At 39.0% G+C, this 144,179-nt stretch overlaps 2 protein-coding genes, 1 long non-coding RNA gene and 1 pseudogene across 8 annotated transcripts; 2 read left to right on the top strand and 2 right to left on the bottom strand.

Annotated features, from left to right (window-relative positions):
- The first annotated feature begins 35,456 nt into the window (after positions 1–35,456).
- On the top strand, positions 35,457–61,650 carry LOC132104391 (CYFIP-related Rac1 interactor A-like). Of its 6 annotated transcripts, XM_059509825.1 has the most exons (13): positions 35,457–35,803; positions 45,637–45,729; positions 49,484–49,564; positions 49,958–50,037; positions 54,883–55,004; positions 56,126–56,231; positions 58,270–58,406; positions 58,699–58,776; positions 59,279–59,395; positions 59,610–59,689; positions 59,789–59,915; positions 61,053–61,123; positions 61,226–61,650. In XM_059509825.1, the coding sequence occupies exons 4-13, from the start codon at positions 49,965–49,967 to the stop codon at positions 61,287–61,289; spliced, it is 975 nt and encodes a 324-aa protein (XP_059365808.1). In that variant the 5' UTR covers positions 35,457–35,803; positions 45,637–45,729; positions 49,484–49,564; positions 49,958–49,964; the 3' UTR covers positions 61,290–61,650. The 6 variants fall into 6 exon arrangements, with proteins under 6 accessions (XP_059365808.1, XP_059365809.1, XP_059365813.1 ...); XM_059509826.1 differs by lacking the exon at positions 49,484–49,564; XM_059509830.1 differs by lacking the exon at positions 49,958–50,037 and having other exon boundaries at positions 35,499–35,803.
- An 18,960-nt stretch (positions 61,651–80,610) lies between these two features.
- Positions 80,611–131,310, bottom strand: LOC132104389 (tRNA dimethylallyltransferase-like; annotated as a pseudogene).
- On the top strand, positions 98,731–127,427 carry LOC132104390 (uncharacterized). The gene is made up of 2 exons (XR_009423534.1): positions 98,731–98,906; positions 127,103–127,427. It is a non-coding gene; the product is annotated as an uncharacterized LOC132104390 (long non-coding RNA).
- Positions 131,311–133,218: 1,908 nt separating the features above from the next.
- On the bottom strand, positions 133,219–137,526 carry LOC132104388 (protein L-Myc-1b). The gene is made up of 3 exons (XM_059509824.1): positions 137,186–137,526; positions 136,106–136,701; positions 133,219–135,059 (listed from the first exon to the last, which is right to left on the bottom strand). Exons 2-3 carry the CDS (start codon positions 136,674–136,676, stop codon positions 134,413–134,415), a joined length of 1,218 nt encoding a protein of 405 aa, XP_059365807.1. The 5' UTR covers positions 136,677–136,701; positions 137,186–137,526; the 3' UTR covers positions 133,219–134,412.
- Between the last annotated feature and the right edge of the window lie 6,653 nt (positions 137,527–144,179).

Below are 144,179 nucleotides of genomic sequence, written 5' to 3'. Positions count from 1 at the left end.
ATGTAAACAGGTCCACAGTGTCATCAATTGTGCAAATCTTTCGTAGGGAAAACAGGTAAATATGTTTTTTTTTGTTTTACAGTATGTAAAGTGTTTATACAGTATAAAGTGCAATCCAAAGTATCCAAAGAGCAATCATAAATGACAATGTCTTTGCAAATATAAATTCTGTCACCATTTCCACCATAGACAGAGTTTTAACAGCTCTATAAGGTGCCATTTGAGAGGAACAGTGAAAGAGTCAAGGTGTTGCGGTACCAGTATGTCCAGGTAAACCATTGGTGTGCACTTAGTGAGTTTTCCTGTTTTTCTAAGACGCATGTATTACTTTACTGTAAGTTTCAGAAACCCATAAGAAAATACATTTACTGTTACATTTTTTTTTCTGTGTTTCTTCATAGAGAATCATGGAGTTAGAAGTACATGAAATGACCCACATTCTTGTTTTTGTGGATGAGGTTGGGTTTAATCTGTCCAAAGGCCGGAGACGTGGTCGCAATCTCATTGGACACCGAGCCACAATTGACACACCAGGCCAACGTGTGGCCAATATTACATTGTGTGCTGCCATTTCAGAGAACGGTGTGAGCACACATTCCACACACTGGGCCCTATAAAACCCCACTTCTCCTGGCCTTCCTAAATGCACTTTACAGAGACCTGATTCCAGAACAAGAAAGAGGTTTAGTTAGAGCACATTTGCCTAATTATGTTGTTGTCTGGGATAATGTCAGCTTCCACCGATCCAACAGTGTTAGGGACTGGTTTGCTGCACATGAAAGGATAACAGTGGAATTCCTTCCACCATACTCTCCATTCCTAAATCCAATAGAAGAGTTTTTTTCAGCATGGAGGTGGAAAGTGTATGATCATAGACCACAAAACCAGATGTCTTTGTTGGATGCCATGAATGCTGCATGTGAGGACATCACAGCTGACCATTGCAGGGGATGGGTGCGGCATTCAAGGAGATTTTTTCCACGGTGTGTGGCAATGGAAAACATCAATCAGATGTGATGTTGATTAAAATCTTTGGCCTGACCAACGTGAGCGACAAGATGTCCACCGAGAATTTTTTTTTGTTTTTTTTTTTTCTTCCATGAATGTTATTTGTTGTTTGTGTATTTGTGGTAATACACAAATATGAAATGTAAAGTGAAATCTTGTTACTCTTGTCAGTTACTTTACATGTGCAGTAAATATATAAATATATAAGTATATACACATGAAGTACAAAAATAAACAGTAAAAATACAAATGTTCATAGACTTTTTTTTTTCTTTTTTCTTCTACATACTATTGACTTTTCTCAACAAATATGAGATTTTTGTTTAAACCCTTAATTTTCATGGTTGACTGTTGTGGTGAAAAACAACTAAACATGTTGTCCAGTGTGGGTCACACAATGACAAAAATACTTTTGATTTTGGTGGCCTTGGCCAAATTATTGACACAATAACTAGGTTTTGAAGCATGAATTAAATGTTTTGGGTGAGTAACTACATTTTGCAGACATGCTATAAAGTTTTGAAGTTCCTGCAAACAGTTGTGACATTTGCACTCACAGTTTAGAGAATGTTAAGACTGTTTCGAAAAATGTGCCAAAGCAATTGAGAAAAACCATAAATAAAATATGAGCAGCACAACTTTCAGCTTTGCATCCCAGTACTAAATTACATTTTAAAATCTATTCAGATAGAACACCGTTATTTTAAATTGTAATATTTTACAATATTACTGTTTTTGCTGTGTTTTTGATCAAATAAAAAGAAAAGAAGAATTTGTTCATACAAAAAATAATAATTCAAAGGTACTTTGCACTCCCTATGCAATCATACATTGCTAACTGCTGAGACAAAACAGCACAACACAATCATTTTCATTGTCATGTCTATATCTAGTGTAATGCGGCATCTCCCTTTATCACTATCCAGATGGTTACTCCATTAACTTGTTTTTGAACAGACATTTATCCACAGGGACTTACAGAAGACTAATTACAGATACTGAGGTTAAGTGCAGTTCTGATCTGAATAATGGCAGAACTCTAATCTGTCTCATGAAGAGTTGCCAACTTCTCACCCTTCTCTGATCCTTTACCTCTAAAGACCACCCCATACAGCAAACGATGTGAAGTGCACCTTCCATCGAGGGAATATGTGGGATATGTGATGTGCCAAGTGGATATCATGATGCATCCAGACGCACAAACCTTCCTGAGGATGACTCAACCTCTGAACATCCATTAATTACCCAAACATCATGCTCTCTTCTTTTAGGGATATGTATGCTTGGAAACACACCCACCATCACCTCTGGAGTGAGCAACACTCAATATTACTCTTCAAATACAAATTTCTTTGTTTTTTTGGAAACCATGTTCTGACTATTTGTCTAAAACGGGGCTGCGGCTGAGAGCATTCTGGGTCGAGTTGTCAAGGTTATGCTGTAGTTATGACCCGACTTCACAAAGCTGTGATGTGACCGGAACCATCCACATGAGAGAATTTTTATCCGATATCCGGATCAATAAAACTCAGCTACTGATCGAAAAACCACGGGGTGGGAGAATAGAGGGATGAAGAGAGAGCAGTAAAAATAGAAACAGACATAAAAAAGAAGAGAGTAAGGTAGAAAAGACAAAAATGGGGAAAAAGAGAAAAGTAAAAAAGAAACAAAAAAAACGAGAAGACAGATGGGAGGAAGCAAGAGAAATGTCCTGTATTACTGATTCTCACTTATTCTCACCTATTTATAGACTGAATGGTCATGTATGTGTGAGTGTACGTGTGTGTGTGTGCGTATGTGTGTGTGTGTGTGTGTGTGTGTGTGTGTGTGTGTGTGTGTGTGTGTGTGTGTGTGTGTGTGTGTGTGTGTGTGTGTGTGTGTGTTTTAGGGGGTTGGAGTGATTGATGATGTGTAGAAGAGGAAAAGAGCTCAAATCAACCAGAATCACCTGTTACACTTGAGATAACAATGTATGATTCTCAACACCACACACACACACACACAGATAGACATGCACACAGCAGCCTACACACATAACACAAATACAGTCAAATAGACAGAAGGGGTTGGGGGGGGGGGGCATGCCCTGGGATTTATTTATTTATTTTTATTTTTGAATTTTGTTATTTAAAAAAAAACCTGTAACTTTGTATGAGTATGTTCATTGAATATTTGAGTGACATTGCTTAGACTTTAGTGGTTTTAGCTGTTCGTCAGAGTTTGTTTACTGTCTATCTTTCTTTCTTCGACACTTACTAAATGTGTGTGTCATTCTAAAAGGCTTTCTAACTAAATATACAAAAAAAATTCACGTTAGGTTAGTTTAGTGCCGCTCTGTAAAAATAGGGTAAACTGTACTGTATTACAGTTTTTTTCGATTGCTAAACGACAGTGAGCACATCTGGAGCTACATGTGCAAAACTCTAACTACAGTCTGCACTACCAACAGTCATCTGAGCTAAACAGTTCACATCACCTGCAAAACTCATTCCAAGCAACACAACTCTTCACACATGGCTCAAAACAGGCTCAGTGCAGCCAAACACTACACACAACCCTCACACTGTCACTCAGAACACACTGAGAGGAAAAACACTAGCATCAAACACCAATACAGAAAATACTCACTTTTCATCTTTACAGTTAGAACAATTTCAGTGACTTCATACAAAGTCATATTTTCTTCAAAGAAAAGACTGACATTCTTTCACATGATTTATTTAAATTTTTAGAACATAATTCTTTAAGGTAAATGAAAATTATCAGTTTGCTTCAATAGTCTGCAGTAATTTACAGAATTACAGTAATGAGAAAAAAAGTTAGAAACTAAAAGTACATACTGTAATTCGAACAAATAATTTTCAGGGCAAATCCTGAAATTGCAATCAGCAGTGTTTGAAAGGCACAAGGCTGAAATCTATTCTGTTTTGAATGTGTGGTTCACAGTTTTGACAGCAGTGTGTTAGCATTTGAACAAAGTGCTGTAAATTCACAGTGTTGTGCAGGTTGTGGTTAAAGTCGTGGGATAAGTGTGTAGAGTTTTGAAAACTGTGTTCAAGCAAAGAAAAACGAACTAGAGTTTGGTCCACATGAACTGCTGCTGTGCAGACTGTAGTTAGAGTTTTGCACATGTGACTCCAGTTGTGCCCACTGTTGTTTAGCAATCGAAAAAAACTGTAATATGAGGAAATTTGATCCTCATATTTATATATATATATATATATATATATATATATATATATATATGAAGAGTTCAGATGCAAAAGCCTCTAAGTGACATCTGAGATTTTTATGTAAAATTAGGATTTTTATCAGGCTCCTATATTTATGTTCAGTTATTTCACTTTAATAGCCTGGAAAAGGACCTGCACATTGCCATTAAAGTAAAATGACTCAACCTAATCATAGGAGCTTGATAAAAATCCTAATTTTAGATGGAAAATTTCAGATGGCACTTAGAGGCTTTTGCATCTGAACTCTTCATATGAGGCCAAAGTGTTGCTTCTCAATAAATTAGAATGTCATGGAAAAAGGTCATTTATTTCAGTAAGTCAACTCAAATTTCAATGCACACAGACTGAAGTAGATTAAGTCTGGTTCTTTTAATTGTGATGATTTTGGCTCACATTTAACAAAAACCAATTCACTAGCCAGGTTTCCATCCAAAGTTGCAAATTTAACTTATACGCAAAATTGGAATATCGCACAAAACATTTGCAAACAAGCACCGTTTCCATCTGATGAGTCAAAGAGACCAAAATTGTCACTTCCTGATAAACTGGCATTATACAACACTAAGAAAAGTAGGAGAAGCTACTGAATATAATAATTTCCCTAAACAATAAATTACTTGCACCTCAGAACGAGCAGACGAAACACAATGAATGTGGAGGTGGATGCTGCTGTTTGGGAAAGTCGTTTAACAGTTCTTAGAGGTAATTATACAGAAGTATTTTGATGACAGACTTTGCTCGGGCATTTCCCAATGACCATAACATCATTTTAGATGTTGTGGAACAAGATCAGTCCGCTGGTTAGTAAGGTTTTACCATCCCCTAGCGCAAAGTTTTTTTAAGCACTTGGAGGAATTTATTCGCAAAATGCACTTCCATCTCCCATTATTTGCATTAACCCTTTTTCACACAAGTCAAAAACCACCTCAAGCGAGCGTAAAAACGTTTTTTTTTTGCGAATTAAGACATTTTTATTTGAAATTCAGCTTTACCATCACTCGTTTCTGATGCAATACTTCAAAATGCGCATAAAAGCAGGGTGATGGAAACCCAACTACTATCTCAACAAATTAGAATATGATGACATGCCAATCAGCTAATCAAATCAAAACACCTACAAAGGTTTCCCGAGCCTTCAAAATGGTCTCTCAGTTTGGTTCACTATGCTACACAATCATGGGGAAGACTGCTGATCTGATAGTTGTCCAGAAGACAATCATTGACACCCTTCACAAGGAGTGTAAGCCACAAACATTCATTGCCAAAGAAGCTGGCTGTTCACAGAGTGCTGTATCCAAGCATGTTTACAGAAAGTTGAGTGAAAGGAAAAAGTTTGGAAGAAAAAGATGTACAACCAACCTTAAGAACCGCAGCCTTATGAGGATTGTGAATCAAAATCGATTCAAGAATTTGAGTGAACTTCACATGGAATGGACTGAGGCTGGGTTCAAGGCATACAGACGTGTCAAGGAATTTGGCTACAGTTGTCATATTCCTCTTGTTAAGCCACTCCTGAACCACAGACAACATCAGAGGCATCTTACCTGGGCTAAGGAGAAGAAGAACTGGACTGTTGTCATTGGTCCAAAGTCCTCTTTTCAGATGAAGAGCAAGTTTTGTATTTCATTTGGAAACCAAGGTCCTAGAGTCTGGAGGAAGAGTGGAGAAGCTCATAGCTCAAGTTGCTTGAAGTCCAGTGTTAAGTCACTGTACCAGTTTACCAAGAAATCTTGGATCACTTAATGCTTCCTTCTGCTGACCAGCTTTTTGAAGATGCTGATTTCATTTTCCAGCAGGATTTGGCACCTGCCCACACTGCCAAAAGCACCAAAAGTTGGTTAAATGACCATAGTGTTGGTGTGCTTGACTGGCCAGCAAACTCACCAGACCTGAATCCCATAGAGAATCTATGGGCTATTGTCAAGAGGAAAATGAGAAACAAGAGACCAAACAATGCAGATGAGCTGAAGACCACTGTAAAAGAAACCTGGGCTTCCAGACCAGTGCCACAAACTGATCCCCTTCATGTCACGCCGAATTGAGGCAGTAATTAAAGCAAAAGGAGCCCCTACCAAGTATTGAATACATGTACAGTAAATGAACATACTTTCCAGAAGGCAAAAATTCACAATTGAAACAATTTAATAAAATGTTTTGATGTTTTTTTATTGGTCTTATGAAGTATTATAATTTGTTGTGAATTGGTGGGTTTTTGTTAAATGTGAACCAAATCATCACAATTAAAAGAACCAGACTTAAAGTATGTTTGCATTTAATTTATTTAAGAAATGAGTTTCACAATTTGAGCTGAATTACTGAAATAAATTAACTTTTCTCATTTATTGAGATGCACACGTTTATATATAAATATATGCATTGAAACAGGTGTTTCACCTGTATTATTGAATTATATACAATTTTGCACATTGCGTTGTGTTTTAGGGTTAACAGAAATGTCTGTATAATTAATGGATTGATTCTTGGCAGAAACTTACCAGTACATTTTCCATAATTTTATTTTATGTTAGTATTAGTATTATTTAACAAAACCAAAATGCAAAAAAATGCAAAGAAATAATAATAAAAAAAATACAAATAAATAAGATAAAAAAATGACTGGCATTTAAAACAAATTAAGTATAATTACATATATTACATATAATGCTTTTAAAAGGACACACATTTAAGCATTGTGGGATAAAGTGAAAGCGAGAGACGGTGAACAAACACTGACTAAAACCATAAGCACTGAACTTTCAACAAATATTTACACTAAATATAGAAGATCAAATATTTACACTCAGTAATTCTACATTCAGTTTATAGGCATATATTAAGATACACAAATATGAATCTTTGTGCAATATATACCCAACATCCAATTAAAGTTGCACCAAGATCAATTTAATAACCCAAAGAACAGGTTTGGGAACAGGATTTCTCAGATTGTATCTCTATTCCAATGAAAACAGGCACTACAATGTCCCAGTGGCCTGAAATATTCCTGGGAAGTTGAAAAGTCAGTTCTGCTGGAACAAAATGGCAAAAAACACCCTTGATGAAATGTAAATGCAAAAATGAATGTGTGGGAATGTAATTAAAAATGATAAAGGATACTGTAATTGTTTGTGTGTGTCCTCTAACCATCTCCTGTCACACGACTGGCCTTAATACAAACCTGAGAAGGTATTGTAGCATACAGTCACACCTGTGTGTTTCTGCTCCACTGGTTCCATGTTTTTATGTATCAGATCAGATCTGCATGAGCACTGTTGGACAGTGATGTTCTGCCAATGATGATTACATCATCATCATTATCATGCTTGGAGATGATAGACTATGTCTGTCTTCTGAGTGATGGAGTGGTTGTCTCTTCATCTATGGTTCAACAAAACACTTTGGCCTCAGTGACTCATGTTTCCATAGCAACAGAATACACGCAATGTGGCTTCATTGAGCATGACACTGATGCCTGTGGGCAAACATGCAACAAACACGCACGCACGCACAAAACAAAACGAAACGCACGCACGCAACTACGAAAACACTTAAACACAGCTTATACTGGCTCTGCTGTATGAGAACGCATACATATAAAAAAAAAAAAAAAAAAAAAAAAAAAAAGATTTTTTGAGTTTTACACGCTTGATCAGTTTTACTAACTGGCAACTTAGATAATTTGAATAGACTGCTATCCAGTGGCATCACACTTCACGCCTCGTCTGACTAAAACATCTCATTCAAACAGAAGCTATAAAGAGCATATATTCAATTACTCAACATATGCATATTTGTCTATGTTTGGTTCCCACATATATTGGCACAAATGTATTTTTTGGCCCATGATAAAAAATAGGAGCAGAGAAATATGAAATAGCTGAACACTAGAGGGAGGTAAAGATCAGTTTATTGATGTACGTATAGGCGGTTATTGGGTTTATTAGAATGAAATCAAGCATGACGTTTCTTGATCAAATGAACAAGATGCGCAATTAAGCAAGTAAATACTACAAATTAATAAGGTGAACAGGTAAACTGAGTAAATACATGGAGATACATGGAGAACTATTTCATTATATTGCAGTAGAATGGCTCTTAACAGCATGGACTGATATTTTCCTTTGACAACAGCCCACATCAGATGCTATTTGCTAAAGAATGACTTTGTGGCTGTCTGCTGCATTCTTTTGGCGTCATAAGCCAAGCAGGAGGTACATTTCCTGTCACATGACATTTAAGGACTAGTGTATTGGCTCTAGATCACTTACAAAGTTGGAAGAAATACATTAATCCGTGTAGCCAGCCAAGCATCTACCACTCACATAAATCCAAACACTTTCTCCATGTATTGATACATAATAACTGATATAACTGATATATATATATATATATATATATATATATATATATATATATATATATATATATATATATATATATATACGCTAGGCCTTAGATATAATAATTGATATATATAACGCTATTAATCATCTCGGTTACTTTTTTGATTAATAGTGTTATATATCATTATATATTGCCTCTCAGTAGTTCTTTTAACCCTGAATGGGCATCACTGTAGTGCACACAACAGACTGCTGGTCCTGATGGGCCAAATCTGCAGCTGTGCTGCACTATGAGTGTATTGTGAGAGCTAAAACTCACATGCTGATTGATTGTGGTTAGTATTGAGTGTGGGCTCAGGGTGTGGGCTGTGCACAGAACAAACTGGCTCAATGTGGCTCGTGCACTACACCACAGTTGCCTTGGTGATAGCTCTATGTGACATCTGCAGTGAAGGGATAAGTATGTTTGGAGTGAATGCGCCACGTGGAGAAGCTCAAAATGGAAGGCAGCGAAGGATGGTACCATGACTGATACCCGGTAGGAGGAGGCTGGCCGTGGCAGAGGGGGCATCTGTCTTACATCATTCCCTCCCCTCCCGGCTGGAGCTCAGGGCCCCGCGCACAGACACACAGGTGGAGCAGTGCCAGGGTGGCTGCCTGCGGGCCTGCAGAAGAGTGTGTCTTTGTAATGAATGTATTCAAACACTATCAGTGAAAAGCAGACTGTGGATTATTAGTTGTATGTGTGTCTGTGTGTCTGGGCTCATTCCAGGCCTTCTCCATTTCAGAGCAGACCTCTTCGCCCCAAAAAAACATGCATTGAGGAGCTGCTCACTACGTGAATCACTGAGTGTGTCACTCTCTGGTCATCCGTGTCTTTCTTTTCCCTCCTCTCCATCAGATCTCCATATGGAGCATTGTGTGTGGGGGCTTGGGCTGCACCTCTTCGTTTCTCACACACACACACACACACACACACACACACACACACACACACACACACACACACACACACACACACACACACACACACACACACACACACACACACACACACACACACACGCGCGCACGCACACGTTCAAATTAGCCTAAGGGGTGTCAGATCGCTGTTAGGGTACCAAAGCAGATTATACTAGAATAATACACTTCTGAAGAGGGTTAAATGCAGATGCCTTCATAAGACACTGAGAGAGGCGAAAACAGCTCATGACATCAGCAACAAAGACACTGGATTTATAGGCCTCCGCACAATGATTATGAATATGCTCAGTATTGCAAAACATTATTGCTTGAGAAGTCTGTTTGTGCAATATTTGTTTAAAATAAATGGCATTTGGTTTTAATATTAATTTACATCTAAATAACATATTTTAGAAATAAAACAAAATTCAAACAAATAAACAAAATTTTTCTTCTTTTTTTTAATTTGAATGTCCTACTTTGGAAAATTCATCTGCATTTTCAGGTGTGGTAGATACTTTTTGTAGCTATGTACAGCAAAATCTGTTTAAAATTTAATTAAAATAAAAATACAAAAAAATTATTTTCTTTTCTTTTTTTTGTTTTCTTTCTTTTCTTTTATACTTGAATCTCCCTCTCTGGGATATTTTCACAGTATACATTCATATACATTATCATGCAATCTTTTCCTACTTTTCTTTAAAATAAAACTGATTTATTGATTTAATTTCCCACTCTGTGACATTCATTTACAAAAAAGAAGAAGAAGAAGAAGAAGGATTTATAAAATAAAATAAGAATACAAAAATTGTCACACAATGCATTCACAAAATTCAAAAATCTTTTCTTTTCTTTTCTTAACTGAATCTCTCACTGTGGGTTATTCTTATTTTTTTTTTAGTGTGGAAATAAAATAAATAAATAAAAACAAATAATGAATAAATGTTGTTGTCCCGAGAAAAGAAAGACAACAACCGAGAGGCACTTAATGTGATCACTAACAACAACCAGAGAATAAATACTGTGGTGACAGAAGAGAGTGATGAAACAGATAAGATTAACTAAACAAGTGAAAAGGGAACACAAGCTGGTCAAACAAGAGTGAGGTAAAAAAAAAAAAAGAAGTATTGATCTAAACAAGCCTTAAAGAGCTGCCACACCATTCGTCCACTCTCATTCATGTTCATTCACTAAACGACTGCTTCGTCGTTTAGGATAAAAATAGAGGAAAAATGTCATTTCCACTTTTCCTGTAGAAAATTACTCTTGTATTCTCATGTCTCATTTGTCAGGAGAGATCACAGCATGTCAAAAGCTCAGAAAAACATTTTGTGACATACAATCAATTTAATTCATAAATACTTGATATTATATTAGGAAAACTGACTGGTTTGGCAGTGACATTTAATAAAACTACTCTCAAATCAGCATGTCCAATCATAAATGAATGACATTTGTGATCTTCAAACTGTGCCTCTTTTGCCCAGAGGTGATGACAACAGTATTGAGGGCACAGATTTTTTGGTAAAGAAATTACAAATACAAAATGAATCTTAATATGATTTTAAGTTCTGAGGAAAAGTGGATATAGGATCTTCTTGCTTTGCACAGTTCTTGTTAAATCACTACAAAGGGGAAGTTAAACAGCCTGATGGGAGACAAGCACAACATGGTAAGATTCTTGCCTATTTTCAAACCATTACAAAGCAACGACCCTTCAAAACTAGACACTGAAGATGTTTTGCTTTAAAAACATAGGGGAACAGAAGATAAATTGCCCCTAGCTTATTCCCCCTCCTTATAATGAATTTTATAATGAACATCTCAACGTTGATATTTAAATGAAGCACATTGTAACTGTGAGTTAAGTCTCTTGAGTTATGAGCAATACAGTTTTCCTAAGAGAACTTCTGAAATGCATTTTTCCATATTTGTGTTTTCTCTTTATGGTTGAATATGCTTAATGGAGAGGGACAAGGACAATATAGTGTGTGCAGTCTTCCTGATATCACTTCTCGGTTATCTTGTTTTATCCTCTGTGCTTTTATACCTCTCTGTACCCATCATTTCATCCTCAGATCCTCAGGAGAGATGCATCTAACACACTTCAAATGGGTATGTTATTTTGAAGCAACATCAAACACAATATTTTCATAGCTTCCAGCTGTATAAAAAAAACTCCCACAGTCATCATGACTCTGGTTTTTCATAGGCCGGGCCAATTCCAGTACGGCAGGGGAGAGCTGTTTTTCCCCAGAGAGAAGTGAAAGTGAAAAAAAAAGAGGTTGTGAGCACTGTGCTGAAAAACACACAAGCGCTCCTCTCAGACAAATTGCGTCATGCAACTGTAGTTAAAATAATTTTTATATACATAATGCTACTGTATGTCCATGTAAATATTGCAGAACCCAGCCCTCTAAATAAAAGTTAAAAAGCAAATAGACATTAAACATACACAAACATGTACACCAATACTGTAATGCTAAATCCATGGTCACTTGCATTCACATTTCTGAACAAATCAGTGTTTTTGAACAAATCAAACGATTTAATAATTCACTTATTAAGATCACCATGTCATCATTGTCATGTGTCATGTTTGTTCCTCAGTGAATCAGTGTTTTTGAACAAATCAAACAATTTAATAATTCACTTATTAAGACCATCATGTCATCATTGTCATGTGTCATGTTTGTTTCTCAGTGAATCAGTGTTTTTGAAAGAATCAGCTGAATGAATTGTTGAATCAATTGGAATAATAAATTGTCCATTGGATTCACACTTCAGAATCTTGTCTGAAGTAGTAGGTCATCCAGGTAGTTTATGCCTACTGTTTTGTGAATTCAGAAATACTATTTACTAAATAATATTTTTTACCTACTACTGTATTTAATAGGGAAGTATTCATATTTGAATGCAGCCAGTCATTTGTTGAATTAGTGTATTTTTTAATGAATCACTTGAATTAATGATTTAATGACTCACTGGTGTAACAATGTAGCTTTCAGAAAGAATATTATAGAGAGAGAGAGAGAGAGAGAGAGAGAAAGAGAGAGAGAGAGAGAGAGAGAGAGAGAGAGAGAGAGAGAGAGAGAGAGAGAACACTAATAGAAAAGACTGAAAATGTGGCAGATATATAAATACATATTTCCTGCATAGACCAATCATTTTGCTTCATAAAACATCAGTTTATTGTCAGGAGCCATGGGTATTAATTTTGTGTTGCCAGATGGAGCAAGGAGCAGCCAAAATGTTTCAACAGATGTGCACATTGTTGTTGACCCAGTGCTCCAGTTAACTGTAGTGTTCAGGTCAGACCCATCTCTAATCACAGCAGTGATGAAGTGGAGCACAAAACTGAGTTTGTTTCCATATGGGAGCAGCTGCTTTTCCTAAACTCACCATGGGCCTTTTCCAGCCAGTTAACTAACATACATTCACACACATGGGCACACACACAAATACACTCCAGCAATTACTCTCATGCACATATTCACTCATACAGATGTGCACAAATACACTCATAAATACACACTCTATGTACTACAGCAACATTGAAAAAAATCATCAAACCTATCCTCTATCTTCAAGCATGAATCTGCAGATGTGACCAATGAAGCACATTCCACACAAAACTGTACACACACACATTTGCTTGAGTAATTGTGTAGGTGGCACATTTCCATTGTTAGACTGCTTTTTTCTTTCTCTAGAGAAAGAAGAATATGCACACAAAATGTGACCCTGGATCACAAAACCAGTCTTAAGTCGCTGGGGTATATTTTTAGCAATGGCCAATAAAACATTGTATGGGTCAAAATGGTCTTTTATGCCAAAAATGTCAGGGTTTTGCACTGTGACTTTGTTTTATGTTTGTTTCTAGTGTCAGCACATGGCCTTGTTAGTTATTTTCTCGGCCATGTGCTCCTTTAGCCCCTCCTCCTTGTTTCCTCTTTACCACACCCTCTTGTTACCCTAGTTGGTTTAATTGTGCTCACCTGTCCCTCTTGTACGTATTTTCCTCCCTATTTATAGTGCACCTTACCCTTTTGTGATTGCTGGTCCGTTGTCATTCTCACTCCCTCTGTCTGTGGATGTGGCTGAATATGTGTCTGTGTCTCCCTGTCTGGTTGGTTTTGTGCCCTTGTTTTGTCTAGTCCTTGTGATTCTATGTTCTTGTCTTGCTCCTTGTTTTAGTAATTTGTTTGTTCTTGCCCTTTGCTTTCATTTGTAGTATTTATTTAGTTTTCTAGTCTTGATTCTTGGTTTTGTACGATCATTCTCTTAAGTTGGTTAAATTGGTAATTTCTTATTTTGTTACTTTACTTTTTTAGTTCATTGGTTTATATTCTTTGTCTTGGATTTAACGTGTTTTTGTGGAGCTTTGTCCTGTCTTGTGTTCGAGTTCCTGACCTGTCCCCATGTGTCCTGCCCTGGTTCTACCAGCCTGGCATCTGGTCTGTCTCCAGAGTCAGTGGTCAACAAGTGTCTGAGCTCTGCTCTATGGTGCCTTGTGTGGCCCTCTCTATCAGCCTGGTCTTGCTGCCCTCTCTGTTGCCCAAGTATTCTGCCAGTTGTTTCCTGAAGCCTTCCCTGGCTGTTCTGTTTATTGTATTCCTGTTGTGCACTTCACTACTTCTTGTATCAGTCTGTCTTGTCAATAAAACCTTATCTCACTGCAATTGGGTCCTCCTTCCCAGATCCATGATAAAACATCATTAGGATATGAAGTAAAGATCATGTTTCATGAAGATATTTTGTAAGTTTCCTACTGTAAATATATCACAACTTAATTTCTGATTAGTAATATGCACTGCTAAAAATTCATTTGGACAACCTTAAAGGTGTTTTCCCTCAGTATTTATTTTTTATTGCACCCTGAGATTCCAGATTTTCAAATGATTGTATCTCGGCTAAATATTGTCCGATCCTAATGAACCATACATCAATGGAAAGGTTATTTATTATGAAGATAAAATTATGCCATAATGAATTGCAAGCGCAAGGTAAAATTTGTGAAAGTGTAAATAAGATTGCAAGCGTAAATCAAATTTGCATGCGCAAGATAAGATTTGTAAAGGTGTAAGTCGACTTTCAAGTGTAAGAAAAAAATATTTGCAGCATTTTAGTGTTATTCGTAAGTGTAATTCATGTATTGTGAAACTGCAGCTTCATGCTAACGCAAAATAATAAGGATCTGCATTCTTCTGACTTCCATTTTTCCGCGTGTACACTTTTGGCACTGTTTCAGCGCACAGATGCGGCCAAAAGTACTGCAGGTCTGTGAACATCAATTTGCAAGCGAAAGCAACAGAGTCAAGAACTGCAAAACAGATTAATTGCGTAAAATCAAACTTTGTTTAAAAAATAAACTGCTGCAAACGTCTAAATTACTTGTTGGGTGCGTAGGATAAACGCTCCCGAAATAACCTGGTTTGCACAGTTCGTCTTTCTGCGCTTACAGTTTTGGCACGATTCTATCACTGACTTAGCTTTGCAAGCGTGAAAGAGGAGGGCGGGTCCACCTTCTTCATGTAGCCAATCAAATGAGCTTCTTGCTGACTCTCGATTTACTCTTATCTGATTGGTTCAATTATCGCGCCAGTCACCAGAAGAGAAACAAACTCCTTCGTGAGTGACTTTCTGACTTGGCTCAGCATCTTCCTCGCCGCCGTTATGGTACTTTTAACGCACACACAAATATATAATAATAAACAATTGTTGTAGGCCTATATTTAAATAATTTATAAGTTGTGTAGGCTACTATTAAGCCGACTCCCGCCTCCCGTGTGTTAATACTGCATACTATGACATTCTCGGTGTTAAGAAAAACAGATTCGGCTGGTTTGGCATTTTCATTGAAAGGATGTATATGTTAAGCATCAGCTCATTTTAATATAGGCCTACAACAATTGTTTATTATTATATATTTGTGTGTGCGTTAAAAGTACCATAACGGCGGCGAGGAAGATGCTGAGCCAAGTCAGAAAGTCACTCACGAAGGAGTTTGTTTCTCTTCTGGTGACTGGCGCGATAATTGAACCAATCAGATAAGAGTAAATCGAGAGTCAGCAAGAAGCTCATTTGATTGGCTACATGAAGAAGGTGGACCCGCCCTCCTCTTTCACGCTTGCAAAGCTAAGTCAGTGATAGAATCGTGCCAAAACTGTAAGCGCAGAAAGACGAACTGTGCAAACCAGGTTATTTCGGGAGCGTTTATCCTACGCACCCAACAAGTAATTTAGACGTTTGCAGCAGTTTATTTTTTAAACAAAGTTTGATTTTACGCAATTAATCTGTTTTGCAGTTCTTGACTCTGTTGCTTTCGCTTGCAAATTGATGTTCACAGACCTGCAGTACTTTTGGCCGCATCTGTGCGCTGAAACAGTGCCAAAAGTGTACACGCGGAAAAATGGAAGTCAGAAGAATGCAGATCCTTATTATTTTGCGTTAGCATGAAGCTGCAGTTTCACAATACATGAATTACACTTACGAATAACACTAAAATGCTGCAAATATTTTTTTCTTACACTTGAAAGTCGACTTACACCTTTACAAATCTTATCTTGCGCATGCAAATTTGATTTACGCTTGCAATCTGATTTACACTTTCACAAATTTTACCTTGCGCTTGCAATTCATTATGGCATAATTTTATCTTCATAATTTATTCAGTTTTCAGATGATCTATAAATCTCAATTTTGAAAAATTGACACGTAAGACTGGTTTTGTGGTCCAGGGTCACAAATGTTGTACACACAGAGCAACATCTCATAATTCAGGAAAAGAAAGTCTCTTATTTGTGTGTCTTCATCTTACACCCTTTAACTTCATCTTCCTTCCTCTCATTTACATTGTGTCAAGGTGCAGTGATGGTGAGGGGTTTACTCAGGATTTCTGCATGTGAACAGTTCAGTATGTGGGTGCCCATCCCCGTGTCAGTTATAGCTGATATGATGTATAAAAAAGCTCACTATGAGTCACTGTACAGATGTCTATCTCCCCCTCTTTCGCCACGCGTGGGAATGAAACTGTGCCAGCTCTGACTGTGAACATCATGCCTCTCCGTCACGTTTCTCCCATGACAGATATGCCTTAAATAAACATCTTGAATGACTGCATATTCCAAGTAGCTGAAATACTTGTGTTGGTAGAAGAGCACTCTTTAATCAATAGAACACAGTATCATTTAAATAGGCAGTATTTGATCAACAACAATTTTACATTTTCGGAAGTTGCCTGTGCATTGCTAGCTTACGGCTTCATCTTGTTGTCTCATGTTAGTTTAGAAAAAGCATCCGCTTAAATCTGCTGCATATATATATATATATATTCATGCATGCATATAACTACAGTTGCAGACACACAGGAAACTTGTTCTCGAGTGTTCATGGACCTGCTTTGACTATACCAATATGGTGGATGGCTTACGTTTAGCAGCCCACAGAAACAGCTGCTAATAGGGCATCTAGCTATACATATCTAAGTGGTTGGTTACTGGCCTAATTTAAAAGATACCTCTGCAATGATAATATGATCCCTATGGCTACGTACACACTGCAGCTAAATCTGGTTGTCAGATCACCTTTTAGTGCTTAATCCTATTCTGTACACACACAGTAATTTAAGGAAGTTACAACCACATTCTACAACTCTCAGAAACTAGTAGTGTCAACCGCATTCACAGAAACTCTGTGCAGTGTGCAGGGCTTGACATTAACTTTTTAATCACTAATAACTAGTGGTTTTCCAAAATTACTAGCCACTCAGAATTTTCACTGGCCACAATTTTGTTGCTGGGAAATAGCTTTTTATGTGATTAAAGTTACAAACACATATAATGATGATTTAGGATGATTCACTCCAATATTTAAATCTGGTAGTTACTCCTTAAAAGGGTTAGTTCATCGAAAAATCTACATTATGTCATGAATAACTCACCCTCATGTTGTTCCAAACCCGTGAGACCTCTGTTTATCTTTGGAACACAGTTTAAGGTATTTTAGATTTGGTCCGAGAGCTTTCAGTCCCTCCATTGACACTGTGTGTACGGTCTACTGTCCATGTCCAGAAAGGTAAGAAAAACATCATCAAAGTAGTCCATGTGACATCAGAGGGTCAGTTAGAATTTGTTGAAGCATCGAAAATACATTTTTGTCCAAAAATAGTGAAAACTACGACTTTATTCAGCATTGTCTTCTCTTCCGTGTCTGTTGTGAGAGAGTTCAAAACAAAGCAGTTTGGTCTCACGGGTTTGGAACGACATGAGGGTGAGTTATTAATTACATAATTTAGATTTTTCGATGAACTAACCCTTTAAACTTTACAGTGTGTATTTTGCCTACAAATCAGCTTAAGAGTGGCTGTTAATGTTGTAAACAAGTTTCCATTCATTTTCATGCACAAACTAATCATTCCGCTTCATAAGACCTCGGTATATCGCCAGGAACCACAGGTATTATTTTTGTGTTCCTTGATATGCCTTTTTTATTCTTAAAAAAGGGCAATTGCTGACTTGCATTTAATGAATCTCCAAGGATCACGGTTCCAGCTAAAAATCTTCTTTACTGTTCTATTGAAGAAAAATGTCACCTACATCTTGTATGACCTGAAGGTAAGTATATTAACAGCAATTTTAAATTTTTAAGTGAACTATTATGTTAACTATGAGAAATACTGTAATAATAGTAATGTTTGCCTGAACAAGCATCACTAATTCAGTACACACATGACTGTCACCTCACACTTCTCAAGTACTGTCAGTAATCCACACTTTCGTCATGAGAGTATGACTATGCTTCTCCCAGGCAGTTCTTGAAGGTGATGCAAGACTTATCCCCAAATGCTCCATTATTCCATCCCACTGATACTTCTTCCCTGAGATTGGTCTCCCTAGAGTTTCTCGCTGAAATCCAGGACTCTTACTGGAGGCTCGAAGCAAGCCTAGAAGGATGTGGGTAAATTGGAGAGCCCACAGGTTAATAGAGATTAGTAGAGCAGATGTTTTGTCAAGATAGGGAACTCCCAGGTCTTCACAGTCCCACACCACACTCACACACAGATGTTTGTTAGCCGTACCAATGAGATAGTACACATTAATAGAGTTAGTTGAGGTTTAACTCCCAGATCTCCTCCGGCGGGCCTCCTCCGTGGAACCTGTGACTAAACAGATTTGCATCTGAAGTGCATCATTATAGTGGAGATCCCCCAGAGTTTTTGTTCCTTTACCTCACCACAATAAAACCACCCAACACATTCTCATGTAGCTCGGTTCACGATTACACACAAACAAACTTCCGAGGTTTCCGTTTTACAGCTACCCACAAACAAACACTTGGCAAGCAAGTAAAAACCAGAAAACGCTGCTACAACCATGGTGCCAATTCACTCCCAAACTACGTTATATTTTGGGTGAAAATAAAGTTGGTAGAATGAAAGAAACGTTTTTGCAACTTTTAGACAATTTTATAATCAAAACAAGAAAACTAAGAATATGAAAAATAAGTATTAAAATAACGTGTGTGTGTGTGTGTGTGTGTGTGTGTGAAAATACAGGTTAGTAGAACAGTGTAGGAAACGTTTACAAATAAACCTCTAAATAAAATTTATAATGACAAGAAACACAGACATTTCAGTGTCTTAGAAACATTTCAAAATATTGTTCCCATAACAATTTTAGAACCTAAATCTCTTACCTGGGTCACATGTTATCCATGTTTCCAAGAATAAAAAGATAATGCTTCATTAGTTTGGGTGAAGCATCACAAAACAGTTAATCCATGAAGTCTGACCATCTCTTGACAAGGCTGCATGATTGAGTTGACCAATAATATTTGCTTTGGAGCAGAGTTTCCTCTTAACTGAAAAAACGTACTCGGTTACTAAACGTAACCTCGGTTCTCTCTAGAAGAGCGAACGAGTACTGCGTCTTAGCTAAGACGCTACGGGAAAAGTCTCTTTTCACGAAATACTGAAGCAAAAAATTATCCTTAATTTTGTATTTTTGTAAAGCGCATTTGCAGCAGTACACAGCCATAGGCGAGACGGCTCGTTCGCTCATTGGCTTGTTCTGCGGCAACTGCACAGCCTATCGAGCGCGGGCTGATGCAACATCAGACCAATAAGGGCGCTTCGCGCCCTTCTTGCCACTTCCCGCCGAAACGGGTGTGGCCCAACCTATAAAAGGAGCTCGAAAAGGCTGACTCACCTGATTTATTTCATCGCCGAAGCGAACCAGAGTGAATCGTACGCACGGCAGAGAACGCAGTACTCGTTCGCTCTTCTAGAGAGAACCGAGGTTACGTTTAGTAACCGAGTACGTTCTCTTACGAGAGCTCTCTCGTACTGCGTCTTAGCTAAGACGCTACGGGAACCCGATGTAAAACGCCGTGCGCGCAGGGATCACACACCGATAAACCTGAAGCAACGCCCAGGATTTACAGTGCACAGTCACCTGAGGGACTCACAGAGAGTCCGGGACAGAAAAAAGGGGGAAAAACCCTCCGTCCCATATCTAGCAGCATCCGTAGATGCGGCAATATGACATCACACAGCCGAGGCAAGGCCTGACCAATGTGGCAATGCGGGTCTTACGCAATACTGCCCATATAACAGTCGGCAGCGCCTAGCGCTCATGAATTCAGAATTCCCCTCAGGGCCCTGATTCTTCTATACCGACAGCAGCCTTGCTTGCAAGGCGGGAACCTCCAGGTTATAGAACCTGATAAATGTAGACGGCGAGGCCCAACCCGCCGCCATACATATATCCTGCAAGGAGATCCCAGTAGACCACGCCCACGACGAGGCGACGCCTCTTGTGGAGTGTGCTCTGACGCCCAACGGGCACTGAAGGCCCCTGGAAGCGTAAGCTAACGCTATGGCGTCAACTATCCATCTGGATAGAGTCTGTCTCGAAACAGCCATTCCTTTGGAACGTCCACCGAACGAGACAAATAGCTGCTCCGTCTGCCGAGAGGCAGCAGAGCGAGACACATAAGCTCTTAAAACCCTGACAGGGCAAAGAAGACTCGAGTCTCCATCCTCCCCTGACACCGGCAGGGCAGACAGGGCAATAACCTGAGCCCGAAACGGTGTGTTGAGGGATTTCGGCACATAACCGTGCCTAGGTTTGAGTATGACCCTTGAGTCATTGGGCCCAAACTCCAAGCACGACTGGCTCACCGAGAGCGCGTGCAAATCACCCACACGCTTCACAGAAGCGAGAGCCAACAAGAATACTGTCTTGAACGACAGATGCTGAAGGCTAACCGATTGGATAGGCTCAAAAGGGGGACCCTTCAAGGCCTCCAAAACCGCCGCGAGGTCCCACATAGGGACTGACGGATGTCTGGGAGGATTCAGCCTCCTAGCTCCTCTGAGGAACCGGATGACTAAATCGTTCCTTCCTATTGACTGACCGGACGCCGTTTCAGAAAACGCCGCGATGGCCGCCACATAAACTTTGAGCGTGGATGGGGCTCTGCCCTTATCCAACAGCTCCTGTAGGAAGGAGAGGACCTCCGTCACCTCACAACTAAGGGGTGAATAACCTCGAGCTGTGCACCAGCTGGAGAACACCGACCACTTCGAGGCATACAGACGTCGTGTCGACGGAGCTCTAGCCTGAGTGATGGTATTTAGCACTCCCCCTGCGAGATCAGCGGGTAACCGTTGAGCGCCCATACATGGAGGGACCACAACTCCGGTCGAAGGTGCCAAATCGAGCCCCTGGCCTGCGAGAGGAGATCTCTCCTCAACGGTACCGGCCATGGGGCGACATCTGCTAATTGCATCAAATCTGGGAACCATGGATGGTTCTTCCAAAGAGGTGCCACAAGCAGTATTGAACATCTCGTTTCTCTCACCCGTTCTATCACCTGCGGAAGGAGGGAGACGGGAGGGAACGCATAAAGCGGGCAGCACGGCCATTTCCGTGACAGCGCGCTTTCGTTCTTGGAAAAGAATGTGGGGCAGTGAGCGTTTCCGTGGGACGCAAAGAGGTCCACCTCCGCCATGCCAAATCTCTCCCACAACAGCCGAACTGTTTGCGGGTGTAGAGACCATTCTCCCGTAGGGACATTGCCTCTGGACAGCCTGTCTGGACCCAGATTCTGCAGTCCAGGCACATGCACCGCTCTCAGCGAGCGCACGTTGCGTTGAGCCCAAATCAGGAGGCGTTCCGTCAGCCTGTACAGGTTTCGGGACCCGAGACCGCCCTGGCGATTTATGTAGGACACCACGGACATGTTGTCCGAACGGACTACGACGTGGTGATCCTTGATATGGGGACAAAAGCGCATCAGCGCATTCTCCACTGCCAGCATTTCCAGGCAGTTGATATGATGGAGCTTTTCCCGTTCTGACCATAGGCCAAAGGACGGTCTGCCTTCGAGCAGCGCTCCCCATCCCGAAGTGGAGGCGTCCGTCGACACCATTTTCACACTCGGGGAAGTCCCCAGGCTTACACCTGATCGGTACCAGCCGTTCGCTGTCCAAGGTGCTAGAGCCGCAACACAGCTCTGATCGACCTTGAAATGCAGCCGGCCAGACGCCCACGCTCTGCGCGGCACCCGAGCCTTCAGCCAGAACTGCAGGGGGCGCATGCGGAGCAGGCCCAGCCGCAGAACCGGAGATGCTGAGGCCATGAAACCCAGCATCTTTTGACAGTGTTTGAGCGACACAGTCGCGCCACAGCGGAAAGAACTCGCTGCACGCTGAATGCCCATCGCGCGCTGTGGTGACAGCCGCGCCGTCATGGAACACGAGTTCAGAACTATACCCAGAAACAGGATCGTCTGACTGGGGTTCAGCGAACTCTTCACCCAATTGACACTGAGGCCGAGCTTCTCGAGGTGATCGAGTAAAACGGCTCTGTGGTCCATGAGCTCCGCTCATGACCGGGCCAGAACCAGCCAGTCGTCCAAATAATTCAGCACTCGTGTGCCTCTGAGTCTAAGAGGAGCGAGCGCTACATCCATGCACCTCGTAAGCGTACGAGGAGCTACGGACAAGCCGAATGGCAGGACTGCAAACTGGTATGCCTGGCCCTCGAAGGCGAATCTCAAATATCGCCTGTGGTTTGACGCTATCTGTATTTGAAAATACGCGTCCTTCAGATCTATTGACATGAACCAGTCCCCTCTGCGAATCTGCGCGAGGAGCTTCCTGGTCGTGAACATTTTGAAACTGTGTTTCATCAATGCCCGTTCAGCTGTCTTAGATCCAGTATGGGCCGGAGACCCCCGTCTCTCTTGGGCACCAGAAAGTATCTGCTGTACAGCCCCCCCTCGCTTTGAGACACAGGCTCTACAGCCCCTTTGCTCAACAGTTTTGATATTTCGGCCCGAAGTATGTGTGCTACTTCTGTTTTGACCGTAGTTTCGACGCGCGCTGAAAAGCACGGTGGGCGTCGAGAAAACTGTAGCGAGTAGCCTCTCTTTATAATGCCTAGCACCCAATCCGAAACCCCTGGAAGCACTGACCATGCATCTGCATGAATGGCTAAGGGCTGGATGCGAAACGCGCTCTGTTGACTGGGCAACGGCGGCGCTCGAGTGTGCTGCGCATCTGAGGCGGGGAGCGCGCTGATCACAGCGGGCAGATCGCTCTTCCTCGACCCCGTTCCGGCGCTTAACCGACTGGAGGGAGGCTGAGCGGGTCCCGTGGGACTCGATGTATCTGCGAGTAACCGTGGGCTGCATGTGTGCACTTTTACCACTTTCAACTCGCTGTCTGCCTGTGCAGAATGTACGTGCACGGGTCTCATTTTTACAGAAGCCCCGCGCCGTATGTGACATAGTGTATGTGGGCACTGGGAAGTGGGCACGTTTACTATGCGGCGCGCTCGACCGATCTGTGTCGATCTTATGTGCGCTAGCCCTGTGTGCAGGGCTGTGCTTACATGTGGAGATGGGCACTGGGTAGTGGGCATCGTCACTGCATTTATAGCACCATCGGCCGTGGCCGGACGAGCATGCACGGGTTTCGTTTTTACAGAAACCACATGACGTGTGTGACATAGTAATTGTGGGCACTGAGGGGTGGGCACGTTTACTATGCAGTGTGCGCGACCGACTTGAGTCGACATTATGGGCGCAGGCCCTGTGTGCAGGGCTATGCTTACATGTGGAGATGGGCACTGAGGAGTGGGCATCGTCACTACATTTATAGCACCATCGGCCGTGGCCGGACGAACGTGCACGGGTTTCGTTTTTACAGAAACCACATGACGCGTGTGACATAGTGATTGTGGGCACTGAGGAGTGGGCACGTCTACTATGTAGTGCGCGTGATCGACTTGAGTCGCTTTTATAGGCGCGAGCCCTGTGTGAAGGGCTGTGCTTATATGCGGAGATGGGCACTGAGCAGTGGGCATCGTCACTACATTTATAGCACCATCGGCCGTGGCCGGGACACCAGAAATTACACCTTTTTCGGGAAATATCTGGGTAGCCGTGATAACGGTTTTCGTGTGCAGGCAAGCGGGCAACCGTACAGGCTTGCGCATTGCAAACAACGCTGAAACAGTCACAATCTCTGGAAACTGAAACAGCGGCGCGCTTCGGTGACAGCCCGGCCGCAGCGGAACTCGTACACCGGCGCTTCGATGAAGCAGCCATCGTGTGTAGTGCCGACGCAGCGTCATGCAGCATGCGTAGATGGCTTTCCCAGGATGGCTTCGGGGCTCCCGGCCTCACCGTAATCCTCTGCCGCGGTCCCCGCGGCGCGGGGCGACGGCCAGTAGAGCGAGAACGGGGGTCTCGAGCTGCGTTGCTGAAGCTGTTGTGATAACGGCTTTTGTGTGCAGGCAAGCGGGCAACTGTGCAGGCTTGCGCATTGCAGAAAACGCTGAGACAGTCACAATTCCTGGAACTGAAACAGCGGCGCGCTTGGGTGAGAGCTCGGCCACAGCGGAACTCGTACACCTGCGCTTCGATGAAGCAGCCATCGTTAGTAGTGCCGACGCAGCGTCACACAGGAGGCTTTAGATGGCAACACCGCTTTTGCCGCCGTCCAGCAGAGGGCGGACAAAGGTGCGTCGCTATCGCCTGTTCCACCGGCGGAAGTGAGTGGTAGTTCCTGTTTTTAGCATCATCAGTGTGGAGAATGCTAGTGAGACAGACGAACGAGTTCGTTGCCGAATATGGAGCGTTCCAAGCCTTCGCCACCTCTTCGTGAAGCTCAGGAAGAAATGAGGCGGGCTTTGAGAAGTACGCTCATCCGAAAGGGAAATACCATCCAGCCGGGAACGAGAGGGGGGGGCGCTGGTGCAAACCACTCGCGGCCGAGACACATCGCGGCCAACACGAGCATTCGCCCCGGCTCCTTCTCGATGTCAGCTCGTCTGCTGGGCTTCTGAGCAGAAGGCGCGAGATCCTCGGAGCTCGCCCAGCCATCACTGCCCGAAGCCAGCAGAGAGCGCGTGTCCTCTTCCCCCGACGCGGCCCTGAGATCGACTTCCTCGGACGACGCGCCGGCAAACAGCGGGCGCTGCCCACCGGGAAGCGATGCAGGGGGGGGCCGGTGAAGCAGGGCGAACCGGCGAGCTCGGTTGAGCTGAAGACGGTTCCGGAATCCGCTGGAAGCGATGCTTTTACGGCGCCTCAGCGCAGCGGAGAATGCAGGCTCAGAGAAAAAGGCTAGGCGAGTCCTCAGAGTCACCATGGCAACAGCTCGCAGTGGGGGCATCCGCCGTCAGCGAGCGAGCGCTGCATGATCTTCACCCAGGCAGGAGACACAGATGATGTACCGGTCTCCCTCGCTGAGTGGGGCTCTGACGAGCCGCAGGAAGGCATCTTAAAAAAGACGCGAGCTCTTTTACGAGTGTGTGTCGCAGGGCGAACACACACACACACATAAAGAACAGCTTGTATATAACAGGATTGAAAGGATATAGGCGCCGGATAGCGCAGCAGGAACGGCAATGGAAGGCGGCGATGCCAGCAGCTTCAGAATGGCTCGTCCTGCTGATGTGCTTTCTCAGACGGCGCTTGCTTCCTCCGTGATCCAGCGATGCGTGAGCTTCGCTGAAGAGATAAAAAATCAGGTGAGTCAGCCTTTTCGAGCTCCTTTTATAGGTTGGGCCACACCCGTTTCGGCGGGAAGTGGCAAGAAGGGCGCGAAGCGCCCTTATTGGTCTGATGTTGCATCAGCCCGCGCTCGATAGGCTGTGCAGTTGCCGCAGAACAAGCCAATGAGCGAACGAGCCGTCTCGCCTATGGCTGTGTACTGCTGCAAATGCGCTTTACAAAAATACAAAATTAAGGATAATTTTTTGCTTCAGTATTTCGTGAAAAGAGACTTTTCCCGTAGCGTCTTAGCTAAGACGCAGTACGAGAGAGCTCTCGTAAGAGAACAACAACAACAACAACAACAAAAAAACACTTATGTTGCCTACAATTACCAAATTCAAGCCTTGAATGAGATTCATGTCAACCTATTATATCCATCTGAATGATTTTTCAAGACCAATAAAAGCTAATGTGGCAATATGTAAGATATGACACAGTTTATCAAGAACAATATTATTTTTGTATAAGTTATCTTCCAATAACTTATTTTTTAAGTTATTGGAAGAAGTAAATGAAACAAAGATTATTGGAATACATTTAATAAGAAAATACTATTTATATTTATATTTACTCCCAAATTTTAATTCAATGTGTTTCTTTGAGAGGATTAAGATTGTGTTAGCATGAGCTAAACACACAAATTCACTATGCAACCCTTAACCGTCAAATTAAGACACAAAAGACATACTCTCACACAAAGCCTCAGCAGCAGCAGCAGTTTGAGATGCTGTGGGCAGACAGGAGATGATATTGGTGCAGTAACATTAATTCAAGCTGCATTCTCCAGTACAGTCAATACAGCAAAGAAACTCAATACCTCTAAACTGCATTCAGCAGAATCTACTAACAGAATCATTAAATCCACCATTCACAGGTCAATCACAAGGAGTGCTAACAAGAATTAAACTGTGAAAGAAAGACGAAAAAAATAAGGCTATATACAGGCAAGCAGATGAGCTTGGAATATGAACCCAATATGCTAAATGGTCAAGTTTTTTCTTTATAATGGATTGCTATGGGAAAACATTTAATGTGAATTTTTGCACATTACATTTTTATTCTGGGTTCATCTTCTTGCCTGTGCAAAGTATGCATCATCAATAAGGTGTATAATGAATTGGGGCTTTAAATATCACTGTATTACTACATTACTACTTAATGCAAACAACTTAAAAATAAAGCCTTGTTTTGCACTCCATGTGGGCATTCCTGAGTGTGACGTCACATGAAAATTATGAATTCTTATGAGTGTTAAAACTGGTTGCTAGGGGATTTCTATTGTATCCTATGTGGTTGCTATGCCATTGCTAATTTATTTTGATGTGTGTTGGAAGTATTCAAAAGTTGGTTGCTCAGATGTTCTGCATGGATGTTAGAGCATTTTTAGGGTGTTCTGTCTGGTTGCTAGGGCATTTAAAGGGCATTGTTAGATGGTTAGGGCATTTTTACACTGTTCTGAGTGGATGATTGCTAGGATATTGGTAGGCAGTTGTTAGGGGTTCTGGCTTGTTGCTAAATATTTACAGGGCATTGCTTGGTGGTTGCTATGGGTGTTCTTAGCAGTTGCTAGGCAGTTGCAATAGAGTACACTAGGTTATGGCATTTTTGCTATGGGATCGCTGGTGGTTGCTTAGGTGTTCTAAGGGGTTGGTTGGTCTTAGTCACGTCTAGTCAAGTCTCTAGACATTGCTTGAGTCTGTCCTTCAGTGTATGTCTCTGATATTTTTTCCTCCATTCTGATCACTTAGAAAAGCATCCAATCACTAAATTTAATGTCACTATGGTATGAGAAATAGCTGAAGTGATGCTTGCCTTAAACCCTGCTTCAGAAATGAACACAGAAACTGAGAAAGCATAAAATAATAATAATAATAAAAATAAAAAAAAAAACGGAGAAAGTTCATAGTCACTAATCGGTCAGCTACACTATTAGCGTTGTCCTTTCCTTTCAGTTTATTCATATGTAGTTCTGATTCTTTACTGTATGTTCTCCTGCTCCCATAAGGAACATCAAGGCGCTGTCCTTTCAGAACCATTGATTCCCTGTTCTCTCTCTCCACCGAGCACCGGTCCCCCTGCCTGGCGCTGAGAGCTGGTACGGCCCCTTCTCCCACTCTTTCTCAATGCATTTTGCCCTTATAAGGAGAGAGTGAGAGCAGCGAGATGGACAAGCAAGAGTGTAGTTGGACCATACTATCTGCTCACATTTTATGGGGGTGATCAGAGGAGCTTTGTAAGAGTAAGAGGAAGTGGAGGGGGCAACTGATGGAGATGGTGTGAATAACACCACCTCTTTGAGTTGCACCGAATAAAAGGACGAAAATAGGTTAGTAGCAGGGAGGGAGAGAGAGGGATGGATGTGATTAATATGCCTATGGATTTCTCTGTGGGATGATAGCATGTTACAGCATGTTTGTTAGGGTTATTTTCAGACAAATGTGACATCAGTCCTGTACTGAGTATCATTCATTGAGTGGAATAATTTGAAGACTTTTCTTTGTGTCGCTCACCACCTCCATAAATGCACAAACCAAATGCCATCGCAGGTGTCACAGATGAAATACATCACATGGGGACAGGTGCAGACTTAAAGGTACCACAAAGGCCCTTGCCAATGATAAAACCAGAAGAATCCAAGGTCACAAAACCCTGCATTGATCAAACATGTCATTAGTTCTCTGTTCTCATCTGTTGATAAAAGTTCTCATCAGTTGGTAGAATGCTAGCAAGGATGTAAATGCCCCTTTAATGAGCTGGTTCAGGTGTTTTTTAACAGGGTTGGAGCTGAATTTTTAGGATCTCCATTAACAGAACTGACCACCAAAGTGGACCGTGTTCCAGGAGAGAAGTCAGAAAACCAAGATAGAAGCATCCATTTTTAACAATAACACTCCATTAAACATAAATGAAAAGAACAATGCCATATTATCATATCCAGAAATGGGGGTTGTGCAGTACTGTGTGCAGCACTGAGGTTATTGAGACACAGACGAAGATAAGTTAATAAAAATATTGTTTCTCTTCTGTTGATGCAGCCATATTGGATTCTGAATTTGTAGCTGTTGCGATTCCTCCTGAGATTCCGAGTCGGAAACATCTGTCATGATTCTGCCTTCATGTCCTGATTTTTCTCTAGTCTTATGGCAGGATCATGACAGGCCCGTGTTTTGTGTACAAGCACATGGCCTTGTCTTTGGGCCATGTGCTTGTGTTGTCTCGTTTCCTTGCCCCGCCCCCCTTGTTACCCTGGTTTTGTCATTATTGATTTACCTGTTCCACCTGTTGTGTTCATTATTAGCCTCCCTTTATAAACCCCTTGTGTTTCGCTGTCCTTCGTCGGTTCATTATCAAATGTTGCCAACTGTTGTCTAATATTGTGAAATACTGTCTAACATTGCGTGTCAATCTATGTGAGATCTGCCTGTAAGTAAGTCTATTGAAAGTCTAAGTAGAAGTGTGATCCTGTTTTTGTTATAGTGTAGTTTGTCAAGTGTTAGTCTAGTTTATCTCTCGTCAGTCTTGCCCTTGTTTTGCCCCCTCGTGGGTTTTGTTTTCTGTTTTTGTCTCCGATAAATCGTGTGAGAGCATTCTGTCTGCATTTGAGTTCATCCCCGCACCCTACCCTGACAACATCGACCTGGAAGGGCATCCCAATTAAAGTTCCTGCTGGGAACTCAGAATTTCTAACTTCCGATACAAATGGAATGCAGCATTAATGCAGGATCTCCAACCCTGCTCCTGGAGAGCTACCATCTTGCAGAGTTTAGGTCTAACTCGCACCTAAACACACCTGATCCAGCTAATCAAGGTGTTCAGGGTTATTTGATAGACACAGGCAGGTGTGTTGGAGCACAGTTGGAATGGAAGTCTGCAAGATGGTCCCTAACTTAAAGGGACATTTTTTCCAAAAAGATAATTAACTCTGCCTCATGCTGTTCCAATTTTTTGCCTCATATTGTTCATCTTCAAAACAAAGATTTCTGTCCCTCGACTGAAAGTCCATTCCACCAAATAGATGGTTTGGAACAACATGTTGTATGAATTTTGGTGTGATCTAATCCTTTAAGAACAAAACAAAGTTATTCAATAAAAAAATGTACTCCAAGGCATTCAAAGTAGGATTTAACATTTAAAAAGCCTTAATTGAATCATGGCTTACAGAGATACAAAACACCACATACTGACTAAAAAGCCAGACTTGTCTAAGTTGTGTTATTGTTTCAGGATTAAATGAAGGAAAATCAATATTACAGTACTATCTGCTTAGCACTACTGTCCTCCTACAAGTGATAAATGTAAAGTTCTACCCACTAAAAACCCACTGAACTTCTAGTCTAGCTGCTACTTCAGAACTTCAAAATAAGTTTGCTTGATTTAAGTAGCAGCCTACGCAGAACATTTCAGCAATTGTTTGTCATTGCTTCTTGCCTCAACTGGACCATTAGTTAAAGGATAATAATGGCAGAAGTTTTGTCCTGACGGTGGCTCTGTGTAGAGATTAGTGTTGGAGTGGTGAAGGCCAGAGAGCTATGATTTCATGCAAAGGTCACACTCAGCTAAATGGCAATTAGCATGAATCATCACATCCATTCACAGACCTGAACGCATTATGCTACATATTTAAATGTGGCAGGTCGCACTTCAACATTCATTTCCATTAACAGCCTCAAATTACAAGCACAGATTTATTCCTGAACTGTCAGGCATAAGAAAAGGATTCCAAACTAATTTGTCTCAGCCAAATGCTAATCCTGTAACAGACATCATCACAGACATGCACGCTCTCCCACACGTACACACCAAAGACATTTTAATGCATTTCTGTATCACATACTATACATCGTTTCACAGAGTGCTTGGAGTTCAGTAATACAGCTGTTAGCTTGGATTCAACATATCTGTTTACCAAACCAACACTATCAAGCAGGCTGGCAGTTTCACCCTCCACTGGAAGATTTAGGTCACTGGGCTAATATTCGCACAATAAAAAGAGGAGTATGTGGAAGAGGATGATAGCGAATGACAGGGCATTGAGGGAAAAGAAAACAACAACTGATGCTTCAGATATGAAGACATGATGCAGTGGCAAAGAGTTTGACTGTATTGAGCTGTTGACCTCAGATATAAGGTATCATTCTGAAAGTATTTGAAGGGGTTTCCTCTATCACAAAAATGTTTATATTACAATTTAAGTATCTCCTCATAAGCAGAATGGATTTGTTTGTGCTATAATAGACTTTAGTCAGAGTAGCCATTTTAAATTGTTTATAACAGTCTGCTAAATGTCGTAACATTGTGTATGTTTGATGTTCAGATGTTGAAACATAGAAATCTACACTACCATTCAAATGATTTGGGGCAGAACTTTTTTTTAATTAAGAAAGATAAATTAATACTTTTATTCAGCAAGGATGCATCAAATGGATCAAAAGTAACAGTAAAGACGTTTACAAAGATTTAATATAAATGTTGTTCTTTTGAACTTCCTATTTCAAATTATTATTATTAAATCCTAATTATTTTCAACATGGATAATAATGATAAATGTTTCTAGAGAGTTAAATTAGCATATCACAGTGATTTCTGAAGGATCATGTGACACTGAAGAGACTGTAAAGGCTGCTGAAAATGTGGCTTTGCATCACAGGAATAAATGACATTTTAAAATATTTTACAAGTTTTTATTTATTGTATGTGATTGAAAGACCTACACTGTTGAGTAAATTCTGTAAAAAATAAAAATAAAGCAGAAATTCAGTAGAAATTATAACCATGATGTCATGAATAAATACACCAAAACCTAAAACAAGAGATGCATGCACTTATTGTTAAAGATATAAATATATTACAAAAAAATGTTCTCCTCATTTCTCATTTCCTGTTATTCAGTCAGTATTATCTCACCTCCAAAGTTAGAATGTGTCATAAGAAAACACAAATGAACGGAATCAAAGATATGAGAGTATGGTCGCTCTGTTCAGGACATTGTCAGGTGCAATATCTTCAGTCATTTTTTTTATGTCACAATAGCATTTCCCCACACACCAGCTCAGCACATCTCTGCCACCTGGCAATAAGCAGGTCTGTTTATGACATCAGCAGGAACAGACTCTGCTGATTTGGTGCCACTGTGTCTGTCACTCATACTGCTTCATTCTTTTATGTGCAGTGCTTGCTAAAACAACCAATCAACCTCATTCTTTTTTTAATTAAACAATTTATAAAGCTTAACTCATTCTCACTGAGTGTGTAACAGACATGAATCATGCCACAAATCATGCAATTTTCATTTTAATAGGACTATATATATATATATATATATATATATATATATATATATATATATATATATATATATATATATACTTACTAATATATAAAATGACCCAGCACATAACCCAATGGCGGGTTGATATAGCACTAACCTCATGTTGGGTTATATTAACACATTGCATTGGGTAATTAGTTTTACCCAATAAATATTTATAACATCTTTAAATATAAGTAATTATAAAATACGTAATTTTTCAGGGTTATAAAAATTAACGTACAGCTTACAAATATATTAAATGTATCCATTTAATTTAATAGGGTCATATGATGCTGCTAAAAGAACATTATTTGGTGTAATGAAATGTGTTTATGCGGTTTAAGGTTCAAAAACACATTATTTTTCACATACTGTACATCATTGTTTCTCCTCTATGCCCCTCTTTCTGAAACATGTTGATATTTACAAGGCTCATCGGTCTGAAAAAAGAGGTGTGCTCTGATTAGCCAGCTATCCAGTGCGTTGTGATTGGCCAAATACCTCAAGCGTGTGACAGAAATGTTACGGCCCTTTACATACAGTATAGTGATACCCTGTCCAGCCGGAGCGACAAGACATAAACATTCTAGTCATGTCCTCTTTTGGAAGGCCAAATAAAATAGTTTCGCTTTCTCAATGAAACAGCGTCACACACCGAAGCCTTGAGTGAGTCACGGTCGAGGGTGAGCGGAGACCGGCTTGAGTGAGCAGAGGTTAGCCAGCTTGAGAACGGCACGGCCGGCGGATTCTACAAAGGAGCGTCCATTGGGCTTGCGGCAACCACATGTGAACAATTTTAACCTAACTGCTTGCATTGTTATAGAAGTAACCCAGTAAACGTAGGAATGCTGCTGTGATTTAGGTTAAAAAAGCATAAAAAACATATTTATAAAACCATAAGTAGACCATATTATAAAATAATTTACTCACATGGTGTGACATTACTTTTGGATCCAATATAGTTGACATAGCACGGTCTTTTAGTTTCAATCTTTCTGAAAATCCTCGTTGAATTATGCTTTGTTTGAAAACGAATCTGCGGTAAAATGAAGTGAAAAAAAGGCCAAGCTCTTCCTGTTTCAAGTTTTGAGCTCTGAAACTTACAGAATGTCTTTATGGTACAATGACCTCTTATTTGTTGAATTTTGAATTCTCAGTTCATGACCCTTTTAAAATGACCAAGCAACCATCCAGAACACCGTACCATCGTGGAGGCATCTTTTGCATGAAAAAGCAACACTTAGATTTTGTTCATAAAATCGGAACATCTTGTTTACTTTCAAATGAATCCTGTAATTTAATTATGTCCTCTTTATTAAGATATCGCTTTGCAAATTAATGACATACCTAACAGTACAGTCAAAATAATCACATACAAAGTAGGAGTATATTTTCAATATAAAAACATTATGTTTTATAACAAAGTTTGGGAGAACCACATTCAGCTAACTGACCTAATTAACAAGAGAGGAGCACAATCAGTTATCAACCCAATTACCAAGATAAGAGGTGTACTGTATATACATACAGCAGACTTACTGCTGTTCCTTGACAATTTTCCAGCATCCCTCTACCACTCGATCGCCTCACTTATAAACCTATTTATTTATATGTAAGGTGCTTTATGCAATACAGATTGTACTATTACTTACTTTTTTTACTCTATTTATTATGTGTATGTGTGAATTCATGAAAGTACATTTAAATTTGCTGTGAATGGTTTCAGATGCTGTCTACAACTAAGAATTCAAACTAAATAAAAATAATCAGACTGTGACAAGAGTAAAGCACATTACAACAGGAAGAACATGTGAATAACTCTGAAAGTGAAACCTTACAACATCCTCTTACTTAGGGGAGAGCAGGCTAACAGGAAGGCTTATATCTATAATTAGATATACATTTGTTTGACTCTTTTTTTAATGCACTGACATTATGGTGGAGACTCACACTGGGGGTCAGCATGTCCAAAAGAATTCACACTGACACACACACACGCACACACTTGGAGGTCAACACGCTCTTGTTCTTCTCGATTTCGACAAACCAATTTGTTGTACTTTTCCACAAAGTGTGATTCACCCACTGACGTCTCAAAACACTATGCTGTCTCCCTGAACACTTCGACGAAATGAAAGTGACTAACTCTGTTAAACTGCAAACTTTTTCAACAGAAAAGCAAACCACCTTCTGAGTTTTGAGGCTTTTAGTCATCTTCATGCTTGTGCAGAGACCCCCAAACTTTTTTTTCAGCTGAACCCCTATGACAATAAAATTTACTTGCAATACCCCCTGAGATGTCAAGTTAGTATTTCAATAATTTAACACCACATTTGCATGTTCACAATGATATGATCTGATGACAGGCACTGGTTACATGACATACTACTGTATGCAGGTTAAAAAAAAAAGTTATTGTTTTAATTTTACATTTTTATGATGTAATTAATTAATTAATAGCTTATCATCAACTCACAAATCCCCAGCAGTTCCCTCATGAAACACCATTTTTGGAAACACTGAGGAAGTGTATTTCTTTTGACAAAAAGGCAAAGGCACAGTCTTTTTCTTCAGACTGAAAATATTGATGACTCATCCTGCACTTAGGGGTGTATCCAAATTTGTGTTCAATCAGATTCTTTCAATCAGAATGATAATGCTCCTCCTACCTATTTTTTACTAGCAATGTCATCATCTCGCATACACTAAACATTATTGGCTTTAAAAAATATATATATTCAGATGGTTCCAAACTTCCTGTTTCTAAAACAAATAATGTCATCATAAAGAGTATCACTGACAAAAACCTCAGTGTATGTTGTCATCTACTTATTTACAGTACTTAAAAACAAATCAAAATACAGAATGTTAGTTTGCAAATTAAATGGAAGTTGGCCATTGACATTCACTGAAACATTTAGTGCAGAAACATTTTAAGTTTCAGAAATTGTTAGTAAATTAAAAAAAAACTCGAAATGGTAAGAAATACATAGAATTAAGCATGCAATTTTGAAGTATTTTGAACCATTACCCTGGTTTGCTTGGCTTTAACATACATTTTACTGTACATCTGAAGACATCTTCATACCTTCCCTCAACATCAGTCATGTGCTAGTCTACATGGTTGGATATCTTCAAGTATACATTAGTGGTATGAATCATGTGACGACCACAAACAATAGCTATCCTGGCCATTTAGACATGCCTCATTTCACCTCTCCCCATCGCCGCTCCAACTCATCGCCTTCTCGGAGGGGCCACATCCATGTCACCCACCAACACACTCATACACACACCTGCTGTTGTAGCCTGAAGGAGAAGAGTTAAATCCCCCCACCCTTATGCACACAAATAAACACGGTGCTCGTGCAAATGGTCCGCTCGCATATTCGCATACTCCCACCCCCCCCCCCCCCCCCCCCCCCAACCCCAGTCCTACACCAGAACTCAGTTGTTGGTTGGGGGGAGGGGGTGTGATGGGGAGAGGCTAGCGGAGGTCTTTGTGAAAGAGAGAAAGAGAGAGAGGAACAGAGCGTTCCATTTCTCATAGATGAGCAGCTGCTAGGCAAGACTGTCTTGAAAGCAGAGGAGCGAGAGAGACCATTTGGAGCCTGAATGTGAGTGAGCGAGGGAGTGAAAGAGAGAGAGACACACACACTCAGCGTGAGCCTGTGGTTTAAGCAGACACTAGCCGTGTGTTTAGGGAAACCCACAGTCTCAGCTCCCTGGGATAAAGGAGTGTTGTTTTTGGCCCTGCTCTTTTCCCCCTTTTTATTCTGTTTTGTTTTATTCTTATTCCCTCCATCCTTTCTCTTCTTCCTTTTGCCTGCGGAAAGAGCTGGACCGCTGTTATCTCCCTGAAACACGCCGAGCCGGTAAGCGGGCTCACTAACTATTTCTGTTTCCTGCTTTTTTTGTGTGTGTCAGCCTTGTTGTGTCTCATTTCTGCTTCATTCATTCTAATTGCTCGGGTAGAGAGGGGTACGGTTTATGTGCTAGTTCGATACCTAGGTGATGCTGTACCGGCATCCGTCGCAGCCGGCTGGTTGTGGAAGAAGAAAAAGCGAGGGATTGGAGGAGAGAATGAGAGGGGTGTTCTACTTTCTCAACCCTACGATCGGTCAAATGGGGCTCGTCCTCTTTCACTGCAAAACACTCCAGTTGCATTACATATACATGAACTGTAAAACTCACGTCTGCTGTAGTAAAGCTAATTAACACACCTATTAGCCTAATCAATACACATCCTCTCACAGTAACTGAGGCCAGTGGTGCATAAGGAGGCGTTATGGGTAAATAGTCAGGGGTGCTTTCATAGGGACACTATAGAAGTGTTTTCTTTCTCTTGTGATAGCGCGATGTTCACAGAAATCATCTTTTATTCCCAGGTGAGATTTGCACAGGCATTCAGTGCAAACGATAAGCCACACAGGGCTAATTAAGCTGCATGTGTGTACATTTGTGCATCGTTGTAGCTAAAAACATGTAGCATGTGAAGGGCTGGGAGAAATGAATGTAACTATGAATGGAGAGATGAACCACTCCTTTTTTCGATCTTCCCTCGCTCTCGTGTACATGAGCAGGATATGGGAGAGAAACTTCACACCTGAGGGGAGAAGAAAGAGGCGGATGTATGAATGGAGCCCTTAAAAATGTAGTCTGGTCATACATGTCAGGATACAAATGCTTTTTGTTGCCAGACCCCTGGTATGCTGGTTAAAAAAAATCAGGCTGGGTGGCTACAAAATCTGTCGTTTACTTGGAATGAATTTGCAGGGATGGTTAGCTTTCGCTTTCTCTCATTATACAAAATCATTGTTCCTTGCATAAGTACAAAAGACTCTAAGTGTGTATTAAAAAGAACTTGAATCATAACAAATTTGTTGGTATCCTATTCGAAATTAATTCAAATAAAAGCAGCTGAAAGCAAAATATGATGCATATTGTGAATATATGTATTTAATGACCACAAGCAATGATCGAAAATGCTTTTTAAACAAAATTTTTTGAATATGACCACCAAATACCTCATTAGTTTGTGTCAGCATCATAAACGCATCAGTTTATCACAAATATATGCTTTACCTTTACATGAAATCAATCTCAGGCTGAAAATGTATTTACTTGTCTGTTGCTAGGACACTCCCTTTGAACATTTTATACGAGGCCTCTGATTGGCTGCAGCCAATGATGCAAGTTTCTCACCCCAAATCTTTCCCCTTCACCCATGGAAACATGCCTGTCTGCATTTCTTCCTTTCCATCTCTCTGCCTCCGTGTCAGAGACTGTCTGAACCTGGTCTCCATCATGCATCTCTCTATCTCTTCTTTGTAACAGTCAGGTTAGCTGGATAGAGCTGACTGTTGACTCTTTGTTATATTCCTATTTCAGATAAATTGCATAAAAAATCTACTGGCAGTAAGAAAGAAAAATCATTAAAGTTTAAAACAGTAGCTGTTCATTGTCAGCCTTCTGCTCTCTGCTGATTTGTGATTTCTGCCCCGTGCTGATGGCAATGACTCTGACCCCCACCTTCCACATGAGCATTATATATGTGCTGTACTGTAAGTGGGTCAGAGTAGAGAGTGTGGCATGTCATGTGTGTCACGGGGAAGTGGCCTGAAGCAGGGCAGTCATAGAGCGTGGGAATCAGAAGCCCCAGGCCCCCCAGCAATGAAGTCTGCTCATATATATCTTTTTTTAATACTGTTTTGTATACAAATGGATATATAGTCGTTCACAAGCTGCACACATGATAAAGAGCTACTTTGTCATTGACAACAATAGAAGGCAATTGCAGGTTTTGTTTTCTACAATGGAAAAAAAAAAAATATTCACTTCATCTAGATTTTTATTCGTTTTCTGACTTATAAAATATCCCGTTACTATTTCTGTGTGGAAAACTGCTGCAAACTATCCAATGCTTGAGTAAATGAATCAATCTGAATGAATAAAAATTCATTGCAAACAATTTCAGACTTGTTTGACCGATTACATCAAAAGAGAGTATCATTCTTGAATCTGCTATTACTAGTTCAGATTCTAAACAGCTAAAAAACACTACCGGAAACATTTTTCTCAGGTCGGTATACATTAATCTTTTAATGTTTTTTTTTATCAATAATATTTTCTATTTTATCAATAATATTTTACATTTCAGTGACGCCCCTGGTAGCTCCAAATTTGCATGGCATTTTATCTTCTGCAAAACATAAGAGAAGATATTTTCAAGAACGTTAAAGTCCAGTCAACCACTGGAAAAAAAACTGACATTTTTCAAAATACCCTCTATGTGTATGTGAAATGAAATATTATTTGAAAGGAACACCTTGCTCTGCAATCTTGAGCTTGGTGTCGTTTATCTCCACGAGGATGCTGACATCTTTTATGAGAGGCCTAATGGATTCAATCAGAAACTTCTATAAAAAGCAAGGCTACTTTTTAACAACCTGATAGTATTAATGAACCAAATCTAACCAAATCCAGAAAACTGATAACCTGTGTGCTAAGAAATTGCTGGATTAATGTCTAAACCACTAACTTAAGTTCAAAAGACATTTCAAATCAAAAGATGAGGGATTACAGATCCATTGTTAAGTGTAAAGACAGATATACTATTTTCAATAGCTTGTCTAATCCATCCTTAAAGTCTCACTACACTTTTACTTTAATGACTTGCAGGAATAATATCACAAATTTTGCCAATGGATCTTATGGCATATTACTGAAGTTTGTCTCGCTAAACGAGATCAGGCTTTTTATCAAACTTTCTTTAACGCTTATAATTAATTGAACGAATTATCAACTTCATTTTACCCTCAATGTGCTCAACAGTAAGGAAAGTAATTAAGATTGATTTTGCCATTTTCATGATCGGTGTCTCGCTTCAAGTGCATTTTTGGCACTAATCCTTCAAATAAATTAAACTCAAATTTCTTAAACATATATAAAAATTAGCTATGAAATATGAACATCCCTCTGAACGGCTGTCACAGGAAATGGTTACAGATACTGTGTTAGGTCACAGTGACCTGTGTCCAGATTTTGATTTCCTACAGGCCTGAGGCGAGAGCAACGGCTGAGACAGCGCTATGTGAGACGGTATGTCTATCCGCACGAATAGCATGTACAGTACAGGCCAGACACTTTACACTGCTGCAGACTTATAGATCTCTTTCTGAAGGACAATGATATGTCTAAATGACAGTGGATAGTCTCTGAGACCATTTTATGCTTTTGCATGCATTTTATGATCATCGCATCACCAAATTAAGAAATATGAGAGATTTTCAGAGGTAATGTATGTCCAAAACCCAATGTCCATTTTCCGAAAGCTCAAAATGTAAAGAGAATCTTGCAGAAATTGTAATACTGAAATGAGTAAGCTTCAACTATGTAGCTTCACTTTACAATCAGAATAGCAAAAATGATTGTTTTCAGACAGGTTTTCCCAAAAGTCTCATTCACACTAATGGGAGCAGTGAAAATTAGATGACCACTGTTGGATTAAAACAAGATAGAGACTTTTGTTTGGCAGACAAGCTCTGTGGAGCAGAGGCAAAGTGAGTGATGGTGGAGCTGATACCCGAGTTCTCATCCTCTCTTATCTGTCTATCTGCCCTGCAAAATCAGACCAGCGAGAGCAGGGAAGTTGCTGCCAGATATCCCACCAGATGCTTTGATGCGCAATCAGAAGCTCGAAAAGCAAGTTAACAAAAGCTCAAATATCCTCACTCCAAAACAAGTTTTTAAACTGGGTCATATTGAAATTTCCATTAACTATGGGTATCAAAAGCCTCCTTGTGATCAAGCTGTGCATCCAAACTCACACTTTTTTAAGGCAAATAAAATAACTTGCATGCAGAGAGTACATAACATTCCCACACATGAACAAAACTACCCAAGATCAATATGAACCAAATGCATTAAATAAGTGTCACTTATTTAAAAACATTTAAAGACATTTGTTTTGTGTGATAAATTTGGCCAATAACAAATACCTAATAAATATAATAAGTAGGCAAAATATTAATAATAAATGCCAATGCTCGATTTTATGTACATATTAATATAATTACATTGTATAGTGTTACATTATAAAAAGAATGTTGGCAAGTCAAGTTTATTTGCATTGCAAATTTTGGTAACACTTTACAATACTTTCCACTTGTTAACATTAGTAGACTACACTATTAACATAAACTAACAATGAAAAATTCTTCTAAAGCATTTATTAATCATAATTAATATTACTTTCATTACGTTTTTAACATTACTAATACATTTTTACATTTCAAATTTGATATCCCTTTTACATTATTTCATGGACCTGAGCTAACATGAACTAACAATATAATTATATTTTTATAAACTAACATTAACAAAGATTAATAAACACTGTAACAAATATATTGCTCATTGTTAATGTTAGTTATTGTTAACTAATGGGACCCAAATTACCCTAATTTTATAAACATGGGTAAATTAATAATAATAATAATAATAATGTGAAGGGTTTAATTTTAAGGAAATGTTTGTGTACTTTTTTTTTTTTTTAAATGCCACTTGATCTCTCGCATAAATCTGCATCTTAAAGCAAAGTCATCTGAGAATCATTACTTTAGGATTCATATTTCTCTTCAAGCTGTTTTGAATATTGCAAAGACATTTTGATGAGCTACAGTAGATCAAAAGGACCCACATAGCTGGTGTTTTGGATGCTGGTCCTCAGGATGAGAAGCTTGTATGCTAATGTCCCAGCAAGACTTCCTCCGTCCACCAGCTAGACAGCATAACAGCTGGGAGCACAGGAAATGTATGTTGGTCTTCCCAGAACAGTTCTGAACTCAGACAACTAAGAACTAAGACGGTTGACGGGAGCTTTATTCCAAGGAGATTGCAAGTGTTCTTGCTATATTTAGCACCTGGTTTTGCTCCCTGACCTTGAGCAGGTGTGTTCCACACGGGGAGTGAGAAAGCCAGAGAAATGTGTGAAACAGACACAGACTGGCAGGTAGACCTCAGTGCAATGTGGCTCGATCACACCAGTCTTTTGTTTCCCCATCAGAAAAGGGCACGTGCCTACATGTGTGCAAATGGCCATTCTCTTAATGATGCTTTCTGGTGTTCTGCTGACAAAACTGCTACTAAACACATCATAAACTCTCAGGGGATGTTCTGGTTTTAAAAAACAAGAGATAAAAATTAGACTGTGGGTAGAATTTGGTTATTATAGATCCGGATATCTCTGCTGTATTTCTATTAAGGAAATAATGAACCAAAACAGTGGAATCAAAAATCCATTTATCCATTCCTGACTGTTCGTTTGATGTTAGCTCTGCAATCAAGACTTTTGTCTCCTGTCAGCCCTTGAGCAAAGGCACACAATGCTAATTTGCAATTGCCCTGCACGCTATTCTCCGGTCTCAGCCTTTTTTCTTCCATTGCAGTGGATGGAGAGAGCATGGGGGAGGGGTGGCGGTGGAGAACTGTTCCCTTCTTTCTCTCTCCTCTTCCTGGTTCCTGTTTTTCTCTAATATTGGTGTAGGTGACAATGGGCCGATGATGGCAATGCATCCTCAACCCTGTCAGCTGTAGCATTGGATTTCCATTCATTCGCTTCATCCAGCACTGACGCTGTCATCTCCATCAAGGCCAGAGGCGAGCACACTGTCAATACCAATTTCTCTTTGAGGACCTACCATGCTAGGCTAATGCTATCGCCACACACTGCAGAAGCGATAATGATGCTCATTAAAAAGTTGGACATGTCAGACAGGAAGTGAGAGGGATAGGTAGAGTGAAAAAGAAAAGATAAATCATCACTACTATTATTCCCTGACTTCCACCGTGAAAAAGAACTACACTTTAGCATACAGTACTTTTAAAAAGAATACTTATTGTGGAGATAATTTACTTACGAGAGTGCAAACTTAATGTGATACTTTTAGACACTTTCTTGCATGTTTATTACAATTAACTGAAAAGGTATTACAGTTTAAAAGCAATTTATATTAATTGCAATGAGCTGAACTTTAGAGTGTTTTTCTCACCCACTCTAGACTTAAATACAGCTTTGTATGTAATTTCATAATTCTGTTGTATTAAAAAAAAAAAAGTTTAATGTTTATGTTGAATGTACTGACAAGGATTTATGGTAAACTAATATATACTTGTATGGACCTGTATGTATGTTGTGTATTTAAATATATATTTTAATTACACATTTGAAATGATGAAGCTGCAATTAAGTACATTTAACATATGTTAACTTAAATATAATATTGAATAACACACTACTGATCAAATTATAATCAAGTACTTTACATGGGCTTTGTTAGTCAACACATCGAAATAAGTGTAGTACTTTATAGAATGCTAAAAAAAAACTAAAACATGATTCAAAAATGTTCATTAAAGTAAAACTTTGAATTTGACATTATTACAAAGTCTACCTACAGTAAATGAAGAAACAGAGATGAAAGTGTAAGTACACTTTAGTAGCTTTTAATTTCATTAATATTCTATTATCTGCTAAAATACTGTATTTAAAAAATAAAAATTCTTTTTACAAGTGTTTTCTCTGCCTGAGAATACAGAATTGTGTGGAAGAATAAGAATAAGGTGAATTTAAGGCCATGTTTTCGCATTCATGTCAAAAAGTGTCAAAAACACAATTGGACTGAGTTTAAGAAAACTTGACAATAAAACTGAAAAAGCTTTTTGCTCTTTGTTCATTTCTCCCTATTATCCATACACTTTCATTCTTCTTTGGAAGAAATATATGAGACTCAAAGGGTATATTTAAGTATATCAGGGAACCATTTTGATTAAGACAGGTAAAATAATGTGGCCTAGTTTATCCCATACCCATACCTTTATGAATTTAAATTCTAAATAAAAGATATCCCTTTCTAAAGGTACATTCTGATCAAATGGGTTTTTCATTCAGGGTCAATAATGTGTTTGTTTGGAGCCTTTTACTCTAGTTTGCAAACAGTATTTTCCTATGGAACCTATTGGACCTATTCAACATTTACATTTATGCATTTGGTAGATGCTTTTATTCAAAGTGACATACAAATGATGATCATCACAAGCAATTTACCATAAGAGCCTACAAAATTTGCGGAACACAATGCTAGACCAATGCATAAATTGTTTTGTCTTTGAGTAAAAGAGCTTGTCACTGGGGTAGTACCCTTAAAGGGACAACTTTGTATCTTATTTAATCCTAAAAGGCTTATAGTAGCTCCTCAAGAGTATTACTACTCTAAAGTATGAAGATGCACTTTTAGTTGTTGTACCCCTAATTTTTTTTCTTTTTCTGGAAGTGTAGAGCACTTCATGAGCTACTCTGTCGGTGACCCTAAAACAGAGGTGTATTTTCATAAAGTCCTTTGCTTAACAGTTTAGAGTATATTTTCACTTATTTCTGTTTCAAACAAATGAAAATAAAAGTGGCATTAGTGCAAATGGAACTATAACTGGGCTTTAAAAGATCTTTAAGAGCATTCTGTAAAGAGTGAATGCAGACCGTGTCCTGCCAGGGCTTTGTTAGGATGTTGCTGGCCTAGGTCAAAGTTCATTAAGAAATGCTTGACCTTGTGTTTTGTTCACTGAGACATGAACATCAGTCAGACCTACATTGTACAAATCATTACAACTTTATCCTTTGACATTTAAACACTCTTTTTCTTTTGGGGGTGGACAGGTTTGATCTATGCTATAGGTATGCTGTCAAAGACATGTCTTGGTCTCTGGTGACCCTGTCCTCTGCACGGTCAATAAGTCTGAAGTCCCTTAACACTGCAGAGAATTCAATTGCAGGTCATATACTGTTGGACTACACTGAAACTTCAAAGCTTGCAAACAACATTTTAAATATTAATGGTTACTTTAGCAGAAAAGCATACAACACTACTGTTTATATTCTGATAACCACCTGTTGTACACTAACAATGATACTTTTTTAATTAAATTAATACTTTTTCAGCAGTAAATTGATGAACAGTGGCAAAGACATTAACAATTTCCAAAAGATATGCATTTCAAATAAATACTGTTCCTTTGAACTTTCTACTCATCAGATAATCCTGAAAAAAAGGACATTCTTGGACATCCAATCATCATATTAGAATTATTTCTGAAGGATCATGTGACACTGATGTCTGGAGTAATGATACTGAAAACTCAGCTTTGATCACAGGAATAAATTACATTTTAACATATATTTAGTTGAGATCCTATTACTTTTTTTATGAATGAATCAGTTTTAATTTAATTTAAAATTAGTTTTAATTTTCCATTTCCATTTTAACTTTAAAGTTTTAGCAACTGTGCCGTTTTGTTGTTGGTTTTTCTCTTTTTTAGCTGTCAGTTTTTTTATGTCTATATAGTTTAATGTATGTCTATTTAGTTTTAGTTATTAGGGTTAGGGTTAGGGCTATTTATTTATAGTAGGTAGTTGTTAAGTTTAGGTATGGGGTAAGATTAAGGGATCTAAAATATGAATATGTGGAATAAGGCATTAATATGTGCTTTATGAGTACTCATAAACAGCCAATATCCTAGTAATATGAATGCTAATGAGCAACTAGTTAATGGTGAGACTTGGTCTTTAAAATGAAGTGTTACCGTTTACATTTTTTGACCAGTTGAACCTAAAAATTGCCTACTTACTGTAGATGTCTGTGTGCGTTAAGCTAAATATTTTAACATCTTAAATGAACACACTTCAGTGGAACTACAGTAGAACTGATCCTGAGTCAGTTTACATTATACTGGTATGTTAAATGATCCCCAGATGTTATTCTAGATGAAGAAGGATCAGATCAGTCATAAAGCCACTGCAGTGAGCAGATTGCTTTGTGTGCTGCATGATGCTGCACACTGCCTCAGCTTTATGAGGGACATTGCCGCATAATGCATTGAGCTAACTGTTTACATGCCTCATTTGGAGGGTGATACTGTGGTGTGTATGATGATGGATTGGTGGCCGGCTGTGCCACTCAAGAAATGAATCAGACTGTGACTTGTCAAATGTATCCATGAATCCCTCCTCAGAGGTCTATCACTTTATTGTCTGCCAGACTGACTGCTTTAAAACAAACCACTGTATGTAAGTACATACATATACTAAATTGACCACAAATTTGAAATTTGGGTTAAGTTTTCAGTGACCGGTTATTAAACTGTGCAGGTCTCATTTGTGGACAGCCGTGTGATCACATAAAATAAATAAATAAAAATATGCCTAAAGGAATTATTACTACTAGCCAATAGTAATAGTTTTTTCCTAATTTTGACAAATACTGTACATCCACTTCTAAATTAATTAATGAGTCCAATTATTCTTAAAGATATTTTAATGAGAATTTTAAAATAGATACTTCACACTTTAATATGTATATGTATCTCAGTAATGATACTATTGTTTTTAGAATTACACTAATGAGGGTTTGATGAGGTGTGCACAGTGTTATGAAACAATGTCATTAATGCAATAAATTAATAAAATATTAATAATTAAATAATAATAATAAAAATAAAACCTAAAAGGCTTGGTTTCCAAAATTCTAAACATATGTAGAGATTTTGTTAGATAAAATGATCTGGCCATGTTTTTCCCATTTTTAGCCTTTTCTCTGAAATAAATAAATGAAAAAAAATAATAAATTACATGACCCTTTTTTGTTGTTTCTTTCAGGTAGGGGAGACTGATGCTGTGATACTGCAGGAGAAAAATACAGGCTCTCATTTGATGCAGTGAAGTGCTCTGGAAGGAAAATCGCAAGCAAAGGTATGGACCAAAAACAATGTAGCCCTATTTGCTGGGCCATATGGCACCATGAGTGAGAAAAAGATGTGAAAATACAAAGCGGAAAAGGCCACAGAAGTGTCTGAATGCAACTGCATTCTGTCTGACCACTTTGTAATGGTGCATATTTTCTCATCGGTTTCAGCACAAACAGCAGTCACAACTCTGATCAAAAATAGTCTATGAACAGATGCCATGCAGAAACATTTATAGATATTAGTTTCCATCTTTGAAGCCGTGCTTATTTAATACAGTCAACCGCTCATCTCTTTATGCAGTAATGAAACCAACAGATATTTGAGACAAAAGCTTTAGTGTTAAAGTTATTCAACATGCTGGATGTGGCATTATGAATAATATGCATTTCCCTGGTCAAGTCTGGAGAAGTCTGAGCGGATCAGAGAGGGACAGTGCGAAATTGCTATGTAAGCACAAGTTTTTGCTCGAGTTTCGATCTCAGGCAGTTGCAATCCATTTTTGGTCAGCCCAACAAGCTGCCACCAGGGTCACTTCCTTATAATTAAGTATACTGGGACTCTGTTCTCATCAATATTTTACTCTACAGTCTGCTTTAATGAATTTCCTTTTTTTTTTCAGTTTAGCCCAAGCTAATATTTTAATATCACAGACCATTTTAAACCAGGAAAAGGCAACATATACAAAACATTGGGTACTGTCTTTTACTGCAGAGCACAAATCGATGACTGTGTTATTCTAATTTCAGTAGAGCATATATTTCATATACAGGAAACTGCAGCTAGAGCGCTCAAGTTATCGGTAAACCCCTGCACTAGTATAAGCCACAAGGACTCTAACCTGTCACCCTATCTAAACCCAGCCTAAATATACAGTGATACCACTGAGAAATAGTTTCACCAGGCTCTTTTAAATTAAGCCTTGCCTTTAAATAGCAGTCAGAAAAAGAGAAGTGTGAAAAGAGCAGAGCGATGTTGAACGCAGAGCTGCAGAGGGGACTGTTCGTAAGGTTGAGAGGGTTCCTGTGGGGCTGTACAGCACCCGCATTAAGACAGACTCTTCACAGCTGGGTTCAGGGATAGCTCTGAAGGAGAAATATACAGTGGAGGAAGACTCTCGGATAGGAGTGGAAAACTGAGAGGACTTTGTTAAAAGGACTTTATTCAGAGGCTTTTAAAGGGAAGTCAGCAGAAGGAAGGCAAACATTTGTTGGCTGGTGAGTAAAGGACAGTCACATACGTCAAGCTGTATGCTTTTTGTTGACCCGACAGATTCAAAAAATGAATTATAGTTTGACAATTTCCTGAGTAAGAGCTTTGGGGAGAAAAAAGATTGATGGAACTGAGGTTTACGTTAAAATTTCTGTTGGAATGAGGCACAAGAGAAAGTGATAGATAGATAGATGGTGGATGGATGGATGGACGGACGGATGGGTGGGTGGGCAGATAGATAGATAGATAGATAGATAGATAGATAGATAGATAGATAGATAGATAGATAGATAGATAGATAGATAGAAAATATACATAAATATAGCTATGAAATAATGAAATAAAAGTAAACAATAAAAATATAAGAATAAAATATAAAAAAATATGTATATTGTAGAATTAAATATAGAATGCAAAATAATGTGCATGAAAGTAAACTGTAGTCTTAAATATTAAGATACACAGGCAGAGAGGCAAATGTGCAAACTGGTTGACACTGTCAGTGTGTCAATGTGAGGTAGTGAATGATGAAGATCTTACTGATAAAATGAATATTAAGTGGAGACATGAAGATGTTAAGTGGCTGGTTTTGAGTTTAGGAGCCTGATGGCCTGGGGGAAGAAACTCCTCCTGAGTCTCTCGGTTTTTGCCATCAGGCTACGGAAGCTCTTACCAGATGGCAGCAAAGTGAAAAGATGGTTACTGGGGTGGATAGAGTCATTGATGATTTTAACAGCCCTGCTTTTATAGATAGATAGATAGATAGATAGATAGATAGATAGATAGATAGATAGATAGATAGACAGACAGACAGACAGACAGACAGACAGACAGACAGACAGACAGACAGACAGTCAGTTATACACTTTAGACTAGGATTTGGCTGGTATCTCATGAAAGTCTCTGATATAGAGAGATTACAGGTGGGAGAGGCAATGTGGTCCAGCCATGGAAACACATGGAAACAGGTCTCTACTGGTGGTTGCCAGGAGACAGGCAGAGGGGGAAATATTGCCTCTAAAGTGACTAACAGGCTGAGAGGATCCATCTTTGCGTTGTGTGCCATAAGCAAAGGGTATGGCTTGATATGAAAGATTTAAAAGCCTAGGTTTGAAACAGCTACTTATTTAGAACACTGCCAATATGCACATTTGTTACTTTTGGGAAATGGCATAATAGGTTTTGTGTTGTTATTCAGTGTCATAATAATCCAGCTATTTTATTTCTTTAATGTTTCTAGATAGTAGTGTGTCCAGAATTATTCCTCTAATGCAAACTATTACCAAGAGAAGCTGCCCCATTTTGTGTCCATTGCTAACTGCAGCTGATATATTTAGTGTATGCAAACTATATAACATTATGTTCTAACCAAATCCAATGCTACAAAAAGCAACAAGCAGCAAACACATTTATTCTAGTCAGAATTTTTGTCCAAACCAGCAGTGAACACCACAGGCAACTGGATGTTTTGTCAATTATTTAGTTTCTATTTATGTTTTGTTGAGCTGGTTAGCCCCACCCATGGTGAAATCTCATTGTTCCAAAATCCCACCTCACATAACTGATTATCTAAAATTTCGTCCTGTCACATACATTTTCACTTTCAGTATGGACAGTAAGAATGGCTATAAGCATTAATTCACAGCTAGTAAGGACAGGCAGACTTCAGCTGTGTGTTATTACGCAGGGTAAGTGCTAGTTAATTTAATATGATCAAGCCATTATAGTAAGTTACTGTACTGTAGGTCTCAAGTCACAAAATGCTAAATCACCACCAAAAGGTTTTTGTTCCTGCTTATGTGGTTTGTCATGATCACTGAAATATGTCTGCTCTTTTCCTGCATTATATTCAAATTCTGCATTGCAACAAACAACATGGCAGAAAATAAGACTAACATTATAATAACATCTTCATGCATTCATTTTATCACACCACCATAATGAAGAAAAATACATGTACCTTATTTTCCGCATTATAAGGTGCACTGTATTATAAGGCACACCTTCAATGAATGGCCTATTTTAGAACTGTTTTCATATATAGGGCGCACCGGATTCTAAGGCGCACAGAATAGAAGATACTGCAGTCAAACGTTTGACTGGGTTTTTGTTATGCATCCACTAAATGGAGCTGTGCTAAAGGGAATGTCAACAAAACCTTGATCCATAAATAAGGCGCTCCGGATTATAAGGTGCACTTTCGTCGTTTTTTGAGAAAATTAAAGGCTTTTAAGTGCGCCTTATAGTGCGGAAAAAGTATTCCTGTATCAACAACAAACACTATATTACAGCAAGGTTACAGAACTTGTCAGAAGGATTATTTTGTTAAATTATTACAGCCACAAACAGCCTTTTCATTACAATCTATACAAAAAAATAGCATCATTTTCCAGATTTTCACAATACACAGTCTGGCTTCTTACCACAGCCGATGACATCATCCAGTGTTTTGGCAGTAAAAATATGCACTGACAGTTTAGAAATCTTGCTAATGAGTATTATCTAGATTGTATTTCTTTGTACTGTATTTATTTGTCTTCCTTGCCCAGGTTTGCCGGCCATGGGGAACCTCATTAAGGTCCTTGGCAAAGATTTAGAGAACTGTCCTCATTTTTTCCTGGATTTCGAAAGTAAGTGTTTCGCTGGTGTACGGTGTGTGTGTGTGTGTGTGTGTGTGTGTGATTGGAGATGGAGGTATCAGGGTTGGAGCAGGTGTAGACACATCCTCTAGGTGGATTAAGACAGACTGAAGTTTTTTTTTTTTTTTTGGAAACTGCTTCTTTTTGCTCTCTTCATGATTCTATTCATTCGTTTTCTTTTAATGTATATAAAGAGAGCAGAAAAAATGAGTTTCAGTGTGTTCCATGTGATCATATCAACATTTCCCGAGAATCCATCCCACACCCAATACGCCCGGACCCCATCCCAGACTCCATGCACATTCACATAAACACACCCAACACCAGACACACATCTGTCACATGTCCCATGACCCACATGCTTCTCCCTTCTCTCTGTTCCAGGGGGATCATGGGAAATCTCCTGAAACCGCTGGCTTGCACCGAACTGGAGCATGGCCAAATAATTTTCCTTGACTTTGAACGTGAGCCCATCAGCTTCTTATGTTTTGAGTTTGCTTTTCTTTCCTTTTTGATCATGGTTCCTTGTCATTCGCTGTCCTCTACATTTTCACTTCCTTTTTTCCACCATCTCTCTGTTTGTGCATCAATGCCTGGCATTCAAAGTTTTTTTGGTGACCTCAATTTGTGATGTGACTTTATTTGCACTCATTTCCAGGTCGGCTGTGATGGGCTAAGCTAAAGGTCGTCGTTCGAATGCCATGCTTTTTTGGCAGTTAGAGTGGGATGGAAAACAATCACATAACACTTAACTTATCTCCTTTTTTCTTTCGCCCAAAACTTTGCAGACTTGTAAAGTGTTTTGGCTCCATAATCTGTTCCTGTGTGTCCTTGTGCATCTGGATGTGTGTGTGATCTGTGTGAATGCATTATTAAACAGTCTAAGGATTTAAGGAAGTGGGAATGGAAGCTTGTTTATTGAAAGGGAAGCCTCAATTTCCTTTTTCTCTGATGTTGTGTTCCTTTTTAACCCTTACCTAAGCACTTCTCTCCCTCCTGAGTAATCCTTCCTTTTATGACACCTCTAACAGCTACATGCCTAACATCTTTTTATGGAGGAAATAAAACTCCTGTGCCTCACATGTGAAAGACACCAGAAGACTTGGTTGATCTCCAGTCATAAATTGTAGGGTGTCCTTCCTCTTAGAATATTTTAATTGGTTGGAGGCGTTCTTGAATTGACACAAGACATACAGTATAATGCATTTGTCTGTAATTCATTATAGGGTCAATGACATAAGTTCATTTTCTTCCAAATATATTAGTTAATTGATCTGAATATGTCTCTTGTATGATGAACATCTGTTCAATTTGAATTGGTCAGATAATTAGACATTTTAAAGCCAGAAAGTTTGGTTCAGCTTGTCAAAAGCCAAATTGATAAAACATTGTATTCAAGAAAGCACAGTTGAAAATGATGATCATTACTCATATACATTTAAGGTGTAAAGGAAAAATGTAAAAATACTTTTTTGAAGTTTATAACACATTACTTTTTAAAAAATATATAATTTATTTAATGAAAACATTGTTGAAAATGGTATAAAAACAGTAAAAAAAAAACAAAGCACACAGATATACAATTGAGAAGACCTTGGCATGTGTTCTAACTTGACAATTCTTACTCGTCATTGACCCTATAGCAGGATTTGCATAATATAAATGTGTAATACAACAAGGACAAAAATTGGACAACAGCCGCTCTCTCTTGATCAGCGAAAAAATGATCACCTGCGTTACACCGCACTGGTTTACATTTCTTGAGTTCTGATATGGGGTTAGTGTGCTACTAATGGCATTCATAAAAATTGAATATCTCCAATACAAGACACAATGACACAAAAACAGGCTTTGAGCCCAAGATCAGATCAGTTTTACTGAAGAGCTGATGATAGCCTTCTGTACATGTAAGGAACCAAAAAGAGTGTGGTGCACAATAATACTGTAGCATTGACACCCGTCTTCACAGACTCTGTTCTTTGAAGATCATAGGCGGGCTGAGCAAACAGACCTGGTGGTGACTTGACTGGGAGGAGCCATTGGTAATTTCACTGAAGTATAGTGTGTGTGTGTGTGTTTGTTTGCGCTGAAGTATGTTTGTTCAGCTGATAGTAAAAACAGCTATGTGTGTATTCAGTCAAACACTGACAGAGAAAATGCATCAAGGACCTCTGATAGGGGTAACTGCTTCTATAAACATAGCGGCCCCTGTGTGGATGCAGGATAAGAGGATTGTGCTTGAAAAGCAAGCTGAGATGGAAAAACTAAGAAATCTGATCTAGCAAATAGCATTTCCCAAATTACCTCCCACTGCAGTTTTTACACTGCAAACTCCATACATAGTATAAAAATAAAGGTTCTTTATTGACATCTATGGTCTCACAAAGAACCTTTCCATTACACAAAATGTTTTTAAAGTGAAAAAATATTTTTGGGATGTTAAAATGTTCTTCACAGTAAAGGGGTGGTAAAATTAGCTAAATTTAGTGAGCAAAAACAGGTACTTTGTCCATAGTAAATAGCACAGAGATATATTAAGCACAGTTCACACAGAAGTCACTTTCAAACCAAGCAGCTTTCATGACCAGTTTGATTATGAACAAAAACTGCACTGAAGAAAGTCCCAATCACATACTTCATATCACATATCACAATTACTATATTTCACCCAATAGTTCAGGAATAGATCTCTCAAAAATGAAAATTTGCTGAAAATGTACTCACCCCTTAGGCTATCTGGGATGTAGATGAGTTTATTTCTTCATCAGAACAGATTTGGAGAAATTTTCCATACAATTTCTTGCATTTACCAATGGATCCTCTGCAGTGAATGGGTGTCATCAGAATGAGAGTCCAAACATCTGATAAAATCACAATAATCAACAGGTAATCCACACTACTCCAGTCCATCAGTTAACATTATGTGAAATGAAAAGCATGTTTGTAAGACACAAATACATCAAGACGTTGTATGTTTAATAATCCAGAATAACTCTTTCTCCAGAGAAAAAGCCTACATCAAAATCCCCTGACATATTTGTCTTAAACTGTTTTGGACTGCTATACTTTGTAAATATTTCTCTCCTGATTCAGGTGAGATTAATTTTTTTAAGTAATATTATGAACCAAGTGTAACCCCTGTCTCCTGGGTCCTCACCACCACACCTCGTTTTTGCTCTGAGTGGGCTTCAAACCCAGGTCTCCAGCACACCCCCTATTCCTCACTACCATCCGGGTCACGGCACCAATGTAACTCCTCTCTTCCAGATCCTCACGACCACACCTTGTTTTTGCTCCGAGTGGGCTTCAAACCCAGGTCTCCGGCATAGGAGGTGGATGCACTACCAAGGAAGCATCTTAATGATGGATTTATTTCTAACAAACACGCAGCTTTTTACTTTACAAGATGGTAATTGATGTACTGGAGTTGTGTGCATTACTTGTGGATTATTGTGATGTTTTATTTTTTTTTAGCTGTCTGGCCTTCTGTTTGGATGTATTGCATATCATGTGGTTGAAAACTGAAAGCTAAATAGAGGTTTACAAACTAAATTGACGTCCACCAGGGCATGATATTCTGTTTGCTTTCCTGCCTACAATCATCAGCCAATTAATCAAAAGCCTGATGCTTGCTGTGTTGGAAGCTGACACAACTCTTTAAACTCATCCCAGCCTCGCCAGCAACTCCATGTGGAGCTGCTTCATTGGCCGTGTCCTTTCATCGACATTTCCCACCAGAGCTGTTAATTTCAGCCCTAACAAATTCTGACACACACTGACACAACCTAAATCCTCCTCATGTTCTTCCGACTCACAATAACATCATCATCATTACCAGATTAATCCATATGGATTTATGGTTCGAAGTTCGTTGGAAAGCGCTTTCCCACTCCTGGTGCCAAATGATGAAGATAATCCAATGCTAGCACCAAATTAACTCATACCAAGAAGCTTTCTTGTAATTATTTTTCCAATTTTCAGATGTAACTCTGACTTGACTGGTTGAACCCAACCAAATTTATCCAAAACAAAAACCCATCAGGACTATAAGAAATTATATCAGTATGATAGTGTGACAAAGGTGATCTTTAACTCAGGTTGGCCGAGAAATTGACAGAGGACTGTATATATTTTGAGCATTTATGTGCAGTGAAGGTAAAAATTAGAGAACAATCAATAAATACTTGGTTTTTCCAGAAATACTGTTCATCGCTTAACATTTTAAGCAGTATTAGTTGTAAGTATACCACTGACCCACTAACATGTTTGACAAAATAACCAAGGCATTTCAACAAAATCCTTAATTTTGTAGAAAAACGGTGATCAAAATTAGAGAACAGTAATCACTGTAGAAAGAAAGAAGATTTCAACTAACATTTTGGATGGTTACGGCTGTCAGAAATTTGTAGGAAGCCTTGAATGACTTCAGTACATCTACTGCTGCAGGGCATCACTAGTTTCTCACACTGCACTGGTGTGATCCTGGTCCACTTTTCTTCCACTCTCTTCTATAGTTCTCTCTCTTCCTAGCCTTTTGATTCTTCTTGCTGATGAGAGGCTTCATCACTGCAGACTGTGCTTTCAGTCCGACTTCTCTTAAAGGAGCTATGTGGAGGTTTTTACTTAAAAAAAATCTTTTAGACAGAGTTTTCATTTGTACATGTATGAGCCAACCATGATGTAAAAAAAGAAGGACACCTCGACTGTCCACCACGGTTGCCTTTATCAGCCTGTAGGCTCAATTGTGTGTGGAGGAGTCGGGCCCGAATTGGCACGAAAATTCACCAAATGTGACGTCATTCGCGTTCTCGTCTACTTGGGCTTACAACCGTACGGCACGCCAGCCATTATAGTAAGCAGCGGCAATAGTGTTTTCAAATGGACTCTGTGGATGGAAAGAAGCGACCAGCCTCCAGCGCAATTCAGACACCCACGGACACTCCTCGTAAGTAAAAAAAAAAAAAGAGCGTGGGCACTGAGAACGAGCATGAGACTGGCTGCAGTTCCTCTAACGGCCACTGGTGTCAGTAATGGTTAGAAATTTCAGAACCTACGCAATGCTCCTTTAAGATCCTTACCCTGTTCAGCACTGACCTGGCGAGCAATTCCAGCTGCAGTGTTGAACCGATACAATAAAAATAATTTACGAAATATGCTTAAAAAGCTGCCCTTCGACTCCTGCTAGGATAACTTCAAATAGGACTAAGCAGTGACCTTGAAATTTAGGAAATTGTTGGTTGTTCTCTAATTTTGATCTCCACTGTACATCTATCACATTCTGACCAACTCAATCTGACTTCTGTCCACAGATGCTCAGCCCACAGAGGCTGAGACAGCCGTGTGGAACCAGGTTAGTGCTGTGCTGGAAGAGGCCCATGGGATACTGGCAGAGTTACAGTCTTACAATGGAGCAGGACAAGAAATAAGAGAGGTGGGCATATTTTTACATTTATTAGTAACACTTACCTTTTCAAAACCTGCTGCTACAATGCTAGAATGCTCTGAGTGGTTGCTTACTTATCTAAGTCAAAATACGGAGCCCATCCAATTCTAAAATGCAACTTTTTTGCCTGTTTTATCATCCTCCAGGCTAATTTTTTAGGTGCATGATTAAAAAAGTAACAGAACATATCTTATCTACATGCAGCATGATTTTAGATATCATTAATATCTCTTTTGTTCTCTAAGCCTGAATTTCAAAGATCAAAAATAGATTAAAAACTGTTATGTTACAATTCAAAATAATCGTTTTCTATTTTAATGTATTGTAAAATGTAATGTATTCCAGTGAAAGAAAAACACAATTTTCAGCATCATCACTCCAGTATTCAGTGTCACATGATCCTTCAGAAATTATTATAATATTCTGACTCAGTGCTCTGGAAACATTATCAATGTTGAAAACAGTTATGCTGCTTAATATTTTTTGTGGAAACCTTGATATATATTACAGAGCCCCGCACATGACATATGTGTATGTGTATGTATGTATATATATATACAACTGTATATATATATATATATATATATATATATATATATATATATATATATATATATATATATATATATATATATATATATATATATATATATATTTCTTTTTTTTAAAAGATTCTATTTCTATTAATATGAAGTTCAAAAGAACAGCATTTATTTGAAATAGAGATCATTTGTAACATTATAAATAACTTTACTTGCACTTTTGATCAATTTAATGCATGCTTGCAGAATAAAAGTATTACAATTCAAACACTGGGCTATTTGTACAAACGCTACCTAGAGTAATAGTGTTGCTTACCTTAGAATGAACCAGTAATAATTATTCATCGTGAGCCAGGAACCATTTCATCAGTTATAAAGCACATATGATTTGATTGATTCTGGTCCATAAACAGCAAATGTGCAAGAGTTATCCAGCTGTGAATGTTTCACAATGTTGAATAAATCTAACAATATACATTTATTTAAAGTATACAAATGACCTTGAGTTTATAGTCAGTGTAAATGACAGTTGTGGTTTCAAGTGTTCTCGCTCGTCCTCCTCTCCAGGCGATTCAGAACCCCAATGACCTCCAGTTGCAGGAGAAGGCATGGAATGCAGTCTGCCCCCTAGTGGCCAAGCTCAAGAGATTCTATGAATTTTCTCTCAGGCTAGGTAAGTGGGTGGCCATTTTTTTTCCAATTGTCTTTTTCTATAGTCAAGTAATGGGCCTTGCGTGCACGAGTCATCCAACGCACTGACTGTGTGTACAACGAGTGGTGCAAGCATCCGTTTCTGTCCTCCTCTGCAGCTGACCTCGTAAAGACTGGGCATAACAACCGCGGCAGCAGAGTGTAGAGGAGGCTGCGTTTCTGCCTCCCATGCTCGCTGACAATTCAGTATAATGTTTGCAATAGTCGATCAGCCTGCCTCTTTTTTCAAATCAGTGCTGACTAGTGAGAAACACAGATCTCCAGCCAGACAGATAACATGCCGATAAGCTTTTCCCTGCAGAGGTATGGCATCACAGTGACTCATGAGAAAAAGAGGCCCCACCCTCTTCAACACATCCTGCTATTCCCAACATTTAATCCCCAGCTAATAGAGTCCGATTTCTCGGTAGGCCTCCAGATAAAACATATCAGCTTCTTATTTATGGCTGCTACATATTTGATGAGAGGAAAGGATAGCTCTTCTGGAGACATGCTTAGGCATACTAATGACATCCAGACATGGCATAGCTTTGAAGGTGTAGCTGTATGTCTTCTCGTCGCCAAACAGGACACAAATGTTAAGAGTTTTACACCAGCAATGAATACAGCAAATACAGCAGTCCTACAGCATGAATTCACTCTCATAACATTAATGCAGTTATAATATTGATGAAACTGCTTATGAAATCTCACTGGAATACTTGATTCAATAATGTAATTGAGTGGTCATATATTTTTGTATAATGATGTTTAAACTGGATATTTCATCGTCATACATGACAATATACTGATGCTACTTTCATAGCGGTCATATATTTCAATATGGCCTATAGGAGCACTTAATACTAATATTAATTTCAATATATATCCTATGGTGAGCATACAATCTTTGATAGATGGCTAGAAGCTCAGATGTATCGAGTTAAAGCAAGAAAACCAAACATTGTGGCTAGAAATGATTCCATGGAAGAAGTAACTTGGCTGTGTAAAATAATAATAATGATAACAATAATAATATAGAGATATATAGATAATACAGATATAATAAGAAGAATAAGAATAGAGATATAAGAATAATTCAAATAATAAAGAAATAATACATTATTTAATTGTCTATTATTTTATTTAAACCTACAGTATTGTTGTTGTTAATTATTATGCAAGCTGCATATATCTACAGTAGTGGAATATTGTGAAATATTATAAAAAGCCATTTATTTATGTGACAGCAAAACTGAATTTTCTTAAATGTCACATGATTCTTCAGAAATCCTTTTAATAAACTAGTTTGTTAATATTGTTAATATTGAATTAAGTTAATATTGCAATATTATTCTTGTTGCTTTGTTGCTAACTGTTGTAAGAGATAATTAATTAAATTAATTAATTTAAACTTAAATATTTTACGTTCATAAATTTATACATTTGGTAGGCCAAAATCTTATAACTGGAATAACTGTCATCTAGTCATTTTATTTCCCATCAATACATTAGTTTGGAGTTTGGTTATCAAATGACTTTTAAAAGCAACTAGAAACATGCATTAATTATCATGGTCATATCCTGCAGTTGGAAGTCATTAATGCTTGCATCAGCTGCGGCTTCCAGTGTTCTTCAGTATCTAGGCAACACTGACGTGATCACAGGTTCTTATGATAAATTGCAGCAATTACAAAAAATACAAAAGAGCGGCGTTAGAGGTAAAAACAATAGTAACTGTTGTGCTTGTAACCATGAAGATCAAGTACACATATTGCAGAGCTGTGCTTTTGATACATTATGTTGGTATGCCGTGTGGATTACATTAGATTAAAGGCCAGAGGTGTGTGTGTGTGTCTGTGTGTGTGTGTGTGGTGCAACAGACGTTAACAGGCTTTGGAAAGCTTGAGGGATGACAACCGCATTCACAGTGAATGAATTTGAAAAGACAAATTGCTACAGAAAAGGGACTGTATGAACTGTAAGGGACAATAAAATCTGTAATCAATATCTGTTTGCAGAGAATGCCCTGCGCAGTCTTTTGGAGGCCCTCACTAGCCCACCCTACGCTCCCATGCAGCATCTGGAGAGAGAGCAGGCCCTCGCCAAACAGTTTGCAGAGATCCTGCACTTCACGCTCAGCTTTGATGAGCTCAAGGTGAGCGATTCGCACACATTACTCAGTTTGAGTTAACGTGGCATGAGCTCCGCTAATATTTTTAGACCTGCACTCAGCCAGGCCTCTACATTGATGTTCTCAGAGAGTCACGTCGAGTAAAATGTGTAGAAGATAACAATATTATCTGCCAAGTCTGCCTCTAAAGGAAATAATCTAAGGGATAATTCTTCAGAGTCAGATGCAACATTTCTCTTACTGCTTGAAGTCAGTAGTATCCATAATAATCTTTATTATAGATGCTTCTGATATTTTTAAATCATGTCTTTTGTAGATGACAAATCCGGCCATACAGAATGATTTTAGTTACTATAGGAGGACCATCAGCAGGAATCGGCTGAACAACCAGCAGGTACGTTCACAATCTGCTGAAATTGACATTACGACGTTGGTGTAGAGTTTCACAGACAGTACAAAGAAATGGCAAGTGACACAATGAATTAAACATACAATTCTGACACAAAAAAACTGAAATAGTATTTCTTATAAAACATACTCCAATAATCGATGTACAACTTTTTTTTCTTTTTACAGTACAGGAATTTTCACTCCCATTCATTCATTCATTCATTCATTCATTCATTTTCAATTAAAGTTTCCAACTTAATTGGAATGACAAAACCTGAGAATGAAGCTCATGTGATACGCCTCATGACACAGTTTTATAGTGCAATGCACCTACAGTAGTAGCAACCAGCACTTTAGGTTAATCATTGTTAGTGTGAATGACCCAAAATGTAAAGGTATTAAAGATAAAATATGAATTGTCTGAGCAGAGAGTGCATTTGTATGGGTAGGTTACTGTGTGACTTAAGAAAAAGCCATCTGAAACCACATTTACATTTGCATTACAGTTAGAAGCTGAGAATGAAGTGAATAATGAAATGGCCAATCGGATGTCGCTCTTCTACGCTGAAGCCACACCCATGCTCAAAACTCTGAGCAATGCCACAACTAAGTTTGTGTCAGAGGTAATTTATGATTTCACTGAATCTTCTGTAAATACTTAAAGGGATAGTTCGCCCCAAAATAAAAATTCAGTTTTGATTTGTTCAATGTAGGTATTTTTTTTTCCAACCTTTTGACTTAATGAATATAATAAGAACTTGTGTTTTCCTGTGAAATAAAGAGAACAGAAACGTTGTTGCACCGGTGTTATTAAAAACCTATGCATGCATGTTGCAGAACAAGACTTTGCCAATTGAGGACACCACAGATTGCCTGAGCACTATGGCCTGTGTGTGCCGTGTCATGTTGGAGACTCCGTACGTTCATCTGATTCAATGCCTTTTCAATAAAATGTGATTTTGAACATTTACTCATGTCAACTATTCAGGATTAAATCCACTCTTTCCTGTCCAAAGGGAGTACCGGTGCCGTTTTACTAACACAGACACCATGCTGTTCTGCATGCGTGTGATGGTGGGTGTCATCATCCTTTATGACCATGTTCATCCAGTGGGTGCCTTTGCCAAGACCTCCAAGATTGATGTAAGAACACCTTATTGATCTTTGGACCAAAAAAAGTATTTCATCCTCACCTACAATATATGTCACTGCATTATGTAACAAAATATCAAACCCCAAATGTCCTCTATTTCAATAGTGAAACAGAAGGACATTTTCCTAGCAAAACATTTCACAAAAATAGTTACACTGTACTGTTTAAAATACGATATCTAGACACTTTCTGAATGTCAGTGGATCACATGCACAGTTAATATGATCAACTGCGTGAATTTGGAAGAAATTATGTCATTCAGTATATCCACCTAAAAACACCATGAAACTAGTTTGGTTTATAGTCACTGCAAAACTGGCTTGTAAAAGGGAAGCTAGCATCATTGGTTTGCATGTCTCTTCATTTGATAGTATCTAATGCAATGAAATTCAGGCACTTAAATGTGGCTAAATTGTCTACTGGCAGACGCAACTGCTGCATGTTTTTGATAATATTATATGACTGAACTGCTATCTTAAAGGCACAGTTCACCCCAAAATGATTTACCCAGCCTAATGTAGTTCAAAACCTGTAAACTTTACTTCAGGGGTGTCCAAACCCGGTCCCTGAGGGCCGGTGTCCCGCAGAGTTCACTGTAGCTCCAAGCCTAATTAAACACACCTGAACCAGCTACAGTATCTACGGTCTTACTAGAAACTTCCAGACAGGTTTGTTGAGGAAAGTTGGAGCTTAACTCTGCAGGACACAGGCCCTCCAGGAACGAGTTTGGAGACACCTGCTTTATTTTTATCCAGATTATCCACTCTTTTCCATATAATGAAAATGTATGGGGACTGCTTAAGCATTAGATGCATCTCTTATGCTTACCAAGGCTGCATTTATTTGATCATTTATTTTGAACAGGTCATGTGGACTATTTTGATAGTGTTTTGTGTCATACGGGGGCCTATTTGTTAAATTTATGAAAAAAAAAGCAGCCTAGTTTTACCTACACACATTTTGGTACTTCTAAATCTGCAGCAGCGCCAGAGGGGTTTGTGGTTATTCACATATGCTTTTTTTGGGTGTGTGGGTGGGTGTCCATGATCACAGTCAGGGGTGAGGGACAGAGACGGGTGACCTTTCTTTTAAAGCTGCATTTTTGCATGCATGTGTGCGTTGTGCAGATGAAGGGCTGCATCAAGGTGTTGAAAGAGCAGCCTTCAAACAGTGTAGAGGGACTGTTGAACGCACTGAGGTAAGTGTGCAGTAAATCACTTCCCAACTGTACATGGATTAAAAAAGAAACCTAAATGTGCCCCACAGTGTATGACCTGAAAGCTTTCTTTCTTTCATCCAGGTATACAACAAGACATTTAAATGATGACAGCACATCTAAACAAATCAGGGCCCTGCTTCAATGAAAGCTGGAGGAGCGTGAGAAAGAGCGACCGCAGAGAAAGAGACTGTCAGAGTATATATGATAGTGGCTGGCAAACCTCTGAAACCTGCTTGTTTACAAGAGCAAAATGCAACTTGATCTCAAATTAAATCAGATATTCTAGAAAAGAGAAAGAAATATGAAGAAATAATAATTTATATATATATAGATTATTGATGGTTCATCATCATGTGTCATTTTATAAAAGCAGGAAAAATAGAGATATATATGTATATTAAAATTCAGAAATCAAACAAAACTACCCGATACAAATACAAAGGTATTACAAAAAACATGAAACTTTGTGAAAATTAAAACCACCAACAAAATGGTTCATTTTTCAAGTTATGTCTGAGAGTATTTTTGCACACTTGAAAAGGATTCCCACTTCACAGGAAAGACTTTAACGTGGCTTGAAACCGTGTATAGTTCAGATACATTTTCATACATTTAGACTCGATTTGATCTGTAACACCTTTGCCTCATTATCCGCGATATGCTTAATCCAATGCATTCTGGGAATCGTGGGTTTCCTGATAAAACTGCAGTCCATGGCATTTTATCTTCGGCACAAAGTCTGTTATAGAATAAATGTAAAGATCACATACTTTAGACATCTTGACAGAAATCAAACGCATACTATAACCATCCAGCTGTATATATTTGGAAAGCACAGGATAGTTTTGTAAAGAAATGAAGCGTTTTGTTAGACTTCTTCACTAGTGCTGTACAGCAATACTCTACTGAGGTGACAACTGCAAACACGATCATTTAAAATGCCTTCATACCAATGTAAGAGATGCTGGATAATGCTAACAGCTTGTCTGTGGAGGTTAAAGGCCAGTTGTACATATCATAAGACAAACAATCCTTTAAATAGCTTGATTTTTCTTTTGGCTCTTGTAAATTTTGGATGCTAAACTGAGCAAGTAAGCCATGAAACTGACAAAGTCATAAAATTCAGACGCAAACACACATTCTGCCCTGTGCCATAGCTGCTTCCCATACCACTGCGTCTCATTCAGAGTCCAGACGGAGCCACCTATTATAAACATCATCTGTAGAAAGTTAGAAACAAATAAACCAAATCACATCATTGTGAATGACAACACAGCAACGTGGATTTGCTTTCTCTCTGTATCCAAAAGCAAATCATTTCCAAATGAGACAGCAACATTGCCTTTTACATAAATAGAAGTGATGCACTGTGTGACGTTCAAGTGATTCGTTTTGTCATGAACACAATCTAAAACCTGAGATACATTATATAGACTCAGAAAACAAGCTGTAAATCACGGTGTAAATAAGAGGATTTTCTTGTGGAATCTTATAAGGCCTAAACAAATGTTCAGTAGAGATGTGAAAAAGATGTGGGCTGAAAAACAAAAGACAGAATCAAAAAGATAACAGCGACAAATGCAGTGATGGACTTTGGGTGTCTCTCGCCATTTGTCAAACTTGATTTGGTTTCTAGATGGAGTTCTGTTGAAAAACAAAAGCTCTGTATGAATATATAGATGGCATGCTGTAAACGTTCAGACAAGACTGTAAATATGGTGTTTTCATTCATTTTTAATTGTTCGGTGAATCTGAATTAGGTATGTGTTGTCTCTAAGAAAGCCATGCGTTTTGGCTTGGACCATTGGACTTACTGTAAACATTTGTTCCAGATCTTCAACTCATATCAGCGGGGAATTCAAACAGGGCAGGGAGGAGGGTGGGGTTGTCCATTTGCTTGTTATTTTGTACATTTTGTGCAAGAAATAAACTTGTCATTTAATACATTCAAATTGGTGTTTTGTCATTTAATTAAGCTGCTCTCTCAGATCATTTTTCATCATCAAATGAAGCACAATGTATTTCCGATGTCAGTCTTCTGGATAATGAAGCACTGACTCATACTGACTGAATGAGTTGCTGTCCATGGTGCTGTTTTCTGAGCACACCTCAATAAAGCAAATCACTGCTAAGACAGTTTAGAGAAGGTATGGTTCCCCCCTCGGACTAAAACTAGAAAGTCTGTATTTTGGCAGAATTGAGTGTTTAAGTAATGTGAGAGTACTCTGGTTCTCCAAGGTCTTTGTTTTGGTGCATTAAGCATTTCCACATGTTTTAGAAAGTCCTTACAATTGAATTCTCAAAATACTGCTACATTTTCATAAAAATACCCGTTATGTGATTTCCAAAAATATGAATCTTTAACATGGCATTAAAACTCAGCAGTACAAAACAGAAGTATTTTCAGAAATAGTGTATTTAGATTTTACAATCCAATCACAAGGGGGCAGCAACGTACTAAAATTGAGACTTGTTTATGTTCACGGCCTTACAGTATCAAGGGGCCCTAAAAATTTTAATTATTAAAACATCTACACCCCCATAATTCATTTGTACATAAATGTTACCACGTCTTTATGTAAGCCCCAGCGAGTATGAGGAAGGTCTGGTGGATATTAGTGCAGAGAAAGCTGTAGAGACCACGTGTGCACTGTTATTATTGGAAAGTCGTGAAAAGAGCTTTCACATATGATTCATACAGTACATAGGTCTTTGCAACAATTCAGGAAAAATACATAAGAAAAGAAATCTGCTTAATACAATCCCATGTTTTTCATAACTTAAAATGCACCAAGTAAAACAGCTTGTTCATATTTGTGTTGCTGTGTCATGTTAACCTAATTAAGTAATGACACACACAGCTGTCTAATGATTTAACCACTTGGTTCTGGAACACCCCCTTAATGTAATTACACTTAAGCAAACTAAAGCTCACTATAGTCATCGGCACTACATTATTCAGATTAAATGTTTATTTCAGCTCTCAGTACCTTTGTACATTCAAGACTCCCATCCATTTGAAAATAAATATTTGATCAGTGACTGATTATCCTGTCATAAACTGAGCTGACATGTCTAGACGCGTCCAGTGCTGCTGACCCAGTACAGGTGAAGGCGGTCCATCATCTCCATTGAGACTACTGTATCACCCTTCCTGCAGATGATGCATGTTAGACTGGGATCTGCCATTGGCTGTATTTTTGAGAGTTCTGCAGGTAAATTCATTAGCTAGTCCGTTGGCAGGTGAACAAACTGGTAAAATATGAACCAGGCTGTTCCACCCTCGACAACAAGGGAAAAACAAGAAAGAGAGGGAAGTAAAGTGTGATATTTTCTATACGGAGGGCATGGACCCTGTGACAGTTACTGGCTCTGTTTTATGACAGAGGCCCTTAAGGGCTGATAAAAGGAAGTGTGAGTCGGTCTCATTTAACTGCGTTTGATTTCCTTACTTTATCACTACACTCCCCATAACTTTTAGTTCAGGTTACTAACAGTGCAGTTGTTGTGGATATCTTTTTTTCTATTGTTCAAGGGAAATCTTGGCACAGGGCCGCAGTGAAGTGCGGTTATATTCCCCAACCGTCATCACCTCCACCTGGCCTGTCCACACCCACACCAACTGTAACAACAGAGCGGTTATACAGCGTGTCATATCCAAAACATTAACATGTACGCATGATTGTGTCTAAGGAAACGAGGCTTATCAACAGTGCACTTAAATATATTTGCTAAAAATGCTTTATCAAAAATGTTTCTTTACAGTTAAACTAATATATATATATATATATATATAATGTATATATTTTATTATACACACTTAAAACTTTTACATTCATACAAAGAATTATGATATTTTTTTATGATTTTTTTAAAATGTTTAGTTTGCAATTAAGATGACATTTTAATGTTTTTTCAATGTTTTTTTTTTTACATTTAAAATTAATATTTAAACCTTACATTTTTATACATATTTTTCATTTTTATTCTGATACTTTTTAAAGTGTATAGGCTATACATAAAGTAAAATATTTTTTAATTTTTTTGTTGAAAGAATTATGTACACAATTTGTTTAGCATTTTTTATATAGATATTAAATTGATATTTACATTTCTAAATAAATATATATACATTTATATAAATATATTTAGTTTCACACACTTTACTTTTTTTCCTAACCATCTTAACTGTCATATTTACCACTTACAAATCACTTGCAAAAATTCACCACTAAAAATAGCAGTCTGTTACATGACTGTTGCATGTTACAATAGTTACATGGAAACGTTCAAATTTTCAAAGACAGTCTTCTGTGAGGGCCAACACAAAACATTCAAACAGCCGGAACTTCAGAAATCTATTTAAAAGTAATGGAAAGATCATTGAGATCAAAACCCAGCAGTCTAACTTACATTACTGACAACCTTACAATAATTACTTAAAACCTTCAACAGCTCTGCATGCAAATCTCCCACACAATGTGTAATAAACGGTAATAGACGGTGCGCTTATGTAAGTCATCTTTATGAGGGGTTATGTAGGCTTTGTTGTAGCACTGAAACAGTTAACCGTGCCGCAAATGATTAAATCCCCTCCCACCAGGGCTTATTTACATATGAGGCATTTGGCGGGAAATCCTCCCCTCTCTGTTCTGCCAAAGCCCCTCCCTTATGGCGGGAAAGCGAGCGCGCTAAACTGCAGCGGACGGCTCTGGCCACGCCCATGCCTGTCTCCCTCGGCAACCGGTGACCAACGGCCCCACCGTACCCAGGCAACCAGTGAAAACATTCAGGGCTTGATCTAGAAACACACAGGCACTAACATACACGGCTTGAGGAAGGAGATAGTGCTGAACAAACACACCCATATAAAGACTCATACAGTAGACAGCAATGCCACACTTATCAGAAACACACACACACACACACACACACACAACGCTGTAGGGGTTAAAGGGAAATTGTTAACGTCCACATTGTTCTGTCCCTGAATTTGGCGCGAAATAGCTTGAAAAATGAAAGGTTACTTTAAATGAGAGGAGGAAACAAGACAGGACACAAAAGCAACTGCAGAGCTGTTATTTAAGACAGATACCACACACACACACACACACACACACACACACACACACACACACACACACACACACGTATACACCAAGACCTTGTACACTGCGTATTGACCCATATATTGACAAACTAAACATAGACAGTGGTGAAGAAAAACTGTTCAGGTAAACACAGACACAAAACAAACGGTGATATCTTCAATCTCAGTGCTGTGAAAAACCCCTCAACTGTTTCTTCATCTGCGCAGCTGAGAGCTTTTTGGCGGGATTTTTGCCGGCTTGAGTCTGTGTGTGCGTTCACAGTTTTTTTCATAAACGAGTCATTCCAGTTATGCAGTGCCATTTGAGCCGTGTAACTTATTAAAAATGTGGATGTGTTGTAATGTAAGGAAGTGCTTCTATAAAATGGTACTTTCAGGAATACGATCTGGTCAAGCTCAGACTTCAGTTAAATCATATCTACACAATCGCATGAAACAGGCTGTGAAACAGAGTTAGTGTGGCATTGACAGTTAGCTTCTCGACATTGTTAATTTCATTATTAACACTTTCTTCACTGGCCTTGGCTCTCATAATTTTTGTTGTTGTTGTTTTATTTCAAGAGTTTGATTAAAAGTTTGTTTGTTTTTTTGGCAGGGGTGGGGGGGTTGACCAAAATGTATAATAAAGTAACACTGGTTTGGATCAGCCAGTATATAAATACATATATGATTGCATGCATGCATAGTAAGAATGACTTAACAGTGTTGTGGTATGAAGTGAATGTGACTGGGCCATTCTTTCAGCTCTCTTTCCCACATTTTGTAGCTGCAGGGCCAACAATCACAAGCAGACCAACTGCCTTACCTCATCTAGCCCACATACACTTCAGCTCTGTCCTATTAAATGTTTCTTACACTCTTTTAATAACCTTAAGAACCTTTTTTCCCCATTATAAAGAATTAGAAAGATTAGACTATAAATGGATGCTAAAGTTCTTCATGGAACCAAATATGCCTATAAAAATCTTTTATTTTTATAGGTGATAACATAATTCACTGAATGACTACACGGCATGTCTTATACTGTTAATAAAATGCATGCTTGATTTAAAAGCCTGGATAAGAGGACACTGTGTAACCCTAAATATTAGGAACAACAATAGTGATGCTCATCTCAGCAATACATCACAAAAACACAACAGCACGATACAAGCACAGGGCATATTATGGTTATGATGTCTGAAGTGTTTATGATGCAAATTATACGTGCAGAAAGGCAGAGTAGTACTCTGGGGTATTGGGGGAAAACCAGCTCTCTGTGAGTCATGGTGGGCGTATCTTCAGGCTGAGCACCTCTCATCCCGTCTCTGGGAAAGAGTCCAGTGGGCCGCTGAGAAAACAGGAAGTTCTGAAAGAGAGGTGCTGCGCAGCTCAAGGAAGAGAAGAAAAAAAATAGCAGGAAAGACCCCACTGCCCTCGGATTACATAACACAGCAGGATATCTGCAGAGCTTTAACAGTCTACGGCAAAGTCACAAGAAACCCGGCACGCTCTTACATGACATTAATATGCAAATTGGCTACTGTTCCCCAACAAGACATTTTTTAAGTATGCAAACACAAGGTAATTAAGCTCACTCAGAAACGCATGCTTAATAAATGCGTCTAAACTGCACTCTTTACCTCCGGTTTCCTCCTAATAGTGGCAACATTCACACAAGGACAGACACGCACACACAAAGTAGACAGCAGAACCTCAGATGTCTCCCTGCAGGCCTCTCACATCAGATCAGTGGCATGCGTCCTCTCTGACCTAGCTGGAGAATGAAGCACTCCACTTCACATTGCCAACACATGTCTGCTTCATCCAATCAGATAGCATAATGCTCTAAATTTTCCAGGCTTATTTTTGTGCACCTTTGAGCTAATAAAAGCCATTACAACACCACAATTATCACAATTGCAACAGCATGTACCAAAGTTTTAAAAGAGCTGCATAAATATATCTGGGATGCTTGATTCTGATTGGTCAGCCGTTGCACTCTGTCAAACTGATTTATGTAAGGACTGCTTAAATCACTACATGCTCTTCTCACATGATTATTAAATAATTACTCAAGTACATAATTATTGAAAAATAGCTAATTGAATCATTAAATTCTTGCACATACTATACTAGAATGAAGGAAATATTTGATGTAAATTTAAATGCATAAATCTCTCTGTAATACTATTGCATTAATTTTAATTAATCAAACTTGTTTTATATAACCACTGAAATCAGAATGAAGATATTCAAAACAAAACAAATTAAATAATATATATATTTTTTATTTTATTATTATTATTTTTTTTAATACACAGTGCAGTCTAAATAATGTTAACACTTATTCAGATGAAATCATCCTTTGGCCAGTTCAACTTCCTTCCAGCATAATTAACAACTCAAACACAACAGAAAACGTGACGCACATTGACGTAAGAAAGTTATGGGAGAACGCAACTTGCTCATGAGGTGAAAATGATGAAAATCTGTGATGGAGGAGTGTTGTTTTTTTCCTTTTATTGCGAGAAAGAGATGGTCTGCGAGTGGGAGCTTGGGAAGAACAGAAGTGGAGACGCGGAATCAGTCTGGCAAAGAAAAGAGCCAAGACGTGATTGAAACATCCCAAGGACGAGTTCAGTCTAGCATGGGCCTATTTACACCAACCGCTGCTGAACGGACTCGTCCTCCAAATCTCTAAAGGCAGTGAGTTTAGCCTCAGTAAGAGAGAAAGCAAGAAAGTGAGATGGGGAAAAAAGAGAGATAAAAGGACATATTCAAGTGCATCTTCAGTATGAGAGTTGAGAATCCCCAATGCTTTGCCAGCTGGCAGTATGAATGAGAACATATGAGTGTGGTGCATCCTGTTAAACAAAACCAGAGTGAGTCAGCAGCGTGTTTAACAGGTGGCTGCTTACCATAAGCCTGAGAGGGCTTCTGACAACAAACACAAGTCCAGAGATATCCTGCATTAGACTGGCAGGCTTCCTCAACAACAACAACTGACCAAAGGACACAAACTGTGGTCAGAAAAAGGAACAAGCACAAATGGACGATGTGGGAGAGTGACTGCGCTCGTAAAAAAGATTTTAAAAAGAGTACAGTTACATAAACCCGCTTCTTGTTATTCTACTCCTGCCAAGGACTCAGAAAAAGAAATGTGTTCAGACCAAGCTACTGTTCATCAGCTCTTTCCCACAGCTGCGTGTTACCTATAGTCCTGGGGTTTTTAAACATTTCATGCCACGGACCCCAAATATGATGATCCTCCTGTGAAGGAACCCATTCTTAAAACATGAAGGCAGCTATAAATGGTATTACACCTAATTAAACATAATTGGGAAATGTTATTTGGAATATAAAATATTTTGGGTACACTTTATTTTAAGGTGTCTTTGTAACAATGTAATTATACATATTTTAAATTATTTTAAACTAATCATTTTTCACAATATTAGTTTACTGTATTTCGGCTCAAACAAATGTAGTCTTGGTGAGCATAAAAAACTTTTCTCAAAAAAAAAAAAAAATAATAATAATAATAATAATTTCATACTTCGTTTTAACCTGTGGTTGCTCACTGTACAAGATTTTTCTTGTCTAAGCTCCAGTGTGGATCAAGCTTACGCCAACCTCAAAAGTCTAGTAGCATGCAACTTTCCTATTTCTCTCTCCTCATCTCATCTCAGCAGATAATCTTAAACGTTTATAGGGTGTTCATTACTAGGAAGTCAGTTAACTGTTGTTAATTTACAGTTGTATCAAGGTACATGCAAATCTGAGGCATCCTGACCAGGGAAATGCCTAGGGCAGATTCACCAGGTTCAACGGACACAGACACTGAAACCATAGGAACAAAACTGCAACAGTTTAAGCTGAGGAAGTGCTGACAGAGAAAAAACACTCTGTGTTTAAAAGGGAACATGCTGCTCCCAAGTGATGGCTAAGACCGTTCCCTGCGGTATTGATGGTAAAGTCTGCTATTGCAACTGATGGTCTTTTATCGAACAGATCATGTTAGGCCACATTAGTGTGTCCAATTCACTTTGATTGGGCCATTACCAGGCAAGGTCCTTCCCTCACCACAGGAATGAGCTACAAGCTTCGTAAATATGAGTCTCTGTTTATTTAGCATGACTTTCATGCTGAGAGATGTGTGGAATTCAAGTTCAGCGTTTTAATCCAGATAACAATACCCTGAGGCTTTCAGATGAAAATACTATGGGTTAGAATAACAAGATCCATAGAGCGTTTAGGGAATTGTAGGGTGAGAGCATAAACATATACAGACGTAAATGTATTGTTAAGTGGCAGGACACCTATTGATTGAGGTCAAATGGGGACACAAAGTAGCAGACAGGCCGGCAGCCAACTCAAACAAGGAAACGGGCCGTCCCAACCACCCTGCCAGCATCTGACCACCAAATTCGTGCAAAGAGGAACTGAAAAATGGATTAAATGTATGTTTAATTGAGTCAAGTTATGCAGTCCAGACAATACAGATGGGTTTCCCTCATTCCTATCTAGATTCCCTCCAAATTAAACTCCAGGCTCATTCGGCTGAGAAACAACAACATGATAAACATTCAAACCAGACTAAATAGCCATCAGACATGTCAGGAATCCAGCTGAGAAAAATGTGAAGAAAGGCCACAAATTATAACCTTGAGAGCATGAATGTGAAAAGATAGCGGACCAGGCCTTCACTAAAGTGTGGCGTTAGTACCATGTGTTTGGGTTAGAGCTAAATCTGAGCGATATCTCCTAGTTCTCTTATGAAGATAACATGATGTCTTCTGCCAGTAAATAATGAGTTTTCCAGCTGACAGCATGGTTACGGTGTTAAAAACAAGTGCTAGTGCTGAAGTCAAGGGTATTTTGAATGTCAACACAGTCCCGTATTATGGGCTCTTAAATGAGTTTATGGTGAAAACGAGTGATCACATACTGCAATGTTTGTGTCCAAACCTTGCAACAACGTTACTACTACCCTTACTCTTAACTTCTGGTAAATATTATTCAGTTTCTCACTATTCTGGGCAAAAACAAGGACTGATTCACTCTTCAGGGTTCATTACGAGTGTTCATAGTGTGCCTTCACTATTAAACACTGCATTTTCTATTACATCCAAGTGCTGAATCTAAGAGACGAGACCAACATTGCTCACACGTCTGTCCATGGTAGTTGTGTTGGTTGTGTGTTAAATTGCTATCAGTGTCTGTGAATACCTGGCTGTTGCGTGTAGATTAGCAGTATTTGTCAGGCTAGCTCCAGATGGTCTGGTGTTTTGTCTAAAGGGATTAGGATTATTTTGTAGACTCGCAAGGCAAGTTTAAGAGCGATCATACTGACTCTGACTACACAGACCTAATCCAAACCGCTCAGACAAAAAGGAAGATATATGGAAGACTAGTCCAATTCAGGCACATTTAAACTTGGTTACAAAATTGCTCTGCTCCCTACTTAGACAGCAGAGTTCTAAAGCCCAAGGTTTACTTATATGGGGTATGTGCATAGGGCTTGCGAATGGAAATTTCATAAAACGTGCACAGCCCGGTTTTTCTAAAGACCCAGGTAGCCTAATCTATTTTCCTCATTGCGCTCTGTCAGACACAAAGTTGGACTACCATTTGCATATGTGCTGTTGTCCGCAGACATCAATGGATTATCCTTATGAAAATTACATTGCATGAACAAAGAAAGCATACTTTCATGTACTTTCTGGAGGTAAATGTGGTTTCCAGTGTTGTTTGGTGTTAACACGTTGCACGTTAGCTAATGCCAAAATACATCAGTTACAATACAGAGTACACAGATAATAAAATAGTTTTTAATTAGAACTATTGTGCAAACTATTTTTAAATCAATACTCTTCATCGAATGAAGCAGAATTACATTTCTAGTTGTCGTTTTCCCCAGAGGACTGCCTTCTACAACCAAGGACATATGCATTAGATGTATTGTTCTTGCAATTCTTCAAAAAACTTCCATTTCCATAGTCATGAAGTCTATGGGCTTTTGGCTAAGGTTTGTGGTTAACACAAGTTCAATATATTTTTATTTTATGCCATTAAATACGTCAGGAATACCACCTTGTGTTTTTTAACATTAACTTTTACTATGCATTTGCTGATAGTTACCTGTTGTTTTGAAATCACACTCTTAATTCTATCTCAATCTTTCAAGGAAAAGGTTTAAAATAAAGACTAAAAGCTGTCAAAGCTTTGTGGTGAAGATGTTGAAGTCATGTGATTGTGGCATAGATTGTTTATAGCCTACGCGTAGCTTTTTTTTTTTTTTTCTCAAAAGGTTTTAATCTGTGAAGTGACATACAGCCAAGTTTGGTGACCCATACTCAGAATTAGTGCTCTGCATTTAACCCATCCAAAGTGCACACACACATACAGCAATGAACACACACACACTGTAAACACACACCCGGAGCAGTGGGCAGCCATTTTTATGCTGTGGGGGGGTTGGGGGCAGTTGGGGGTTCGGTGCCTTGCTCAAGGGCACCTCAGTCGTGGTATTGCTGGCCAGAGACTCAAACCCACAACCCTAGGGTTAGGAGTCAAACTCTCTAACCACTAGGCCACGACTTCCATGAATATTATCCATGATGAACAAAACGTGACAACTTTTGTTGGCCACATAGCTTAGTTTCTGCAAAAATCCAAAAGCCCATGGAAAAATCCTATTGAGTTTAGAGCTGTAATCAGGCCTTAAAAGTTAGGCCCGACAGATTTCGGCCCGAGCCCGACAAGTACATTTTGATTGACAGCTTTTTAAAAGCCCGAACCCATTTACAGCCCGACATTATTCAAATGTGCGCACGCACACAGCTCTTTTGCCTTTTGACAAGAATGAGTCATGTATACATGTTTTAACAATTTATTCATGACTAACGTAGACTATAGGCCACTTGGGAGTTGGAACTAAGAAATAAAATAAGTCCTCTGTAACATCTCAGCACTCTAAATAGGCATAGGCTCATCCTATAAATAGGCCAACGCACCAATAAAAACAAATAAATTCTAAATTAAGATGGGTATTTGGCAATAACAAAATTAAGATAAAGGCTCCTCCGGATTTGATTCGCCACTAGAAGCTGAAATTTAATAAAAGTTTAATAAAATAATAATTAGCCTATATACTCTGTCTACATTATGCATTTAAGACTCAATTAATATTTAGTTCTAATTTGAAAAACCTTTACTCACCAAGATTAGGCTAGGCTTACGTGTTTTTGTGGAGGAATATTATTGAATCCACTGTAGATGTCTTCAGCGCGTTCCTGCGCTCACTGATGGTGCGTCATTATTCACTCATTATTCTCATTATAAGCATGGTCAAAACTTTTCCACACCTCAGACTTTGCTTTAGTTGCTGGTGCAACCAAAACGTAATCGCCAGAGGCAAGCCTCCGTTCCTCCATCTTTCTCGCGCTAATCGAAACACAACCCATCGGGTCCCATCGGGTACGGGCAAAGATCTTTGGCTCTAACTGAGTTCTTGTCAAGGGAACCAGGGTATTTCAAACATTGAGGTTGGCCTACAAAATTGGTCATCACTGCAGACCTCTATGCTACCCAGAAATTGGCCAAAATTAGGTACTTAAGGAGAGCCTTAAAGTTGGTATTATACAATGATTTAAATGCTGCCTAGTTAGGAAGCTCACTAGGTTTTGGAACATAGATTGACAAAATCATACCAGAAAACAGCACCTGTTTACAGTCCAATTTTCAAAGAACTCTGGATTGAAACCAAACCATTCAGATTTAGTACCACAGTATTCTGGCATAAATAAAGAAATAAATCCAATAAAAGCTACACACACCTGTCATTAATAACTACTGAGTTATAGTAGAGATTAACAGACACAGACATTCTTGACAGTGCCCACGCCTCAATGCAAACAGATACGATACAGATACAGGTCACAGTACAGCAGGTTAAAAGGCATATTATCAGCGTTCTGGTTTATGCAATGCAATATATACACCTTAACTGTCACTAATTATCCACAGTGAGGGGAGATGGTGAGTTTGAAGCACAGTCTGCTGCATAGATATAACTTACTCAATCACAAAGTTGACCTCAGGTAAGGACTGTGTGTGCAGACTGTTGCACTGCACTCCAGAACAACATGATTTATTCTCTTTGCTTTCATTACTGCAAGAGAGAGAAAGCGAATAGCGGAGGGAGAATGAGAAAAGCTGAGAGAATATGAAGACATGACTTCCCCATTTAAGCAGTTATTCAGGCAATGGAGTAGAAAGGTAAGAAGAGAGGAGACATAGAGAAAGTGAAGGAGAGAAAGATAAGACAAGGAAAGGAAACAGACTCATGCATGTCGGTCAGGTTTCAGAGGTTACCGGACCTTGAAGGGGGCCAGTGGGGGGGAATGGACAGTGTCTAACCATGACGCTTATTCACTCCACACAGATACACGTCCTGATAAGTCACTCAACAACACACCAACACATATAGGCTGAATCCCAATTCTCATACTTGCACAAAGTACAAACTGATAAATAATATTCGAAATTTCAAGGTCAGTAAGAACTGTTTAGCAAGGACCAAAAGCTACAGTTCCATGTCCCAAATGATTTTTATTTCAAATAAATGTTGCTGAACCTGGATATGAAATAAATGTTTCTTCATGTGACACTGGAGGTGAGGCAGGCCCAGCTGAAAGAGTGGAGAGCCGCGCTGGAATCATCCCGGGCTGACGCTCACAAGTCCGGGGTAAGTATACAGCGTGCTGTTAACAGTCCCACCACATCTACTCCGTGTGTTTCTCTGCACAGGCCCGGTGCACCCAGGACGCGATCTTCCCAGATGTCCTTCACTCTGGCGCTGGGACACCACAGACCCTGGGTGCATCCACAGCGGAGGACGCGAGCCAGGCCCCGGCGACGACTTCTCCCCCTCCTGTCTTCGAGATCTCCACCCGGAACCGATTCGCTCCCCTCCGCGAGACGGGACACGACGCTGTGATCATCGGAGACTCCATCGTCCGACACATCTGTGCTACGTTAGTCGAAGGTAAAGTGCACACTCATTGTTTCCCTGGTGCTCGTGTTCTCGATGTTTCTGCGCAGATACCCGCGATCCTGAAGGCCGACGAGAGCCCCAGAGCGGTCGTGCTTCACGCTGGGGTTAACGACACCACGCTGCGGCAGACGGAGATGCTGAAGAGGGACTTCAGGAGCCTGATCGAGACAGTTCGCAGCATCGTGTCAGGACCACTGCCCACTTATCGACGAGGACATGAATAGTTCAGTAGACTTTTTGCTTTACATGAATGGTTGTTGTCATGGTGTAAAGAACAGAAACTGCTATTTGTTAATAATTGGAATCTTTTCTGGGAGCGTCCTAGGCTGTTTCGCGCTGATGGTCTGCACCCCAGCAGAATCGGAGCGGAGCTGCTCTCTGACAACATCTCCAGGACACTTCGCTCCATGTGACTAGTAAGACTATTCTCTAATAACTATTATGATGACTTTTGTTCCACCCGCTTAAATGATAAAAGTACTTGCACTGAAAAATCTATTAAGACTGTGTCTGTTCCCCGAATAGTGAGGTCAAAATATAAATTTAATGTAGGATCTAGAAAAAATCTTATCGTGATTAACCAGAAACATGTAAAGTAAATGAACAAAAACAATCTTTAAAGTTTGGGCTCATAAACATTAGATCACTCACACCCAAAGCAGTTATTGTAAATGAAATGATCACAGATAATAGTTTATGTACTCTGCTTGACTGAAACCTGGCTAAAACCAAATGATTATTTTGGTCTAAATGAGTCGACTCCACCAAACTACTGTTTTAAGCATGAGCCCCGTCAGACTGGCCGTGGCGGAGGTGTTGCAACAATATATAGTGATATTCTCAATGTTACCCAGAAAACAGGATACAGGTTTAACTCATTTGAAATACTTCTGCTTAATGTTACACTGTCAGACATGCAAAAGAAATCTAATGTATCTCTTGCTCTGGCTATTGAGTATAGACCACCAGGGCCGTATACAGAATTTAAAAGATTTTGCAGATTTCCTCTCAGACCTTCTGGTTCCAGTTGATAAGGCGCTAATCATGGGAGATTTTAATATTCACGTTGATAATACAAATGATGCATTAGGACTTGCGTTTACTGACCTAATAAACTCTTTTGGAGTCAAGCAAAATATCACCAGGCCCACTCATCGTTTTAATCATACACTACATTTAATTATATCGCATGGAATTGATCTTGCTATAGATATCGTACCTCAATGTGATGATATTACAGACCATTTCCTTGTATTGTGCATGCTGCATATCACTGATATTAACTATATGTCTCAGCGTTACCGTCTGGGCAGAACTAATGTTCCAGTCACCAAAGACAGATTCGCAAATAACCTGCCTGATCTATCTCAACTGCTATTTGTACCCAAAAATACACATGAATTAGACGAAATGACTGACAGCATGGGCACTATTTTCTCTAATACATTAGAAGCTGTTGCCCCCATCAAATTGAAAAAGGTTAGAGAAAAACGTACTGTGGCAAGGTATAACAGTAATACTCACTCTCTCAAGAAAGTAACTCGTAGTCTTGAACGCAAATGGAGAAAAACTAACTTGGAAGTTTTTAGAATTGCATGGAAATACAGTATGTCCAGCTATAGACAGGCTCTAAAAACTGCTAGGGCAGAGCATATCCACAAATAACCAAAACAATCCAAGGTTTTTATTTAGCACAGTGGCTAAATTAACAAATTACCAGACGCCACCTGATTCAAATATTCCACCAACGTTAAATAGTAATGACTTTATGAATTTCTTCACTGATAAAATAGATAACATTAGAAATACAATAGCGAATGTAGATTCTACAGCATCTAACACTTCAGTTTCATCCATCGCACCCAAAGATAAACTGCAGTGCTTTACAAATATAGGACAGGAAGTGCTAAATAAACTTATCACTGTATCTAAACCAACAACATGTTCATTAGATCCTGTACCCACTAAATTACTGAAAGAGTTGTTACCTGTAGCCGAAGAACCGCTTCTCAATATTATTAACTCGTCGTTATCTTTAGGACACGTCCCAAAACCATTCAAGCTGGCGGTTATTAAGCCTCTTATTAAGAAACCAAATCTAGATCCTAATGAACATATTATATTCAAATTATAGGCCCATTTCAAATCTTTCGTTTATGTCTAAAGTTTTAGAAAAAGTTGTGTCTGATCAATTGATCACCTTCCTGCACAAAAATGATCTGTATGAAGAATTTCAGTCAGGTTTCAGGCCCCACCATAGCACAGAAACTGCACTTGTTAAAATTACAAATGACCTGCTTCTTGCGTCAGATCAAGGCTGCATCTCATTTCTAGTCTTACTTGATCTTAGTGCTGCGTTCGACACCATAGATCATGACATACTCATAGATTGATTACAAAACTATACAGGTATTCAAGGGCAGGCTCTAAGATGGTTTAGATCCTACCTGTCCAATCGCTACCATTTTGTTTACTTAAATGGGGAGTCATCTCATTTATCATCAGTAAAATATGGAGTGCCACAAGGATCCGTCCTAGGTCCCCTTCTATTTTCAATATACATGTTGCCCCTTGGTAATATTATTAGAAAATACGGAATTAGCTTCCACGGTTATGCTGATGATACTCAGCAATATATCTCAACGAGACCAGATGAAACCTCTAAATTATCTAAGCTAACAGAGTGTGTTAAAAATGTAAAAGATTGGATGACCAATCATTTTCTCCAATTAAATTCGGATAAGACAGAGATATTAATTACTGGAAACACTACACAAAATCTTGTAGATTACAATCTGCAACTAGACGGATGTACTGTTACTTCTTCTACAGTCAAAAATCTGGGTGTTATATTAGACAGCAACATGTCTTTTGAAAATCATATTTCCCATGTTACAAAAACTGCATTCTTCCATCTTAGAAACATTGCCAAGCTACGAAACATGTTGTCTGTTTCTGATGCAGAAAAGCTAGTTCATGCATTTATGACCTCTAGACTGGACTATTGTAATGCACTTCTAGGTGGTTGTCCTGCTTCTTCAATAAACAAGCTACAGGTAGTCCAAAACAGAGTCCTTACCAGGTCAAGAAAATATGATCATGTTACCCCAATTTTACAGTCTCTGCACTGGCTACCTATTAAGTTCCGTATCAGTTACAAATTATCATTACTTACCTATAAGGCCCTAAATGGTTTAGCTCCTGCATACCTAACTAGCCTTCTACCACGCTACAATCCATCACGCCCCCTAAGGTCACAAAACGCTGGACTTTTGGTAGTTCCTAGGATAGCAAAGTCCACTAAAGGAGGTAGAGCTTTTTCACATTTGGCTCCCAAACTCTGGAATAGCCTTCCTGATAATGTTTGGGGTTCAGACACACTCTCTCTGTTTAAATCTAGATTAAAAACGCATCTCTTTCGCCAAGCATTTGAATAATGTATCTTAAATTGTGAGTATAGTTGTATCTGATCAAATGTGCATTCTTATTCTTTAGCTTGGGTTATACTAATTAATATTACATGGTTGGAACAGCAGCTATGCTAATGATGTCTCTATTTGTTTCTATGTAGTAACTAGGATTTACACAAGCTCCAGTCTGAATCCAGAACACCTGAGAAGAGATGATGCTGACCCTCAGAGGACCTCAGATGATGCTAACCCTGAATCAACAACAGAACTAACAGATATTGCTACAAGTGTGACTGCATCATATAATAATTATTAATTATTAATAATATTAATAATGTTCATCATCTGGCTGACTACGTCTTGTATTAATTTTTCTACAAATTCTGTCATACGTGCACAAACTGACAGTCACCACTTATAAGCTATTACTAAATATTGTAGAAACAATTTTCTGTAAAGTTGCTTTGTAACGATTTGTATTGTAAAAAGCGCTATACAAATAAACTTGAATTGAATTGAATTGAACACTGAAGACTGGACTAATGATGCAGAAAATTCAGCGGTCATTACAGGAATAAATTACATTTTAAAATATACAAAAATAAACTGACATGCTGAGATCAAAGTAGTTGTCATAAATTTTCCTACAATGTTATGACAACAAATGAGTTACACAAATCCCAAAATTAAACCAAAACAAATACTTCACATAATATTTATAAGCAGGCATATAGATGCAGGAATCCAAAAAGGGCCAGATATTATACCTATGTGCAATACAGTATATAAGTAATACTATGCGAATTGGGATTGAGCCTTATGATTAAGTGCACACTTTACACAGTTCTTTTATAATCATGACTTTCTATATGTGTTTTAAATGGGCTATTGGAATCGAAACACGACTGAACATAACAGGATAATTATCCAACCAAACTTGACCCAATTCTCCAGTTCTCAGCGTGGCTTAACTTGCGCTATTTAAGTATTACATCTGCGAGTTTTCTTTTATTTAAGGAATGAATCAGCAGTTGGGAGGGAACGGGGAAGAAACAGAATCATTAAATCATCCCAGTGTGAGGTAAACAAATGTTCTTGCATAATCAAACTGCATATAAACAAAACAGATTGTCATTCATTGTCACTGAATTGAAATGAGCGACCAGCACATTCTTTCAAAATTTCCCACTGCATTCCACAGAAGGCAGGCAACAGGGTATGTAAATAATAATAAAAAATCTTAAAAGCAATGGTCAAACTACTAAAATAGTGTTAAGTACTACTATTTCTTGGAATAAACAGTCAGATGACATGCAAGGTCAACAAAAGCCAATTGACTGCTGTTTGTCTTTGTTCTTTTTCCATTCACTTTCATCCTTGAGAGAACTCCCTGATCTAAATGAGCTGCTATCCGTCAAGAGGAAACTCAGCTGACCCACTAAGACTTTCCCGCCAAGCTTTGGTCTCTCACAGAGCTAAAATAAAACTCACAATTGCACACACAAGGATGAGAGGCTGCCTCTCACTCCCTTATACCGGAAGCACCAGCACCCGCTCAGTTCAAATCAGTGACCCAAATCAGTGCAAATATGGGACAGCCACTCTCCCTTCCAGCTATTGTATGTGTGATGTATATTTAGCTTGGGCAGGGAGGTTAATGTGTGTTATATTGTGAACTTGCTGTATTTCCACATTGAAGCACATACATCGACAAGGAGCAGGAACCAAAAGAGGGAGAAAGAAAAATTAGATAATCTTTGTTACCCAGCCAAGGATTGAAGGGAGTCGTGCGCCCGTATGAGCAGGTATTGGTGGCTCATCGCCAAGCAACCCGGATGACTTCATGCTAAAAGTTATTCTGACTCGTTTGATTAGATAATGAACACAGATCTGTTTAGATACATCATTATAAAAATGATAAAATGCTCTTTAATTACATTTACATAATATATACAGTGAAAGACAGATCATTTTGTAAACTCTGTGGAGAAGATATTTTGAAGAATGTACACACTGCTCTCTTCCATACAAGTTACAATGAGACGAAAAAATACATATATGCCATATAATATAATTTATTAAGTCAATGTATGGAAAAGAGCAGCGTGGACATTCTTTGAAATGTCTCCTTCCATGTTCCATGTAAGAATTAATGGTTTTGGAACGGCATGAGGGTGTGTAAATTAAGTTTTTGGTTGGACGTCATCACAGATACAGCAAAGGCACTGGTAATCCTGAGGAAGAACGTCCACCGCCTGAAGTCATAGTTAGATTCTGAACCAAACTGATCAGACACTTACAAAATGTAAAGCTTTCAAATAAAATCTGGCACCAAATTTAATAACAAAAAAATAACCTCCATTCTTGATCCGCAGCAAAAAAATGTGATCCAGTAATCCAACATCAGCAGTGATGTATTTCGAGTCAGAACAGCCAAAGTGGTTAGTACAGCTCGCCACAGTGTGGTTTAAAAGAGCATCAGACATGGTGCAATGTGGTTATAAAGTGCACCGCTCAGACAAAACAGCAGGAAAGACATCTGTCCAGCACTAGAATCCAAATCCAGACATCAGCCGTACCCTTTGGTCTGTGGCAGATGGGAAAAACATCAAATTCTTGTGTCCAAAAATCACAGAACCGGAAGTGTGTTCTGCAACTCCACAGGGAGAGTTAAGATATCACTGTTGCTCACTGCCAACCTATCAATCTGAAAGCACCTTCTTACACTTATCTAAAACTTAATTTATTTGGTCCGCCTGTGAGCTCGACCCCAATAGATCCAAAGAGGGGAGCGCTATAGTACAGGTACCTGCCTGTCACTAACATTTTTTATGTTTGGTAGCGTTTGGGTCCTGATCTGAGGCCTGCTCAGCTTTTCTCCTTGTGCGGACTTGATAAAGATGGTTTCTGGACTTCTGGTGTGCTGGAGAACAGGACAGGTCAAATTTGAAGGTCTTATTTCTTGTTTAAGATGTTTGAGAATGCATTGGTTTGAAGAGCAGAAACTCACCTGTCCATTCTAAGTCACCAATGATCACCTTCTTGCACAGGTCGCACATGTAATGACTCCGCTTGTTGCAAGAATCCACCCCCTCTGCTCTGATTGGCTGTGCAGATGGTTGTTCTCCCTGAAATTATTTTATTTTAAATTATTTTATTTTAAAAGGAAAGAAACTGACTTATTACTTAAAAATAAATAAATATAACTCTAAGTAAGAAAATGCCACCAAAAATCACTGACAGGGAACTAGCAACACAAACTATTTTGCAGAATTGCCATGGTTGGGTTCACAAGACAAATGATGAACATCGGGGTGTGAAGGAGACATTATTTGCCAACTAAACCAGAAAGAAAACAAGTCAAACCTTTTGAAGGCAGTCCAGGATCTCTAGAGCGGGAGTAAGTACAGTAGTCTCCCAACTGGTCACGTCTGTCACATCCAGACCGTAAACTGGTGGCACATTGCTAGCAGGTCCTGAAGAATCGGAAGATAAATTGACAAAAGATGACACTGATGAAACAGCATCTTGATTAAACCTGCAGAATAAACAAGGAGCAATGTAATGGTCTGAACACTATGTACTCAGCTGATGTTCTCAGACAAAATCTAATTGAGAAATGTTAATGTTAAACCTTAGGCTAATGGATAAATTACTTTTATTAACTTCCAACTTGAGTGCATTGGGGAAAACAATGACCATGATTTGCTGGTTAGGGGGAAAAAGCTAACATACAAGGACTTAAAGTCAAAAACTATTGTGGGATTCTTAAATGTGTTCATCTAACAATTCAAAATGTTGAAGGCAAAAGGGAAGAAGGGGACAGAATATGTCTGGCTATGGTGTGGTGCAGTGAATCAGTATGGAGAAGTGGGAAGGGCCAGCAGCAGCCTGAACCTGATGAATCACTGCCGTGCAATAATCTCAAACAGCATTCTGACTCTGTCAGCACACTCTGCCTTGCACAACGCTATTGCTCCATGCACATTACAGCAGACATGCACAGATAATGAGAGGCCTGTACATTAAACATATGCAGAGGAAAAAAAGTCACAGACACACAAAAACCACTTAAACTTCAGAAAATATTAGGTTTATTAGGGTGTTCTGGGTCCAAGTAGAAAAAAAAATCTCTTTTCTTGATTTGAAGCATCATTCATGTCTACAGCGCAAATGGTGCAGGCTAAGTTAGGTTCCAAAGTTTAATATTTAGGCTGTTCAAAAAACCCAACCCAATCCTTGGCTTGGTAAGCAACGCTTAGTGTGCTCAGAACTTGTTACAAAAACACTGAACAGGCATTCTGAAATGTTGAGAAAATGTTAAATACTTTTAACACAAGCCTTTGAGAAACACAATAATAGATCACAATTGGCCGTCTGGAACAGAAGCAATCTTTTGTTATAATCTAAAAATCTGTCTATCAGCAGGAGGGAAACTCATCTCTGTCTTTAAATGAGAGGTCATGACCTGCTGTCATGCTTTACTCAAATCCTCTTCCTTCTCTAATTAGACACAACGACCACATTATCCACATCAATTATAGGTTAAATTGATCATATTTAACAAGAGTAGAAATGATATAAGAAAGAATAAAAAGCTTCCATTAGCGAAATCCTCTCTTCTCTGATCTTGGCTGTCTGGTGCTGCAATTAAACTCTTACCATATCATACCATAACTGTGACCATATCATTTAAGCCAACATTAAAGACTCTTGATCCGTTTGGGAAAATACTGAAATTTTCAATAATATGACATTCTATGTGCAGTACTGGGGTGGCACCATGTTTTAAAGGTGTCTGGTAGTAATAACTAGTAGTAAACTAAGTAGTAAATAGAACTGTAATAAATGATTATCATATTCATGGAAAGGGGTTTTACAAGGTATACAAAACCACCTCAGCAAAACCTAAACATTAACATACATGTCCTAAAACAAGGTATTTTCAAGATAAAATTGGCATTGCCATGGTGCATTGTTGGAGTTTTACAAATTTTTTACAAATTAATAAAGGCAGAAACAAAACAGTAATTATTGTTAAAGCATTACTGTATCAGCTAAAAAGTAAATGTTGCATCTCTAGCCTTTTTTAGTGGCGAAAACAACTTGCTCAGCAATTAACTAATGCAATTTGATTTGATCCAAGAAAGTTAACTCTGGTCACTGAAGTGTCACTATGACCAATTGCAGTGGTTTGGCTCAGGGAGGCTTAATTATGTCCTGGTGAAGAAGACATGAGCAGTTAAAATGTTCCTGCTGTGATCACCAGTTTTAAAGCAGCATCCGTCTAGCACAATATTTTTAGAGCTGCTATGTTCAAATAATGTCTACAACTGTCAAACTACTTGAAGTGACATCCTGGACTTATTATAGATATTATAGTACATATTATAGTTAAATGCTTACTGCAGAAAATCAAATTCTTTGTCAAACAGTTCCACCCCATCTGGCAAAAAGGAACCAACAGTTCCTAATTTGACCCTGGCCAACAACTGGAATGACTCCAAAGGCAGTTTATCACCCTGTGCTTGTTTACAATTACTGCAAAACTACATGACACCACAAAGAATGACATAATCCTGAAACACAACAACAACAACATCCATAATATTAAACAAGCACAATAAAAGAATTATAATGCAACAGGTATTCAGAAAACCTGAATGACAACCAAATAATAAAATGCATATTGTGCAAAAAATCTTCATAATATATCATTACATTTATTACAATTATGATTTAAATATACCTCAAATACCTGTTGTATCAAATAAAATAAATTATAGATATTTTTTTTTTATTGTTGAAAAGTAAAAGCACTAATAGCTTTTTGCTTAAACTCACCAAATATAAATTTTTTAATAAAACAAATTCCATTACTTCAAACTCAACAAAGATTTCCGGGCAAAACATTTTTTTTATTAATAAATAAAAACACACTGAAAGTATGGATCATGATAATGTTTTATGCACCAAATGAGATACAAGCATCATTATAGGATTAACTCCTTTTAATTTGCCTGCACATGTTTTGCATTGGCATCAAACACTCTGTGTTCTTTCACACAAGCAACCCAGCATCCCACTTAGCTGATGTAAAGCTTTAGCCCAAACTGAACCGTGTTGCTTCTTGCTTGCAGTCACTTTTAATCAAAGAAAGTTCTACAGTCTTTATGTCTGCTATTGTGCTTATCAGAAAAGAGCGGCAGCAGGTGGGCCTGCACAGAGACACCTGGCCTACCTGAGCCATGTGGGGAGTGGTGAAGGATTTTCTTTTTTTTGTACCTTTACCTACCTCTTTAAACTTCTACCTCTCCATCTCTCTCTCTCTGGGGTATTTTAATTAGAGGGAACAGGGCAACGATGGCCATCTGGGGGTAAACAGATGCTGAACGGATTCCTTTCCCTCCTGCCCAAACTTAAAATCTCAGTGAAATCTAAATCAAGTAATCTTGCCGGACTTGAATGGTGGAAAAGACAAGATTACAAGGGTTTCTAAGCACAGAGATCTCAATTATCTGCATCAATGGGGTGCTGTCTCTCCAGCACACCCACGGAAGACAGATGTACATCTGCTGTCTCTTAAAATCTGAAAAGACCCTTCGCTCACCAAATGGCAGATCCACTGAAGTCATGGGCATCAGGAAACTCACTGAGCAGACACACCTGCTGCTGTTTATGTGATAAGAGAGCCCAGGGCAAGAAAGGATGAAAGTAGATATGGATTTCAGCACAGGACACCTGTTGCAATGCTGGACGGCTGTAGGACTTTGTCAATCATCTTTGGACATTCCAAACAGGAAGTGAGTGGTATGAAATTGAGTGTCCATGAGGCGTAATCATCAGACTTCCAGCTGTAGGTTGCAGCCACCAAATCAACACATCAGCAGCTGTGTTTTTGCTTCTCTCATTCCTTAATCTCATTTACACTTGCATCGCATTAACATTATGTGGCAATCTTCATCTACACAGTACTTCTCTATATGCCATATCACAAGGTCATCAACACACATTTATATATAAATGCACACAAAGTCCCATACGCAAGCAGCTGACAGCAGTCTTGTAGTAGGAATGTATTTTAGGGAGTGCGGGTGTGTCCCGAGGTGTGCAGAGTGTAAGGGGAGACTTTTCTATGTCGCACCTGTTGCGCATCCCACTCAGGTTTCCCCTATCGTTGACAAAAGGCAAGAGACTGTTATTTAATGCTCACATTGCCACCCTGAGCCGTCAACTGAGCCGTTGTCACAGTTACCCCCCAAGCTGCTCGGCCCAATCTCCTTGGGGAAGCATAGGGAGATATGGAGCTCAGGTTCAACCTAATCGCAAATTCAGCTGTTACACTGTCAACAGAAGGGTTCAAAATGGGCTCAGCTCTACAAGGAAGCATGCTGACATTTGAGCTGGCTAATGGCTGCAAATCAATTAATTTTAATAAGGGTGGCACATCACAAGAACTTATTTTCCCCAAAAATTTTGACTGCCCTTAGAGTAATGTTCCCTTCTTGGGCCAACAAGTTCAATATACCAAACTGGCATATATATATATATATATATATATATATATATATATATATATATATATATATATATATATATATATATAGCACTTTAGAGCACAATTCACAAATAAATAAAGAGAACAAATGAAAAAACACTGAAAAATGAAAGAGGAATTGTTGATTGCCCCATAGAGGCCAGGAGGACAATGAACCCAAGTTTGCTCTCAATGACCCCACAGTCTTTATCCCCTAGAGGCCACACCACAGACTCCAACCTCCTGCCACCAATCTGAATTCCTAGCAGTACACTAATGCCTGCAGGATTAGACCGGTCAGCTGAGGGCCCCATGAGGCGCTGTGATGTGTGGGGTGCGGAGGGAGGGATCAGTTAGGCCACTGACAGACAGCCACAGGAGCTTAACCATACCTAACCGGGGGCCGCGCCTTTCCTCATTTGTGTTAGTTTGATTTGTTCAGTTATATGCCACTAAGAAATTATTAGCCGCATTTCCACTGAGCATGCAAGGGCTAAACAGGTCAGGCGGGGCTAACAGCTTCCAACTGTGACCTTCGAGGCCATAATCAAACAGTGTTAAATGGTATTTATCATTATTTCACACAGGAGGAGGACACACAAATTGAATTGCATCTGTGCCAAGTAATTTGATCACATGGCTACTTTAAACAGCTCCATTAAGCCTTTAGCCCAAAACATAGTGATACATTCTCATATGTTCATGCCTCATTTCTTTAGAGGATGATTGTACAGCATATTATATTAATGTCCCACTAAATTATGTGATCTGAAGAGTTTTGGGTGCTCTCTCTCATCTCACTCCCATCACACATATTTGGCAGAAATGTCTTCAAAATTATTAAAAATAAATAAAAATGGCCATTTAATGAGTTTCTGTTTTCATAAAATAATGATACAGGACAAAAATTCATATTAAAATAGTAGCTTATTATTTCATTTTTGCCATTTTACATTTTTTCTACAATTAAATGTTATATGTAAACTTAACTTATGCAAAATTAATCTATGGATTTTGTTGATAGTTATTTCATTTGATTGTTAATAGCCAACATGTCTTATTATTTTGATTGAATTTACTGATTAAATTTAAGAATCTGACATAAGAGGACACTGATACGACAATAAATATTTTTACGTTTTTTTTTTTTGCTCCGTGTAATTTTCAGGGTTTTGATTTCTCAACTGATTGAATATTACATCTAAACTTTGACTAGACAAGTTGCATATCATTTGTACTAGATATAAACCTCAAAGCATATGTGAATCTTTGTGTATTTTGTGTTATTCCATAATGATTTTCTTGTTGAGGGCATATGTAGTGTATAGGTCTAGGGCCAAACATAACCGCAAGTCCAGGGACCCCCAGCCATTTAAGTCCTGCCCTGGTGGTGATGGATACAAGGGGCTCAATGAGGACGAAACAACCAAGAGTTGTGACTGGAGACAGACTTGCCCGCTGAACTGTGTTAAGTAAGGCAACAAATAGGTGACACGAGTTTAGCTGGTTCTTAGAAACCTAACAGTATTGTCTGTCTCAAGTCTGAGACCATATTTTCAGAAGCATGTGAACTCGGCATGGATTTGGAGCTGGTCTCGAATAGAAGATATTGTCTGGAACTCTGCCTTGAGACGGACTGGCTAAAGAGGAAATTTAGAGAGTAATTGTGCCAGGTATACTGCATAAATGGAGTAGAAACTTACTGCGCTACAGGACTGATCACTGATTAAAGTACTGTACCAGAGATGATCTGGTGATGACCAAAAGGCTCCTCCTCATATAACTCAAGAGGTGAGGAGAGGCCATGGAGGAAGGCCACGTTCAAAGACATCTCACCTAATGCTGCCTTTGTGTGTAGGGTCCGGCCACATATGGCGAGACACAAAACTACTCTTAATGAGGGCTAGCCACTGTCTCTGCCTAATCTCATTAGGGCTAACAGGATTGCTGGTAGTCTCTGTAGGGATGAGGAGCAAGGGGTAATCCAGTCCACGATCCTCAGAAACAGAGGTCAGAGCCCAAAGTGAATGCCCGGATAATGTTGGGAAGAACACCCCAGGTAATGAAGGCTATGTACTTGTTTAGTGGAAATCAAAGGTATATCGAAGACATTGGTTTGGTCAATGCTGAAATGCATACAGAAAGCAGAGTAAGATACGTGAAGAACCAGAAAGAGGACAAGTGGAAGAAATTAATATTTAAATGAAAACTGCCATGTCATGTCATGACCAGAAAAAAAAATGGAATGTACAAGTTCTTGAGTTTAAGTCAGGAAGGTTTGGAACAACATGCTGTCTGACAATACGATTATTTTTTTGGATGAATTAATCCTGCATAGCTTTTATTAACAAGATGAGTTATTGCATTCTGTCTGTACTATTTTTTTTTTTTACATTTTTCGGTTTACGTACATATGCATCAAACAGTCCACTATGCCACACCTCAATGTTTTTTCAGCATCTCACACTACAACCAACAAGTTAAAAATAGTTTAACTTTTAACAACCCCACCCTTGGGACTCCTGCCTGCATTTGTCCCAATCTTTCTAGTTGTTTCTGTATACAAGATAAACCAAAACACAACACAACCTGTGTAAACGTCCCCTGTGCCACACACATACACACCATCCTTTTAAATTTACAGCTTTTATTATGTGAACAACTAACAGTTTTTCACTTGTACATGCTGCAGTCTTATGAAGTGCCCTTCACTTCCTTTCTCTAGATAAACTTCACACCCTGATGTCACCAGCACACACATACACACACAGCTGTTCATCCATTGAAAGGTTCGCTGATTCGCCGTTGTCTGTTAGGAAGTAAAAGTACAAACTGTTCTGACTGACCATGTCTTGAAACACCCAAGCTTTACAAGCATTTGATCTTTTATCAACCCAAGGCCAGTAAATACCGAACCCTGAGCCTTGGAATTTGGAGACTGTCTGTAAGGGAGGGGAAGCCTTCAAACACACACTGTATTTCTACACAGCCGTTTGTGTGTTTAATGGTCTGTGTGAAGTCCATCTCCTTAAAACGGCTGTGATTAACTGACCATTGGACCATTATGAAAGAAAACAAAAAAAAGGCACACATACACAGCTCCGGTAACCTCTGAGCGCTACTGAAGCCAACATACAACAGACAAGCCAAGAGTGAAGCCAACATGTAATGTGCATCAATGAACTAAGAACTCAGATGAGGGAACTGTGGCAGTAATTCCTGTGATCCAAGTCACAAAAGCCAGTGGCTACGATGCACTAGCACAGCTGTATTGTTACAGAGCATCCAGCAGCAGAGACTGTACCTCACACATCATTAAACTCTCAAACAAAAGCAACAGGATGGAAGGGGGAAAATAAGTCACACTAAAGGTTTCATGCAATGCAATTCTATGAATTTATTCCAGGGATATTATGGCTATAATGACCTGCGGTACCTTGTGGGGATGAAATACGTGGCTTCTGAACTTGACCACTACACCACACCACACCAGCACCCAAACTTAGAAAATAGTGTGTATTGAGTGAGACTTACTCTTGGGGAATCGGTTGCGGACCCATTTGTTCTGTTTTCATGCGTAGCGGCGGGTCGCCTGCTTGCGCGACTCGATCCCTGTGAGAGGGGGAGGATATAGCTAGGAATGGGCATTTTCCGCAAATATCACATTAGAATATTTGAGCTCACAAAAAACGAAAATTTGAATATACGTTTATTTAAATTAAGTTTAATGAGACAGACGTTATTTTTCAGCAACATTTATTGTTTCCGTCATTTTTAACAAGCTTACACACAATAAGCTTGAACATTACACATCGTGTTTTGTAGCTGAAAACCTTTAACAATGCGAGCAAACAAACAAAAGAACATATTAAAAGCAAAAAAAAAAGTGAACAAAGAAAACACAAAGCAGCCTGCAGCAATTAGGCTATTGTAGAACGTAGCTTAACTTTGAAACTTTTAAACTGTCAGCAAATCTTTTTTGCTTTTTTTTCTATTGTTTTACATGTTCTTGTTAAGAAATACGGGCATGTAAACATGACCGGGGGAAAGTTGGCTCCTTAGTCTGTTAACAATAAGGTCGGGCGCGGAGAAAACGTGCTCAGACGGCACAGACGTTGTCGGGACTCACAAATAATTGGTGTGCTAAGCGAATAAGTTTTGTGAAGTGCCTCGTGGTTTCGTTTCACCACTGAATGGGATCCTCGTCTGGTGGAATACATGGCTACAGCAAGAATTGTTCCCACTCGTCTCTGCTGGACTCTCTGTAATCATCGCTGAAGAACTGGCTCAGCCTTTTCCGACGAGTGGGCATTGCATCCTCTTCATCGTTGGTGACGGCGGCTGCATCCGCACCACTCGCATCAAGGAAAATGTTCAGATAATGTTCAAAAAAGGTTTTTTTTCTTACTTCTCTCATATTTTCATCGAGAAACCTGAGATGTTTGTGCTGAGGGTCTAGGGCAGATGCGAGAAGAGGAGTTTTCACTGCATTCTCCAAGTTAGCGGTGTTTATTCGTTGCTTGAGAGATGCCGCAACAATGTTCTTGAATTCGGTCACTTTCTGTGATTCTCCACGGCATATTTGAAGTACTGTAGAAGACCGCAGTTCTTAGGGGCCGTTCACATATTGCGTCTTTTGCGCTCAAGTTCGTTATTTCCGATGTAGGCGCGCGTTATGCGCGTTCATAATGGAAGCGACGCGGTCGCGATGTGCACGCGGTGCGACGCGGTGCGACGCGCCCGTTTTTTCCAGACGCGTTCGCACCGCATCGAGTTAAAAACATCTATACTTTTCTGAATGCCGCAAGCGCACCGCAGGTCATGTGACAAGAACTAAACATTCAGCTTCATCCTTTCCCGTAACAACGTTGAAAGCTCAGCCAAGATGAAGGAACATCTTGAAATTTCCGCATCTTCATGGAAAGAATGCGTCATTGTTGCTTAGCAACGGCAGACGCCTCAGGAGCGCTTCTGCCCGAGCGCTTTGGAGAAGGAGAAAGCGGCGCGCCAAGCGTTTTCCACGCGTTTTTAGCCGCGATATGTGAACGGCCCCTTATTCATTCATTAATTATTTTTTGCTTGCATACATCTTCAAATATGCCGTGGAGAATCACAGAGAGTGACCAAATTAGGTTCTCTTACGAGAGCTCGCTCGTACTGCGGCTTAGCTAAGACGCTACGGGAAAAGCCTTTTTTCACGAAATACTGAAGCAAAAAATTATCCTTAATTTTGTATTTTTGTAAAGCGCATTTGCAGCAGTACACAGCCATAGGCGAGACGGCTCGTTCGCTCATTGGCTTGTTCTGCGGCAACAGCACAGCCTATCGAGCGCAGGCTGATGCAACCTTCTTGCCACTTCCCGCCGAAACGGGTGTGGCTCAACCTATAAAAGGAGCTCGAAAAGGCTGACTCACCTGATTTTTGGATCACGAGGATCACAAGGAAGCAAGCGCCGTCTGGAAGAGCATATCAGCAGGACGGGCCATCCTGAAGCCGCTGGCACCGCCGCCTTCCACTGCCGTTCCTGCTGCGCTATCCGGCGCCCATATCCTTTACAATCCTTGTTCTGTAATATTCTGTGTGTGTGTTCGCCCTGCGACGCACATTCACAAAAGAGCTGCGTCTTTTTAAAGATGCCTTTGTGCGGCTCGTGCAGAACCCCGCTCAGCGAAGGAGATCGTCACGTCATCTGCGTCTCCTGTCTGGGTGAAGACCATGCAGCGCTCGCGCTCGCTGATGGCGGATGCCCTCATTGCGAGTTGATGCCTATGGTGACTCTGAGGACTCGCCTGGCATCCTTCTCGAAGCCTGCATCATTTGCTGCGCCGCAGCGCCGTAAGAAGCGCCGCTCGCAGCGCCTACCAGAACCGCCTCCAGCTCGGCCGAGCTCGCCGGTTCCCTCCGCTTCGCCGGTCTCCCCTGCATCGCTTCCCGATGCTCAGCGTCCGCTGCTTGCCGACGCGTCATCGGAGGAAGTGGATCTCAGGCCCGCGTCGGAGGAAGAAGACACGTGCTCTCTGCTTGCTTCCCGCTGCTCAGAGGCCCAGCAGACGGGGGGATATCGATAAGGAGCTGATACGTGTACTCTCGTTGGCCGCGGCGAGCCTCGGCCTCGGCCTCGAGTGGTCTGCACCAGCGCCCCCTTCACGTTCCCGGCTGGATGGTAGCTATCTTCCGGATGAGCGCTCTTCCTCAAGCTCAAAACACGCCCCTTTTCTTCCTGAGCTTCACGAAGAAGTGGCGAAGGCTTGGGACGCTCCATTCTCGGCGAGAATCCGCTCATCTGTTTCGTCAGCATTCTCCACACTGGACGGTGCTAAGAACAGAGGCTACCTGTCACTTCCGCCGGTGGAACAGGCTATAGCAGCGCACCTTTGCCCGCCCTCTGCTGGACGGAGGACTAAGGCGGCGTTGCCATCCAAAGCCTGCCGCATGACGTCATCGCTGCTCGCACGGATATTCTCTGCTGCTGGGCAGGCTGCGTCTGCGATACACACCATGGCGACGCTACAGATTTTCCAGCGATCTGTCTCGCGGATCTGAGGAGTGCTTCGGATCTCTCCCTCCGCGCTACTAAGTCCGCTGCACAGGCCATGGGACGGGTTATGGCTACCGCTACGGTGGCTGAGAGGCATTTGTGGCTGACGCTTTCTGACATCAAGGAGTCTGAACGCGCTGCGTTTCTTGACGCTCCGCTAACTCCTGCCGGCCTCTTTGGATCTTCCGTCAACGAGTTTGTGGAGAGATTCGCCGAGGACCAGAAAGCTTCACAGGCGTTCAAGCACTTCTTGCGGAAGCGCTCCAGTTCTGCAGCTAGCCGCTCTAGACCGGCCCCACAGAGCTCTCAGTCACGCCCACCGCCTCCTGCTGCGCCATCACGACAGCGTCAGCAACGCAGCTCGGGACCCCGTTCTCGCTCTTCGAGCCGTCGCCCCGCGGCAGAGGATTGCGGTGAAGCCAGAAGCCTCGAAAGCATCCTAGCACTTCTGGGAAAGCGCCGGTGTTCGAGTTCCGCTGCGGCCGAGCTCTCACCCAAGCGCGCCACTGTTGCAGTTCCAAGAGTTGTGACTGCCTCAGTGTCTTCTGCAATGCGCAAGCCTGCACGAGTGCCCGCTTGCCTGCACACAAAAGCCGTTATCACGGCTACCCAGATGTTTCACAAAAAGAGTGTTTTTTCTGGTGTTCCGGCCACGGCCGATGGTGCTATAGATGTTGTGACGATGCCCACTCCTCAGTGCCCATCTCCACATGTAAGCACAGCCCTACACACAGGGCCTGCGCCCATAATGTCGACTCAAGTCGGTCGCGCACACTACATAGTAAACGTGCCCACCCCTCAGTGCCCACAATTACTATGTCACACGCGTCATGTGGTTTCTGTAAAAACGAAACCCGTGCACGCTCGTCCGGCCACGGCCGATGGTGCTTTAAATGCAGTGACGATGCCCACTACCCAGTGCCCATCCCTGCATGTAAGCACAGCCCTGCACACAGGGCTAGCGCACATAAGATCGACACAGATCGGTCAAGCGCGCCGCATAGTAAACGTGCCCACTTCCCAGTGCCCACATACACTATGTCACTTATGGCGCGGGGCTTCTGTAAAAACGAGGCCCGTGCACGTACATTCTGCACAGGCAGACGGCGAGTTGAAAGTGGTAAAAGTGCACACATGCAGCCCACGGTTACTCGCAGATATATCGAGTCCCACGGGACCCGCTCAGCCTCCCTCCAGTCGGTTAAGTGCCGGAACGGGGTCGAGGATGAGCGATCTGCCCGCTGTGATCAGCGCGCTCCCCGCCTCAGATGCGCAGCACACTCGAGCGCCGCCGTTGCCCAGTCAACAGAGCGCGTGTCGCATCCAGCCCTTAGCCATTCATGCAGATGCATGGTCAGCGCTTCCAGGGGTTTCGGATTGGGTGCTAGGCATTATAAAGAGAGGCTACTCGCTACAGTTTTCTCGACGCCCACCGCACTTTTCAGCGCGCGTCGAAACTACGGTCAAAACAGAAGTAGCACACATACTTCGGGCCGAAATATCAAAACTGTTGAGCAAAGGGGCTGTAGAGCCTGTGTCTCAAGCTCAAAGCGAGGGGGGGCTGTACAGCAGATACTTTCTGGTGCCCAAGAGAGACGGGGGTCTCAGGCCCATACTGGATCTAAGACAGCTGAACAAGGCATTGATGAAACGCAGTTTCAAAATGCTCACGACCAGGAAGCTCCTCGCGCAGATTCGCAGAGGGGACTGGTTCATGTCAATAGATCTGAAGGACGCGTATTTTCAAATACAGATCAAATACAGATGTCAAACCACAGGCGGTTTTTGAGATTCGCCTTCGAGGGCCAGGCATACCAGTTTGCAGTCCTGCCATTCGGCTTGTCCGTAGCTCCTCGTACGTTTACGAGGTGCATGGATGCAGCGCTCGCTCCTCTCAGACTCAGAGGCATACGAGTGCTGAATTATTTGGACGACTGGCTGGTTCTGGCCCGATCACGAGCGGAGCTCGTGGACCACAGGGTCGTTTTACTCTATCACCTCGAGAAGCTCGGCCTCAGTGTCAATTGGGCGAAGAGTTCGCTGAACCCCAGTCAGACGATCCTGTTTCTGGGTATAGTTCTGAACTCGTGTTCCAAGACGGCGCGGCTGTCACCACAGCGCACGATGGGCATTCAGCGCGCAGCGAGTTCTTTCCGCTGCGGCGCGACTGTGTCGCTCAAACACTGTCAAAAGATGGTGGGTCTCATGGCCTCAGCATCTCCGGTTCTGCGGCTGGGCCTGCTCCGCATGCGCCCCCTGCAGTTCTGGCTGAAGGCTCGGGTGCCGCGCAGAGCGTGGGTGTCTGGCCGGCTGCATTTCAAGGTTGATCAGAGCTGTGTTGCGGCTCTAGCACCTTGGACAGCGAACGGCTGGTACCGATCAGGTGTAAGCCTGGGGACTTCCCCGAGTGTGAAAATGGTGTCGACGGACGCTTCCACTTCGGGATGGGGAGCGCTGCTTGGAGGCAGACCGTCCTTTGGCCTATGGTCAGAACGGGAAAAGCTCCATCATATCAACTGCCTGGAAATGCTGGCAGTGGAGAACGCGCTGACGCGCTTTTGTCCCCATATCAAGGATCACCACGTCGTAGTCCGTTCGGACAACATGTCCGTGGTGTCCTACATAAATCGCCAGGGCGGTCTCGGGTCCCGAAACCTGTGCAGGCTGACGGAACGCCTCCTGATTTGGGCTCAACGCAACGTGTGCTCGCTGAGAGCAGTGCATGTGCCTGGACTGCAGAATCTGGGTCCAGACAGGCTGTCCAGAGGCAATGTCCCTACGGGCGAATGGTCTCTACACCCGCAAACAGTCCGGCTGTTGTGGGAGAGATTTGGCATGGTGGAGGTGGACCTCTTTGCGTCCCACGAAAACGCTCACTGCCCCGCGTTCTTTTCCAAGAACGAAAGCGCGCTGTCACGGAAATGGCCGTGCTGCCCGCTTTATGCGTTCCCTCCCGTCTCCCTCCTTCCGCAGGTGATAGAACGGGTGAGAGAAACGAGATGTTCAATACTGCTTGTGGCACCTCTTTGGAAGAACCAACCATGGTTCCCAGATTTGATGCAATTAGCAGATGTCGCCCCGTGGCCAGTACCGTTGAGGAGAGATCTCCTCTCGCAGGCCAAGGGCTCGATTTGGCACCCTCAACCGGAGTTGTGGTCCCTCCATGTATGGGCACTCAACGGTTACCCGCTGATCTCGCAGTGGGAGTGCTAAATACCATCACTCAGGCTAGAACTCCGTCGACACAACGTCTGTATGCCTCGAAGTGGTCGGTGTTCTCCAGCTGGTGCACAGCTCGAGGTTATTCACCCCTTAGTTGTGAGGTGACTTAGGTCCTCTCCTTCCTACAGGAGCTGTTGGATAAGGGCAGAGCCCCATCCACGCTCAAAGTTTATGTGGCGGCCATCGCGGCGTTTTCTGAAACAGCGTCCGGTCAGTCAATAGGAAGGAACGATTTAGTCATCCGGTTCCTCAGAGGAGCTAGGAGGCTAAATCCTCCCAGACCTCTTTCAGTCCCTATGTGGGACCTCGCGGCGGTTTTGGAGGCCTTGAAGGGTCCCCCTTTTGAGCCTATCCAATTGGTTAGCCTTCAGCATCTGTCGTTCATGACTCAAGGGTCATACTCAAACCTAGGCACGGTTATGTGCCGAAATCCCTCAACACACCGTTTCGGGCTCAGGTTATTGCCCTGTCTGCCCTGCCGGTGTCAGGGGAGGATGGAGACTCGAGTCTTCTTTGCCCTGTCAGGGTTTTAAGAGCTTATGTGTCTCGCTCTGCTGCCTTTCGGCAGACGGAGCAGCTATTTGTCTCGTTCGGTGGACGTTCCAAGGGAATGGCTGTTTCGAGACCGACTCTATCCAGATGGATAGTTGACGCCATAGCGTTAGCTTACGCTTCCAGGGGCCTTCAGTGCACGTTGGGCGTCAGAGCACACTCCACAAGAGGTGTCGCCTCGTCGTGGGCGTGGTCTACTGGGATCTCCTTGCAGGATATATGTATGGCGGCGGGTTGGGCCTCGCCGTCTACATTTATCAGGTTCTATAACCTGGAGATTCCCGCCTTGCAAGCAAGGCTGCTGTCGGTATAGAAGAATCAGGGCCCTGAGGGGAATTCTGAGTTCATGAGCGCTATGCGCTGCCGACTGTTATATGGGCAGTATTGCGTAAGACCCGCATTGCCACATTGGTCAGGCCTTGCCTCGGCTGTGTGATGTCATATTGCCGCATCTACGGATGCTGCTAGATATGGGACGGAGGGCTTTCCCCCTTTTCTGTCCCGGACTCTCTGTGAGTCCCTCAGGTGACTGTGCACTGTAAATCCTGGGCGTTGCTTCAGGTTTATTGGTGTGTGGTCCCTGCGCGCACGGCGTTTTACATCGGTTTCCCGTAGCGTCTTAGCTAAGACGCAGTACGAGAGAGCTCTCGTAAGAGAACGTACTCGGTTACTAAACGTAACCTCGGTTCTCTCTAGAAGAGCGAACGAGTACTGTGTTCTCTGTCGTGCGTACGATTCACTCTGGTTCGCTTCGGCGATGAAATAAATCAGGTGAGTCAGCCTTTTCAAACTCCTTTTATAGGTTGAGCCACAACCGTTTCGGCGGGAAGTGGCAAGAAGGGCGCGAAGCGCCCTTATTGGTCTGATGTTGCATCAGCCTGAAGAGGAAGAGGCAGTTCCATTACAACTCTTAGCCTCCCTCTCTCTTAATCCACTTCCCCTTCAGTATACCACTGGTTTCAGAGCACACTGGGCTGTGTCTGGGTTCTACAACAGCAAAATTAAGTCAAATTTACGATTTTTGACAAATATTGGGATTTGAATTTTGGAATTTACAAACAACAAAAACACACTGCAAAAGTAATCCATCTGAATCAAGTGGTTTAATCCAAGTCTTCTGAAGATAAACAATTACTTTATTTGATTTATTTACTTTATTTGAAATATTACAACTTTATTTGAACAGATTTATTTTAGGTTTTTATTCACACAAACACTGATCAATGCACATACATTAAGCGCATAAAAAATGGTAAATTGAGTAAAAACAGCGTAGCTATATATTTTTACAATGGCTTTTTGTACATTTTGATGCGTGAAAGATTTGGTTGGATTGGCATTAGGGTGAGTAAATGATCACTTATGATATCAAGGTTTAAAAACAAAGTCATATAAGCACACTCAAGCCATCATGCTATGCAGGTTGAGGTACAAACAAAGTTTATTTAAAAAATAAAATAAAAACAACAAAAGTAACTTGAAAAAAGAACCCAATCTTGTTTTGGATAAATGTGATATGGATTTTTTATTTTGGAATTCAGTCAGCCTTACTATTATAATACTGTAAACAAAATTAATTCATTGTTAAAATAACTGCCTGAGTATTGTCATGCAACATTAATACATTTGTATTAATTTCTTTAAAAAACAGCATTGCTAGGTGGTCCAGTTAAATTCTAAAGCATTTATTCTGACAAACATTCTGACAACAAATTGTTCTTAATTAAATAACCACCTCCTCGGTCTACAAAACTCTGGAGTCGTCATGTTATGTTAAATATTACAGTAACCTGTGGCACCAAAAGATCTGAAATTATTGCATCATGAGCCATTGTGTGTTTGAAGTATGTACAGTAGACTAGTATTGCCACGATACCAATATTTTGACTGCAATACGATAGCTGACTAAAATATCTCGATACTACTACTGAACCGATACTATGACAAAAACATAAAACAACAGAAGTAATTAAATAACAAAACATTGAAAATCTGAAAACACTGAAATCTTTCACTTGACCTGTGTGTGCCTACCCTGCTTTTAGAGCATTTCACCCCCCTTTAAAAAAAAAAAAATTGCCAGTGCCACTACACAGTACTATGGTGAGCAACTACCGAGCCTACAGGTATAAATAGATATTTGTAACACTGGTAAGTCAGCTGAAAGGATAAACACCTGGGCCCGTATTCATTAATAATCTCACTGCAAAAAGTAGCTCCTAGTGACAAAATTCTAAGAAAATTCTTAGAAATGTGGGTGTTTACTCTTAAAATTAAAGAAAAATCCTAGTAAAGAAAAAAAGTAATTCAGAAAGCATCTTAACCCTTAAAAGAGGTCTTAAGGTCAAACTTGTTAGGAGCACAAACAAGGACTTTTAAGAGGCTTAATAGTTTCTTTAGCCTTTCTTTCGAAAATGGCAGAAAGATGAAGATGCAGAAGGAATGTGTTGCAGACAATAGATGACAGTGAGTTAATAAGACACTATAAATTACGCATGTAAATTCAAAGTGAGAATTAGAATAGACCCTATACTTAAAATCACTCTTTTTTTCCTTCTTGGACAACCAACCAATCACAGTCTTCAAAAGATTGTGTCATACATTGCAACGGGGTCAACCCCGCCTCTTCACTAAGATGAACGTTTTTGTCTTTTTCTTACTCAGAGTTGCTCTCAGATCGGTCCCGAATCGCTCTTAAGCTTAGCTAAGACTCCTACGTAAAAGTTTTTAAGCTAAATTAAGAGTTTTCTGAGAGGATTCTTAGAATCTTTATGAATACGGGCCCTGCATCCTAACTTAATCTATGCATTTCTAAGAGAGAAAAAAAATATATATATATATACTAATATCACAGCCTGCACTTCAAACTGTGCTGAAGATAAAAGCTGACCAATGTGCTGTACAGATTCTAAAACATAAACACAATATAGACATATCTGTTATACAGCACTGATGACAAACCATTCAACATAAAAAAACGTGACACCAATGTTGAGGCAGTTCTATGTGCAAAGGCAAATGTTCCAAAGCTTCGGATCTGACACTGCAAAAGCACGATCCCCCACAGTTTATGTCTGGACCTCAAAACTAGTTTCTGGTTAGAGGACCTAAGTGGTCTTGATGGTAAGGTTGTAAAAAAATCAGAGAGATAAGATGGTGCAAGCCCGTTTAAAGATTTAAAGACAGACAGCTAAATGTTAAAATCAATCCTATAATGGACCGGTCACCAGTGTAAAGATGACAAATTATATTCATATGGTCCTTTATTTTGGGAACCTGTCAACAATCAAGCAGCTTCATTCTGGACAATCTGTAATCGTGACAGCATGGACTGATTAATCCCTATATACAGGATATTACAGAAGTCCAGCCGAGAAGACACAAAAGCAAAAATTACACCTACATTTTTTACCATGAATTTACCATAAATAGATAAAGGGCCTAAATCAATATTAGTGGACCCAGATGCATTGGAGTGTGCAAAAACAATAGTCTCAGTTTTACATTCATTTAGGTGCAGAAAATTCACAGCCAACAATTTATTAAAGTCCTTTAAAGGTGCACTCAGCAAATTTTGCCAAACGATGTTGATATCTGAAAACATCAAAACAAACGCACCCATACCCCACCAGGACCTCACCCCTATTTTGATAACTCTGCCCCACACGAATGTACACAACCCTGGCATCGACGATGGCAGAATCTGCTATGCCTGCCGGCGGAGAGTATGATGTCATCAATAATTGAAAGTAATGTGTGTTACTATGCTAATTCAACGTAAAAAAATCTACTTACCTCACTTATCAAGAAGAAACAATGTTTAGATTTAAATCAATACCGCTTATTAGAACATGCAGAAATTAAGAAATTAATTTCTCTCTAGAGATATTTACTTCTAGTTTTTGTGGGAAATTCAAGCATGGCATTGCTTCATTACGTCACATCTGTAAACAAAGAAGTTGTCGTAGCTACTAGGTTATTGCATTCGAGGTGGATCGTAGCCTTTTCTCAAAGCAGCTAGAATAATTAAATGAATAATTTTGATAGTGGATTGTAATCCAGAAAGGATTATATGAAACACATGTGAATGAAATTAAATTATATTCCAGTCTTAAATGTGCTTCTGATTACAGATATCTGGGGATTACACAAGATTTGTATTTTAAAGACAAAGTTCAAAGGGAGCATAGTTTGCTTTTTGGGTTAAAATAATTTCTTGGTATGGAATTCGAATGATATGACAATCAGTCACACAATGCTGATGTTGTTAACATTAATAATCTGATAATAAACTATAACAATATTAATAATTTGCACGGTTCGATGTGATATGAGCTAATCTATCGTTAGATTAAATCACCATTGGTAGAGCAATTTATTGTAATGCTTTTTTCCTCAGTTGGTCAGAACAAACGTGGCAGACTTGTATCTTGTTCAGATGACAATATCCGTTATAATATATTATTTGGGTCATATATTCCAAGACATAGGCTAGAATCTGTGATTACTAAGTACAGGATTCGCACCAGTGCGGTCGGTGACTGACTGCCACACACACATAATCCTCAATACATCAGATTAATCTACGCTGGAGCTGTGCCAGAGTACAACCCATGCAATGAAGATAATTCCGCAAGTAACTAAGTTTGCAAGTAACAGGTTTTCAAACAGAGATGGCGACAAAGAGGCAAAACTTACAGACTGCAGCTTTAACATCATGCATGTCACATGCTTTATTATTTTGTCATTCATGCATGTTACTTATCCACTCTTAAACTGTCAATAAGTTTAAGTTTAATGCTCTGAGGAGATATATAAAGTATGGCATGACTAGTGTGCATGCAGGGAGAGGAAGCAGAGCACTACACACACTGCTCTACAGTATCATCAGCCTCACACGTAGATGCAACTCAGGAACATACGGCTATTATTAAAACACATTCTTAAAGTACAAGTATTAATAAAATACAAAATAGCAACACTTTTAAAAGTAGGATATTGCAATACCTTTTAAGTACAGATATATCATGCAACACTACAGTAGTCAACAGAACAGAGTCCAGCCCGATTTCAATTTGAAGCACAGAGAAAATGCAGACTACATTAACCATTTTCTTTTTTTAAACACTTAAAAAAAAAAAAAAAAATTTTCCTGTGATGGCAAATCTGAATTTTCAGAAGCCATTGCTCCAGTCTTAAGTATAACGTGACCCTTCAGAAATAATTCTAATATGCTGATCTAATATGATATCTTCTCATTATCAATGTTGAAAACAGTTGCTGCTTCATATTTTTGTGGAAACCATGACACATTTCTAACCAGAATCCAAATGCAGGTCCAAATGTTCTATCAGATCCCAAAGCAAACTACAAATGGTGCTAATATACACGATTCTAACCTTTATCTCCATATTGAAATCTCATTTGGCTAGACAGGGATTTACTTGAATATGTTAAACTACTTCCTATCCAGGCTCACAGGCAGCAGAATCCCCACAAAACATAAATGCAGTTCACAATCCATCATATAAACATCAGAGCAACACTAACCAATCCAAGAGCAGTACTGTTGACATCATGGCCTATTGACAAAGTCAGTAATGCTCAGCACTCAACCCAAGCAATCCGCACTTATGAGCTTTCAACAGACATAAGTGCTGTTATGAGTGCTGCAACTTTCATGCTTGGCACCCCGATAATTGATGTTGACAGCGATCCAACTGACTGACTGACAGAAATAAAGAGAGAGAGAGAGAGAGAGAGACTGACGGCTCCCTCTCTACAGCCCCTCAGCAGCTGTTAACGGAGACTGAGAGCAATGAACTTGTCTGATGGTGGAAGTCATATTTTTGTATTACAATGATGATGTAATGATAATTTTAATCACTGTTGGACCTAGTGTTTTTGCTTTGTGTTTTGTTTAAAAGCTACTTTATTTGACGGTTACAAAAAAAACCTGCTTGGAAGAGCATGAGAATATTTTCAGGATGAGTGTCTGAGATTGGGTTTGCTCTGTTTTGTGCGAAGTCTGGAAAGGTTTCATAACTGGTCTCATGCAGAGAAATTTCAAGAACATCAACATTCTCACTATGTTCTCAAGGCCTGAACTGACAGCTGTTTATAGTTTAACAACAAAAGACTGAAGACATTCAAGTTCAAGCAAAATGAAAAGGAGAATGAATCCTTACCTTTAATCTTGAGTTTGTCACGTTCTTCCTGACTGATGTTCTCACTTGCTGTCAGGTACTCGTGAAACTCTTTTAAGCCAATAGACTGGAATATGCCATACTGATAGTCCTGACTGCAAACATACAGGAGAAAACTAAATTCCTTATCTACACTGAATTACCATTATTCATGCACAAAAACTGAAGTACTACAGTAGATTTTTACTAAAGTAAATGTAAGTGATTTTTGACCACAACGCTAGAATGCTCTGGGTTTTTGTCAAGGTGTTTAGTAAAAAATAAAAAATACAAATATAACAATAACAAAAACATTTCTGTACACGGTTTTAAAGCAACAATAATTGAATGAAAATAAAATAAAAAATAAAAAGGAGGAAGAAGAATGTTCTGCATAAACAGCAAACCATAACTGTATTTTCTCCTATAAAATGTAAAGGATAGGTAATGTTTATAATGCTATTACAGCTATGATTCTTTCAGCTATGAATTTCAATTAAAGATATACACTGGTAAAAGTATTTTGAAACCGTAAGCAACCTGTCAAAGTATCAACAGTCTCATATAAAACTACATACTTTAAAAAGTTTAAAAATAGTTTAAAGTGCACCCATGTTTTTTCAGAACCATCAACAGCCCACATTTTTCAAATGCACTTCATTATACAAACACACCTAAAGCTACAGTAATTAAACCGAGACTATACAACAAAGTTTTTCCTTTTAAACGTTTTGTTATCAATGTTATAGCATAGCTATAGCAGAACTGAAAAGAACAATATCATAAGTATTAGACCCTATAGGCCAACTCAAGGGTGAAATCAAATTTAATGTTTAATGGGTCTCAATTTTACATGATAACGTAGTCACTGGGTGCATTAGAACACCAGCCCCTTGGGTAAAAATGAGTCGTCATACAGCTCAGAAAACAGATTAGCATAATAGGGACCTGTCTGTGTCCCCCCTCATAGGGACACAGACAGTAAAGACCGGGCGAGGGGGGTCTATTGACAGGACAGAGTGAGATAGACCAAGAGGGAATGGAAAGGAGAGACAGGCAGAGTCTGACCTTGATGCTTTGTGACTGCTCCCAGTGTAAGGTGAGAGCGCTGGCGGAAGGGCGGTAGATGCAGAAAAAATAAGAGAAAAAGGGGAGGGAGAGAGTGGGATGACGTGAGGAAAAAGGAGAAAAGAGCTTGGCTGGCAAGTCTGCCAATGAAGTCGTCTCAGAGGGGAGGTTGTGTGCATTTGGCTGGATGATGCGCCTGGCATTCGGCCATCAATCAGCAGAAGCCACACCCACAGCTGCCCAACCCCAGACACTGCTGTGTAATCAACATTCACACAGACACAGACACACTGCAGTGCAGTCCATCCACTACCATCCCTGCACAACAGAGCATGCGACAGCACTTACTATCAATAATTAATCACCTTTTCAAACAAATATTGCTAGTGCATCAGTAAATACAGTCTAAACCATGGGATACAACATCATGGGGTTCGCTGATGTTCTGATTGCTAAAAGATCTGAACATTACAGCTGAATCTGCTGTGCCATATATCTATAGCCTGACTACAGTGTCATTGGTGGATGGTGGGGCAATTCTATGTGGTTGCTAGGGTGTTTTGGTTGGGTGGCTACCAGGCCATTTCCATCTGATTCCTATCCTGTTACGAGCGGTTGCATGGTTATATCTATGTGAGGGTGTTATGAGTGGTTGCTTGGGCATTTCCATATAACTGTTAGTCTGTTATAAGTGGTTGCCAGGGCATTTCTATATAATTGTTAGGCTGTTATAAGTGGTTGCCAGGGCATTTCCATATAACTGTTAGGCTGTTATAAGTGGTTGCATGTGCATATCTATGTGAGGATGCTGTGAGTGGTTGCTATTGGGCCATTATGAGTGGTTTCCAAGGTGTTTCTAACAATTGTTTGGGTGTCATGAGCAGATGCCATGGAGTCCAGGGTGTCATGCATTTATCGTCAACAATTCCACTGATGTCTGAAGCTCAAAAGATGTGGGATAAGTTATGTCCCAAAGTTTAACACTGAGTTATGCCTTTGAGAAGCATACTACAAAGATATGCTGTCATGGCATTGACTGTCCTTGAGAACATCACATTACAGTTCATTTTAATCTTATATTTACATATATATGCATGATGATAGTTATAGTCTTCATAAATACGGCAAGCTCAATGAAATGTAAATATCAGTTTATTAGTTAACAGGCCCTGAATCACAGTCTAATGCTAATGTCACGGCCACATCAAATGTTAGGCAGCAGTATGGACCAATTCATTTCTTGTGTATTCAAAAGGCATATTCGTGTAAATGCAACCACTCGTAACTCCATGTACTCGGACATCCTGGCCTTAAAAAGGGTTTGAAGATTCAAAGGAATTGTGCTATAATAACACCTACAAAAACAACTGTAATATAAACAAGGGATAAACACTAGTGGTCGACCGATATATATCACCAAGGCCGATATATCGGACGATATTTGCCATTTTTCAAATATCGGCAAAGGCTGATAAATTTTTCTGCTTGGCCGATGTGTTTGAGGCGGGATTTTTATTATGACGGCGCTGAGAGTGCACAGTGCTCAAACTCTCTCTCTTGTTCGTCATCATCATTAACAGTTCTGTCTAATATGGATAGAAGTCTGTTTAATAATCAGATAAAACGGTTAAACAAAGGAATTAATGTATAAAGAAAGTATTCGTATATCTCATAGTATAGTATATCTCGTTTGCTGTCAGCATTAAGCAAATATACATATATATAATTTAAACAAATCTTTGAATGACTAATGAACATTTAATTTCACAAACCTTGCCAAATTAGTTGAAACCAGCTGTGAGATCTTGTGAAGTGTCATTTTTATTCAGCATGATCACGTGTTCTCTGCGTGATGGTCAGTTAGTGTGAAATGAATGCTTTAACCCTATGGAGTCTAAGTGTATTTTTGGGGCCTGGAGAAGTTTTGTCATGCCCTGACATTTGTGCTTTTAGATGTTTCTTATAAACATCTAATCTCACTGTAATCAGCACAAACTGGGCTATAATAATAGTGAGCAGCATGTATGTACATGATTGTGTTTTTGAGAAAAAAAAAATATTATGCGTGGTTAGTGAAAAACTAAAAATGTTAAAACACTTGAATAAGGCCATAAAACACATACAGAACATTGGTTCCCGGGACTTTTGAGAACTGGAGCTTGTAGCCTAGAATTTTTCTTTCTAAATGATGTGAAAATCATCTTGTTTACTCACTCACAGAAAACAATATATTGATTTAAATTTTCGAAGATGCTTGTGATAAAAGTCATATGCGAGTAGGCATCAACTATCATAAATATCATTGTGAAGGTCTGCATAATGAGCTTCTTTCTGAGCTACTTCAGTCACACAATCCTTCAGAAATCCTTTTAACAATCTGATTTTCTACAAAAAAACATTTATTGTTATTATTATTATCATTATTATTATTATTATTATTATTAATGTTGAAAAGAGCTGAGAATATTTTTTTTTTCAAGTTTTTTAGGGGGGATAAATTGAAAGAACAGCATTGTTTGTTACATTTATTTGTTACATTTATAATATTTACATCAAGCTTTTGAATAGTATAGTATTGTATATTGTTATTGAAACTTCATAATATTTCACTTGATTATACATTTAGTCAGGAATTATAGTTTGGAAAAAGTCTTTTGAAAAAGTCTAACTAGTAAAATGTTTACACGTTATGTGAAAACTATAGTACAAGTATATATATATATATATAAAAAGATAGACTTAATCATGTTTATGATCTCTGTTGAATAAAGTGCTTCATTCTTTTTTTCTGAGGAAATCCAAATCTCAAATCCTTAACCACATCACATCTTTTTGGGGTGAATTGTGTCTTATTCCTCTCATCGCGAAGCAAACAGTAAAATAAAAGAACTTGAAGAACAGTCTGGCTGCATTGTCTTCTGTTATGGGCATATTCAAGCCGTGCGCTTCAGTTTGAATCTGAATAGCGCGTTCAGCGCGGGGGCGTGGTCACATTAGAAGATAATGAAGGGAGACGTGAAAAACGGACATCACATAGTTTTCATATGGATTACTTTATCACAGAATATCTGTTTTCAGCAGCACTTGTTTAGTTTAAAACTAGACATGTCAGGCTTTCTATAGATATCTCTCTCATGTCTCTTCGTTGAGTATTCACGGAGTTACAGTTCATTTTAATGACGTGTTTGTAAATAAAGATCAGCGCAGACAAAGGCTGCAGACAGCACACCTTGTTTATCTTTATTTTATAAGTGCATAAAAAGTTCTGTTGTTATTATGTCTGTATACAAAAAAAGTAGATCCTTTACAGATTCGATTGATGTATTGCTCTTATCTGTACGATCAAAACTGAAAGTGTAATTTAAATTCTTTTCGGGGTTATCCGCGTTAATAGACTCCAGAGGGTTAACTTAAAAGGTCTGATGTGCATAACAGGTTCAGCCTGTTAAAACATCGCTTTCTTGTATTTCTCTGACAGCTTAAGAAAGGAAAAGACAGCTGTGCTGCTTTTGTGTCAGGCAGCTTGTGTGAGATAAGTTTCACATGGTTCATTCAGAGGTAATACAAGGATTATACATAAAAAAGCTCCAAAACTAGAGGTGTATTATTTACAAATTACTAGTAAAATGAAGTTATTTTAGATACTGATGAATCTCTCAAGCCTACAACAAATTATGACAGCCTATATTTAAACTGCTAATTTGTTCCATTTGTGTCATAGTTTTTTTTTCCTCTGAAGTACATGTAAGACAATGTAATATTCAAGTTAGCATATTAGGTTATGCGTTATAACATTAGAAGTGTTTAGTTTCATAAACTGTTTATTGTAAATCTAAAAAGTTATGTTTCACAAGAGTGAGAGCTACCTGTTCTCTTTGATCTTCTTGTCATTGAAGCGTTGTTGAAAATCTTTGAGCTCATCAATCAGCCCAAGTGACAACATCTGATCCACACGCTTGTCCAACCTCTCATCCAGAGCTACAGAAGAGGAAAAATGAGAATATTAAATAAGGATACGGCAGACATATTATAGTGCCAATCTACAATGGAGCTACAGTACCATTCATTTCGTAGTGCAGCCAGAAGATGCAAGGGTCCTGGAACCGTAAGGGGCCCCCAAGACAATCTCCTCCATCCTGTCCTTGCTGCTCCTCCAAAAGCAGACTGTGTGGAACTCCAGTGTCCATATAAACCTGAAGACTCCTGTTAATCAATTAACCCATCAACTGACCATCAACAAATATTAAAAATACCATATATGACTTCAGTTATATTAGCAATAAATTTCTCAAATGCATTTGAAAGATTTACACATGCCAAATATTCTCTTAGCTGAACATATTATTTGAAAAGAACACACCACGTATCAAACAGGAACATGATGAACTAATAACGGACAACAAAAGATGTACAATGAAGGTTGAGTTTTGTCACACTGCTTGTCAGTTTCTCAAAAGGAGCTGATATCAGGAGGAGACATCAGCACTGTGAACAGTGGGAGAGGAGCTCATCCTCGGCAGCAATACTGCACATGCAGTGGCACACAGGCTGACATCAATTAAGCGAGCACACAGTGCTCAGTAGAGGTGCCAACCAGCCCCTTGATACCAATTGAGGCATGTGAAATCATATGTGTAACACGCTTGGAAGCCACAGCCAACCGCAGTTCTCCCACACAGTTAGAAAAAATAGATGCCCAACAAATGCCAAATTTTAACATGGCAAGACAGAATGAAAAGGTTTCTACCCAAGTTCATGTCAAGTTCCGCTCTTTTTGTTACTATATGAGGGAGGAAAAAACAACTCAACACAAAAAGTATAAGAGAACACCGCATTCACTGAAAGAGGAAGAAAGGGTAAAAGATGCAGTAAATAGGGTAACTGGTATCTAAAAAGGTTGGAGGTTCAAGCCCCATGAACTATAACTATTGTGCACTTGAGGAACTTTACTCGATAGCATCAATTTTTACACTTCAGGATAGGTACAAAATAAGAAAATGGTTACATTTGCATACACAGAGCTGGAGTTAAAACTAGATGTTCCATGACCAAGACCATTACCAGGCTGGGCCAAAACTTTTCACCCCTAAATTGATTGCAGCATTTCTTTCAAACACTGGACTATTTTGTATAGTGTTTAAGTACCCATTCAGAGCCATAGAATTCGTACAAATACTTTAAAATTATACCATGCTGATCTGTGGCAGTGGTAGAAATAGTCACTCGGTGGAAATACACAGTTGTCTTTTCTGTGACTTGTAATTAAACTTTGTCGCAATGCTTTATGCTATCACTGAAGTAATTACCTTGCGATCTTTCGTGCATCATGAGGGTGCAATGGCTACCATGTCAGGATCAACCTCCTTCAAACGTCTGTGAAGCTTAGGACCTCCCAGTTTCTCAAGCTTCACCCTTGATTCACCCTTTTCTGGCACTGTGTCACTCCCCTGCTGTAGGTCAGACAGAGAAGGACTCGATTAGAACACATCTGCCAACAGATGCACAGAAAGCCTTTTAATATTACTCAGACTTACTAGCTCCGTTTCAAAATGTAAAGAGCTGCCACGTTACATACTGCCTTTTAAAGCAGCATCCAAAACATCACAAAACATCATAAGAGACTAATTAAGAAGCCTCGAATTAGGCAGCAACTCTGTGACACACAATTAGCGGGACTCGCAATTTGTTTCAACAGTTTTTCATTAGCATGTTGCTAAGCTAACAGCATGATATTTTAATAAAGAGTACTCAAAAAAATAAAATTAATAAAACTGCATTCTGTGATGGTCTTCTTTCTTGGGGTATCTGAAAGGGATACTCCACCCCAAAATGAAAATTTTATCATTGCACGGATGCGCTGTTTTCAAATCAAAGCATTAATACACGTAGAAAACATATCATTGTGGCGCAGCTGACAAAAAAAAGAGCGTACACTGCCAGTGTTCAGCTCATATTCTCCAAACTAGTAATATGGTGATGCGGAGACACACAGACGAGAAAAATCATAAAGTCGTTAAGCCACGTATATGATGCTTTAAAGTAGGTATGAAATTCACCAGTTATATTTTCTAAATTAATGTTATTGATCTTATTGTGAATGATTCAAATGATAAACATGTCATTTTTAATCAAAACATATAACTCGGTCTTCTGGTGAAACGAAAGTCTTCTCTCATGCATGTTGAACTTCTCCAATCAGAAGAAAAGCTCTGACGCTACTTTTGTTACATTGTGACTGCCTATGTAGGCAGCTCACGAGATTTTGGAACAGAGGGATTGTTTATAGTCATAAAACATTGAAACTCACATTTACCCCAGTGTTGATGAGCACTTTCCATAAAATAGACTCAATGTAGTAGTTTGTGCCTCCAACTATGATGGGCAGCTTTTTCCGATGATGCATGTCCTCTATGTATGAAATTAAGTCAAACTCCCAGACAATGACGGCATAGTTACAAGCAATACATAAACTATGCACAATTACCGTACATGTGCAACCACATTAGGTAAGACTGCAGAACACACCAGTGCTACAGTGTTCGGCTGAAATGCAATATATTCCTAGATCTATAGCTGCTCTAGCAATAATGCATGTAATATCCAGGCCCGGGGCCGTGAGAGGGCAGGCGGTTCAACATGACTGCTGGGATTCTGCTTAAGATAAACGGCATCAAAGGCTGCCTCCGTGGATCAATTCGATAACTGCTTCAATATGAATAGGTGCATCAGCACTCCTCCTAAGTCGAGACGGACAAATACACTTCCAGGTCACATTCATCAAAATCAAAGCAGACTGGATGCACACTGTCCAACCAACCCGCATCACTCTGTGATCCCTGGGGAGGGAGGTGGAGAAAACAAAAGAGAGGAGGAGAGAAGAGCAGGGAGTGAGAAGCAGCCATGAGGAAAGGGGTGGGGACGAGATTGCAAGAAATCGATAAAGAGTGGTTTAGCATTTCTGAATGGCTATGGCAGAAGATTGACAAATCTTATTTCTCTTGATATCCTAATACTGATTATTAATTTCAAATGCAGCCCCATTTATGCATGCTTTATAGTGGTTATCACTGCTCTTTAGTGTGGGTGCAACCCTGGGGTGCTCATCACCCGCCACTCCTTATTTCTTGCGTGCAAGTGTCTGAGGTGTCTGCGGAAGCGCTCTTCCAGACACTGTGAGAGCTGACGCACCTCCTCACAGCATCTCCCTCAGCTATTAATATCCTCCTCATTTCTCAGCAAACATCTGCAGCAGGCGGGCGGGGAAAACGAGGACAGCGACACACCTCGCTCTCCGTCTCCGGTACATGCATTTCCAGTTATGGCCTTGCATGTTCTGAAAGAGCATGCCAAAGAGTAAAGCCCAGTGCCTAGTCATAAAATGCCACAGCCATTCATATGGCTCACTGGGAAATGCCACATTCCACAAAAGAAGAGAAATTAAAAAATTGGGATTCGGATTCAAACAAGACTCAAGTCTCACAAAAGCAGTGTCACTGATGTCAGGCAGGCGATGACATTTTAAAAGAACAATTACTCAGAATGATCATTAAGATGTTTGCAGATGATATCTTAAAAGGCTGAGAAATGGCCCATTAATTTCATCTGCAGAGGCAAAATAAAAAGCATTTATATTTAGAAGGGGCTGTCAACTAAATGTGTCAAATAAATGAATCTCTGCAACCATTAATTATGGGGAGTATGTACTGGGCAAAATGGCCGACTAGTCACCAGTGATGCGCGGGTAAATGTATAAACAACCCGCACCCGACCGATATTTTCAAATAACCCACTAAATTACTGGGGCTAACTTGTTACTGCAGTCAGTGGAGCGATATGAATTTGTGTGATGTACGGCTTGATAAATGCTCATCACTTCTGCTGCCGAAACTTTGTCAGTCTGTGGGTCATTTGGTTTATTGAAAAACCAATGCACTGATTTGCATGTTTCTTGATGATGTGCTTTTTATCTGTGGTACTCACATGCACCATGTCGCTCACGTCGTATTCTCCACCATGTCCCACAGAAAAACTGCTTTTGCATAAAATGCAAAAAGCTCTCTCTGCTTCGCCATCTACGCCTCTTAACCAAGAGTATGTTGCGGTCCATTTGCTATTAAAAGTGCATCTTCTCTTTTTCGTGGCCACGGCTGCTTAACCTGACTGAACAGCGCGCGTGCTCCAATTTGAGATTGTTGACATTGTTGAGGAGGCGTTCGCGCACCAGTCAACAGTTTGATTGACGTACGACAGAGCCTATTGACTAACGCTTCTATTACTCTCCTCTGAACTATTGGACATAAGTTAACAGTACACCTATGGACGTATCCGTGTATTTATTAGGCAGGGTCGAATTAAAAAGCGGGACAGATGCTCAATTTGCGTGAGGCGGGACAAAGGGTAAAATTGCTATACAGTACAACGTAAAGCGGGACAGGTGGTCACTCTATTCGCGCCAGTTATTCAGCCAATAAAGTGTAGGCCTATGTATTTCAAAATTGTGTCTAGTACTATATAAGTTACAAAGGTTTAATTGGCATCTTTTTTTTAAACGACCCGACCGACCATGACCCGAATATCATTAAAAATATTTTTGGATGACTCGAAACTCATTTTGGATCAACTCGCGCATCACTGCTAGTCACGCAGTTAACAAGTCAAAGGGTTCCAGACTATGGAGGAGAAATTGGCTCATCAAATTACAGGACAATCATAAAAATTACTCGCTGTTCAGTAAAGGAGTCGACTGAAAACTCAGTAACAGCTCTGAATGCTTCCCTGGCTATGATTCAGATCGTTAAAGAGTCAGACCCATTCACACAGAGAAAAATATCTATAACAATAACTACTTACTGTTTCATCTGTGATGTTGACTTAGTTTCACGTAGAATAAGAACAATTTTTTAAACTTTACAGTAATTCAATTCAAGTTTATTTGTATAGCGCTTTTTACAATACAAATCATTGCAAAGCAACTTTACAGAAAATTATGTTTCTACAATATTTAGTAATAGCTTGTAAGTGGTGACTGTCAGTCTGTGCACGTATGACAGGATTTGTAGAAAAATTTATACAAGTCGTAGTCAGGCAGATGATGAACATTATTAATATTATTAAAAATTTATAATTATTATATGATGCAGTCACACTTGTAGCAATATTTGTTAGTTCCGTTGTTGATTCAGGGTTAGCATCATCTGGGGTCCTCTGAGGGTCAGCATCATCTCTTCTCAGGTGTTTTGGATCCAGACTGGAGCTTGTGTAAATCCTAGTTACTACATAGAAACAAATAGAGACATCATTAGCATAGCTGCTGTTCCAACAAAGTAAAATTAATTAGTTTAACCCAAGCTAAAGAATAAGAATGTGCATTTGATCAGATACAACTATACTCACAATTTAAGATACATTATTCAAATGCTTGGCGAAAGAGATGCGTTTTTAATCTAGATTTAAACAGAGAGAGTGTGTCTGAACCCCGAACATTATCAGGAAGGCTATTACAGAGTTTGGGAGCCAAATGTGAAAAAGCTCTACCTCCTTTAGTGGACTTTGCTATCCTAGGAACTACCAAAAGTCCAGCGTTTTGTGACCTTAGGGTGCGTGATGGATTGTAGTGTGGTAGAAGGCTAGTTAGGTACGCAGGAGCTAAACAATTTAGGGCCTTATAGGTAAGTAATGATAATTTGTAACTGATACGGAACTTAATAGGTAGCCAGTGCAGAGACTGTAAAATTGGGGTAATATGATCATATTTTCTTGACCTGGTAAGGACTCTAGCCACTGCATTTTGGACTACCTGTAGCTTGTTTATTGAAGAAGCAGGACAACCACCTAGACGTGCATTACAATAGTCCAGTCTAGTGGTCATGAATGCATGAACTAGCTTTTCTGCATCAGAAACAGACAACATGTTTCCTAGCTTGGCAATGTTTCTAAGATGGAAGAATGCAGTTTTTGTAACATGGGAAATATTATTTTCAAAAGACAAGTTGCTGTCTAATATAAAACCCAGATTTTAGACTGTAGAAGAAGTAACAGTACATCTGTCTAGTTGCAGATTGTAATCTACAAGATTCTGTGTAGTGTTTTTGGTCCAATAATTAATATATCTGTCTTATCCGAATTTAATTGGAGAAAATTATTGGTCATCCAATATTTTACATTTTTAACACACTCTGTTAGCTTAGATAATTTAGAGGTTTCATCTGGTCTCGTTGAGATATATAGCTGAGTATCATCAGCATAACCGTGGAAGCTAATTCCGTATTTTCTATTAATATTACCAAGGGGCAACATGTATATTGAGAATAGAAGGGGACCTAGGACGGATCCTTGTGGCACTCCATATTTTACTGATGATAAATGAGATGAATCCCCATTTAAGTAAACAAAATGGTAGCGATCGAACAGGTAGGATCTAAACCATCTTAGAGCCTGCCCTTGAATACCTGTATAGTTTTATAATCGATCTACGAGTATGTCATGATCTATGGTGTCGAACGCAGCACTAAGATCAAGTAAGACTAGAAATGAGATGCAGCCTTGATCTGACGCAAGAAGCAGGTCATTTGTAATGTTAACAAGGGCAGTTTTTGTGCTATGGTGGGGCCTGAAACCTGACTGAAATTCTTCATACAGATCATTTTTGTGCAGGAAGGTGCTCAATTGATCAGACACAACTTTTTCTAAAATTTTAGACATAAATGGAAGATTTGAAATAGAAATAATAGACAGTAATAATTACCCTTGGAATTATTAAAGAGTCACTCGTTCATGAATCAAGGACATATCAGGAAGGATATAAGAGACAGAGCCTTGTTCCTGAAGTCCACCAACTGATCATATGATGGCGACACTGAGCTTGCTCCTCCTCTGTAACCTTATTGGTGACGATGTCTAGCCCTTTGTAAACCTGCAGTGAGACAGAGGTAAAACATGTCACAGGCATGTCCTACATAACTATTGTCATGATTATTTTTTTTTTAAATGAGGAATCTTTTATACTGTAAGTTGACTATTTTGCAGGCTGATATATCGGCGGATATTTAGCATTTTTCAAATATCGGCATCGGCCGATAGGTTTTTCTGTTTGGCCGATGTGTTTGAAGCAGAACTTTTATTTTGACGACGCTGAGAAAGGCAGTGCCTGAGCACACAGTGCTCACATTCTCCTCCTTGTTCACCTTTGACATTAACAGTTTTGTCTAATAACGATAGAAGTTTGTCTACTAATCAGATAAAACAGTTAAAAAAAGGAATTAAAGTATACAAATAGTATTATAATGATTGCTTTTATATTATTAGTAATAGAAAGGCAAACATTAATACTTTCTTGTTTGCCGTCAGCATTAAGCAAATACGCATTTATATCATTCAAACAAATCTTTGACTAAATAATGAACATACTAACTTAGTCGAATCCAGCTGTGAGATCTTGTGAAGTGTACATGTGTATCCAGCATGACTGCGTGTTCTCTATGTGAAGGTCGGCCCATGTTAATTGAATGCTTTAAACTTTTAATCATGATTTAAAATTATGCTGTGCTTTATGAATTAGACCCACTGTCATTTTCTCTGTGTGCTGTATGTAAAATGAGGGTTTCACTGGCTTTATATGAAAAATATGATTCCCAATGCACACAAACATCCCAGAATACTGAGTGCCCTATTGGTTAGTGTTTACTTCCTTTTTAATTATATTGTTATTAAATATATATATATATATATATATATATATATATATATATATATATATATATATATATATTTTTTTTTTTTTTTTTTTTTTAATATAAATACTTTGTCATTAAACATTTTTTTTTTTACACATTTATTTTTTAATCCAGTCAAATTATAAAGAATTTCTTAAATATGAACTAATTTTGCAAAAATTATATCAGTTATTGACCCCCCCCCACTTTCCAAGATATCAGTATTGGCTGTCAAAAAAACAAAAAACAATATCGGTCGACCACTAGTGTGAACCGTCATGGCTAAATTAAGGCCAGCTTACCATAACTCCTCTCCCCTTGCATATTGATTTCGGCAAGTTAGGAAGAAATGCTACTGAATTATTAAGATATTTTCCCCTTTGCTCTCCACAGGACATCCCTGCCATCGAAATCTTGGTAAGGGTGAATGGGGAGAACAGCATTTAAGGAGAGACAGGAATTCAGCCAATTATCTCCAGAATAGAATGGTAAACACTAATAAAGGGGTGTGATTAGTGGTTCACTAAGCTTAAGACAGACAAACTAAACATTCATAAAAGTGCAGCTTGAGTACAGAGCACAACACTTTTGGACAACTGTTGGCAAAAACACTGAAGTTTATCAGGTCAGATCAAATTGCTGAATACGTTTATATGTAAAGTGGATGTTCATATGTTAATGTGCCTAGTTAATTTCCATAAACCGCCTGGATGGACAAAGTTCCAGAACTTTGTGAGCTATCTATGGAAGCAGCATTTTAAGACCACTAGGAACACTACAGCTCTGACACAGAACATTGACGTTAGATATCCAGCTAATACGGTTACATTATGAAGGATCAATACAGCAAAGCACATGGCCTGAGAGACCAGCATGCTGGGAGCATTACAGCTCTGTGGTGAGGGCATTTCAGGTCAGATGACAGATAAACAAATGAGGGTGGTGACAAGTTCTGCAGATATTGGAAGCAGCACCTGATATAGTATCCCTTGTTATGGTCAGTGTGCTTTTAAATTAATAATAAAAAGGACAGAAATGAACTATAATTTACTATTAATAAATTGCACAAATGAAAGCCAGTGCCAATAATAGTGCATATTTCTTTCCCTAAAAATTCATCAAATCACGTTACTGTTATTTTGTCCACTCAAAATCTGCAGACTAATATTTCAAATGTTCTGTCATACTGTATAAACATTGAAGATGCTGAAGATTTTTATATGAGCAACTTATAAAACTTTGCACAGCCTTGCTAGTGGCAAATGTTTGTGCAACTGATGGAAAGTTTCTCACGAATAAACAGTGTTTGAAAGGAGTGAAGAATGAAATTTTAATTTAAATCATCAATAAATGAGATGAGATGTAGATTAAACTCCACCCCAAACAGGTTTTCAAATTGTAACATTAACTAGGCTGAGTTATAAAATTAATAAGTTAATAAATAAACTGAATAAATTGTAAATAAATCAAAGTAATGGAGAAGCGGCAAAATCTGTCAGCACACGTCAATGCCCTCTACATTTAGGTCCAGTCAGGTTCAAAATTAAATGCCGTCAGGTCAGGTCAGATTTGGGTCTAATTTCACCAATTCCGTCTCGGGTCTGGTTTTTTATTAACTTAATAAATGCATGTCGGCTTCTGGTAAGAAGTGATTCAGGTACAGTACAGATTATAGGACCCGAGAAGACCTCTAGTTTGACCACTAAAATACCACATAACTAAAAACCACAAAAAAGAAACCTTGCTACCTCCATAGAAAAAAATCTGCATACGTGTTGTTGTGTTCTTCAGAGGGGCCCTAGCATGTATGAGCTAACCTCCAGGATAAGACTAAAATTACACAAAAGAGAAAACAAGAAAAATGGGGTGGGGCGGGGGTGTATGTGTGTGGGCCCTGTGAATGCAGAGCCTGGTCATGTGGCTCTCATTAGGGGCCACGTTTCTTAAGTGCTGCAGGCATTAACGGGTTTTGTTACCTGCACCCGTTTGTTACAACCTTTCATGAGAATCTATACCAGCCTCTCACTGATACGGAGCCCACCCGGCGCTCCAAGCTTCAAATGACCAGCACATCCATTCCCCAGTGGTTATTTTATTTTTATTTACTCTAGTAGTTTAATAGAAGGCATATTTAATCTGGCATAAATACAAATTTTCCTGTAAAAAACGGAACTACAACTTGTTCAATGTGTCATGCTGGTGTGTAACATGTTGTCGATCATTTTACAGATGAAACTAATATTTTGACAACTCAAAATTTGTCGATAGTCATGTTAAATGTCTTTTTAAAAAGTACAACATATTGAAGATTGTTATATGAGAAAAGCATTTGTTACTGGTTAACGTTTAATAAACATAGGGACAATCTAGCTTGTTGTGAATTGACGGAAAGTTAATTGCAAAAAAAGTAAAAATAATTGAGATTTTCATCAATTAAATTATTTCCAAGAAAATTCCAAATGTTTCACAAAACATTTTTGTTAGTAGTTAAAGTACAGTTGATTCAAAGTGTTGTGCTGTCGTGTACATTGATATCAATAATTTTATAAATGAAACTGGAATATTTTGACCACACAAAATTTGGACAAACTTTTAAGTGTTCTGCCGTAAAAAGTACAACTCGTTGAAGATTGTTATGTGAGAAACATTTAACATTTAAAAAAAAAAATAATATATATATATATATATATAAACAATGGTACAACCTTGCTTTGAGGTTAATGTTGAAAATAGACTGCAAGTTTCTCACAAATGAACAGATTTTAAAAAAAAGATGAGGAATTAACAATTTTATTAACTGGAAATCTGTTAAAAGATTTAAGTTTTGATGTTCCTCTCAGCTTCATATTTACTTGCGTCAAATTTAAACTAGTTTCATGACCTCTATCTCACAGATATGTTTGATTTAATTGATTAACCATTGGGGATCCTTTTTTTATGATTAGCATTCCTGTTGCGTTCGCCCTGGTTTGTATGGTTAATGTCGCATTGGTGAAGTCCTGCTGTTTGGTTTCATGGCCTTCCATGATTTTAAATGGAAGGCATCTAATCCCATGCAGCTGCCTATGCATGTGTGTGTGTGTTCTAGAGAGCCAGAGTGTCTAATTGAAACTCATTATTAATGAGGACAACTGGTCCATGGGGGGATAGGGGTGTTAGGAAGAGAAAAAATGTGGACTCCTTAATTCACATCCATAATTTTCCATTCTCCAATTGTAAAAAAAGACAATTGAATAAATAACAGCATTTATGAGGTAGTAACAGTTACAGCAGGGTGTGATAATCCAAGTGCTTACCTTACCATGCGGGTTTGAGTCTCAAACCCCCAACTGCTCCCCGGGCGCCACAGCATAAATGGCTGCCCACTGCTCTGGGTGTGTGTTCATGGTGTGTGTTCACTGCTGTGTGTGTGCACTTTGGATGCGTTAAATGCAGAGCACGAATTCTGAGTATGGGTCACCACCATACTTGGCTGTATGTCACGTCACTTTCACTTTCACTATGCACAGCAGTTAAATACAAGCTACATAAACACAAAGAATGAGAAATCTACATATTTGTTTATACAGTATTATGCTGTAACATCTAATGTACATGATTAGTAAATGAAGTCTTGGAAGCACCACGTTTCACCTGGTTTATCATCAATTGTTCTGTGCCGTACCAGGTAGGCTCACATGGAAATACAACTGTAACCATACCTGACAGTCCTTAGAACAGTTCGGCCCGAGAGTAAAAGAAACAACAATATTCAAGTTCGAATGAACACATGCCAGGTGTAAAAAAAAAAAAGATTATTCGAATCTCACAATTTTAAATCGAATGCCAACACAACAAATGAATATTCGAATAATCGATTATTCTGGTTCAGTCCTACTTTAGAGTTTCACTGTCCATCAAGCATTCATCTGAATGGATGCGCAGCGCACCTATTTGATGTACCGTAAACTCTAGTGTGAAGGTGCACAGCTCACCGTCGCTTTGTCTCACACACACGCAGAGAGAGAGAATTGACACACTACATTTAAACAATATTCTTTGTTGTATTTTCCTGTCTAAATAACAACGTTCCTTTGGAATTCTTCATCAGTTTGGCGAGTAAATTAAAACATTTACTAGCCAATGGCGATTCAATTGCCAATGTGCCTGTAGGTGAAAAATTGTTCAAGCATTAGCATACCGCTCCACAACAAGAAGCTTTTAATTTGCACAAATGTATGACATCTTGATGGCAATGATAATAAATGAGAAGCCTAGTGCTTCTGTATCAGAGGTGGAAACTGGAAACTGATTTTCTGCAACACTGTACCTCCCACTACAAATTTTTAACGCCCCAATCGTGCAGTCATTCACGCTGACCCACTCTCCTGTGTCTTTCCATCCATTCCTCCTCTCCTCCAGGAATGGCTCAGTGAAGCCAAGCTAATAAATCATTCACAATGTCGCTCTTTCCCCTCACTTTAGCGCTATTGTGCATCATTATGGAGGCTTTCTGAATCGCGACACACTCAACACCCCACCCACAACTAACCCACTTCAACACCTCTTTTAAAGCTTTTCTAGGAGAAAAGAACAGGGTGCCAGGGGAGATGAGCAATGGAGAATAAATGAGCGACATCACTTCTATTTCTCGCTTCAGTCTGCACCGAGAGACCAGTGTGGGAGTTTAACTGGATATCAGGCAGATCTCTGGCTCTGTTGAGGTTTCTCAGATGCCGGGATGAATACAGACGTCACAGCGGGCATGTGCTGTGCCGCCAGTCCTAGGCAGCCAGACAGACTGACACAATTGGATTTTCATTCATTCAGCTCAAATTGAATTTAGCTGCTGGTGTGTTTGGCAAAAGGGGGAAATGGTTCCTTCCAAAAGTATTTAGCGCCTGAGCTTCAAAGCATAAAAGGCCACATTAACCTTTCCCGTCACCTGCATCTGTCAATTAGGTTATAAATCAGATGTTTACAGAAATAGTTCTGCCAAATATGACAACTCTGTCATTATTTACTCATGTCTTTATATAAAAAAAACACATATTTATATAATTTATAAGTTAATTTTAGCTTATAAACACATAATCTTTGGCAGTATTCAGCGCATATGAATGCACAGGACGCATTTGCTGCGCGGACTCACATACAGGAAGCGTTCACTTAGATGAGAGCGCAAAAACACAGCACAAAAATGAATGAAACTTATCGTTGCAGCTTGAGACAGGCTATTGTAACTGTTCAAAAACAGGCCGCATTAAAAACGTGAAGCTGAGCGCCAAAGTCGCAACGAAAATATACAGTCTATGGTGCATGCTTATTATGATTATTAGGGTAATCTACGGGAAGCGCAAGACGACAATAGTGTGAGTTTAGCAGTGCATCATGTATTCATTCAGATACCGGCTGTTATTTTCTTCTTAAGAAAAAAATTAAGATGTTCTTAATAAAATATTTGAGAACTTAAGAATTTTTCAAGAACTGCACTTAAACATTCTTACCAACTTCGTGGAATTTATCTTAAGAAATGTCTTTTATTTCTTAAGTTTTTGTGAATCCGGCCCCTGGTCAATAAGAATGTTGTATGGAAAAGAACTGTATGAACATTCTTCAAAAGTTAGTTCTGTGTGTTCCACAGAAGAAATAAAAAGCCTATAATTATAATTAGGGCTGCACAATTGATCAAATGTCTAATCGCACTTTATGGATGCCACAATTACTTAATCGTTCAAAGCGGCAATTAATGGTTCAAAGTCCACTTATGGTATATATATATATATATATATATATATATATATATATATACCATATATATATATATATACCATATATATATATATATACCATATTTTTTTTTTTTTTTTTTTTAATGGCAAAAGCACACAAAATTACTAAAAATTTAAACTAAATTGAAAATATTGATATATTGAATAAAACAGAAATATTGAATATATTGAATATAAATATTGAAAATAATACTAAAATATCACTGATAATATATAGCACATCCCCAAATATAGGTTTGAAAAGAGATTAGGCACAAAGGAAAGACATTTAAATAATTATAATGCCTGGGTGAATTATTGCATTAACAATAGATCTGATATTAATGCAAAATTTAAATCCATTAATCATTTGACAGAAGCATTAATTAGCACAGCAACCTGACTGCAATAATTGCTGGGTACATTTGCATGGCAAGGCCCCTGTGGGTTTCCAGTGCTGTCCATGCAGGTTGTGTCTGCTTTGAGGTCTGATCCATTTACCCAGCACACAGGGAGGTATAAGTGCAAACAAGTGCTCAAACAGGTGCAACACCTTATCAAAGAGTTTAGAAAAAAGGAACAGAAATTAGACAAATGCTTTAAAGGCCTGTGTCCAAAAGAGTATTCAAATCAGGTTGATAAATGATTCTCTTTGAATTACGGCTATCCTGTGCAACAGGAGAGAACAGATGAGTCAAGGCCTGTCATTTGTCATGTGGTGAAAGTTACTGGAAAAGAGAGGACGCAGATCCTTTGAGTCCAAATCGGTCTTTGAAAGAGTCTTCACATCATGTCACAAGGTTAAAGAAAGTTCAGGTAAATGGTTACTGACTATGTGAATGCACTTTCAAGGCTCCTACACTCAGATGAGAGTCTGTTGAAAGTGCATTTTAAAGTGCACTGTTTAGTGCATCTAAACATCATTCTATTCCAGTTTACAAGCCATGAGAAATTACACACACATCACCTGGGATCAAAGTCCAAAGTTTTGGGGCATTATGATGAGAGCAAAGGAGCCTGAGAAACATGTAATACTGTGTCTATGAATCTGAATGATTAGCTCTATTTGAATCACTTAAGAGATGACCCTTGATTTTGCCCACGTCATATCATAAGGTTAAAAAAAGGGGGGAAATGGCACTTAAGCATATTTTCATTTCTAATTTTTGTTTTAACATTTTTGTTTATTATATCGGCACTGAAATGTACAATGTACAAAAATAATTGAATTTGATACTTTGAAAACACATTTTAATATAATAAAGTTGGATGTTTAAATCTCTGATTTAAAGTGTCAGCTTGAAAAAGAAGGATAATTGATTTGATCCGATTTTCAACATTACCAATATCAAATTCATATGGTTAACTGGTTATCTGTGTAAATTAGATTACCTTTAGATCATATGGCACGTAAACATATGGCATGAATAACAACTTTTAAAATAATCTAATTTAGCAAGTCATTGTAGCTCAAACACGGCAGCGTGGGTGTTTGTCCAGGTTTGTGCAGGTCTCGTTTTTCTATAAACCCTTTGGATTCCTTTTACACTGATCAAAAGATGACACCTGCAAAGTGTAATACGAATCGGTACCACATCAGTGAACCCAAACACCTACTAAAGTCCATTAATAACCGTTTGCGTTTATGTCTTCTGGTTCTTCACTCTTCTGAATTGGGCCTATTAAAAAGGCTGTCGGGTCTTAAAGACCTCATGTGAAAAGCAGGATGCCCTAAGCACCCAAAATCCCTTCTTTCTTTTCTCCAGTTACGGCCTTATTGACCACAGCCGGGGTTCCCATGAGCAGTTTGTCAACCCGTGGTCTATTGAGCCCATCCCTCTGTGACCTTACATGACACTGCTCGCACCAACAGCAAGAATTTGGGTACCAGACTTCAATAAACTATTATTCAAATATTCAATCCCAACCAGACCACACAAACAATCGGTTGCTCTCTCGGATTAGTCCCATTCTAACCCTCTGTACAGTACTGCCATTCAAAATGTAAATAGTGTCCTGTGTAAGCCGCATGGCAGTTGAATGTCCATTGAAAGCTACTGAACATAATAGGCGGGTAGACACCATTTCAGCACGTCAATAGCGTGCAACAAAAAAAGCCCAACTCACTCTTGGACAAACATGCATTTACTATCTACGAACAAATGTGATACTTTTCAATATACTCCACAGATACACAAAACAAACTGCAGCTAGGTCAATCCAAATCTTTCATTGTGTCTCTTGTGGAGCGTTACCACCAGCGAGGGGTTTTGGAGGAGCCAGCTTGCAGCACAGTGTGTGAGCAGTGGATGGGACTGCAGTGCAGCACAAGGGAGGATTTTTATTAGCGTAACCCAATTAACTGCACCAGGTGACAGCCATGCCACTCTTAATAGAGCAATACATCCTCAAGGAGGTCGCATGAGGGAAGGACAACTAAAGGTTCAAATCTTCTATGAAAAACATCAGTGGCGCTTGCCTGTACCAAAGTCACCATGGGAGTTGCTAGAGTATTCAAGAGCATTCAAAATAAGTTTAGTGCAATTATCAAATCACAGAGGTTGAAATTTAACTAAGTAAATACATGTGCTCCATATTTTAGAGTGAAGTGAGGCACTGTGTTTGTTTATCCATTCATGATCCAGTGTTTTCAGTATCTCAGAATGGCTCAGTTCGCAATAACTTATCAGCGCATGTGGTTTTTTTAGTTGCTTATAACAAGTGGGAATCCACCAACCATCTTACCAATCTTGGAATGAGAAGCTCTTATAAAACGCCTGTTCTCAGTAAAAGAGCCATTTTTAAAAGCGCTCTGTGAAATTCAACCAAAATAAAACCTAATGGTTTCAAGTTGGAAGATTAAGAAATGAAGGCAGTCATAAATATTAGAATTGTAATTTTAAAGTCTGAATGTATGTCTGAAGGGAATTATAAATTAAAACAATCAAAATTATACAATGTAATTTAGATTAAAACTGCTCATTGTTGCATGTATGCAGCATCTTTGTTCGATCATGATTAAAATTCAGTGGTTGCCTCATTTTAAATGGGCCCTGACAAAGCCTTATTTTGTTTAGATGAAAATAAGTATTTTTTGTTATTTTTTTAATTTTGAGGCTTGTTTTAAAATTTCAATTTAGTTCTGTTATTTATATTTACATTATATTTAAATTTTGTCATTTAGCAGACTCTTTTATCCAAAGTGACTTACAAATGAGAACAATAGAAGCAGTCAAAACCAACAAAAGAGCAATAATATTCAAGTGCTATATTAGTATATTAATATAGTGTTATATTTCAATTTCACAAAGAAATGTGCAGCATTTTGTACAAGCAAATATAAAAGGACACATTTAATTTATAATTTGTCTAAAATCTCATTTTGTAAAAAATAAATAAATAACTTCGAATCCTGAGTTGAGTGAATCGTTACATCCCTACATATTATAAATATATAACCACAAAATGTTTGGCCAAATTGTGCAGCCATACAAACGGGCAAAAGAAGATTGCAATTAGATTTTTTCCCAAATCTCGGAGCCCTACCCAAATCTCTATGATATTCTTGTCTCTAGATATGGCTCAAGGCCCTCCTTGAAATGTAAGTTTATTTTGCATGTTTCACCAACTAGGCAAAAGTCATAAGTCAAAGCCCATCTCTCTTCAACAAGCCACACAATTTGAGGTATCATTCATGTCTTTAGCCCAAATGTGCAGGACACAAACTGAAGTTTAATACTAAGGGTTAGGGATTGAGCAAGTAAACACAGCTGATAAAGGAGTTATTGAATAGCAAATAGGGCTAGATATTTAAACAAAAATGCATGTCAAAATTTTTAAGAGAAGCTATAACAGAGCAAACGTCTTAAGGATACTTTGCCAATGATGTAATCTCTGTGCTGCATTTAGAAAGATTATGTAATTATCTGAGAAAATTATCATAATTTTAACTTTGTACGTCAGAGCCACACTTTCAAGCTATAAAATACACAAACTACACCCAGTTCAGCTTAGGGTACGGTCTAAATTTCAACATCCTGAATGAGGCTTTAATGTACAATTAAACTGGCCCAAATTCAAAAGCAGAAAAGTCCCTTTCTACCAAGAATAATAGACAAGCCTATATGCAAATGTTGTACCAAACCTTCACTAAGCCCACCCCCTGGGCTCCCAGGCCTTGCTTCCAGGGGCCCTGAGGGCACAATGGGGTCCATACAGCCAAAGCCTTTTCATCCATTACTGACACAGATTTGGTAGAGGATGCACCTCAGCAAATTTACCTGATCATAGCTGCAAAGTGCTGGAAGATATGGTAGTAAAAATAAACTTGACTAATAGGCCTGTCGCAATTGCCGATAAATCAAAGAATCGCACGATAAAAAAAAAAGCAGCTCAATAATTTTTTCGGCCGCGATAATTTCTTTTTGCAATTTTTATTTAAAAAAAATTTCAAATGTCATGATGCGGGGTTAGTCTGGAGCACAGCCTGTGGACAGCCCGCGGTAGAAAACATCCCCTCCGATGGCACAGATGTCCTGGGAATAAAGAGATAACGTCTCGCTAGAGTGACCAGCTTTGGGAAGCGCCTTTCATTTGCTTGTGGATGTCTGCGTCTCAAGTGATACTGCATTATACTTAAACTACTTTTTTATTTTAATATCGCGTAGCATATTTTGCAAGTAACTTCGTTGCCCTTTCTCTCTAAATGGTCCCACATAGTAGCCTACTTTTTGCTCGCTTCATTTGGCTTGCAGTTGTTAAGCCCCTCCTGAAAAAGAGCAATCTTGATAACACCATTTTGAGCAATTTTAGACCAATATCTAATCTTCCTTTTATAGGCAAAATTGTAGAAAAGGTAGTTTTTAATCAGATGAACAAATACTTAAACTCAAATGGATACCTGGGCAATTTTCAATCTGGTTTTCGACCGCATCACAGCACAGAGACAGCACTCATTAAGATAGTAAATGATATTCGCTTAAATTGTGACTCTGGCGAAATATCGATGCTGGTATTGCTAGATTACTGTGCTGCGTTTGACACTGTCGATCATAACATACTACTAGAGAGACTGGAAAACTGGGTCGGGCTTTCTGGGATGGTACTTAAATGGTTCAGGTCATACTAAGAAGGGAGAGGTTATTATGTGAGTCTAGGTGAGCATAAGTCTAAGTAGAGGTCCATGACATGTGGAGTCCCACATGGCTCAATTCTTGCACCGCTCGTTTAGCCTGTATATGCTTCCACTAAGTCAAATAATGAGAAAGAACCAAATTGCCTATCACAGCTATGCTGATGATACCCAGATTTACCTAGCCTTATCTCCAAATGACTACAGCCCCATTGACTCCCTCTGCCAATGCATTGATGAAATTAATAGTTGGATGTGCCAGAACTTTCTTCAGTTAAACAAGGAAAAAAACTGAAGTCATTGCATTTGGAAACAAAGATGAAGTTCTCAAGGTGAATGCATACCTTGACTCTAGGGGTCAAACAACTAAAAATCAAGTCAGGAATCTTGGTGTGATTCTGGAGACAGACCTTAGTTTCAGTAGTCATGTCAAATCAGTAACTAAATCAGCATACTATCATTTAAAAAACATTGCAAGACTTAGATGTTTTGTTTCCAGCCAAGACTTGGAGAAACTTGTTCATGCCTTCATCACCAGCAGGGTGGACTATTGTAATGGGCTCCTCACCGGCATTCCCAAAAAGACCATTAGACAGCTGCAGCTCATCCAGAACGCTGCTGCCAGGATTCTGACTAGAACCAGAAAATCTGAGCATATCTCACCAGTCCTCAAGTCCTTACACTGGCTACCAGTTACATTTAGGATTGATTTTAAAGTACTTTTACTAGTATATAAGTCACTAAATGACCTAGGACCGAAATATATTGCAGATATGTTCACTGAATATAAACCTAACAGACCACTCAGATCACTAGGATCGAGTCAGTTAGAAATACCAAGGGTTCACACAAAACAAGGGGAGACCGCCTTTAGTTACTATGCTGCCCGCAGTTGGAATCAGCTTCCAGAAGAGATCAGATGTGCTAAAACACTAGTCACATTTAAATCTAGACTCAAAACCCATCTGTTTAGCTGTGCATTTATTGAATGAGCACTGTGCTATGTCCGAACTGATTGCACTATATTTTCACTGTTTTTTTTTTATGTCAAATCATTTTCTGTTTTTAAATTCATTTTAAGTAAATGCTTTAATCATTTTAAAAGTTTTAAAATTGCTTGTTTTATTTTTGTTAATATTTTTCTTCATAATTATTTTACTTTCTTATATGTAAAGCACTTTGAATTACCATTGTGTACGAAATGTGCTATATAAATAAACTTGCCTTGCTCAGCTAAATATGTCTGTAGGCGTGTGGTTGCATGTGTCAACACGGCCAGTGAGTTCACACACACATACACACACACACACACACACAGAGGCCAAAGCTCCTCCTTTCCAAAGCGCTCGGGCAGTTGGGCTCCTGAGGCGTCTGCTGTTGCTAAGCATCCATCAGCTGCGATATCTGTTACAAAAAGGAAATTTCAGTAATGGATTTCCACCACCAAAAAACCCTTGCTGTAACTCTGCTACAAGATTTATTTACGAAGAAAAGTGAAAAACTCTGCAGTGTTTGGGTGCACCCCATTTTTCAAAAACCACAGGGAATTTCACCCTGAAGGAAGCTGATTGAGTTGGTTCTTTCATATGACCTGGTGCGCTTGCGTCATTATGAAAAGCGGAGATGTTTTTTAACTAGATACGGTGTGGATGCGCCTGGAAAAAACTAGCGCGTCGCACAGCGGCGCTACCATTATGAGCGTGCATACCGCATTTGAAATAACGAACTTGAGCGCCCAAAACGCGCAATATGTGAACAGCCCCTTCATATGTCAAAATGTTTACTTTCAGTTAACGGTTAAACTGTCAATATGAGCATCCCTAACTGGCATATAAAAATAATATAACATACAAACATACAAAATTTATTAATTTTAAGCCACACGAAAGTCAACATGTTGGTATTTCTTGCTCTGAATCTGCCATAAAATAAAATAAAAGTTTATTAATCTTTGAAAAGGTGTACCTGCGTTATTATGCCATTAACATTATATTAGATGAAACTGGTCTTAGAACGACAATTGTGTGGTTTATAACAATTATTTCTTGGACAATTTATCGTCCAGCTAAATTTGTTATCGTGACAGGCCTATTCATTTCAATTCACTAAAGACACAGTAAAGCTTTGTTCCAATTCTCAATATTTGCACTATAACAATACAGGACTCGAGGCAATTAGATAAGTATGATTAAACCAAAATGCATTTGCATACAAAGTAAAGCTACAGTGTGCAAATGTCCAGCACATTTGAAATTGTCATCGACAGTGACCAATGAGCTTCTACTCACATTGAGGAACTAGCAAGCCACTGTCATATTCAAATCTGATTCAAACCACATATTACAAATGTAGATCGTTATCTTTCACTATAGTTCACAGCAACTGCATGTAGTTTTTTACATTTCTGTGAATTTTTGGAGCTCCCTACAGTAATTCACTGTAATTGCAGAGGATAGCTGTACACGGGCATTTATTGTTAACAAAGCAAACCACCCTTTTCAATGTATTTCACTCCCACTCACTAAACTTACATACTCCCAGAAAGGATGTCAAGGTGCAGAGTGTGGGAAAGAAACAGAACCCATTCGCCCTGTTAGAAATAAGTGTATCATAAAAACGATTCACTGGTTCAGCCTAGATATGTGCCGGTATTCGGTAAAGCGATATATCACGTTAATGAGTATGCACGGTATTGTTATTGTGGGAACTTCTAAATACCGTGAATAATTATATATTACAAATTATTCCGAATTTGGAATTAATTTTAAGTATACTATTCCCATCAACTGGTCAAAATGCACAACACGCTGTATGCTGCTTGAAAGACGCCTGTGCGCTCTGATGCACTACATTCTAAAACATATTTAAATCATTTAATATAGCCATTCAGATTTGTGTATTCGCTACGGGGTTCATCGCAGCACCAAATACTTAAATATTTAGACTTAATAGGCTATTTACTTTCAAAACCTTTTTTGAACTACAACATGCCATAGATATTTTTTTAAAGTGTTTTGATTCTTTATTGTTCATTCACACTTTACATTAGGGCTTCATTAGTTAACATTAGTTAGTTAAACTGCCAAAGAAAAATTATTCTGAACATTCATAAATCTTAGGTATTCCAATATTTAATAACACGCTGTTAAAAAAAGTTGCAAATTTGTTATTTAATGAGCTAACATGAACAAAGACTTGTGTTTTTTAACAAAGATTAATAACTTAAGCAAATGTAGCTATTGCTCATTGTGAATGTTAATAGCTAACTAAAGAGGTCTTATTGTAAAGTGATACCTATGGGTCTTTATAGTTCTTTTGCACTTTAATCTGTGTAAAACTTTAAACTTTATATATGTTTCTGTATTGCTTTATTGTATTTAAATGTTCAGTTATTTTTGTTAGAAAAAAAATATTAAACCTGTTATACTGTATTATGACAACTTTTTTAACGAAATAGCAATACCGTGATTATACCATGATAAAAGCATTAGCAATTAATTGCAAAAGGAAAATTTTATACTGTCATATCCCTAGTTCAGACCCCAAAATAATTTTTTTCTTTCTTTCTTTTTGTTTTATGCTATTTGAGCATAAGAAACGATATTTATGGGGCAGTTCCAGTCAGATTTTGTTGCTGACTTGAAATATTTAAATGTGAGTGTGGCAAGTGTGTGTTTTATTTTTTATGATTTCCTCATTTCAAGCAGACGGCCCTTGGCCTTGCACACCCCAAATAACTGCCCAGAGTCGTTGCAAATACTCTAAAAATATATAAATAAAATAACAAAAGATATCTTGCCTATGTACTGCTTTTGAGTTCTCTGTGAACTGCCCAATACAACCTGGCAGCAGAACTAAAAGCCCATGAAACAAGCAAAGAACGCAGACATCTAATCGTGTACTTCTCTGGGTATCTGTATCAACTGAGTAAAGTCACTGGGATTCACAGCAATGCTAACGGACTGCTTTCTCCAAATATTATATAGACCATGATCTAGAGTAGGCACTGGATGGTTCAATTATTTTGTAAGACATCATTCATACGTTATGTAACATGCACTGTTATGCGCATGCTCAAAATATCTCCAGCTTTGGTCAGAACTATTCATAACCAAAAGTAACTACTGCAGATGATCACTTCTATCCATTTAATGAAACCCATTAAAACAGATCATGTCAGAAAACTGAGCAATGCCCACCTTTAGATTAGCAATGCATGATTTACCAAATCAACTTAAATGTAAGTCAGTTATTACACGTTGCTTGACATAACCCTGGTGTTTGTGGCAGACCAGTAGACACGACTTTAATCTTGGCTTTATGACAAATTTATGAATTATGATCGCGTGGAGCATTATCAAAAAATGTCGTCCAAAGGTGGACACGAAGAGAAAGAAAAAAACTCTGAAACCTTAAACGAGTACGATGCGCTTTCCAAGTTTGTTCCAATCTATTTTCGGGGGGGAATCTAATTAATCATATTTTGGAGTCCATATGCTTTTGGCCAACTGATATTCTAGTTTAATACGATAAAAAACGTGCTGCATTTAATGTCTCAGCAAACCAAAGCTTCAGACAAATCATGTTGTTCCAATGTAAAGCACTAACTCATTTTTCAGCTCTGCTGTTTTAAGATGATTTATTATTCTACAGTCATTTATTAATCTCAATGCCCTTTCACTTGCTTTCCTGTTTGACAGATGAAGCAGCGGATCGCTCGACTCACCTGCATGGAATCCGCGCTTATAATTTCCACATTAAGCCTTTTCCCGATCTCGATAGCCAGTTTGGATTTGCCCGTTCCCGTGGCTCCTAGAATCACCACTAAAGACGGGCTTATGACTCTCCTGGGCACACGCGTGGCGGCCGCCATGACAGCAACCTCTCGCGGCTGTAGAACGATCTGAGCACGCGCGGAAATTCTGCGGCGGAGGAGGGAACTGTCTCCAAGCAACTAACACTGTTTCCATAGGAACGGGATGGAAGGACTCGGCTTCAGCAGGTAAGTCACGGGAAGGTAAGGGTGTCTCATTCAGAAACAGGACAGAAGTTCAACAATCGAGCAAAAAGTTATTGGGAAACAGGATTTGCAATATATATGGACAACAAAATGGGTCTGCTTGTTCCAAACAAGGAAAAACAAAATCTAGTAAATATGTAGAAAAAAACTAATTTTCATCACTTATGCACTAATAACATAATTATTGCTAGCAGTGCTGGCTAGTAACCAAAAATGAAGTACATTTATAAATTTAGCATTTATTGATTTATTTTTATTTATTTATTCTTTCATTAATTTATTTGTAGTTGGATTATATTACATTTCAAAATGCTCATAATCAGATTGCAGTTACTTTTTATGGATTACATAATTACATAATTACATACCCACACAATGGCATTAATCATTCAAAATTTATTAATTGTCCCTAATCATTCTTTTTTTTTTTTTTACCCTATTTCTTTATATATATATGTATACGTGTGTGTGTGTGTGTGTGTGTGTGTGTGTGTGTGTGTGTGTGTGTGTGTGTGTGTGTGTGTGTGTTACAAAACAGTCCCATTAGAATCTACAGGATAAATTAGTCTGTACTCTAAAAAAGTCGTCAATAAAAGTAATTAAATATGTAATTATAGTTTATATTAATAACTACCATTTTTATAGTGTAATTTGTAATCAGTAATGCAATTAATTTAGCAATTAATCTACTCAGCAATGAGTGCTATTTATTAGTAGTATGGTGAAACTAGTATCCGTATTCTTCAGTGCAATGATGAGGGCTTTCAGCTTTCACTGACATGTCTGATGAGTTGGCACAGCTCTTAATCTTTACGTTTGCTGCTTTGACTTTAGCAGGTCAGCTTGTGCACCTTCCGGAAGAACACGGGTATGAATAGCTCTCATCTGTCTCCTTGGCAACTGAGCGTTCTGCGCCACGGAAGAGAGATGCTCGTTGCCATGGTAAAGGCCACTACGACGTGTCAACTAAAAGTAGCTCTTGCTAATGAAACGATCAAATCGAGTTCACACACTCTCACACGGGTGTTGATGAAGTGAAATAGCTCTTATGCCACACATAGTAAAACCTCGCCCTTTTTTCTGACACAAGCGAGCCAGGATAATACTGTTTAAACAGTCATGGTGCATTTCATAACCACTCATTGGCTCATTGATCAAGAGATTATTTAAAAACGGCCAAAAATCTGTCTTAAGGTCATTTTAAAGAGAAAGTTCACCCAGATGTCAACCATTTACTAACCCTGTTGTTATTCTAAGCCTGTATGAGTCACTCTTCACATTCATTGCATCTTTTTTCTTCATAAAAGGCATCTTATGTTCCACAGAATTAAATCATGCATGTCTGGAACAACACAAGACTGAAATGATGACAGATTGTTTACGAAAGAACTAACATTTAAGTCTTATTCTGTTAAAACGTTAAATTTTCATGCATGGCTTCAGGTGTATGCAACCAAATCCGAAAGCATTTAAGTGGAGTTAAAAGCTAATTAACAAAGAAAGACAAGCATGCTGACAGGATTTGAACTGAATTTATTTTATTGTTCACCCAATTTTGAGTTTATGTATATAGGCTTATGAGGTACAGAACACAAAGTGCTTAGACGATGCTGCTGCCATTCTCCTCCCGTTATGACACCTGATGACAAGTGACAAAAGTGAAAGAAAAAACAACAACAGGTTACTGATGGTATATGCATCCCTGGTGTGAAGTACTGTCTATTTCTGATATTATTTATTTCTGATTGATCTCATGGCAACACTGAATATACAAATAGAAGTCACCTCAATCAGTAATGTGGTGATTGCTTTGAGCACATGACCTTTATTTTTGACAAATAATTGAATGACAAATGACCATGTGCATAAACTTCAAATGACCACATAGTCATATTGGGAGATAAGTAAGCATATGCCATCAGTACAACTTTATATTTAAATAGAAATCATACAATTAATTCTGTAAGAAAATATAACTAGTACAAAATTCTTTTTAGCATTTTTTTCTGCCACAAGAGTGAAAAGCCAAAGAAATTTCCGAACACAAAGGGAATAGTCAGTGAAAACAGCATAAAGTGGCTAGTGATGGAAATGAAACGTTGATAGTTTTGTTTTATTTATCTTTTTGACATTTTTTACAACTTTTCTTAACAAAAATAGAAACTTTGAGATCTCTAGGGAAGGCAGGAGGCAAGTTTTAGGACTAATGACAGAAAAACTGAAAATAAAGTATATTAACAGTGCTGATTTTCATATTCAAAACACAAAGTATGTATTTTTACACAATGTCCTGTACACCACTATTATTATATACATATGTCTGAAGAATATGCCACAGTTTATATACACTGCAAGGCTGTGCTGGACACTGTCCTGACTGTTCAAGATAACAATAGTATACAATAACTGAAAAAACTGTGGAACACAATGTAACAAAGCAACAGTGATGCAACTTCCTGTCTGTTAAACTTATTCTGTCATCATGTGGCAACGGGGGCACACAGCTCTCATTAAATTTAGGTTAATTTAGATAAAGCACTATTAACGGAGAAGTTACTTTGAATATTTACCCAGATAAATTCAAGATTCCCCCGCCAAAAAAGGCTTGATGGTTTAGAATATCAATTACACCAGCATTTAAATTTGCTACAATTTCAAACAATGCCTTATTTGGCATGCTAATTCAATTAAATAATACTTCCCCGCCAAAATACTTAAGCTTTCGCAAAAGAATTTAAGATAACGCACATTCATGGTTTAAATCTTTACATTTCAAATGAAAATCTGAAATTATGACCCGCTTTGGAAAATGCTTGAACCAGTTCCACAGCTTCCACAAGTTCGTCTCCCCCGTTGCGAAGGCAAATGTGCAAAGAACAAAAACTGAAGAACCAATCTCAAAATACAGAGTCCGTTCCATTAAATATCCCAATTTTGGAGAAAACTCAGTTCTACACCGTTCCTATTGAAAAAAATGGCTGGTCTGTGAAGGTTTATGCCCGTTTTAGTTCAGCAAGTCTTCGTAGTAACTGCTGTTGTCTGTTTTTCAGCTGCTTCTTCACGTGGGCCTTCTGTTTGTCGCTGACATGCAGCGTACGCAGGTATTCTGTGGCCTTGGTCAAGATCACAACTTTGGGCGTCTTGGGACAGTCAACCAGCCCTGGGATCTCATCCCGAAGGGCCAGAAATCTGGAACGGAGGTCATTGCGTCTTTTCCGCTCCAAGAAGTTATGCGTTTTACGCTTGTCCGTGTCCTCACAGTCTGAACTCTGAGGGCTGGATGGTTGGGATTTGAGGTGGTAGGATGTGTGTGTTGGAGAATCAGAGACCGTCTGAGATGGGGTGGGGACTGAGGGGGAAGGAAAGGAGCTTTTTCTTTCTGGGGTTTGGGGTGTGGAACCCACTCGTGGCTGCAAGGTCTCTTGCCTGATCTTCTTGCGAGGTGGCTCCTCTTCAGGATAGCTGTCGGGAGAGCGAGCAGCGTAGTTGTGCTGTTGTTGGTGAATGGAGATGTGGAAACTCTTCATGCAAGTGTCATAGGGGTCTGCACGAACTGTGATGGTCACTGGTTTACGGGCGTTCACCAAGCGCAATTTCTTCTGCTTATGTTCCACCGTCACTACATCAATCTCTTCATCATCTGAAAGAGCAACAGAAAGAAATGTAGATTGACTGTATGTGCAACACCATTCCACTCACCCATTCTAGCATGTTAGAAACTCCATTCAGAAAGTAAGATCTTATTAGATGGGTTCCGAAACTACAAGATGAATCGTAGGTTTCTTTCAGTTCCCTATTCTCAGCAAGAGGAAAGTAAGAGGCTTTGAACTGCAATAATGAACTTGGAGTCACCTCTGATGTGTATTTTGATAAGAGAAGCATATGTTGTGAGTTCCCTCTACTCTGATTTCACTATGCAATTACTTCTAGTATGGAGCACAAAGCATAATGTTCGTCACAAAATCAGAAATCCACTATTAAAAGTTATATCTAAGCAGAAAATAAATTAATAAATATTTTTCGGGTCCATAAAAAGAAAGTAAATGGTATCCAGTGTTTTTTGGACACCTTTGACTTTCATTGCATGGATAAAAAGAGCTGTAATATATCTTTGGTATTCTGCAGAATGTCATACCACAAAATGACATGAGCAAATGATACAGAACTTTTCTTTTTGGCAAAACGTAAGTTGCATGTGCCCTTCAAGTGAAAATATAGAATAAAATTAAAGACCCCTCCCCCTCCCAAAAAAGGTGGAAAACTTCAGGTACTTATTGTTCTTTCATGGACAACTGAGTGGCCCCTGGGTGTCACTTTAGGATTCAAGCATCCTTATTATAGGTTTCTGCTGCTGGCACCGCCCACAACTAAAACAATTTCTCCTTTTGTTCCACTTGAGGAATGTGGAAGCTCAGCACACTATTACATTCCACACATATTCGAAATGAAATGCCAAGCTAAATCCCATGGCACCAATGCAACTTTTCTATTCAAGTATGTCAGGGTTTTTCTTAGTTCTACTTAATGCACAAATGAATGGTAACTACTGCACTGCATGATCATAGACATTGAGATCCGTCAGGTGTCGAAATGAGGTGTCAACACAACTGCAAATTTACATTGTTCGGCAAATAAAGTGAGATGTATTGGTATGTCGCGTTTAAAAATCAACATCTCGTGCTTTACCAGAGGAGTCGGTGCGAGATTCTGACCCGGATGACACCTGTTTCTTGCAGCTGCTGTTCAGGGGGAAGGTAAGGACAGCTGCTGGATCCACGCAATCTGTCGCCAAGCTGTTGAGAGCAGGCGCGTCCGCTGGGACGCAATGCGCCTTGCTTGAGAGCTTCGACTGCGCAGAGCAGGACAAGCGCCCGCTGACAACTTTCTCCTGCTTCTGACTGGCGGAAAAACTGCTCCACATGCAGTCGTGAATAATGATGGAGCTCAAGTTCTCCAGAGTGTCCTCCGCGTTCAGTTTGCACGGTCCCTCCTGCTCGTCGTCCTGCCCTATGAACTGGGACACCCACTCTAGTCTGTCCACTGGAGATGGACCGGTACCTTCCAGTCTCCTCACGGGCGACAGGGGCGGGGTTGGCACGAGCTCGAATTTCTTCCAAATGTCCTCACTTGGCGCCGTCGATTTGAAGAAGAAGTCCTCGTCCAAGTTGAGATCGTCGTAGAAATAGTGCTGATATTGGTCGTATTCCTCCATCTCCCACTTCTCATTTCGCGATGCGTTTGCACTAATTCCTGGCATTGGTGTCTTCCTCAGAGCTCAAGATCTGAAAACCACAATTGATCCGCTTTTAAAAACAATCCGATCTTACGGTGCTCTGTGAGAGATAATCGACTTACAGCACTTCATTTTTATTTTCAATGAGCTTCTAGTAGCTATATAATTACAAAAAAATGTATTAATTTAAATCTTAATAACAAATTATACTAAATAATATAAATTATGAATTAATTATTATTTCATTAACAATGTGCATGCAAATGTATTATTATGAGATGTCATTATTTTATAAACGTCTTAACGCGATACTAGAGTATTTGGTCTGCATGCAGTTCCACTGTACAAAACTTGAAGTTTCGCAACATAGGCTATTTCTATTACATAATACAACAATGTACCGTTTCATGTAAGTAAATAGGCTACACTACAAATGTCTTATAGAATTGCTCTCTAGCCTATTTGTTGTAAAATGCCCCAACATCGATTAAGGTCAACCAAATAAATTAGGCGTTCCTTGCTTAAACACTTACCCTAGTACAGATCCGGGAAAGAGTATGTTGCCTGTCATTTGAGACGCGAAAATAAGGTGTTGCGGTTTACCGGTGAGCCTCAGCTAAATGTTTTGCACAAAAAGCTTTCATGTCAACAGGTTAAGAAAGCGTCATCAGCTGTTTGTTGAATAATCCTGTCTTGTGTTGGGTTTCTCGAGTGTGGTTTTGTATTATCCGGCTGTTTAGAAGTTGAGTTGCGAGGATGTTTGCTAGTTTGCAGTCGGCTTCCTCATGAGAACTTAGCTTCTCTCTGCACCCTTTATCGCGTTTGTGTGCTCCTTCTCAAGCCGCGGCTCGCGCTCACTATAGACACCTGAAACGAGTACCCAGCCAAAGTAGTGGCTGGATTTGCATATGGGCGCTGACCACGCCCACTGCTTAAAGTGACAGGATCTGCTCCAAAGGTTCATTTGAGATTTGGGTGTCTAGGGATAAATTCAGATCGTGATTGGGAGAAATGTTTAATAGACTTGTCTCTTCAGATTTGAAAACACTTTTAAGACGATATACTCTATATCAGCTCAACAACATGACATTTGCAAGATTTAAATAAAAATGCATTTTACATTATACCAATGCCAGATATTATCTCTTTGACAAGTATTTTTTTTCTTATACTACAAACAAATATAACAAGATATATTTAATAATATACTTAAATTATTTGTATATACATTTTAAATATATAAAACTATTGTTTAACAATAATGTTGTTATAAATCAAATAATAGTCTTGTTTTAAGAATGTTTAAATAAATACATACACACAAACATACATACATACATAGGAATTATTATTATTATTTTATTTTTTTGGAATTCAAGCTTTTGGTTGAAATAATTATCACGTGAAAGTATTAAAAAAAACTCTAAACCTCCAAAAGAAATTATTCCAGGGTGCATATTTTGTCCCTTAATAAAATAATCATAATACTATTTTTGCAATGCAAAATGCTAGCACATCATTGTGCATGAGATCTGAGAAAAGAAAGTGAAACATTAGATCTTACTTTGTCTCACACACAACATAATATTTTTTGATTTACATATGTTGTATTGAACTACACATTATTTTATTATTATTGTGAGTGAAAAGTAATATCCAGCCTTTACATCTTATCTGTGTAGCTAGCTCAATATGATAATTAGTGCCAGACAGCTTAATGAATTGCTGGCAGTGCACAAGCTGTACTTGTGACAATACGGTTTCTTATGGCTATAACACATTTCCTTTTTTCCAACAATGTCCCATATGTCAAATCTGTGCATTAGGAAGTATGTATAATCGCTGCCTAGTGTCTCAATTCAGTGTCTGTCCTCTCCTTTTCTTCACCTCTTAATTTAAGACCTTGACCTTACGCAGAACAAAGGCTCTTCATTCCAACAGTGACTGAAAAATCTCCCCGGAGAGATGTATCTTTCTTTCTTTGGCTTTATGGTCTTTTAATAAAATTTGCTTTTCTTTTTCGACCCACCCTTTTTATCCAATTGTCCCATACAAATACAGAAACAAAAGAGTTTTTAGGAGGCTGGTCAATGATACCAGGCTATAGGCAAGTTTTATTGGGTTGCTTTGACAGTCGGTTTGCATTGATGTATTGTTGCATCCCTCTCAACTCAGTTTTACTCAGTATATATATATATATATATATATATATATATATATATATATATATATATGTGTGTGTGTGTGTGTGTGTGTGGAGCTGGTGTTTGGGTAGCACAGGGGACAAAGGCTTACAGAGGTGTTTAAGAGTGTTTGTATGTGTTTGTGTGTGTATATTGGCATTACTTGCATAGCATGCTGTTATCATATACTAGATGCTAAATAAACGTGCTAAATAAGAAGTTAGCCTTCAAAGCAGTGGAAAATGGAAATTAGAAATAAAGAATGGCTACTATAGCTTCACTAATTTTAAATTTTTTTGTCTTCTGGCAGACATAAAATGCAATATACACTGAATGAGAGACCCACTTTACTTTTGTCCAGCAACATGGTTAGTATTACATGAAAATGCACCACTTCAGAAAATTCTTTCTGAAACAATTTTATTATTATTATTACTATTATTATTAATTTTAAAGGGAAATGTTTCTCTTACAATTCATAGGCAAAGAGGGGAAAGTACGCTGTAAAATAATAATAATAAATAATAATAAATATGGAAATCAAAATAATTTCAACTTAATTTTTTAAGTGTTATATAAGATTCAACTAGACAATTTTAATACGTTTAAATGTCTTTTACAGCCAGTTTGATTGTAGGCCTACAAACTTAAAGCAGCAACTCTACCTATGTTTTAAAGTTATTTAAGGTTTTTTTTTTTTTGTTGTTGTTTTATAAGCTTTTTCTTCTTTCTTACTGCTGCTGTATAGCTTTAGATGTGATGACGTAAAATGGAATTTACATCATCAGCAGATGTCTTTGGTGAAAATGATTTGAGAAATCTTGTTTCCATGACCGCACTTTTGTTTTTTCAAGTTATGAAGGTTCGTTGACAAAAACTCAACTGAGAGGTCAAATAACAAATAATGCTGTGGAGGGCAAACTGTGAGAAATGTGTTTGGGTTATCAGAAGATAAGGCTTTAATATGTAACAAATTCATGATGAGATAAATACACAAAAATGCAATCCTTTCTTCCAACATTCTCTGGATATCTAAACTCTGTTTGTTGCTCTAATTCTTACTGAAGTGCATCTATCAAAGACTGGTATCATGAATTCCCAGTAGCCTGAAATAACAGTTTTTCATAATAAGTCCAATGGGAATACAATGGAGAAACACAGGCAGAACAACTAAAACATGCAAAACTACAAACAATACTGGACAACAAACCCATGAAAACACACTGCTTAAATAACAAGGGGTAATGAGGGAGAACAGAAACAGGTGGAAACTAATCAATTAACTAAACAAACTGAAAACTAGGTCAAAAGAAAGAAACAATGGAGCACAGAACATAGCAGACCCGTGACATATACTACACCTGTCAATAAAAATGTATAGGCATATGGCTGTGTACATTTAATAAGTAATAATTAAAGACATAATAAACAGGAATGTGAGTGACTTATGGTTATGCATCTTACAGCATACATTTTAAGGTTAATGTAATATAATTCATATAAAATATTCTATTATATTATTATAACAATATTTTAAAGTATTAAAATAGATTTAAATATTGTATATTTGAAATATTATAAATATTGTGAAATAATTGCATAAAAGTATTCTTAAATGGGCAGTAATATAATTTTTCATTTGTATGTGATAAGGTATACTGTGTTATCATATAATTAGAAACAAAAGTCTCAATATAAGCAAATGTGAGGGGCAATATTTTTTATAAAGTATAAGTATATAAGGAATAAAGTATAAGTATATAAGGTAGTCTTTTTAAAGTTAATAATAGTGTTAAGTATACTGTGTTTTTACAAACAATTCAATATACAAAAGACTCAATATCCACAAATGGGATAATATGGGCTTTTGGTAATGCTTCTTGGGATCATATTTCAACCATTTTTAAGTTGATTCAGACTTATTACATACGTCTGAAAGTATTATAACTTTAAGAAATCTTTTCAAATTTAATGTCATTTTTTTCATTTTATGGTAGTTTTTGCACTTTTTCAGTTAAAATGTGTGTGTGTGTGTGTGTGTGTGTGTGTGTGTGTGTGTGTGACTAGATTTAATTGCATGAGATGTCATTACATGCACTTTAATCTCTACTCCAGGAGGGGTCCACAAGGGAGTGTGTGAATTAGAGTTTGGGGTCAAATAGATCTCCTGGTGACTCTTTGTTTTTCCAATTGGTTGGATTTTAAAAGATGCACAAGCCAATGCCAATGCCATCTATTTCCTGCTGTGCGCATGCCAATGTGGTGATCATGTGTGGGTTGACATCACTTCGAAGTGTATGTGAGATTGATGTCAGACGACAAGTGAGAGCCAGAAAGCAGATTCTGGTAGTAAATGTGTATATTTATTTTAATATCCTTTATTTGTACAATGTATAAATTAAGTATTTTTAAAAGGTTGTAGTCTTTATACATTATACATTTCACTGGAATTTTAAGCAGCGTATAATAAAGTTATAAATAAATGAAGCTGAAGTTGCTTTCCTACCCTGTGTTTGTGATGAATAGCTCTTATAATTTAATAGGTGCTAGTTCACATTTGCATGATTCAGAGGGTGATACATGAAGATGAATGTATGAGATACATATGGAAAAGATTGTTAGATTGCATAGGTTTTTGAATTGCTTAGAGCTTTACAGCAAATGCACAGATTTTTATGGCCATGTGCTTGCATGAATGAACATATACTTGCAGAATGGGCTGAGTGTAGGTACATTTTCAACATTTCAAATATTCCTTTAAAGTGATCAGTGACTTCAGAAATAGTCACTGCTGACTCTTAACCACAACAACGGAGAACAAAACCACCACTGATAGTGCATGTACATTTAGTGTCATCCATGCATTCAGTTATGTAAATCTCAAATGTACCACCATTCCTTTTAAAACCATTCTTTTGTATTCATGGCTTTGAATATGTGAATTTTTCATGCTTCTCATGAATAAATAATCAGCCCAACGAGAGGTCCAGGCATGAAGGTTTTGTCCAGCAGCAACTATTGACCTGCAGGGATGAATGTGAGTGGGAGAGTCACGTGGCCCCATTGATTGATAGATGCTCATTAATTGGAAAGGGTGTGGGAAATTTACTGCATTCTTCCAAGACTCAGCCCTGAGAGAAAGCCAGATGTCAGCTCAGTTCTGGGTACGGCGTGTTGCAAACTGCACCTTGGCAGCAGAAGTCGGGTGAGAGAGAGACTGAAAAAGAGCCTGGGAGAGAGAGAGTATATTCATAAAGATTTCATAACAGTTATCTGGCAGTGAGAGAAATGCAAACGCTTTTAAATAAAGTGAGCATGAGTTTTACTTTTTGACAGTTCATTGCAGATTTGCATGTTATTGCACTGAAATACACATTTGCATATGAGCAGGAAGGTGCAAATATGTAGTTGTACTGCATCTCTCTGCTTGAACTATTAGTTACATAATTTATATTTGCACAAGAATGCACTGATACCTGAGACAAACTTGAGGTTCTGTCTGGGCTGTTCAGATACAAACATTCTTGATATTATTCAACATACCATTTAGATCTTGTCTGATGTTGTAAATGTGTTATGGCATGGCTTTTAAACAGCTGAGAAAGAATTTGTGAGTCATGTCTGTTATAGATTATGTATGGACACTTCTTCTTTCCACCACACATATATATAAAAAATATATTACATTTACATTACATTGTGGAGACTAGTCCTTTAATGTCCTAATGAAAAAAGAAGAAGAAGAAGAAGAGATAAGGTTTCTGTAAGGGCTAAAAAAAAAAGCATTGGGGATAAAAACCATGATAGAAAAACAAACTTATGTGTGACTTTTTTGGAATTGCTTATTTTGTGAATAAATAAAATACTATAAATTAAAATATTATACATTTAAATGAATTAATTAATGGAGCTGTGAGTATTATAATAACAAAAATATGTGTTGGCAGAAGTCTATGCAGCAAATGTTTAATGAGTAACTCATAGACTTCCATTGTAAGTGCACTTCTGTCAACACATATTTTGTTGTCATTCAAATAGGCGATATCTGTATAAAACATTTTTAATGTACAGCCGTTAAATATACAGCCTTTCCTTGTCCAATCTTTTCTTGTATTTGTTTCTAGGCATACTCTTTTCCTTTTCTTTTGTGTTTCAGCTCAGTAGTCATCAACACCCGCCATCTGAATACAGCCTGCTTCTCACACTTCTGAACACTTGCGACTGGGAGCCTTTGCTCACACAATAACTTTGTAAGGTTGTACATGTTCATGCTTGTAGGATACACTACATCAGGGCCATGCACAGACTTTTTGGGGCAGTGGCCAAAATCACTGGAGGTGGGGCAGTTATTGCTCAGCCATATGTACATCTGTACAGTATATGTGTGTACAGTATATATGTGTGTGTGTGTGTGTGTGTGTGTGTGTGTGTGTGTGTATGTATGTATATATATATACATAGTATATAAGTAGTACTATGTGTTTTACTAAATATTTACTCTAAATTATGCACCATGGTGTAACCATTATGGCTGTATAACCCTATATTTAAATATATAAACAGGGCTGTGCCCTGGTAGGACAGTCTGATGGGTAGAATGAAATGTCAGGACAGCTGTCAAATCTGGACACAGGGAACACATTTTGTTATTCATACTAGCTACATTTGTGTGCAGATTTGTGTTGACAGATTTTTTTTTTTTTACACTGCATGATGTATGATAGTCACAGACTTTATTTTGCTTCAGACTATGATTTCATCCAGTCTGAGGATATTAGATATGTTTGACAGCACATATTGTTTTCATTTGTCACCCATCTCTTAGTTTGGAACAACTTGAAAGTCTGGTAATGTGTGATCCTCAATTATTCATTGTATGATGCCCAGTTTTTCTTCTGTAAATGTAGCTTTTTTTAAAGTCAGTAAGTGTGTGATGCCTAGCATTTTAAAATCTGTTCAGATTTAAAGAAAAATTGTCTGTATTCCAGCCTAAGGAAATATTTTAGTTTCTTTGTATAATTGACTGTGTGTGTGTGCTTTTGTGACATATCAGGACACAACTCTGTATAATGACATGGGTATGACACAGGTATTACAAGGAGAGGGTGACTTATGAGGACATAACCTATGTCCCCATTTTTCAAAACGCTTAAACCACACAAAATTAGTTTTTTTTTTAGAAAGTAAAAATGCACAAAGTTTCCTGTGAAGGTTAGGTGTAGGGTTGGTGTATAGGGCCATAGAATATACAGATTCTACAGTACAAAAACCATTACGCCTATGGGATGTCCCCACTTTTCACTTTTTGTGTGATTATACAGTACAGCCATATTCTCCATATCCT

Source organism: Carassius carassius, chromosome 25, assembly GCF_963082965.1.
Source record: "Carassius carassius chromosome 25, fCarCar2.1, whole genome shotgun sequence".
Lineage (NCBI taxonomy): Eukaryota > Metazoa > Chordata > Actinopteri > Cypriniformes > Cyprinidae > Carassius > Carassius carassius.
This window is presented reverse-complemented; position numbering and strand designations above follow the sequence as displayed.

Coding starts and splice junctions, on each gene's coding strand:
- LOC132104391 (XM_059509826.1), top strand. CDS start 49,965: ATGGGAAATCTCCTGAAACCGCTGGCTTGCACCGAACTGGAGCATGGC. Junction 58,407..58,698: donor TCAGCTTTGATGAGCTCAAG/GTGAGCGATTCG, acceptor TGTCTTTTGTAG/ATGACAAATCCGGCCATACA. Junction 59,690..59,788: donor CGTGTCATGTTGGAGACTCC/GTACGTTCATCT, acceptor TCCTGTCCAAAG/GGAGTACCGGTGCCGTTTTA.
- LOC132104388 (XM_059509824.1), bottom strand. CDS start 136,676: ATGCCAGGAATTAGTGCAAACGCATCGCGAAATGAGAAGTGGGAGATG. Junction 135,060..136,105: donor ATCTCGCACCGACTCCTCTG/GTAAAGCACGAG, acceptor TTGCTCTTTCAG/ATGATGAAGAGATTGATGTA.